Below are 144,179 nucleotides of genomic sequence, written 5' to 3' on the forward strand. Positions count from 1 at the left end.
CATCCACAGGAAAAGGATGGCTGTTTCAAAAAAAAAAATTTTTTTTTAAGTAACAATACCTTTAAACAAAAATTTCTAAAAAAATTTACATCCAAAGTAACCAATCTAAATCTAAAAACAAAATTGCCAAATTATAATTTTTTATAAATATATTATATAATATATATATATATATATATATATATATATATATATATATATATATATATATATATATATGTGTGTGTGTGCATATATATATATATATATATATATATATATATATATATATATATATATATATATATATATATATATATATATATAGTTCAGTGAAAAAGTGAAAAAAGTCACTTTACAGAGTGTTTAAAAGGGACCAAAAACAAAGTACACAGAAAGAGTACTTGGAGCTGCAAATGCAAGTCAAAAAGGAAGTTAGAAAGGCCAAGAGAGAGCTAGAAATGAACATTGCTAAGGGGGCTAAAACCAATACCAAAATGTTTTTCTTATATTACAACAGTAAGAGAACGTTCAAAGAGGAGGATAAACGTCTAAGAGATACAAATGGAAAATATATTAAATGATTAATTTTCACAAGTTTTTACAATGGAGGATACAGACAACATGCTCCACATGTGAACCTTTTCCTATCCAGTTTTAACTAACTTTAACATAACTGAGGCAGAAGTGTTAAAGGGACTAGAAGCTCTTAAAATAAACAAACCCCCTGGGCCGGATGAGATCCTCCCAGTAGTACTCAAAGAAATGAAAGTAGTTATTTACAAACCGCTAACCAAGATCTTGCAGCAGTCTTGACACGGGTTGTTACAGACAGACTGTAAACTTGCAAATGTAATACCGATCCACAAAGGGGAAACAAAACCAAACCAGGTAACTACAGACGTGACTTCTATTATATGTAAACTTTTGGAAACTATAATAAGATCCAAAATGGAAAATTACCCATATGGTAACAGTATCCTGGGAGACACTCAACATGGTTTTAGGAAAGGGAGATCTTGTCTAACTAACTTGCTTGATTTTTTTAATGCAGCATCAACAATGGATAATTGCAAGGCATATGACATGGTTTATTTAGATTTCCAGAAAGCTTTTTACAAAGTCCCACATAAAAGATGAATTTTTGAACTGAAGGCAGTAGGGATTCAAGGAAATGCATGTACATGGATTAGGGAGTGGTTAACATGTAGAAAACAGAAAGTACTAATTAGAGGAGAAACCTCAAAATGGAGCGAGGTAACCAGTGGTGTACCACAGGGATCAGTATTAGGTCCTCTGCTATTTCTAATCTACATTAATGAATTAGATTCTCGTATAGAAAGCAATCTTGTTAAATTTGCAGATGACACAAAAATAGGAGGAGTGGCAAACACTGTTGCAGCAGCAAAGGTCATTCAAAATGATCTAGACACGATTCAGAACTGGGCAGACACATGGCAAATGACATTTAATAGAGAAAAGTTTAAGGTACTGCACAGACGCAATACAAATGTGCATTATAAATATCATATGGGAAATACTGAAATTGAAGGAAGGAATTTATGAAAAAGACCTAGGAGTTTATGTTGAAATCTCAGAAATATCTTCATTTAGACAATGTGGGGAAGCTATAAAACAGACCAAAAAGCTACCTTGTGGTTGTTGCAATTCTCTGCTAAGGGAATGCTCACTGACGCCAGTAGTATATAGCTGCAGCCAGTCCGCACCCCATCTCATGCATCCAGTTTCAAGGGTCCAAGCTCTTGTACACTAACACCACCCCTACAAAGATGCAATCGCCAAAGTCCTCCCACACTGATCCCACCCACAGGAAATAGCACTGGTTATAATAATTAAAAGCTAAACTCTCAACTTTAAATTTTAATAACTTTGGATGTACACACGATAGAAACAAAATGTAAACGGAATTTGAAAGCATAATTCATAAGGTTCAAATACAATACAGTTTATAACATAGCACCATCTTTGGTGATACATTGATAATTCAATAAAATGCCTGCTGAAATTTAAATGAATATTAGCAAAACTTTGAATCATGAGTTCATACACCGTTTACAGTTTGCTTCTATCGTGTGTGCATCTACGGGGGTAAAGATTTAAAAAAAAAAAAAGATAGACAATTGATTGTTCAAAATCATGTAAATGTCCAATCTTATTTGGTTCTAGTTATGCAAATTAATGTAAAACACTGTAGAAAATGTGTTTTAATTAAAGCGTACTTCTAAAAGATTTCTCTGTAGACCGTCCTCCGCTACTTTGCCATTCAGTTATCTGTGTTTGTGCCTGTTGCGACAATAACAACTGATTCACACAACCTAGATCTGCCTAATCATATCAAATAAAAGGAAGAATTATGTGTCCCACTTCTCATTTCATTTACATGCTGTGTTAGCATCTAGGTATGCACAATAAAGATAGGAAGCTGAAGTTGGCTTCTTCTAATCTATTCTCTCAGTTTTCTTATTCGCATCCCAGCTTCTTGATCAGTCTTTGAAGTTAACATGTCAATTGACTTATCAAAGTTAAATAATTAACCTTGTGTTTAATCATGCTCTGCCACTTTTTTCTCTGTATCAGACGAGGGGCACCCCCTCAACAAGTGTCATGTTTATTTAACTTTATGAAATAAATATATACAATTTTTATTTACATACTGTAGATTTACAAGTACGCTGTGAATACAGATCCAGGGTGGCAATGCAGGTGTAATACCAGGATCTAGTTTCACAGATTCATATGCTGCATTCCAGTACTGTGAGCACTATCTGGGGTCACTTATTTCTCAGTACAAATCCTAAATGAATGGAAGGGCACAGGATAAAACATGAGTATTGGAATGAAGGTTTATGAATTATATTAATGTGTATATATATATAATTCATAAGGCAACACAATGAGATGACATTGAGCTTCACTAACTTCAAGAGACAACCTTTTCTAAGCAGAACAAGAAGGTGAAGGAGGAACCGACCAAGGATGCCTTTTGATCGCTCAAACCAATTAACCATTAACAGTTTCTGTCATGAGGTGATAGTCCTACAAAGTTCTGCACACATCTGAAGCAGGGAACAACTTATCTGAGGATTATCCTCCAAATAATAATAGACAGAATAGGGCAATAGGGCATTGTGTAGCATTGAGAAAGCTCAATTCTGTGTGGGTTGGTGTGACAGGATGACAGAGTGTTGAGGCTCAGAGACCGAATAAAGGCAAAAATAAAGTTATTTTATTAAGTAAAATAATCAAATAAACAGGCACAAGGGCCAACAAAAAGAGGTTCAAAAATAAATAATCAAAATGAACTTACAAAATTAAACAGTCAGTTCCGGGTCTTCCTTTAATTTTAAGCAAAAAAAGCTCTCCAACATAAAAACAAACTCTCAAACAAAACACACACCAAACAGAAAAACACACTACTCACATTCACTCTACTGCCAGCCAGGGCCTCTCCCCTGGCTTTTATCCCCTGTGGCTGGAGCCCAATTAATAATTATTCAATTAGGGCTCCAGCCACATTCTCACATGTTTTTCTGGCAGGGAGAAATTTAACCCCCTCCCTGCCAGTTCCAAGCATGTTCATATAGACGGGGAGTTCCCCGTCACATATCCCCCTTGTGCGTAGCACACATGGCTCCAACAGCCACCTCCCCCCTCAAGTCCCAAAGTCCTTTATCCGGTCCCGGGATGGGGAGAAGTCCGTGGTCCATGGGGGCGGCCAAGGTGGAATGTCCAATTTCCCCTCTGGCGTTCTCCCATGGGGACTGAACCCCCGTGACCGGGCGCCCTCTGATGGCGGAGGTAGGAACGGCAGCCTGGCTCCCTCTAGTGGCGGAGGCGGGAACGGCAGCCCGGCTCCCTCTGGATTCCTTGGCGACGCTAAACCCTCTGGCGAAGCTGGCGACATTGTACCCTCTGGCGTCGCTGGCGATGCTGGACCCTCTAGCGACGTTGGACCCCCTGGCGACGCTGGACCCTCCGGCTCTCGGAACAGTAGCTCCATCCCCCTGGGTGACCGCGGGCCAACAGCGACCCCAGGCGATGGTGGACCAGCATCCCTAGGAGGAAGCACACAGAGAGTCTCTCTAGGCGATGCTGGCATGTAGGCAACCCCAGGCGATGCGGAGCAGTTGGCCTCCCCAGGCGATGGCGAACAAGCATCCCCAGGCGATGGCGCTGTGCCTCTTAGCCACCAGGCAGCTTGTCTCCGCGCACCTCTCAGCAGCTGGTACAGAGGCTGGGTGGGTCCTCCAGCGTCTTCTGCTGGTGGTGGAGGGAGAGACAGCTCCGGCTGTTCTCCCTCTACCGGTGGGAGGGAGAGACAGCTCCGGCTGTTCTCCCTCTACCGGTGGTGGAGGGAGAGACAGCTCCGGCTGTCTCTCCCTCTACTGGTCCCTTCAGCCCTGGGCCTGTGGACTTCCCCTTCTTGGGCCGTGGACGCACCGACTCCTCCCGCTCGGGCAGTGGACGCACCGACTCCTCCCGCTCAGGCTCCTCCCTCTTGGGCTGTGGATGTTCGGGCTCCTCCTCTCCGGGCTCTGGGAGCGGCGGCTCCCCTTCGTCTCCGGGCTCTGGGAGCGGCGGCTCCCCCTCGTCTCCGGGCTCTGGGAGCGGTGGCTCCCCCTCGTCTCCGGGCTCTGGGAGTGGCGGCAGCGGCTCCCCCTCTCTGGGTGACGGCAGCGGCCCCACCCCCATTTCTGCAAGGTGTGGGATCTCCCCCATGTCTATCGCCAAGTACGCCAGGACCATAATGAAGATTTCATGGAGGGATCCTGGGTGATGCTCTCCCTCCCACTCCTCCCATCTCTCCCCATCTCTATGCCACAGCATGTTGATGGCGAAGGGAAGGTTGTGGGAGGTCTGCTTCGGGGTGCAGCAACCACTCCCAGATCTCCCGTGATGGTGGTGAAGGCGGTGCTGGTGGGGTGACTGCCGAGGATGGGGTTGTTAGTTGCTCCTGGTCTGGGTTGTGGGAGCATCCTGCCCAGTTGTGACCGTCCTCCTCACAACGCCCACACCAGTCAGCAATTGGCCCATCCGGACAGGACCTCCACCGGTGGTCATCCTTCCCGCACCACGTGCACCACGGAAACAAGCTCGCTGGGTCCTCCCACAGGGTTTGGGTTGGTGATGGCAGCTGCTGCTGCTGCCGCTTCTGCTGTTGCTTTTGCTGCTGTTTCTGCTGCTGCTGCCTCCGCCTTTTGCCCATTTGTCTCAAAAAAAAAAAAAAAAAAAAAATACAAAAGAATCGCCAGAAATTCAAAAAATTCAAAAAAAATTCAAAAATTCTCCAAAAAGAAAATTCCAGAAAACAAACACAAAATACTGCTCTGAGCCTCTAGGTGGCGCTATCCCATTTCTGACACCAAGTGTGACAGGATGACAGAGTGTTGAGGCTCAGAGACCGAATAAAGGCAAAAATAAAGTTATTTTGTTAAATAAAATAATCAAATAAACAGGCACAAGGGCCAACAAAAAGAGGTTCAAAAATAAATAATCAAAATGAACTTACAAAAATAAACAGTCAGTTCCGGGTCTAAAGCTTCCTTTAATTTTAAGCAAAAAAAACCTCTCCAACATAAAACCACACACCAAACAGAAAAACTCACTCCTCACTCCTCACTCCTCACTCTACTGCCAGCCAGGGCCTCTCCCCTGGCTTTTATCCCCTGTGGCTGGAGCCCAATTAATCAATAATTATTCAATTAGGGCTCCAGCCACATTCTCACATGTTTTTCTGGCAGGGAGAAATTTAACCCCCTCCCTGCCAGTTCCAAGCATGTTCATATAGACGGGGAGTTCCCCGTCACAGTTGGGTTCTGTTCAATTCAACTGTAGCTGTAGTGCAACCAGCACTTAGCATTTTCTTATAATACAAATGTGTAGGTATTTTGATCAAAACTGCTTTTTCAGTGTATTTTCCCTTCAGAATATATAAACTGAAAGTACAGTTGCAATGTAGTTGTGTTCTTACCTGCTAAGACATTGTGTATAGATAAGTTGTATTCCCCTTGAACGTCCCCCATCCATTTGCTTAATATGTACGTAAATAATGTTAATCATGAAGGAAAAAAATATTGAATATATTTACTGTTAAAAATGTTCTATATCAATTAAAGTCCACACGTGAAAACACCCAATAAAACAATGTGAATTGTCTATTTATTCATTTAAAATGTCTTCACTATATGTAGTTATAGGAGCAATTGGAAAGTTCAGGAATTTAGTTTGCCTATTGAAAGGTCACCTAAGAACAAAAGGGTCCCTACGAGTCATTAACATCTTGTCTCCTGCTGTCCGATAGGAGACCAAAAAGTTTGGACAGGTTTTGGTTGGTTAGGGCTAGTTGCACTACAGTGGAAGTTATTGAATACAGCTACAGTTGAATTGAAGAGAACCCAACCCTAATCTGGAACATCTGCCTCCAGCACAAAATTCATCTAAAAAACAAGTTGGAGATTTAGAAGAAATAAGCGTTACCTAGTTGAACAGGCTTTTTGTTGTTTTCTGATGCAAAAACTCATACAACAATGGGCTCTAGGATATAGAGGACAGAACTACTGTTTGTGACATACCTGAATCTAGTTATGGTTTATACTTAGAATAAATGATGACATTTAAAGACTTTCTTGTGTTTTCCAAATGATAAACTTCTGGATTTAACTTCTGGATTATCTTAATTCATAAGATATTAATCTTAATTGTATGTCTGGGGTATCCAGACAAAATCTAACAGTAGATAATCTACACAGACTAAATCCAACACTTTTATGGCTGCAGTCCTGCTTTTCTGTCTCAAGAACTATAAAACAGGGAAAATTGTTTACATAGAACGTTATTAAATATTGTTTTGTAGGCTCTTTCAGGCTCGATAAGGTTGGAATGAGAGGAACTGACAGATGAGGGAGGCAAAGGAACACGAGTAAAATTGAACAAAAACCTTTATTTACAAATAATGAAAACAAATCAAAGCACAAAATAAAAATACAAATTAAACTAGAATGGACATTTCTAAAAAAAAAATAAAAAAAAAAAAAAAAAAAACATTTGTCTAAGCTATAAACAATAGTCTGACCTTTCAGGAGAGGTCAAAGCCAGGGCTATTTTTGGATAGATTATATATATGGCTTCCTATGTCTTCAATTTTAACTAGAGTTGCAAGCAACTTTACAGCATCCTAGTCTCTCGTGAGGTTATACAACTCTGAAGTTTGAAGCGTTTTTCCATAGTAACCGTGACCCAATCTGCACTCTCTGGAGTAATGAGCCAGTTTCACATTTGAACTTTAGGAGAGGTCAGAGGTCACAGGCAAGACATTTTTTATCTGTATAAAAGCATTGTTGGAACAGACTGTGCTACTACACCCTCTTGAGCATTATTTGGACAGTATTGTACTGCAGGAAGTAGTATATTGCTATCATAATGGCGTGAAAAAAGGCAATTAACAAAGGAAGACAGACAGAACATTATAACCCTTAAAAGTGTAGGTCTTTCCTTTAGAGAAATTGCAAAGAAAGCCAAGGTGTCAGTGAGTACAGTTTCCTACACCATCAAAAGGCACTTGGAAACTGGAGGAAACTCTGACAGGAAGAGGTCTGGAAGTTTCTGAGAGTCAACAGCTTGCGTGATAGGCGGAACACAGGACAACAGCTTCAAGCACAGCTTAACACTGGTCGAAGTAAGCAAGTTTCAACTGTGAAGAGAAGACTTCGAGCTGCAGGTTTGACAGGTCGAGTGGCAGTAAGAAAGCCATTGCTAAGATGGCAAAATAAGAAAAAGAGGCTTGCCTGGGCCATGAAGCACTGCCAGTGGACTACTGAAGACTGGAAGAAGGTCTTATGGACCGATGAATCAAAATTTGAAATCTTCGGTTCATCACACAGGGTTTTTGTACGCCGTCGAGTAGGCGAAAGGATGGTTCCTCGGTGCGTGACACCAACTGTCAAACATGGAGGAAGAAGCGCGATGGTCTGGGGCTCTTTTGCTGGATCCAGAGTCAGCGACTTGCACAGAGTGAGAGGCACCCTGAACCAAAATGGCTACCACAGCATTTTGCTGCGCCGTGCAATACCCTCTGGTATATGCCTAGTTGGTCAGGGGTTCATCCTACAGCAAGATAATGACCCAAAACATACCTCCAGGCTATGTCAGAACTACCTTAGAAGAACAAGACGGTAGGCTTCAAATCATGGAATGGCCAGCACAGTCTCCAGACTTAAACCCCATCGAGCTGGTTTGGGATGAACTGGACAGAAGGGTGAAAGCAAAGCAACCTATAAGTGCAACAAATTTGTGGGAACTTCTGCAACAGTGTTGGGAAGAACTTTCCGAACAATATTTGATTTCCATTGTAGAAAGAATGCCACGAGTGTGTTCGGCTGTTATATCTGCAAAAGGTGGCTACTTTGATGAGTAAAAAATTTAGATTAAATTTTGTTAAACAAAACGATTCCATGATTTATTTTTTTATTTCCAATTGTTTATTTGTTCTATGCTTTAATTTCAGAGTACATTGAGACATTAAACTGTAAATTTCAATAAAAACTAGAAAAATTGAGGTGTTCTAAAACTTTTGACTAGTAGAGTGTGTGTGTGTGTGTGTGTGTGTGTGTGTGTGTGTATACATGTTAAAGTAGCGTTAAGGTTGTTCAAACAAAAACCTCAAACCTGATCTTCGATCTTCACGCAATCCCCTCACTAAATTTGTGCCTCGCAAAACAATAACGCTTGGCACAAAAAGAGAGATATTCCAATACAGCACAAAGCAGTTGTGCGACATTGGAATATAGCAGTTTTGTTTTGTGTAATTTGCAAATCTGTTTGTGTCTCGCAAAACCGTCTGCACATTCACTACCAATATAGCAACTGCACACAACAGTCAATTGAGAATGCAGAACGATGGACCATTACCATTACCCAGACAAGCTGCTATCATAGTGTACGGTACGTAATATCCCCTATTCTCCACTCAAATGTAACCTGCACACGGAATGCAGAATCAAACCTCAACACATATTGGTAGCATTGGCACCCCCGAACTGCAGCACTAGAATACAATATTTATTCAAATTATAACTTAATATATTGTAGCGACTTGCTAATAAAATTTCAAGAAGAAGGAGTCTGATTTTTTAATAGCTCAGAATTACACTGTATACAAACACACCCCATCTCTTTTCACTAACCTGTTGTTGCGGCCGTCAACACTATACAGTACACATAGTTATAGAAGTATAGCTTGTAAAACAAATCCACAATGCCGAAAACACCCATCCATTTGGAAGCCCTGATCTGCACGTGTATCCCTTAATTATTCTCCTGTTGAAAGTCTCCCCTTCCAACTGCCCTGCCTCACCATGCCCCCTGCCGATGTCATGGCACAGTACAGGCAATGGCATGGAATGCTGATCAAGCATGTATACCGGTAGGCCTACTTCTGATATTAATGAGAAATAAATAACACTATTAAAAAATAAAATCAACAGTCAGCTGTGTCCTTTTATCTTGTAGAATTCCTGGGTGATGGGCTTGAAAAGTGAAGGGAGCCTTTGTTGAGCCCCGTGAGCACTGCGATGTAAACTAGCCCCACACAGCTCTTTAACAAAACTAAAGTTGCGAGGATAGGCATTTAGCAATATGCGCATTTTATGGAATCATTCTGCGCACTGCAAAACCCTAACTATCCTCGCAAACTTTGCCATATTCGTTAAAATTTAGCCTTTAGAGCAATTAAAATAATTTAGTGCAAATGCATATAACATTTGTCCACATGCATAGATTTGTATAGATTTTTTTATTATTATCATAGGCATTAGAATAGAGAATGAGCCCAATATTTAAAGGGCCATCACAGATTTTTTACAGATTTACCTGAGGCTGTTTCCTAAGAGAGGTGAATTAATGATGCCTCTGATTTTGTCTTCTTAAATTTGACAAGTGTCTCAGAAATATGAGTAGGCTACAATACCTATTCAATTAATCAGTGCAGTGTTTTTTACTTTTTAGTTTTCTGTTACATTCTGCTATGATCTGTTTTTTTTTCTCCTGTAAAATGTACCAATGGCCACCTGCATGTTTTGTCCTTCCATAATTAAATACTCTGCTGCAGTTACTACTTGCTCGTATCCAACTTTGCTCTTAAATATAACTATATTTAATGTATTGCAACTGCTGTTATTTAAACTGCCCTTAAATTGATTGGCGCATTCCATTTTGCACTCGTTATTAGTCACGATTTGATCTGAATTCTGCTTCCAAGCTGATAGTTGGGAAGCCTATTGTTTTTGTTAGAATTAATATTATAGCCTAACTGAAATTGCTGTTAATGGATTTTTACGATCTGTGTGTGTGTGTGTGTGTGTGTGTGTAACTGTAAATCGCCCCGTCTGCTAAAAAACAAAACACATATACCTAACAACAACAATAATGGTAATCCTGGAATCACCTGTTTTTTTTAATACTATATGACGCAATTCATTTGAATCAAATACAACGGGTTGAATGAGCAGTGGAATGAATGTAGCCCCTCTCGAACAATAACTTTGCATTCAAAACACCAACAAATCCCCAATCAGTAATCAATATAGCCTGTTGTATGCCTGATATTAAAATCAATGTAAATATCAAGTTAGATTAATCAATGTGCCATAGAAATCCAGCTTGTGGAGTTGCCTGGCGGATTGGAGGACATGAATACCTACCAACGGCAGCTGTTTTCGATGTTTCTGGATGCGCGAGTACCCTGCTACTGGCAGGCTTTTGTAATGCAAATAGCAATACAATAAAGGGAGATGATACTTTTTATTGGGACTGAACTACATATTTCTGTTTAGACCAGAGATACTACTTTTTGATCGGAAAGTAAATAGTAGCTAACTGTTTCGGTCTGAAAGAACGGACGAGATAGCAGCTTCCTGCAGCTTTTATTTTTTAAACATGTATTTTAAAACAGTGAAGCAGGTATCACAATTGTTTGTTTGAATTCCCGTCCTATAATCATTACATAATAGGCCTATTGTAGATGTGGACATAATTTTGTGTGACCGCTTGGTGTTTTCCATAGTGGTACCTTGGAAAGAGCCTGCAATTCAGTGTTTGTGGGAGTGCTGGAGGGATGTGCGCGGAGTTAAGGCTTGCTTTTTAAAAGCGTTATTTTGTGCCTCGCAAAACTGGTTTTGTGCTTGGCACATACCTTCGAATATACCATGATCACGCATATTGGCGACCACTCCCCCCATATTGCGCGATGCATACATTTTAATTGTGCACAGCGCAGAATGTATTGTGACGTGCAAAAAGACGTTTTGAATATGACAACTTGCCAGAATTTCAGCCATTTGCGACGTGCATACCCCTCTGAGCGGTGCGCAAACCTTTCAAAGCTCGGGCCCCATGTCTGCGGCATCATAATAATAATATAAGAAATGTAACATTAGGCTATGCAGCCCTCTGGCTTGCTCAGTTCCTATGGCTAAAATCAAACCAGCATAACCTGTTCAGGTTAATAATATAATAATCTTTATTATAGAGCACCTTTCACACCACAAGGTTCAAAGGCACTGCACACAGAATGAAAATAGACACACAAACAATACTAAAAGATTCCATTCAGAATTATAAAAAATGCATAAATTGATGAATATTATAGATTAAACACTATATATATATATAAATATATATGTGTATAGACTATAGACTATATATATATATATACACACACACACACACACACACACACACACACACACACACACACACAGTAGTCAAAAAACATCACATAACAGATAAAAATACATCACTATCTTATAATAGATGTATCGCCCAACTCAACACATGACCATCATTGCAGTAAAAACAGACATAATGTATGGCAAGCTGTTTTAACATTGAATCCTCAATTGCTGATATCAGCCATTTTAATACTTAATGCTGATACCAGCAATTCTATTTTTGATATCAACAAGTCTCAATGTTACTTATATATAAATGTGATTGTAATACTGATATCAAAAAAGCCATTCTTGACATCAGCAATTGAGGATTAAATGTTAAAACGGCTTGCCATAATAATGAAGCGGTCTTACCTAGTTTTGTATTAGTTAGTGATCAGCTGATGCGTTAGCCGCAGAAGAGCAGCACAGCCTGTGGTTTTCACTAACTCTACTGTGCAGAATAAATCTTTTTTTTTTTTTTTTTCTGTGTAAATACCAGAACTTTCCTCCTCTGCATCGGTACGCGGGACATTTGCTAGGAAATGGGGACTGTCCCGACCATATAGTATAGGGACTGCTGGCGTGATAGACAGCATACTTGTCAAGGTACCATGACTCTTGACCGGGAGATTTTTTTTTTTTTTTTACTTTTAAAAGTGACATGGTTTTGTTTTAAGTTAACAGTAAACTGGAGTCTCCTAGTCAAAACGGGATACTTGAATTAGTTTCTCAAATTGTATTAATACTCATATGCATTATTCAACACATAGGACTGAGTTAAACTTACCCTACTTGTCTCACGATCCTTTTCACTACTTGGTTGAAATAAAACAGGACAGCCCAGCAATCATGTCCACATTTGGCCCAATACGTACATGTTTGCTGGGGGCTTGTAGAGTTTGTTTTTACAATTTACGCCTATCCCATTGCGTTAAGTTATTGTAGAGTGGAGTTAGTGTGCGCGCGCAATTGCACGTGCTAATTGGAACGCAATACCGCCCCGATCGGCTTGTAAGAAAACTAACAGTGACGTTTTCAGGAAGAAAAAAAAAAAAAAAACGTCTCGCGAGTTTCACTTTCCAACGAGACTAACAGCCGCCATTTTCGTGGAGTAAACAGTCAAGTCAAGGGAAGTGCAAAAAAGTATGTTCTTAGTAATTTCTGCTTTTGTCGATTTTGTTTATCTTATACGGCAAAAGCTACATTTAAGTGCTTGAAAGCAGCGGTTCTAGAAACAATCTATATATATATATATTTATCGTCACACTGTCCCACGTTTCTCTCCTTGCACAGGTGCTGCCGGGCCTTTTTGCACATTTCAGTACCCTCATTGCAACTTGCTTTTGAAACAAATTAGTTCTGTTTCATTTGAGTCAACGTTTCTGGGGCTCAGCCCTGAAAACATTTTAGAGGGCTGATCAATTTCTAAAATGATAATAGAAAACCTTGAGGCTCTGAAGACTTGGCTGTCAAAGACGCTTGAACCCATGTAAGTACTGTACTAATGGAACTTCATGCGTTTATGATGTGCAGAGATTATTCATCCACCGCTTTTGAGTGTGACGTGTAGCACAAATTGTGGTAAATACTGAGGTGTGTGTAAATGCACCTTGCACTGTGTTGATTTTAACTTACATTGCACAGTAGTTTAGTAGTACTACTGTTGTTTAGCACTGCTACGTTGTGCACTATGAAAGGTCTTTCCTCGTAACGAGAACAATAATTTACAGACTAATGTTCCGTTTTGTTGTGCTCAGCATGGCATGGGACATGGTAGCCAAAGATGGATCTGCCACCATCATGTCGTCCAAATTTTTTTTTTTTTTTTTCTCAAAGAAAAAAATGCAAATTGATTAAAAAATAAATAAATAAATAAAAGTTTGTAAAGCGAAAGAATGGCTGGCAAATTGACAATTTAATTACTTTCCTGTTATGTTTAATTCGTGCTTCGATCAGTTACCGCTGCAAACGTCAACTCTCTCCATTACATAATATTTTAAATATAATTCCCCTTAACAGTGTTATTAATCTTATTTTAAACAACCCACGGTGGCAGATACCTTTCCTTAAAACCGACATTAAACTAAATGTATCATGATGTATTCCCATAAAAAAATAAAAATGTTTATAGCTATATGATCAAACACTGATACTAAAGTCAGTCGCACAGTTCTCTTCTCGTCACAAGTTGAATGCCTTCACATGTACTGTAGATTTATTTTGTATGTACTATATTATACGTTCTCATAAGAATTATGATACTGTTTGTTAGCAGGTGTAGGTAGGTGTACAAACCTGTAGATGTTAACTCAAGGCAAACGCATTTTTTGATAAGCCAAATTTTAAGTTTGGCAGTTTCTGGAATTTTGGTGGAACAGGAATAAGCTAACTCTTGAACTTAGCCTGTGGTTTCATTTTGGTGAATGCTGTGCTGTCTAGTATTATTCATGAAAAAGTAATGATTGTTGTATTAATAATTCAGCTCTTTAAAACAGAGGATGTGTTAAGTGAACCAGAAGACACACAACAGTACGTTAATGAAAGGTTGCTAGAAACTTCCATACAAATGTTATGAATGTGTGAGAATTGTGGCAGACAGTCACAGTGAGAGGAACATGATGCAGCCTTCTCTCACATCCAGTGGCTAGCACATTTCCTGCATCTGACCTATTGAGCACCCCTGGGATGAGCGGGACCATTTTCTAAGACATCATTAATGTTGTCACATGCCAGGGTGTTATTCCTTCAGATACTTAGGCACCTTCATGAATATATACCTTGTTTGAGTCTTGGATTCACTCATGGGGTCCCAGTAGTAAAAACAATAAACTTAAGCTACAAGTACCACACAGTAAAACCTAGAAAATGTTGTCCACCCCCTCCCCAATACAGGTTAAAGGTATACTTTTATATCTAATAATAATCAATTTATTACTCATTTCATAACACGTTTTGCATTTTTTTGCATTGTTGCATTTTAGTTCTTGATGCATTGTATTACCTCAATAAATAATTGATAGATTTTTAAATGTGAAAATACTTAGACATTTATACTCATTTGCTCACTCTAAATCTTAATATTTATGTTTTCTAACTATACTACCGTATATACACATCCAAAACTAATCTGTATTTTATTCTTTGTGTTCCCAGATGTGATGCTGATCCATCTGCTCTTGCTAAATATGTTGTTGCCTTAGTTAAAAAGGATAAAACTGAGAAAGAGCTTAAAGCATTATGCATAGACCAGTTGGATGTATTTCTTCAGAAAGGTAAAGTTACTGTCTAACCTTGTTAGTCATTTAATAGGACTTTTAAGACGATTTATAATTCAAAGCAACTGTACTATGCAGATTAATCGTATAGGATGTTTGTTTGTTGAATCATATTGAAATTTCCCCCCCATATATAATTATTATATATTTAATTAATTTGTAAGTATCATGTGTTGATCAATGATAATAAACCCTCTTGTGGAAGATTATAAATTAGTGTTGTGGATTTGTTTCTAGATACCCAGATTTTTGTTGACAAGCTTTTTGATGCTGTGAATTCAAAGAGTTATCTACCTCAGTTTGAGCAGCCTTCATCGACGACTGTAAGAACAGAACCTTTTCAACACCCAGAGAAAGATGATGTAAAAAAAGATGAGGTAACTATGCTTGTTTGTCTGTAGTATAAATTAATGTTCACTGTAAACCAAACAAGAGACAGCTCAAAAACTGATATAGAAAGCAGTTATTTAATTAGCGTACACATTATAGACCATATAGAAATTGAACAGCTAGTGTCTTCGGTACAGACTGACACTATTTATTTATTTATTTATTTATTTTTAAGTGCCTCAGAACATTGCACTATATCCTCCATATAATAACATTATAGATAGATGATTCCGCTATTTCAAGTATATTCTGCGGATTCAACTCATTTTCAGTCAGTATCCTGTATTTAATTTAACCAGTGCTACACACTGGTCTTTGTGAGGTAAGCAAACCATACCGTGCAAGGGAAGTAGCAAGTCAGGAAAAACTCATGTGCCTGACAACAGATCCAATGTCACCTGGGCACAGGGTTTTAGTGGCAGTGATGTGTGTTTATGTTCATAGTTGTGTATTTATTATCCACCACTGTGAATTCGTATTTTTGCGACTGAGATACAGTGAAGACGCCAGTTAGTCTGTACTATATGTATGCTTGTCACAATTAAACATGTTTGCAGGTATCTAGAGAACCTGTCATTCAGTTGTGATGGAATATGGTTGACATCATGTTACAGTTCTCTTTAAAGAATAAGGTACTGTGGGAAATGTGGAACCTAATGATTTACCAAGACAGTTCTTTTAAGAACATTTGCAACACGTAGTCCAAAGGAGGCAGAATTATGACAATGTTGTAAGTCAATGGCGTTCCAAAACACTAATTTTAAAGTGTTGTATCTTTTCTTTTGAATAGCAGGTAAACAAGGAAGAAGAGAGGGACACAAAAAAATTCCCCAGAAGAGTAAATCACAGCCCCCAGCAGTCCAGTTCACGGTACAGAGACAGCAGGTAAGACCATACCAATGCCGAAACTGCACTGAGCAACTGCAAGGGCAATTCTGTCCTGTATGAGTGACAAGCAGGATATCAATACTGCTGAACTGTCGGTCAGGATTTTTATTCTCTGTTCTTGTATGTATGCAAAGAGGCATGTGTTCTCTTTTTTAAATTTTTTTTTATCCACACTTGACAGTTTTGCGTTGCCCCCCCCCCCCCCCCCCCAGAAATCGGGATGACCGAAAAAAGGATGACCGCTCTCGAAAAAGGGATTATGAGCGAAATCCTCCAAGGAGAGACTCCTACAGGGACAGGTACAACAGGAGGAGGGGTCGCAGCCGCAGTTACAGCAGGAGTCGCAGCCGGAGCAAAGACAGGCCTCGTGACCGGGACAGAAGCAGAACAAGAAGCCGAAGCAGAACAAGCAGAGGTACCTTCCTGGCTGCTTTTATAAAGAATGTTTTAGACTTTTTTTTTTTTCTATTTGTAGATTAGCATTCTGTTTGTCACACAGCAGACTCTTTCAGAATGGTATTTTTTATATTGAGCGCAGATATTTTCTTGTATTTATTAGGCATCGGCTTTTTTAATGTGTAAAAACTACTAACATCTGAGTTTAAACAAAAATAAGTGTTACGCTTTTATATAACCCTCTTACTTTTTGGATGCAATGTCTTTTATTCATTTATTTGATTTTTTTTTAGAAAGGGACACTGGTAAATCCAAGTATGACCTAGACAGAACAGAAAGAACCGAGCCTTCAGAGAACAATTATACTTCAGCATCATTGGTTTCATCTGATCACTATCCTGTCCCATCACTCAGCAGTACTATCACTGTTATAGCACCAACTCACCATGGCAACAACACTAGCGAAAGCTGGTCAGAATTCCATGAAGATCAAGTAGATCATGGCTCATATGGAAGAGGGCCCCCACCAAAGAAGCGCTGCAGGGATTATGACGGTAAATATCTTAATCTTTTTATTAAGTGTCAGATGATGAAACAATTGACTAAGTATTGACTTACTGCAGGACGTTTTGGAATTAAAAGTCCATCAGCTAAAACGTCACATAGTGTAACACGGAGTTAATTGTTTTTTCAGTAAGAATTAATTAATAAACAAAAAAAAACAAACAGTTTTATTAAAATAAACACTTTGATTAGCTTATTATTTCGGCCTCTGCCATATTCTCATGCAGATGGAGACTGAATAGGTTTTCTGACCTTACCTTTAATCTTCCAACTGCTGCATTTCCTAATTGAAAGTCAAATTATTTACTATAGCTCATTTAGAGTAAAAGATGGATAAAGACCTATACAGGACTGAACAAGACAGGAAACTAGGGTATTGCCTAGGGATACAGCGTTTAGGATTTTCCCAGCAAGTTGGCAGAATTTTCAAGAGCTCATCACTTTTCTCTATGTAAACGGTTCATATTAATGAATGTCCCTTAATACTTTAATGTAGTAACATAAATCAAAAGTTATGACAAGACCTATCTAATTGATTCTGATCGCCCTCAATACGGTTTGGTGATTAAAGGTGCTGGTGCTGCAGGCCTACTGAAACACTCTGCGTGTGAACCCAAATGGAAACCTTTGGTTACAAAATGCAACCAAAGAAGTGGGAAGTTGGATATTTAAAAAAATAAATGCAATTGAGCATGTCACATTTGTTAAATTACTCGGTGTAGACATAATAAATTAAATAAGCCAAATGCAAAAGTATTGAAAGAAAATGCATTTATTGAAGTTAGTTTGTCTGATTTACTTTGTTGCTGCATTTTATTGCCATATTGGTTGTATTTGAGAGTAAGGACCTGTGAGGCGAGAGTGTATTAAATGGAATGTCCAGACAGTAATTTATGTGTACAGAAATAAAATAATTTATTTTTATTTTCTATACACAACAAAAGGATTAAATAACAAACGAAAAACAAAATGGTGTGAGGGAAGGAGTGCAGGGGTGGAATCCAAAACAAACTGTGATGACTCGTCTTTAATTTGTCTTCGTGGTGACCATACATAAACAAAAAAAAGACAAAAGAAATGTTAGTGTTTCAAAAAATCCCGCTGCACAAAACCAGACTCTCCCTCCACCCGTTACTCCTCCTACTTTACTTTCGGACCAACCCCGAACACAGTAGTACGTTCCCTTTAGTATGTAATGTCCCGCCTCTGTAGTCAGTGGAACACCAATCCCCAACCGACACGTGTCCTTCTCCTTCACTTGACTCCAGTGGCTGGAAGTTACATACTCGTACTTCCGCCCCTCACCAAGGTGCCGCCCCTCAAAAGATGACTTTTGCCATGGTCACGAGATCTTGGTAAGGGAAGTCCCGAGTTGGTTTGATGCCATCTACTGTCGGGAGGTCAGCTGTTACTATAATCGCTGTCTAAAGCAAAAACGAAGCTATGACTAGCACTTGCCCAGATGTATAATTTGAAGCAAGTCATTTGCATATTAAAATTGATGGAAGAGAACAGATTTTTTTTTTATATATAATGTCTAAACTGCACATAATTGAACAATGCTGCAAAGAATTTGAGCATGAGAGGATGTATGCAGCTGACTGTGACAAAATAACGATGTGCTGATTTCTCAACTATCAGCTGGAATGGAAGTCGAAAGATACCGTCGTTAAGCATTATTAGCTGTTTATTGCTTTTGGGGAAAATAAATTGTTTGCTTGTACTGTATTTTGCATTTAGTATGCTAATTCTTTGTTTTATTTAAAGTGGAGCAAATGCTGTTTTGGTTTTGAATGGATTTGAATGAATGTGCTTTGCTTAGTGTTTAAATACTGAGGAAACCCCAAGCTTGTATATACTGGAGCCCTGCTTCAGCGCAATGGGATTGAAATACAAGGCCCGTCTCTTTTTCTCTCTCTTTTAGATTGCAGTTATGGCAGCCTGACAATAGTAGGGTGTGTGTGTGTCTCTCTTTCTCTCTCTCTCTCTCTTTCTATATATATATATATATATATATATATATATATATATATATATATATATTAGTGCCTTGCAAAAGTATTCAGACCCTTGACCAATTCTCTCATATTACTGAATTACAAATGGTACATTGAAATTTCATTCTGTTTGATATTTTATTTTAAAATACTTAAACTCAAAATCAATTATTGTAAGGTGACATTGGTTTTATGTTGGGAAATATTTTTAAGAAAAATAAAAAACTGAAATATCTTGCTTGCATAAGTATGCAAGCCCCACACGTTAATATTTGGTAGAGCCACCTTTCGCTGCAATAACAGCTTTAAGTCTTTTGGAGTAAGTATGTACCAGCTTTGCACATAGTGTCAGAGTGATTTTGGCCCATTCTTCTTGGCAGATTTGCTCCAGGTTGTTCAGGTTGGTTGGACAACGCTTGTGGACCGCAATTTTCAAATAGTGCCACAGATTCTCAATGGGATTGAGAGCAGGACTTTGACTGGGCCACTGTTGGACATTCACCTTTTTGTTCTTGTGCCACTCCAATGTTGCTTTGGCCTTGTGCTTGGGATCATTGTCCTGCTGAAAGGTGAATTTCCTCCCAAGCTTCAGTTTTTTAGCGGACTGAAGCAGATTCTCTTGCAGTATTTTCCTGTATTTTGCTCCATCCATTCTTCCTTCAGTTGTAACAAGATGCCCAGTCCCTGCTGGTAAGAAGCATCCCCACAGCATGATGCTGCCAGCACTGTACTTCACTGTAGGGATGGTGTGTTTTGAGGCATGGGCAGTGTTAGGTTTGCGCCACACATAGCGCTTTGAGTTTTGGCCAAAAAGCTCTCTCTTGGTCTCATCTGACCACAAAACCTTTTCCCACATCGCAGCTGGGTCACTCTCATGCTTTCTGGCAAACTCCAGACGTGCTTTCAGATGGTATTTTTTGAGTAACGGCTTCTTTCTTGCCAACCTCCCATACAGGCCAGTGTTATGCAGAGCTCTTGATATGGTTGACTGGTGCACCATTACTCCACTCCCAGCCACTGAACTCTGTAGCTCCTTCAAAGTGACTGTTGGCCTCTCTGTGGCTTCTCTCACAAGTCTCCTTCTTGTTTGAGTGCTGAGTTTTGAGGGACGGCCTTTTCTTGGCAGTGCCTGGGTGGTGTGATGCAGCTTCCACTTCCTGATTATTGATCCAACTGTGCTCACTGGGATATACAAACACTTGGATATTATTTTGTACCCTTCAACAGTGGGGTTTTTATCCAGAAAATGTGACAGCAACTTTAATGGTTCACAGTTGGAGGCCAATGGTAAGGTAATTGTGTCCTCGTTAGGGTAATTTCTTTCATCGGTGCAAACTGGGAGCTTCCATAGCAAAGGGTTTGAATACTTATGCAAGCAAGATATTTCAGTTTTTTATTTTTCTTAAAAATATTTCCCAACATAAAACCAATGCCACCTTACAATAATTGATTCTGAGTTTCAGTGTTTAAAAATAAAATATCAGACAGAACGAAATTTCAATGTACCATTTGTAATTGGTCAGGGGTCTGAATACTTTTGCAAGGCACTGTGTGTGTGTGTGTGTGTGTGTATATATATATATATATATATTTTTTTTTTGTTTTGTTGTATTTTGTTATTTCCCAATATTTTTGGCAGTTGATATTTAAAACAGTAAATAGTCAGTTGATTAAAGAGTGGGGGACTGTACGTTACAGTTACTGCCACTAATGAGAAATGTATGGTAACAATTATTTTTCTGTGTGAGGTCAGTTTGTCAAATAAAATGTTTAATAAAAAAATATGTATGTAGAATTAAATTGAATAGTTAAACATGTAATATTATTCTAGTATTGATGTGCATTTGAGTGTGTTTTATTAACGAGTATCTAATAAAACGACATTTGTGAAAAAGAATGATAAATAATTGCCACGGGGCTCTAGTCCTAGGGGGTAGAGGTGTGTGTGTAAAAAAAACAAAACCGCAAAAAAAAAATATATATATATATATATATATATATATATATATATATATACACACACACACGTGCACTCACAGTGCTCTCTCGTTTATAAGGCTGTCTGTTATAACACGCCTTGGATATAATGCTCCTACAACATGTCCCCCAATTCCGTGTTAGTGAGTCAAGCAATATTTCTACAGTAAATACAGTACCAGTGTTCCGACTGTAAACAACTTCTCAGTCTTCCGTTTGTCTCCCTATTTATACAGTATCTGAACTGAAGGAAAGCTGCTCTGGCACTTCATAACACAGACACCTTATTCAGCATTTGTTTTATAACTAAATAAATATTAAACCTATTACAGGGTTATCTTTCCTAATGTATTTACTTTTTTGCTGCGAGAGGAGTTGTGGCTTTCTCTGGGAGACGAGACGCTTCATCTTAACTTCAGCCCCTCTCCGGCAGCCGAACCTAGGGCGAGCCCATTCCCTCTTCCCCATTGTCCGACCCGCTCTCATTCTTGCACTTCGTTTGCTTTTCTGTCGCTTTGAACTGAACTGGTCTGAATTATAGTTTAAAACTTGCTAATTAAAATGATTCATGAGTGGGAATGTTACCTTTTTTTTTTTTTAAACTGTTAAAAAAAATATATAGCGTTGATTACATGGTGCTTTATGCATGGTTAATTCACAGAAAGTTACAATTTTTTTACTTCACTATATGTGTATTATAGAGAGGGAGTTATTTTGTTTTGTATTTTTCGAATGTGTTGTGTCCTTTGGCGCCCCCCCCACCCCCTTGCTTGTTTATAATGCTCTTCGTTTATAATGCTCATTTTGTCCCCCGAGACCCGCGTTATAGCGAGGGACCACTATACGTGCATACATACATACACAGACATACGTACATACACACATACATAGGTTTGCAGACGTATTCACCCCCTGCAAAGTTTTCACATTTTTTTGGCACCTGAGCGTACTCCACGACACTTTCAAATTAGAGTTTACATGTAGAATCTGCACAAACTACTCCACGTTGATAGTTAAAAAAATAAATAAAAAATGCATATAGAATATAAGTAAGATTTACAGAGAGAAACATTAATCTCAGTTGCATAAGTATTCACCCACTTTGCTACTGCAGCCCTAAATCAGCTCAGATGTAAATTATTTGTTTGAAAGGTCACAAAATTTGTGAAATGGTTTCAGCCTGTGTGTACTCAAAGTGGTTTAACTTGTAGATCATTTCCCTCAGGTATATAAAGGCTTTCAAACTGCAACTCGCATAGTAATCCAACAAAGCAACCATGAAGACCAAGGAGCTTTCGAAACAAGTCAGGGATAAAGTGGTAAAGAGGCACAGAGCAGGAGAAAGGTACAGGAACATTTCGAAGGTGCTGATTTATCCCTCTCAGCACAGTGAAGTCCATCATTAAGAAGTGGAAGATGCATCATACCATCCAGACACTATCCAGATCAGGTCGCCCTCCCAAACTGAGCAGCCGGGCAAGCAAGAAACTGGTTTGGGATGTCAGTCTGAAGCCAACAATGACCTTGAGAGATCTGCAAAGTTCTCTGTCTGAGATGGGAGTCAGTGTTCACACATCAACAATAAGCTGGTCCCTCCACAAAGCTGGCCTGTATGGACGGATGGCAAGAAAGAAGCCATTACTCAAAAACCCTCATCTTAAAGCATGTGTAGAGTTTGCGAAAATGTATTTAGATGATACTGCAGACATGTGGAAAAAGGTTTTGTGGTCAGACGAGACAAAAATGTAACTTCTCAGTCTAAATTTCAAGCGTTGCGTCTGGTGCAACCCTAACACTCACATCACCCAGTCAAACCATCCCAACTGCCAAGCTTGGTGCTAGCAGCATCATGTTATGGAGATGCTTCTCTTCAGCAGGCACTGGGAAGCTTGTCAGGATAGAGGGAAACCTGTTTGAGTCCATCAAAACTGGGAAGGACATTCACATGTCAGCAGGATAATGACCTGAAGCACAAAGCTGCACTGGAGTGATTTCACAAGAGAATTAATGTTTTTGAGTGGCCCAGTCAAAGTCCTGCCTTGAATCCAATCGAAAATCTATGGAGAGACTTGAATATTGTAGTCCATCGATGATCCCTAACAAAGTTATCAGAACTGGAGCAATTTTCCCTTGACGAATGGGCAAAAATGTCACCATCCTACTGTGCAAAGCTAGGAGAGACCTATCCAAAAAGACTCAGCAGTAATTGCTGCAAAAGGTGCTTCTACCAAGTACTGACTTAAGAGGCTGAATACTTATGCAATTCAGTTTAACTACTACAGCTTTGAATAATAAATTATTTGTATTTCAACAAAATGTGACTACTGGCAGGGGGTGAATACCTCTGCAAACCACTTTGTGTGTGTGTGTCATCAATTTAAAAGAAAAATCGTGGCGCCAAAATTGAAGTAACACAGTGTGTGTATATATAAATGTGTGTGTGTGTGTGTGTCTACATTAGTTTGTAATTTAAGTGCTAGATTGAGGCTCCCATCTCTTCGGGGGCGTTACATGTACAGATGTACGTTTATTTGTTACTGTGTGTTTTTTTTAGTAGGGGAGAAAAAAATACCTTAATGTTTCTTTATTGATAGCGGCATTTATTCTAAAGCTGATATATAACTGCAGCGTCAATATTAGGGTGTCTTTAATTCGAGGGTTGGCGCCAAATTGAAGTAGTACGGTATATATAATATAAATAAATTAAGTATGCACTCAATCCAGGATTCTGTTTCAGATTCGGCCCAAATACCTACTTTTTGAGCAGGGTTCGGATTCGGCCGAATACTTAGGGTTCGGTGAACCGAATCCTACCCTGACGCACATCCATTTGAATATATCCCTCCAATGTGTGCAGTTCTTCTTTTAAATAAGACACGAATCCGGTATTGAACGCAACTTTTGTATTTAATAACAAGAACATCTTTGAACTCTGTCGCGGCTCTCAAATTCCTACCTGTGGCGCACGCACTAAACACGTCATGCAGCTGCTGAATGCAAACATACCCCTGTATGCAACAGCACAGTCACGTCACACTTTTCATGGAGTAAAGTTATGCAGTAAACCTGTAATATATAGTAATGGCAAACTGTTGTAGACATTTGTGCTTTGTTGCTTTGTCTGAGACCTGTTCTAGAGATCATACCGAGAGAAAGGTTAAAAAAAAAAGTCGTTGCACAGAAATATATTTTTTTTGTACCTTTGCTACTGTCAGATGTGCCAGACGTTGTTGAACAATATGCTTTAGTAAATTACATTTTACGTTACTATAATGTGCCAATACAAGTTAAAACATTAACGTGTTTCCTTAAAATAATTTAAAAACTATTTAGTAGCCTGTTTGATATGTGTTTATATCAATGTGGGTTTTGTTTTGCAGTGAGATTCAGGTCACTCATAACGATAATTTTTTACTCATAACTGATTGGGTTGCCAACAGGCTGCAGAATCTCGAGACACTTTAAGGCACGTCAGGTTATTTAACTCCCCTCTCTAAACTGCAGTGCATTTGACATGTAAAGCGAGTGTGTCATTGTTTGAGCAGTTTAGTAAATGTATTTAATTGTTTAATTGGCGATTTTTATTCAGAGAGCCTCATAAGAACAATTAATTTTATTGCTTGAATTTTTTATACAGTAAACAATATCTATCAAAATAGTACAGCACCATTATTATAGATAACTTTGCACTCTCCTGCACTCTTTCATTTAACCTTGTGACAGCAGGTAAAGTTTCTATTTGTTTATTTCTTGCTTCAAACAGTCCCGTCCAGTCAGAGACTCAAAAAGCCAATCAGCGGCTGTATAGGTCTGATTGTTGGAAAAGATCCTAGCAGGCATGTGTGTGCTTTTGGTAACAACTAATTTAAAACAATTCAGTTAATTTAGCGTCAGTTCACACTCACCTTAGTGTCCCGAGATTCAAAGATGCAGCTCCCCTATCTTGTAAAAGTAAACAGTTCTGTATTTTGATGTTTCTGTTGTGGGGGAAGGGGGATAGTGGTAAATTGTGTAAGTGCCTTGCAAAAGTATTCAGAACCCTGACCAATTCTCTCATATTACTGAATTACAAATGGTACGTTAATTTCGTTCTGTTCGATATTTTATTTTAAAACACTGAAATTCAAAATCAGTTATTGTAAGGTGACATTGGTTTTATGTTGGGAAATATTTTTAAGAAATAAAAAAACTGAAATATCTTGCATAAGTATTCAACCCCCACACCTTAATATTTGGTAGAGCAATAACAGCTTTAAGTCTTTTGGGGTAAGTATTTACCAGCTTTGCACACAGTGTCGGAGTGATTTTGGCCCATTCTTCTTGGCAGATTTGCTCCAGGTTGTTCAGGTTGGTTGGATGACGCTTGTGGACAGCTATTTGCAAATAGTGCCACAGATTCTCAATGGGATTGAGATCAGGACTTTGACTGGGCCACTGTAGGACATTCACCTTTTTGTTCTTGAGCCACTGCAATGTTGCTTTGGCCTTGTGCTTGGGATCATTGTCCTGCTGAAAGGTGAATTTCCTCCCAAGCTTCAGTTTTTTAGTGGACTGAAGCAGATTCTCTTGCAGTATTTTCCTGTATTTTGCTCCATCCATTCAGTATGATGCTGCCACCACCATACTTCACTGTAGGGATGGTGTGTCTTGAGGCATGGGCAGTGTTAGGTTTGAGTTTTGGCCAAAAAGCTCTATCTTGGTCTCATCTGATCACAAAACCTTTTCCCACATCGCAACTGGGTCACTCTCATGCTTTCTGGCAAACTCCAGACATGCTTTCAGATGGTACTTTTTGCGTAACGGCTTCTTTCTTGCCACCATCCCATACAGGCCAGTGTTATGCAGAGCTCTTGATATGGCTGACTATTGCACCATTACTCCACTCCCAGCCACTGAACTCTGTAGCTCCTTCAAAGTGATTGTTGGCCTCTCTGTGGCTTCTCTCACAAGTCTCCTTCTTGTTTGAGCACTGAGTTTTGAGGGACGGCCTTTTCTTGGCAGTGCCTGGGTGGTGTGATGCAGCTTCCGCTTCCTGATTATTGATCCAACTGTGCTCACTGGGATATACAAACACTTGGATATTATTTTGTACCCTTTCCCTAATCTATGCATTTGTATTACTTTATCTCTAACTTCTTTAGAATGCTCTTTGGTCTTCATTTTCCTTCAGATTCACAGCCTTACCAATGATCCTTCAACAGTGGGGTTTTTATCCAGAAAATGTGACAGCAACTTTAATGTTTCACAGGTGGAGGCCAATGGTAAGGTAATTGTGTCGTTGTTAGGGCAATATCTTTCATTGGTGCAAACTGGGAGCTTCCACAGCACAGGGGTTGAATACTTATGCAAGCAAGATATTTCAGTTTTTTATTTTTCTTAAAAATATTTCCCAACATAAAACCAATGTCACCTTACAATAATTGATTCTGAGTTTGAGGGTTTAAAAATAAAATATCAAACAGAACGAAATTTCAGTGTACCATTTGTAATTCAGTAATATGAGAGAATTGGTCAGGGGTCTGAATACTTTTGCAAGCCACTGTATATGTGTGTGTGTTTCTATATATATATATATATATATATATATATATATATATATATATATATATATATATACCAGTACCAGTCAAAAGTTTGAGTACACCTGCTTGAAGCCAGGTTTTTCATGCTTATCTATGCTTTTAACTGTATAAACTTGTTTATAAACACTTTATTTCATTATATGATACGTGTACTTATATAAGCTGATAATCATAAGTGAGTTGCATTCAAAAATTAAATTTTTAAATGAAAATGTAAATCTTGTCAATTTCAATGAAATGGTCACCCAAAGCAAGGGGATTTCACCCCAAGTCAGTTAAGTCTAAAATGTGTATAACACCGTTTTAGGACACTGGCCAAAGTATAAAAGTGTCTTTGTTAGATGTTCTCTGAGTTAACTAGTATGTTACCTAATTAACCTTTTGTCACCAATTATTGTTAACAGGTGAGGGTCCATGATTACTATAAATATAGGTAGCATAGGCACAAGTTTGTCATTCCTGAATGTAAGGGAGCAGACAATGGCAAAATACGCTCAGTTAAGCAAAGAAAAAAGACTGTAATTACTTTAAGAAATGAAGGTCAATCTCTAAGACAAATCGCAAGAACTCTGCAAGTGTCTGTAACTGCTGTGGCCAAGACCATCGAACGATTTGAAGAAAGTGGCACTCGTGAGGAAAGAACAAGGTCAGGCAGACCAAGGGTGACCTCAGAATCGGAGAACAAGTTAATTCGTGTCACAAGTCTGCGAAACCGGCAATTAACTGCCCCTGAAGTACAAGCTCAGCTAGATGCTACTAGAAGTACAGATATTTCAACATCAACTGTTCAGAGGAGATTGTGTGAAGCTGGTCTAACTGGAAGAATTGACTGACGAGTCAAAATTTGCAATATTTGGGTCCAACTGCTGTTTTCCAAATACGCAGAGAGCTGAGCGCATGAGTTCTGCATGTGTGGTTCCCATTGTCAAGCATAAAGGCGGCAGTGTTGTGGTCTGGGGTTGCTTTGCTGATCACAGAGTTGGTGATCTGTACCATGGCAAACTTAACCAGCATGGCTATCATAGCATACTTCAGAGGCATGCCATTCCATCAGGATTATGGCTAGTTGGGCAGTCCTTCATTCTTCAGCAAGATGTTGTTGAAGCTGACACCCTGGGATCCTTCAAGAAGCTGCTTGATGAGATTTTGGGATCAATAAGCTACTAACAACCAAACGAGCAAGATGGGCCGAATGGCCTCCTCTTGTTTGTAAACTTTCTTATGTTCTTAAGATAATGACCCGAAACACTATCTGGCGAAGAAGGAAAGTGATGGACAACTCAATCTGGTAACCTGGCCTGCCCAGTCTCCAGACCTCAATCCCATAGAATTTGTATGGGACGAACTGGACAGAAGAGTCAAAGCAAAGCTACCAACAAGTGCCCTACATCTCTGGGAATTGCTGCAGAAGAGCTGGGAAGACATGTCTGGTGATTTCCTGCTGAAACTTGTTAATGGTGGCTATTTTGAGGAATCTAAGATTTAGAGACAATTTTCAATTTTCTTGAACATTGCTTTGATACTCCTTTTGTTTTGTATATTGTAACGTGTTTTCATTTTCAAGTATTTACAGAAATGTATACGATGTAAAACATTGTCAATTATAAAAAAAAAAAAAAAACTAGTTTCCAATGTACTCAAACTTTTGACTGGTACCTGTGTGTGTGTGTGTGTGTATTGTGTGTATATGTGTTTGTGTGTGTGTGTGTGTATATATATATATATATATATATATATATATATATATATATATATATATATATATATATATATATATACATATACATACACACACACACATATATATATAAATATGATATTTATATATATATACTATATATATATATGTATATCTAATATTGTATATATATATATATATATATCTACATGTATATATATATCATATATATATGTGTATATATATATATATATATATATATATATATATATATATATATATATATATATATATATATATATATATATATAACATATATATATATATACACACACATACATTTGTATGAATAATGTAGTAACACTGTATTAAGCTTATTTGTCACAGTTTTACAAAAAAAAAAAGACTTGCGTATATTAGCATGTCCCATTCTTTTGACTGTATAATGCATTTTGGTTTTACTGAAAACTGACTGGATGTCAAAAACAGCTGAACAAGTTGGTATAAAACCAAACCGTAATTGTAACCGACTTGCATCCCTAGTATTGACAAAGCTATCCCAGTTGTTTCAGAGCCATTCAAATTATATTTCTGGACTGCTGTAACATCACATACAAAACAATATTTTGTGGACATTATGGGAGAATAGGCAGTCAAAAAGTGGAATCTTCTGTGCACTTGTAGGGATTGAGGTGAACTCAGTTGCTGTTGTTTTGACATGTATAACAACCTCCTATGACCACTGGGGACTGTAGATCCACAGGATCCAAATTAGTGGCTCAATCCAATATAAATTAACTGAAATTTGACAAAACTGATGAAGCCAGTTTGGTTTAACACAACTGCAAGCGCATCTTAATTTTCCTGCATTACAGTTATTAGTCAGAGCTCTGAATCCATGTTTCCAAACTTTTGCCATGACACCAGGTATAATTGAATGTTAATACCTTACCGTGGGTATCTAATAAACCGCTGAACACTCATCTATAATGTAATAACCTTTTATTTTGTTTCTTTTTAGAAAAGGGCTTCTGCATGAGAGGGGATATGTGTCTGTTTGACCATGGAAGTGACCCAGTAGTTGTGGAAGATGTCAATCTCCCAGGCATGCTGCCTTTTCCAGCACAGCCCCCTCCTGGTGAAGGACCTCCCCCTCCTGGCCTTCCACCACCTCCCGCCATGATGACGCCACCTGCTATAAATTTAAGGCCGCCAGGGCCCCCTCCCAGTCCTTTACCTCCTAGCCTTCCACTGGTAACAGGTAAATGGGGGTTTAGTTCTAGATTTGTGTTTTACTGAATCCAGTTATTAACCATTTGCGGTCATATGTCGGATCAGGTCCGACATTACAGTTTTCCCTTTCCAGTCCGATGTCAGACCCTGTCCGACAACATCAAAAAAACATAAAGCACAGGTCTCCAGCCGTTTTTTTCCAGGTGAGACCGATAGGAGCTAGAAAAAAAAGGCCGTCCCTGAGCAATACAGTAGCACCATGGACCACAGAGATAACACAGACACAAAGGAAGATAGCTGCTTCCACATACAGCGCTCAAAGGATGTCACAGACATTTGCAGAGCTTTTTTAGATGTTATGGTAATAAAATAATGACTTGGATCACATTATTGAGGTGTTTGGTGATAAAACGAGTGATCAGGAGAGGATTTATCAGTATGCACGTCTATAAAGAGGTATGTGAAAAATACAGCGAAAAAGGGGTGGGGCTTGTATGGAGATGCAGTACTGATGTCGTTTTACCATGCACTGCCTTTTAAACCTGTTTTACTCTTGGGTGGGGGGGAGGAAATTAAACAGCAAGTGTGAAATAAATTGGACCTGACGCGCCTGACAAGCACGGAATACGTTGACTGCAAAGGGTTAATGTGACATTAGAGTTAGAATAGGGTTTAAGATTGCTTTCATCCACTAACTAGACCTGGTAGCCACGTACACCTGGTGTCTGGCTGAAATCAAAGACATTGATAAAGACCTTGTCTCTTATACTTGCACTTTCAATAATGAAGACTATATCTTTCATTATTCTATATCATTTGAATAGGAATTACTGCACGCTTTTATGAACTGTTACAATGAAGGCCTTTTTACTATTGATGATATCCACCCCTAAGTAATAATAGCAAATGGTGTCCTATAATTTTTTTGTTTTATTGGTTATAAGTTTAGTTCTTTTCAATGCAATTGCAGAGTAGGGTGTGTTTTTTTTTATTTTTTTTTTTTTATTATATATACAAAGTGTTCATCAGTTTTCTAACTGTTGCCAGGGCCTCCACCATCTCTTCCTCCTCTCCAACCTCTCCAGCCCTCTGGCATGGATGCACCCCCAAACTCTGTTACAGGCTCTGTACCCCCAGTTGTGACCTCGGTGATTCGTCATTCACCACCTCAAGCGCAACCCCCTCTCTTCACTTCAGGTATAACTTCTTGAGATGCAGGTTATTTGATAGTTGTTCTCCAAACAGTGTCAACTCCTCTAAAAACTGACTTTTTTTTTTTTCCTCCTTTTGCCTTTTATCGGGTCTTTAATGACTAATATTGCAGTTAAGAGGTTTATGGTTTTAAGACACACAGGCTATATACATTTAAAAAACATTTATCGTTGAAGACTGCTGAACTGTACATATTGTAATATCTTAAAAAAAACAAAAAAAAAACAACGAACTTAAATCGGACAAGCATCAGGTCTTCACGTAAACTCTTGTTTTAAATGTCACAGCGCTGGATATTGAATCAAAAATAAAGATCCATATAACACTTGCAATGCCTGGAGTACCTCATGACTATTCATGACATATACATAATTATATGTCACACAATACAATTATTTTTATAGAAATAAAGGACAATAGTTTTGGAATTTAAAATATGAAATCTCTCTTGACCATAATAATATCTTTATTTTTATATAGCGCCTTTCATAGTGGACCACCATCAGAAAGCACTTTACAGAGGTAGGCTGTGAACTTTGCATTATATGCAGAGTCACTTACAATAGGACATTGATTTAACATCGCAGGATGGAGCACAAGGAGGTTAAGTGACTTGCTCAGAGTCACACAGTGTGTCGATCAGATGCAGAGGTGGGATTTGAACAGGTGACCTTCCGGTTACAAGCCCTGGACTTTAACCACTGGACCACACTATATAGTGTGTGTGTGTGTGTGTGTGTGTGTGTGTGTGTGTGTACACTGTACAGTGGCATATCTAAAAAAGATTTAAGCTTCTAAAATGCACAACAGTGCAACATTTTAAAAACAATTTAGATTTTGAAGCAGGCTCACAATAACATTGTATGAGTGTCTAAGTATTGTGGTCAACCGTATTCACTAAGCCACACAGGTGTTTAACTAGTCTTAGTTACAGCTAATGTAACTCTATATAGTTTGTACACTTGTACTCACATTTTATTGACGCATGAAAATTCATATTATATGCCCTGTCTCAGTAAAGAATACTGAAGGAATATATACAACACAGCAGGCAGCAATGGGAAATGTGTTACAAATTCAGTAACACTATTAATATTATTTGCATTCCCAGCCCCACATGAACACTTTTCTTTTCCTTTTAGAAACTTATGAACCTGATGTATATAATCCTGAAGCACCAAGCATAACCAGCACTTCAAGACCTGTGTATAGACACAGAGTGCATGCGCAAAGACCAAATCTGATAGGGCTGACATTGGGGGAAGTGGACCTTCCACCAAGAGGTATGAACATGAATTGCTCCTTTACAGCATTTGTTTGTCCAGATCCATTGTGCCAGAGTATAATTGGGTATTGCAACTGTTAACATTTCATAAACCATTTCAGCTTGTATCTTTATATTTTCAGTGTTACGGAAACTCACATACATTACACAGCTGTAGTCTGTGATTCTCTGTCAATTGCGTGTATCGGACAAGAAGGAAAAAAACCTGCTTAAAATCATGATACTCAAGTGGCCAAAGGTTAAATTCATGATATGCATACTTTCTCCCTTGACTCTTTACAAGAAGATTATTGTTGCTAAAGTAATTGTACCCTCTTCCATTTGGAAATACTTTTCTGCTCCGTTCCCAGACGCCTACAGGATCAACCATCTAAACCTCCCACAGTTGCTTCATCCTGTATGTATATTTAACATGTTGTTTTTACAATATTGACCCCTGCCTTGGTACACAGAAAACCCTGCTAACAACAGCATGAGAATAGTGGTGGAATCAGAGTCCAGAAAAAGAGCAACAGGGGCAGTAGACAGTGGGATGCTTTCTAAGAAACCCTGGTTTGACAAGTAAGCTCTAAAAAAAATTTAAATATGATTTAACATCTGCTTCCTGGAAAGCATTATGACAGTGTTTCTCTCATGATTTCTGGATAAAACCATTTAAAATCTGTTTGTTGCTCAAATCTAAGAAATACTTTGCTTTTGCAGATTATTGGGTGAGATTTATTTTATAAAGGATTAATTATGTAATAGCTGTATCTTGCTGCTCATTTTGACATCATCCATAATTTCTAAATTATTAAGGTACTCGGTAATATTAAAGGTAATACATATAACACTGTAGAGAGTTTTGTCAGTGTTTTTTCCCCCTAAATTGATTGATTTTATTTTGATCACTTAACCAGGCAAAATTTCAGTAACACTAATAATCTAGGATTCCAGAAGAAGATGCAGTTTGGAGCTGAAAATGCAAAGCTAGAAGTAAGGAAGATTCCTTTGGAGCTCAATAACATCCGCAAGCTTAATGAACACTTCTGCAAATTTGGCACTATTGTTAATCTCCAGGTAAGAATTCAACGTGAGCCTTCTCTTACACTGTATTTAAACAGTGGGGTTGCCTAGGGGGCATTGTCTAGGTAAAATAATGTATACATGCGTGCGCAAATTACTGTAATATGCAACTTGGTGCTTTAGGTGTTACTCGAGACCCTAGGGCACTTCGTTTTCAACTGAGATTATTATTACTGTACGTAATTACATTCAGAATCTTATTTTTATGTAGCTGCCTACATCAGCAATGTAGCAAAATAAAATAAGCCTACTAGAAAATGTCTTGCATTTGATATTTTGTTTGAAAATACAATGAAGTAAAAAATGTGCCAAATAAAAAATGTTTTGCATTGGACAATGACACAGCATCCTGATTACCCAAAATGTACATTGTATAATTAACAGCAATAATGATGGTATGAAATCTGAAAACACATACACTGAAAGCAAACTGTTACCGGCCTACATTGTGAACCCAATGTTTTGTATATTGATGGTCCTTGTCAAACTGAAACTATACTGTTTTCTATTTTGAACAGATGTAAAGTGATTTAAAAGTGTGTGGTAGTAAAGTTTTGTTTAATGTATAAAATACAGCAAATGGCATTCACAGCACACCTACAATAGCCAGTTGTTCAAAAAGCTAGAGCTAACATAAACCAATTCATTCATCCTAATCAAAGGATACCAATATTGATTGATATGGTTCTGTTACATCCTTGTAAATAACATGTCAAACAACACTGAATGTATTGTGTTAACATAACCCTCTGCTACCTTTTGATGGCGCCAGTGTCCTTTACAGTGCATACACTGAAACTACCATATGACTTACTGTATAGAATGGGTCATTCCACATCAGATGAACCAGGGGTCTTCAGATTATTTTGATATTGAATACGGAGGTATCTGGAAGTTAAATATTAATCCCACATAGCAGACAGAACAGTTTTTTCACTTGCCGTTTCAGAAACTTTCATGCGAACAGGTTGTGATACGTGTTGCTGTTTCAACAATTTAATTTATGGCAGACACGGACAAGGATTTTTGCCTTTTGAGTACATATGTTTGTTTCCGCACTAAAGTAAATATTCCATACCATTTTCATGTCGGACTACAGAAGCCTTTTCTTGTCCACCTTGTTTGCGCCAGTATTTGTGACAATCTCAAAAAAGACTGCAACTGGGGAATCCTCTGATAGTTGATCATCCAATGAGCTCTGAAAGTGGAGCCGGTAGAGATTTTTGACGCATGCCAAAATTAAATCCTGATCAGAGTGATAGCTCGACCAGTCAGCATACAGTGATTATATTGTCGTTAATGCTGGGGGATAGCAGCTAACAGAAGCAGGATGAGGAATTACAATGCAATCCAAAATAACAACAACAATGAACTGCGCTAAATGAAAGCTGCATAGCGGCGCAGTTTTAAGGTAAAGGCTGATTAAGAGAGGAGTTGCTGGGGGGCAGCTGTGGTCGCACAAAATCACGCTGGTGGCCACATTTGAGTAACACTGCTGTAGAGACTTTACATAGGTTAGCTAATAATAATTTGCATAGAACCCAGCTTACTGTTTAGATGCATGTAAAACTTGCTAAACCTGATTACTCCAAACAAAACACCATTAGTGAGTGTACCAGGATTGTGCCATGTTGTTTCTAAAGTAACTTATTTTTCTTTCTCTGCCCCCACTCCCCAAGGTGGCTTATAAGAGTAATCCTGACGGTGCCCTTATTCAGTTTTCCAGTCATGAAGAGGCTAAGAGAGCTATGTCCAGCACCGAAGCTGTGCTTAACAATCGTTTCATCAAGGTATTCTGGCATCAAGAAGACACTGCACCCCAACTGCAGCCTATGGCACAACAGGTAATTTCAGTTAATCTTAAACAGTATATAGTCAATTGTAAAATGCTAATAAAAAAACACTAGTTCATGATGTTAGTCAACATTTCAAGCTGGCTGTTAACTTTTCATGAGCATTTGTTACAAGTTATTCTACATACTGTAAATTTAGGTCAATGTGACCTACTTTTTCATAGTACTGACAATTGATTATTACCTGAGCAATTTAAGGCAAAATATTAAAATTTGCAAGAACATTTGTTAAAACAGCAGCAGGTAGCCCTACATAGTGTAGTGACACTATGAAGCTGTATGATACAATTAGTATTTTTTTATATTTGTGTTTGTTTCTCAAGGTGCATCGGACTTCAGCACAGCAACCCAGTGTGTCAGCACTCAAACAGTCTGTAAAAGATCGATTGGGCCCTATACCGACAACCACTACAGAGCCAACTCAGCCACAACCTTCAAACACAGTTTCCACTCAGGTATTTACAACCATTTAAAAATGTTTAATACGAGCAGAGAATGCCAAACTTATGTATGTATGTTTGCCTGTAACTGGTTTAAATCAGTATTGCACATATTTGATAAAAGAGACATGGCTTATTGCATGCAGTTATTCCACATACTATAAATAAGGCAAGGTTTCCTACTTTCTCACAGTACTGACACATCAGTGTCTGATCTTGTTGAAGGTTCTGTTTTTTTTTTTTAACTGTAATTCTGCACACCAGACTTTTTTTTTTTTTTATAGTTGTAAGCTGAATGCAACTAACAGCTTATTTTATCTATTGCTTGCCATACATAATTAAAACGTTTTGTATCAAAACTGATTTCTTTAAAAATCGTTTTTGTTTTTTGTAGAATACCAGTAAACTTTCTGTGAAAGAAAGGTTGGGTTTTTGTTCTAAACCATCAGCAGTCACAAATCAAAAGGTAAGAGAAGGTTTACCCGTTCTGGTTCAGCCATTTATATTACTCCTAACGTTTTGCCTGATTTGATTTTATTGCAGTGTGGGAGTGGGAGGTTTCCATTCAGAGAAATATGCAACAAATTCTACAATAGAAACAGGTCTTTTGATATAATGTGTACTGGTAAGAAGGTAAACCATGGACTGTTGGCGATAAAGCAGAAATATCAGTGGAAATGAGAAGCACATGTATTTAATGCCTCTTCCGCAGTACAACCGAGCTGCGCTGGGGCTGTACCGAGTTAAGGGGAGACTGGGTTGTTTTTCCACTGAAGAGCTGAGCCATGCTACTGACGTCACAGAAAATGAAAGGCAGTTGTTATTAATTATTGTTATTAATTCAATTTGACAAAATATGCGCAAAGGGTGTTCAAAAATTAATATGCCAACGATACAGCTGTATCTTTTATATTTGGTCAAGGATGAGAAACTTGGTAGAATTGTGTTTTTGAGTGTGTGAGTTAAGTGTACCATACCCACAGTTTATGTCTGTTTGCTTCAAATCATCAGAAATTCAGGCATAAACGTTCTCATTTCTGATGCACGATTCCAGATATTCCTTCTATCGATTCCAGATATTCCTTCTATCTGCCCTGCACTTCCTAAGTGTCCCAAAGCTGTACTTTTCTCTCATAACACTCGCTGCCCGACAGCAGTACTGACTGATGCAACATAATGACAAAAATCCTTAACCCCACACCTGGCTCTGCTTGGCTCGCAGCCAAATTCAGATGTCTTTTGAGGGAGTTTCATGGTTTTCTTCTTGCTCAGCTTGACAGATGGCCAGTGGACCACCTGTACCCATAGCGTACTGAGCCCTCGCAGTTTGGATGTGCCCGTGGAGAAGGGGTATAAGGTGGTCTGTAGACTTAACTAAAAAAATATTGTGGCTAGGGGTCCCTGAGTGGCTCATCTAGTTATAGCGCTGCCAATGTGATTGCAGGATGAGGCATACAGCTTGGACAGCGGCAGTTTGTGTCCGGGTTGTGCAAAGAGACCGAACTTTGCTGTGGACTCTGAAGGTGGCATCACTTTGGCTATAATACTCCTGGGGTGGGTGATGGGAAACCGTCAGGGACTACATCTCTGCATTGCACAACAGTGAACCCTACTGGCCCGACACCAGAGTGGATAAAAATCAGAGCTGATCTCTGTTCTCTGGGATCGGTAGCCCGGCCTCCTCTGCTCTGGATTGTTCGATGTAAAAGCGATTCTGGCTTTAGGCTTGTGAGATAGGAGGATGCTCACGCCCTCAGAATGTTTATGCTGTGTGGGGACCCACTGCAGTGAAGAGAAATAAACATAATTGGACATTCCAAATTTGGTTGGGGCGGGGGGGGGGGGGGGGGGGGCGGGGAATAACCAGGCAGTATTTTGGGAACACTTGTTCAATTTGGTTTAATCTGTATGGGCATTGATATTGGATTATTTTCCAAAAGGTGCTGATGTAGATAATTAAAAAATATGTTTTCCAGCAATGGAACCTTAAATCTGTCATTGACATGTTGTTCAAGGTGATGCCAATGGGGGTGTATAGTTGTTAAGCTGAATAGATTATTTGCCGTGACTTTCTTTTTAGACTGTGTTTTTTGAAAGTTTGCAATGTATAAAGTAGCAATAGTAAAACAATGTCTATAAATAACTTTGCTCTTCTGCAGGTGCTGTCTACTTCTATGGGCCTTACAAAAACTGTTTACAACCCTGCTGCCCTGAAGGCAATACAGAAAACTATGCCTTTTGTGAACAGTGGTGTTGCAGACCACAGTGAAACCCTTAAAAAGAAACAGGTGGGTGAGATTTGAAGTAACTGTGTGTTTAGTTTCATTTTCCTTAACTGCATATGTGATCTGCAAGGGGTTGAGGATTATGTTTGAATTGTTAAACAGGATGAAATGTCCTAGTGAAATGATGCTAATGTGATTTACTGTTGCAGGAAGCATTAAGGCTTCAGCAAGATGTAAGAAAAAAGAAGCAGGAAATAGTGGGAAAACACATTGAAACCCAAAAGGTAATTATGTGTATGCATTGAAAATAGTTTATTTATTTTATTGCCAACAATATATATGGTTTCCTTAATGTTAAGCTTGTATGGATTTATGGATATTTCAGTGACTTGACTTGATAGCAAAGGGTTCACCAAAAACATACACCTAACTTTCACTGGCTTAGAAAATCAATATGTATAGTCATTTGCAAGCTCACGTTGGTGTGATTTGCAGTCTTTGCCAAACACCCTTCTAGTTTTTTATAGTACAACTTAATCTGGCATCACCAGTGTGCTTGTTAGACTGCAAAATGTAATCTAGTAATAACAATTAAATATTAGCATATTAAAATGCTTCATAAAAAATACAGAAAATCATCTACTATGCATGCTATTTAATACAGTACTGAATATTTTGTGGCCATATTTGTTTGAACCGTCTGAAAACCTTTTACTTATTTGTATCCATTTTTACTTTTTGTTTCTATCCACTGTTTACAAATAATATTTTTTTTAAAGCATTAAAATAGATGTGTGTGTTATGTGGTCTGTTCATATAGGAGTCTAACAGCAATGTGTTTGCATTGTGTATAGATATTAATCTCAAAGCTGGAGAAAAACAAAACCATGAAACCAGAGGACAAGGCCGAAATCATGAAAACTCTGAAAATTCTGACAAACAGCATAACCAAACTGAAAGATGAACTGAAAGCAATCTCAAGTGGCATTCCTCACAAAACAATGAAAACCAAGGCTCAGGTACATAATTAGAAAGACTTACTGTTTTGTTGTAAATTAAATTAAATCAAATTTGTTAATAACTTTATCCCTCTCAGATGCAAAAAGAGCTGCTGGATTCAGAGTTAGATTTATATAAGAAGATGCAAGCTGGGGAAGATGTTGCACAACTGAGGAAGAAATACACAGAACTTCAGCTAGAGGTGTGTGGGGCTGGGGGTTGGGAAAGAGGTTGGGATGGTATAAAATTTGCATGGTATGGTAACCGTTTAAAAAAAAAAAAATATATAATACAATGATAACCTTAATATCTTGGTATACAGACAGTATATCATGCAAGTTATAAAATAAAGGCTTAAATGAAGAATGACTAATGTAAATTACTGTAATTCACAAAAATAAAACCAACATATCACACTTCCTTTCATGGAATGATTTAAGCATTTGGTATTTAGTATTTTACTATGCCAAATAACTTGGTAAGTTTCTTTTATAAAGACAGAACTAAACAAAAACAAAAAACCTAAAATTGTACACTCTGTGTTATACTACAACAGTATTAAGATATATTATTTGCTCAAAATAATGTGGTGCTGTAGTTTGTTAAAACATTAACATATAAAATTAAATAAGTAAATACTTTGTTTAGCTAATGGTAAATAGAATTGGGAAATAATCTGTCTTATTGCTTAAAACACAAACATGTACCATAGGTTATTTAAGAGCAGAGATTAGTTGTTTATTTTATAACCGGATAAATAAAATATGTACAGTACTGTGTAAAAGTTAGGCAGGTGTGAAAAAATGCTATAAAGTAAGAATGCTTTCAAAAAGACATATTAATAGTTTATATTTATCAATCGACAAAATGCAAAGTGAGTGAACAGAAGAAAAATCTACATCAAATCAGTATTTGGTGTGACCACCCTTTGCCTTCAAAACAGCATCAATTCTTCTAGGTACACTTGCACAAAGTCAGGGATTTAAAAAAAATGATTAAAAAATTATACAAAACAGGTGCTAATGATCATCAATTCAATATGTAGGTTGAAACGCAATCATTAACTGAAACAGAAACAGCTGTGTAGGAGGAATAAAACTGGGTGAGGAACAGCCAAACTCAGCTAACAAGGTGCCGTTGCTGAAGACAGTTTACTGTCAAAAGTCATACACCATGGCAAGACTGAGCACAGCAACAAGACACAAGGTAGTTATATTGCATCAGCAAGGTCTCTCCCAGGCAGAAATTTCAAGGCAGACTGGGGTTTCCAGATGTGCTGTCCAAGCTCTTTTGAAGAAGCACAAAGAAACTGGCTACGCTGAGGACCGTAGATGCAGTGGTCGGCCAAGGAAACTTACTTCAGCAGATGAAAGACACATCATGCTTACTTCCGTTCGCAATCGGAAGATGCCCGGCAGTGCCATCAGCTCAGAATTGGCAGAAAACAGTGGGACCCTGGTACACCCATCTACTATCTGGAGAAGTCTGGTCAGAAGTGGCCTTCATGGAAGACTTGCGACCAAAAAGCCATACCTACGATGTGGAAACAAGGCCAAGCGATTCAGCTATGCATGAAAACACAGGAACTGGGGTTCAGAAAAATGGCAGCAGGTGCTCTGGACTGATGAGTCAAAATTTGCAATATTTGGCTGTAGCAGAAGGCAGTTTGTTTGCCGAAAGGCTGGAGAGCGATACACAAATGAGTGTCTGCAGGCAACAGTGAAGCATGATGGAGGTTCCTTGCAAGTTTGGGGCTGCATTTCTGCAAATGGAGTTGGGGATTTGGTCAGAATTAATGGTCTCCTCAATGCTGAGAAGTACAGGCAGATACTTATCCATCATGCAATACCATCAGGGAGGCATCTGATTGGCCCCAAATTTATTCTGCAGCATGACAACAACCCCAAACATACAGTGAAAGTCTTTAAGAACTATCTTCAACGTAAAGAAGAACAAGGTGTCCTGGAAGTGATGGTATGGCCTCCACAGAGCCCTGATCTCAACATCATAGAGTCTGTCTGGGATTACATGAAGAGAGAAAAGCAACTGAGGCTGTCTAAATCCACAGAAGAACTGTGGTTAGTTCTCCAAGATGTTTGGGCCAACCTACCTGCCGAGTTCCTTCAAAAACTTTACCTAGAAGAATTGATGCTGTTTTGAAGGCAAAGGGTGGCAATATTGATTTGATGTAGATTTTTCTTCTGTTCACTCACTTTGCATTTTGTTAATTGATAAATATAACTATTAACATGTCTATTTTTGAAAGCATTCTTACTTTACAGCATTTTTTCACACCTGCCTAAAACTTTTGCACAGTACTGTATATCCCAAAAAAAAAAAAACATTTTTTTTTTAATCTTAACATGTTTTTGGATTTATAGCCACACTTAACGACATTGCACGAGTAAGCTTCCAATGATTATTACATTAATGATTATTATATTAATGATTATTTGTTAAAAAAAAAAAAAAAAAAAAAAAAAAAAGATTTCTTCACTTACCTAAGAACATTGGAATACTGTTAACTTGTTTAAACAAAATTATGTTGATAATAAGTAGGCTATCCTGCTGCAGTTGCGAGTCTGTGCTTATTTTAATTGAGACATTGGTCGTGTTCTTATGCGCACATTTCCACAGTTCTGCACAGTGCTGCACAGAGTTGCAGAGATGTGCTGTAGACGTCACCCAGTGTTACTGCGGGAGGCTGGCTGCGGCTGTGAAGCACAAGGACGATGCAAAGATCGCGAGTGATCTGCTAATCTTAATGCAAATAACCACTAAAATTACTGCTGCCACACTGTTAGGTGAATGACATTTTATCATTATACAATGAAGTCGTGAACAGCCTTGTCAACGCTATGTTAAATAAATAACTTAAACACACAAACCTTACGTACTAAATCCATAAAATATATAATTTTACAATAGTTAATGTTAATGAATTACATTAAACTGACTGTTGATAATTCAGACAAATGTAAATATAGCACGTTGAAAATGTGTTCTGTGCTGCAAGGTTTGGAGAAGGCGTTTCTCTAGATGCTGCGTGTGATGTCAGAATGACAGCAGCCAAGAGCAGCCGACGCAGCAAGCTCTGGGAAATGGAACGCAGCAATTGAAGCGTGTATTCTGTGTAGGCAATTTTCTTCAAAACCATTAAATACAGTATCAATTCACAAAATATCTTCCTCAGACCACTAAGGGTGCAAGTACCATCACTTGATTTAGAAAAAGCAGGTTTGCATTTGAAAAACGTGTTAACCGTTGCATAAAGTAATTAGGATAATTGCGGTGTAGAATAAAAGGAACAACGTCAATACCATAATGTAACTAAACCACGGTAAACCGAAAAACCGGTATACCGAGCCATCCCTAGTTGGGAAAGACGATGAATATTTTTATAGGAAAGTTAAGCACAACTGTACATAACATCCAGTTGTAGTTTTTAACAGTAACAGAAGATGGCACTGTTAACTTTTGGTCTTTTATTTTTTTAATTTTGTTTTAATCCGCTCAAGCACCATTGTACATTTGCATATCGGAATAATAAGCAAGTAATATTGTAGCATGACACTGCTATTTGTGAGTTGACTGTAAATGTGCACATTTAAACCATTTTTATGAGAATTCAAATCCAAATCATAATTATAACATGGCAATCTTGGTTTATGATTACTTCATATTTATATTCCAGGCTGCCAAAAGAGGAATCTTGTCATCTGGACGTGGTAGGGGGGGCCATGGCCGGGGGCGTGGGGCACTTAGAAGCCGTGGCAGAGGAATGCGTGGAAGGGGTAGAGGGACCCCACTGTATGCTGTGGTGGACCACCGTCCAAGAGCTTTAGAGATCTCTGGTTTTACTGAATCTGATAGAGAAGACTTGCTTCCTTATTTTGCAGTAAGTATTTAGATGCCTTTAGGGTGTAGTCTCTCGTAGTTTGTATTAATCATACCTAAATCTATGCACTTATTTCTATCTTGGTATGCCCATAGCGTTTGTGTAAAAGTATCTCAAATAAAGCTCCTGTGAGTGTACTTTGCAGTTTAAATTACAGGTGTCATCCAGTACGTCATTAATTGTTTCAATGACAAATTGTTTTAAGTAGTGGTGGGCAACAATATGAACATTTTATATCAATATTGTGCATGTATTACAGTATCGGTAATATGAAAAGTATAATATCCATGGAGAAAAACAAGGTCTTGTTATATTTTACGATTTCACCATCATCCACCTAAAACCCGAAATATTTCCATACTTCAGTGCTCACAGACTTTGGGTTGTTAATTTTCTTGCCATTCTGGAAGTAATTGAATCTTAAGCCACTCTGCATATAAATGCTGACTCACGATACCTCAAAGTATTAAGTATCGTGTCATGCAAAGGTTGCATTATTTTGAGGTGTTTTGATTTTACATCCCGTTTTATAATACCAAAAGTTCACATTTAAATCATAGCATAAGTAATCACACAGAAAATATTAAATGAAAAACTGATGTATTTGCATATCTCAAAATAGTGCAAAATTCGGCACGACATTTATTTACATTTACGTATTTGGTATGTTTAGGGTTTATTGTATCTTAATATAAATCTTGATAACACTGCATTTTGTTTTTTAGTAGTATTGGTAATAAAAAGTATGTCTCTGCAAGCGTACAAGAATTTTTTTTCAAATCACACAATGTCACGATATGGAAATTATTATCGATACCGAACAATATTGATATCTTATCAAAATATTGATGCTGGTTGGTGCCCATCACTTGTTTTAACCTACGACTAAACACACTTAGAAGCGCCAGAATTTCAAACTACCTAGAAGCACCAAACTGGTCATTTTAACCGGTAGCTTTTTAAACAGCTGTGATATGATCATGAAAGACAAACGATCGTATAAAACTCGTTTTATTTATGAACAACAAATCAAACATTTGCATAGCAGAAACACCAGATTTAAATGGAAAACAAATGGAAAACGTAACATAAATAAAATAAACATTTCACTAGTAACTCTTTTGTAACGGGTCTCTGTACATACAAAATTGTGTAAACATTTTATTTGTTTGTAAAAATAACATCAAATTGTTCTTTTTTTTCCCCCCAAAAATAGAATATAATGCACTACTTCAAAACATAAATAACTATAATACAATAAACTATTTACATAACATATTTATTTAGCCTGCATACCTGGCAGCCTTCTAACCTGTACATTCCACATGCAATACATGCTACTCCACTTTCCCTTAACATTTACCGCACACTGCCCTTCCACAACCAGCACAGACATCCAAAGGTTTGCTGTCATTGCATTTTGCAACCTGGCATGATTCCCCCTGTGTGTGGGTGCAGCAGCTGCAGCACTGCCAGAAGGGGCATCTGTCTCTGCCCTTTTCTGATCCAAATGGGTTGACGAAGCTCCATGTCTAACTGCAAGATGAAGTCCCTCCTTTTGCAGTTTTCCCCGGTACATTCCTTGTACAAAACATACACATTGATGGCTGTCTGTTCCAAAATGTAATGAAATACAGCCACCGGCCACCAACGAGATCCGTCTTAGACTGAGTACTGTCATGTCGTTTGGTCCAGCACATCCACACCGAACTGTGTGGCATTGTAGTATAACACTGTCTCGGGCTTTTGTTTGCCATTGGTTCCAATCGCCACTGTTTTGTACATAGAACTGAAAATGAGCCTGCTATGCTATACGCAGGAGGGTATGTATGACTCAGAGAGGTGTTACTCAAAGAATGTAGCAGGTAGACGCCACTTTCACGGGACTGATTTGTATTGAAAAGGACAGGCAGGATTATAGGCAATATTTTATAAATAAATATGTATTGAAATAACTGGTTAGAATGACCGGTTTTGACGCTTGTAGGTAAACACGCTTATAATTATCAATTTCTTGCAAATATGCGGCTCAAGTGCCACCAGTATATGTAATATGTATGTTTAGGAAATGTCACGAACGGGCATACGCATTGCATTCCAGAACACAGTAATTTAAATTTTAAAAGCCTAAACGGTCAGATTGACTGGGTTGGTGCTTCTAGTGTTAATGATAGACTTTCATGCAGTAGTTTTACAAACTGTATTCTATGATTATTTTAATAAAGTACCTATACAGGTGTGAACATATTGATGATACAGATTTTTCACATTTCTATTTTACTTAATCTTTTTCCAACTCTTCAATCTCTTATGACATTCCACATAGATTATGCTACTTTTTTTTGTTTGTTCACAAACTCCCATTTCTAGTTTTGTGTATTATATTAAAACAATTAGAGATCAAATGTGCATATTTATAAATGACAAGATAGTAGACTGTGTAATAGCAATGAGCGCAGGTTAGTGAGAGATTCTAGTGCTGAATTAATATTTATGTGCAGTATATCACAAATGAATTAATAAAATTGACAGCAATACTATATATTAAATGTATTAATTTCCATAAAATGCATGTTTGTGTCATACTGTTTAATAAATCATGGTGCATCCACAGTTTTATATGGAAGCTTGCATAGTTTGGGGTAAGGGAACGTGGTCCATAACATTTTCAATTACCTTGTGGCCTTCTACATAGTACGAGAATATATTCTACACAAAACAGATGCACCTACTCTTGGGGTCATGTTCAGTGTGGTTTTTGGTATGAGGAAACTCTCTAGAATTTTGGAACAAACTAGTCCGAAGGTAATGGGACTGGTAAAATGCAAAAACCTATTTATACCTGTTTGTAATAAAAGCATGAAGGATCCTGCTTAGGGGTCAGAACAAAGATGCAATTTGGAAGTTAAATGTTAGATTTACCAAATGTGAATTTTGAGTGATGGATTGATCCAAGAACACCCCAAAGGAGCAGCGCAGGTGTGCAAGCCAGTTTTACTGTGGAATTCAGATGCATACAAATAGTGTCAGGAAGGCATTTCTTTCTCACTGCGCTGAAGTTGAAGATCATTCATTTTATTCTCTTTAAAGCAATTTGGTGAAATTGAAGACTGGCAGATTGACGACTCGTCTCTTAATGTTGTCATTACCTACAGGACAAGGGCAGAAGCTGAGGCTGTAAGTACATATTCTGTTGGAAAAGGGTGTCAGAAGCTTCAAAATACAGTAAAGTCAGCACTGGATTGTCCTTTCTGTAATTGTACACAAGCACAAAGTTGTGATCAAGTTAAAACATGTACACACTTTTTCACTGTGAGTTTCAAATGATGCTGCTTTGGTAGATTTAGCACAATTTTTAAATGGTATCTATACAGTATACTGCGATTTAATGTTCACATTCCCAACACTGGTTGCCAGGTCCCTATTTATTTATGTATTTATATATTAATTAATTTATTTATATTTAATATTTAATATATTTAACCTCACTAGTGCTGTCAGTGATTTAAGATTGCATGGTCCTTTACAATGGGGCAACATTTTTTTTTTTATTCTTCACTTTAACTCTAACATTAATTATAACTATAACTGGAACGTTAATTCTAACATGTCGTAGCACCTGTGAAAGAGTTGGATTTCTTTCCTTATTAGGTCATGACTCTTGTCACACACCTCCTGATCAAATGTTTTCATTTACATTTTTCCAAATAAAATATTGCTAAATTAGTTTTTATTTTTTTTGTTTTTTTTTGGGGGGGGGGGGGGGGGGGGGGGGGGGGGGGGGGGGGGGGGTAGTTTGGAGATGAGGAGTACTAAGTTGTTGTTTTTTTTTGTTTTTTGTTTTTTTTAGTAATTAATCAGTTTGACCTGTTTTAGGCTGCCGTTCATGGGGCTCGGTTTAATGGTCAGGACCTTAAACTGGCATGGCACAAGCCTGTCACCACCCTTGCTAACACCGATCCTGAGGAAGCAGAACCCGATGAAGAGGAGGTTAGTATTTTGTGTCAGAAGAAAAATCATGTATATTACTGTTTTTAGTCTCCATCTTTTTGTTTTTTGAATATGCCTTTTAGACATTTTATTATGTGCTGCTCCTATTTATGTATTTATTTATTTATTTAATTAAAGCCAGGTTTTTGGGAATCAGCATCTTTGGTATTGTATGCTAATGCTTTATGCTGTGTGGTCACTTTTCCAAATCATATAAAACAATCTTGATAATGTTTTGCAGTGCCATTGTATATTGCCATTAGATTATGATGAGTTTACATCAGTGATGGACTTCATTGTTTTAGGTGTTTTTCTTGTTGCAAGACGATTAGGCATTTCAGTTCATTAAGTTTCTATAATCCTATTATAAGTGGTATTTTGCACTCCTGAGAACTCCAGGAGACTGACTGCACCCCTAAACGGATTAACAAAGAGTACATACATAACTATTACCTTTTATTTTAATTTAAAAAAAAAAAAAGATAAACAATTGTTTTGTTGATAAATATTCATGTTTCTGGATGATAAAGACCTAATGCTTTGAGATTGGCTTCATACTTGGTACACAGCTGTATTCTATGATTGTCAGGTTTGATTGTATTGTGCAAAAAAAATGTAGCTCTGTATTTATTAGTTTGTTTTATTAGTTTCAGTCAGAGTCCTTGCTAGATGATGCTTTACTTCAAGATGATGATGAAGAGGAGGACGACAATGAATCTCGAGCATGGAGAAGATAATTTACCAGACCCTGAAGCATGGCTGTCAGCACCTACACCAGACTGCTTACCGGACTTGTTTCAAAATACTTTTTAACAGCTAGCAGTGTGTTTGACTAGAAATTAAGTTTATGTAAATGCAAGCAGAAGAACATCTGAATAGTTTAAGAGACGGTTGTAAATACTGTAGGAGGCACACATGTAAAGCTTTTTTTTTAAATGTATTCTTCTGTAATGTACAATGTTACGTGACCTTTAAAGATTACTTTTTTTTTTCTTTTTACCGATTTGGTCTATTACTAGTGACCAAATTTGTTTTATTGAGAGTTTGGTTCCATGTTATTATGGAATGAGGTTACGTTGGATAACTTTTATGAATGTTCAGTAATTCTGAGATGACCACAAACGTAACAATACAATCCATAAACCATATTTGAAACGTATGTTGGTATTTGGATGGGGGGGGTGGGGGGGGGGATGGGGAGTTACTTTGCATAGTTTTGGTTGTTGAGTTTTGTGTACGTATTTTACGTATTGGATTTTAATGACGCATTTTATGACTAATCTGCTTCCAAGTCACTTGACATTATTATTATATTATATATATTATTATTATTAGTGTTTGTTTTTAGAGATTATTTTATTAAACCCCCAAAAGACAAAACAAAAGCAATAAAAAAAAAGGCAGATTTAATGATTTTTTAGATGAAGATGTAAAAAACTAAAGAAATTGAATGGTCTGTAACTTAAAGCAAAAGACAAAACAAAGTTACACAAAAACTATCACATTAAAAAGAGGCATACGGGAATACGTCAAATGGAATGGTCTGTAACATAAAAGCAAAAGACAAAACAAAGCAATAACAAAAAAAGGCAATTGAAAAGAGCAAAAATAATTAAATAAAATGTAAAGACCATTCCAAACCCCCCACCCCCATGGTCACAAAAAGAGCTGAAATCCATTTTACCCAGCCACTGTAACTGAACTATGGTGGCACACACATCTGTGCAAGCTGGATGTCATTCAGACCAGTAAGTATGTGCCTAGAGGAGGTTCAAACTAGAACTGGAGACCAGAGGGAAGAACCTGCTACAGCTGACCTGTTGCCACAAGAAAAAATGTCAAGCCCATTTTTCATAAATATAGCAGATTTATATATTTACTTTACTCTTCGCAGAACTATTTGACACATGTACAAAGACCAATGCCCAAAGTATTGTACACTATAGCAGCTCCCTGGCTTCACCCATATTTTATTGTTTATCATAAACAGAATGTAATTCACGCCTTTGTAATTTAGAACAGTAAGCCAGAGACTTAATTCTGTCAGTGGATTCCATGTGCAAGTTTTGCCTTATAGTAGTGTTGTGTACAAGAGGATCAACTAAAAAACAGTAAGTGATTTTTTTTTTTTTTTTTTTCCCCCCCACCTCACATTATGCAAATAGACACATTGTGCCTTGGACCCAGCTCCCAATGTCCCATCTTTTATTAAGACTAAATCTTTAAAAATAAATAAATAAATAAAAATCTGAAAGTTTTCTTCAGTGTATATTTTTATCTTTCTAATACTTGGTGTTTTCATTTTCAGTTCAGCCATGGAGCTCTTGGGCAAATGAAAAGTGGAACCTCAAATTCACCTTGTAACATTTTTATAAAGGTAGGAACTTGTAGATGTTATTTTGTAAAATGCAAAGGTGTGTAAGATTTTAAATAAGGTGAAAAAAAATAAATGCAGTAACAAGTCTGAAGGAGCATGGTAGCAATCTTGAAATATTTATGTAACTGCTCATCATCCAAAGTGTAATCCAGTTCAGATTTCCATAGACTTAAATATCTGCCCATTTGCAAACCCCATACTTGTATTCTGTGGTGTGATTCTACAGTTTTTCATCTGCAAGCTTTTGTCCTGCAGACAGTACCTGTGCTTCCAAGAATGTGGAACTGGCCTTAATGAAGTGATCAGAACATTTATAGTACATGAATTGGGTTTTACTTCTGCAGGCCACTATCTCTGGACCCCCAAGATCAGCAGCATGGCCAACAACAATCAAACCTCACTTGCTTGACTTGTCCTGATGGGATCCCCCAGAAAATGATCTCATATTGTCTGTTTTAAGCCACAGGTTTTAAAAACGTTGTTCAAGAAAAATGGTGACAAAACGTACATTTTGCATAGCTTTAGCATGAATTTGATGCAGAACTTTTATATTCCAGTCAATCTCAAAGACACCTCTTAGTTGTTGTAGTTTGCATAGCTGTATTAATCATTTACATATATAGTATGTTAATGTTTTATACATGGGTCTTTTTTTTAACATGTAAATAAGACCAATTACATTACTTGAGCTGAGCAGTTCATTGTTTACTCCAATATGTTGAAATTATTTGCAGTGGAGTGGGTTGGGTGTTTATCCTTTTAACCAGTACGACTCTATTAATACAACTATCTTTACTTGCTATCAATGTTATAACTTTTCTCAAATGTCATGGATTTTGTTAGTCTTGTATTTTTTAGGATGCATAAAATGGAAAAAATAATTTGTTTTTACACTTTGTCCTTTCAGCATTTGTTATTGATGATAATATTTGTACTTTTGACAGCTGCGGGTTTAGGCAAACTTTCTGAAATCTGGTTATGAGCCTTTCAGCAGCTTTGTCATTTATCCATCAGCATTCACTATTAAATAGTGCCAGACTAATCTGGCCCCTCAGCTGTGCAGACTGCCTGTTGTGACTGATCAGCCTGCATGAGTGCTCACAGCATCTCCAGTCGCATCACATTTGCATAAAATAGGACGGATAACCAATCAGAGCCCAGAAATGAAAATGCTCAGCACCATGCCTGTCACAGTTGTTGTTCAACTAATTGTGAAAAATTTGATTAGCTGGATTTTCACTGTTTATCATTAAGACTCCTCCAAATTTGCCTTGGCTTGTATTTCCCGACATGTAGCTTTTAAACACAAAGTACCCTCAACCCTCCCTTGGGGTTACTTTCCCTGCCCACCAGCTTTTAATGCTTGGCTAAATTAGGTCCACGTTGCAGGAAAACACAATTAATAAATGGGAAGACACACAGCCATTGCACTTACAATTTATTTATTTTTTTAAACCAACTCGTTACAAAGAACAGCAAAAGCTTTCTTAGATGGCTTTCTGCATGAGGTATTAATGATGTTATTGCAAGTTTTACATTGTATGTGTGTCTTTTTATAGTTAAGTTCTTTTTAATCATTGTTTAAATTGTGTGACTGTGTTTTTATAGATGTTTTAATGTGCTTACTAATTCAGTTGCTTTAGTATGCTTTTATATTAAGGTTCTATACAGTATTGTGTAAGTTTTGAGTTCTTTCATTTACCATTTAGCAAAACCAGCTACGTTCAGTTTTGCATATCCTAACACGACAAAGTCACAGATGAGTGTCTGAGCTAAACCCCGAAAGGCAGGAGATTAGCAGAGATAGTGTGAGATGGGGGAGGGGAACTGAAAGACAAGATGGATGCGGCCTGTTGGGTACAACGTGGTATGCAGCCCCCCCTTTTCCCCCCCGCAGAGGGGATGTGCAATGATAGAGGTGAAACCCCTATCACTGGACAGAAGTAAAACAAATGGGAGTGGAGTCAACAGTTGTTTACAAAGGTATAAATACCCAAAATGGTAAAGTCTTGTCAGTCTTTTCATCTCTTTCGACTTGACTCCATGGATATCCATGCTTTCTGATACAAACGTATGCACTGAGCTGTACTGAGGCCTTGTCCGAAGTCAGTTTAAATCTCGTGCTTATATGATTGTATTGGAGGTATACCTTTCTTGTATATAAAGTGCTTTTGAATCAAAAACCATTTGTCAGCTTAATCTTTTTCACTACATTACTTGCTGTAATTTTTATTTATTTTTAATTACTGTATAGTGAAAATAGCATGGGAGGTAAAATAAAAGCAGTAACAAGTACAAATGCTTTTGCTTAAAACTTTGGTTTAGTTAGATGAAATTTGTTTACTGTAAGAAGGTAGTTAAGTTAGTTGGTATTTTTATATTTCTTTTAGTAGAATGATAAAATATTGGAAATGAAGGGAAGATGTGAATTTTAACTACCATAGTGTTTATTTGCAGAAATTGAGACTCCATGTTATTTTTCTCATGTAGTTTATATGTACCTCCACTTGTGCAGTTTTGCTAATTTTTTTTGTTCTACTTTGCATCCAAATCAAGGCACTGGATTTACTTGCTGGTACCAACCTCAATGTGTCCTGAACTCAATCCCATCATAATTATGCACTGCATTGATATACACAATGTTATTCTACCAGAAACCCATACGAAAATTCTCTTTTTTAGCTGTTTAAAAATGCCTGGAATTTGGGATTAAATATTTAATCCTCAATTTATGTGCTGTGCATTATTGTTGCTGGTGTATCCAGTGATATATACACAAAGTATGTGGGGGAAAAAAAAAAAGAAAGAATAATCAAGAACACTGTGTTGAGCACTTTCCTTGGCACATATGTGTCTCAGCATCTTTATTCTGGTTACTACCCAGCTAGCTGATAAGTGAACGAGCATTTCAGTGTAAAGTGGAGCGATCAAAAAAAGAAACATTCACAGTTATGGATGACTCCATTGTTAAATTTGATGGTTATGGTTTTGACCATACTTGTGTTTTCCAGATAGTAGGAAACAGCTTGAAGCTTCCCTATTGCCCCATTGATGAGACCAGTGGCAATGTCAATGTTCTTGTGAAGCACCAGTTTGCAGCCTATTTTGACTCTTATGGTAGTTTCTAGTCCAGCTGTAGAACTGCAGTCAGCCGTGTAGGTGTTCATTCTTTTCAGCACATTTCTCTGGAAGTTACTAGGGCAGTCCACAGTCCATAAGATGAATGTAATGTCCTCTCCAGGCATACGATCAAGCATGGCAGCCTGGATCTGATTACAGGCATCTACAGTAGACATGACGCAGGTTGAGCTTGCATCTTTGTCATCTGAGTCTCATGTGTTTGATAATTTGTTGTTTGTAGCTGGAAATATCTCCTCTTTCCATAGGTATCAAGCATAAAGTCAACAATCTGCAATCAGCTTAGTTGGTGGTTCTGAGTCGGGCACCGTTAAGGAGGTTACCAAAAGTTCTGTCCTGTTTCTGGCGCATATTAAGTGTGAGTTCATCATACGCAAACAAATTCCACAGATCCAATGATCCCATGGAGCCAGTCAGTTTGTGCAATTCCTCATGAGTAACTGGCACATACAGTGGCTTTGTTTCACCCATGCTGTGACAGTTTGAATAATAAGTCTTCCCTGTGACTCCAGTGCCACTCACAAATATGCAGAGGATGGGAGTGTTTGTTTCAGTTTGTTGTTGCAAAGTTTTGGCAATATGGTAAAAAAAAAACTCTGCTGATCTTTATTAAAGCGCTAGAGCACATCTACATTTTATAGAACAGGTTGTGCTGCCACATCTCTGAATTCAACCATTGCCTCTGCAGCCCACAGAGGAGCAAAGTGAACTTTAATTTACGGTCCATCTGTTTCAAGCTCATTGTCCTCTTCAGCCTCTCCCTGTTGTTTCTGCTATACTAGTTGGGTTAACTGCTCATCAGCTGCAGTTATGTCTTCTAGTTGGTCATGATAGGCCATAGCTTTTTTGAAGGCTTTCCCTACAAGCATGGAAGGCTTCCACATAGGAATGGCACCCTTCAGATAGAAGGTCTGTTCTGTCTTTCCATGGCTTGAAAAGTAGGATGGCATAGAAGTGAATATCCATATTGCCTTCCCAAGCTAACAAAATGGCTGGATTGTAGTCATTGGTTCTGACTTCTGCACTACTCCGTAGTAGATCATAGAGTCTGCCATGAGTGTACAAGTCTGAGAAACGCAGTAGGTCTAGTTTTTCCCCCAGTCTTCCAGAGTGTCATCCTGTATGTGAAGCATTTGGTAAAGATCAGTAGCTGTGCCTTTCTTTCTTTCACTGTGTATGGGATGTATTGTGTAATTGTTGTAAATTACAGCCTCTTCATCCGGTTGAGCCTTACGTAGCAAAGGTTCTTTGGGGTGAGGTTGTTCTTTGGTTGTTGCAAGTTCAGAGAATGGTACATTTTTTTAAATAATTTTTTTGTGGTGCGATATGTGCTGTTTTTAAAACATCAATACATTGTTTAATATAAATGGTGTGGATATCAAACTGCTTGCGTTCCCTTGTTTATTTTGACGTTGTAGAATCACCTGATTGGTACATGTCCAGTTATTTAGTTTTTCTGTTTAAATAATCACTACAGATTCTTAAAAAAACTAAAAAAATAAGAAATGGAAGAACAACAACATTTTACCTTAGTTTGACAATTAATATCTCATCTGTGTACAAGAGGTATTTACGTTTTTTTTTTTTTTTTTTTTTTTTTCCTTCAAATTTGATGTAAGAAAGTTTCAGACTTTTGGTACTGGTACAGATGGGAATTCGAAGTGATATAGTTTTGCCGCTGCAACATGGTGAAAACAGCAAAACTCTTGGAGCTCTATAGAGACTCTTGGTAATTTCAAACAAGTTTTTCGAACTACCATTCCTCTCAATTAGACAAAGTCCTAAGGATATAATCATGGTATGACTAATTACTTGTTGATATTGTAACAGGTCATTAACAATTGTTCACATGGTTTATTTTAGAAGTACACTAGTCAAGAAAATGCTTTAAATTTAATGTATTCTTTAAGCATTTGCAATATTTTAGACTCAATGGCGTTATGTAATTATCAGGTATATTTTAAGCTTTGTTTTATTAATTTGTTTGCTTATTTTAGGTATAGAAAAATGCATTTAAACTTTTGAAGAAAGGAAGTAGTTTGGGTAATGCAATGAAAATAAAAAGTTCACAGGGGGTGACCACATTTTATAGTCTGAGTTTTCTTCTTGACATACTCTGTACAGTTTGCCAATTTTGACATATTATTTTAATTCCAAGTGTCTACAACAGAAGCTTCACAAATGTAACCTTGTCAGAGTCTTACTTTATCGTAAGAGAGACATAATTTTAAGCATTTAATAGGGTGGATTTATGTGGTGTAGTTTATTTCTTATGCACACTCAAACAGCTATCCCCAAAGACAACATTAAAAATGTGATTAGTTAGCTTCCATCAATAACACAAAATAAGAAAACACTGAAGGGACAGGTTTGCAGAGGCCACAGCACAGCATGTAGTAAACAATATATGGCCTAATAAGTTTACATTTGCAGGCTCATTTGTTAAAACTCTTGAATTTCTAATTTGTGTCGACAAGATAAATGGATGGAGCCTTTGTAATGTGTGAAATTAATACTGATGGATGGGGAAGTGTGTTTTTTATTTTTTTGCAGGCATTTTGGTAAAAATGTGTTAAATTGTAGTGGTAGGCACTGTGTGTGTTGTATAGTATATGTAAGCAATAAGGCACGACAGGGTGTGGGATTTACTCTAATATCCACATGCCCCGGGTGCGTTGTAAGTCACGAGGGGAAGCCAAGTGGCTTTAATCGCCCGGGCCGTGTGGATATTAGAGTATATCCCACACCCTGAAGTGCCTTATTGCGCTTAGAAAATGCATCAACCAACATTACAAAAAAAACCAACAGCAACATAACATGTTTTAATTAACCAAAAAGTAATTTTTATTAAATAGCCTTCCACCTCTGCTTGACCTTAGAAAAAATAGTCCCTTAAAACATAAAACAGTAAAACCAAAAATGCATTAATTAAAAAATAATTTCAGATGTTGAATTGAACATTGCCATTGAAAGTGCAGTTTTGATTAATTACACTTCTTGTAATTCTTGGTTTATTCATTACATTTTAAAGTAAAATATTGCTGCCCATGTTCATCATGACACAGCACAAATGAGTCTGCCTTTAAATCACACAGACCCTTCCTCACAAGACCTGCAGTAGTATCAGGTGAGTGTTGTTTTTTTTTTTTTTTTTTTTTTTAAATCATCCTTTGTTATCTGGGGTAGTAACAGGAGGTATCAATACCAGATTTGTGCTACAGCTTCACAGTGGCGAGAAAGACGTTAGTTGCATGGAATACCTGGTTATTTATCAAACTGACTTTGCAATTTACAGCTTAGTAACCTGGAGAACTACTGGACCAGTGATAAGAAACAATTTTAAACAATGCAGGGCACAGCAGAAGACATGATACCATCATACCTGGACACATTTAAAAGGTATTGCAGGAACTATCGAGATTAATTTATAAATGTTCAGCATCAGATCACATAGCTGTGCAGGGGGTGGGTCCAGTGGCAGCAGGCAGGCAGACCGAAGAACAGATACCTGGAGCAACGGCAACAAAACGTCTTTTAACACCAATGTCTCTTAAGAGGGACCCAAATCTTTTGTGAAAAGCTGAAAGTTTAAGAGATATTTTTAAGAAACTATTTTCAAAATTAGACAGGGAGACGCCGTAGTTCAGGGAGAAGGAACAAGTTTTTTTTATTTATTTGAATACTTTTGCTTTTTTTCACTACTTTAATCATTGGTGTCCAATATAGACTCATTTAATATCTCATGTACACTTCGGTTTCCCAAAAGTTCAACGTTTACATAAATCTCGTCGGTCATGTTTTTTGCGATAAATTCCAATATGTCTGCCGTTTTTATTTTTAAATTCTAGAGCTATGGATATCTGCCAGTGATTTGCCTGTTTTTGGAAAAAAGTGCCGACCCATGGTGGTGTGTTATATCAACCCCCACATGTGACCTATTTTGACCAATCCAGATAGATTATTTAAAATACCCATTTTTTTAAATATATATACACATACACACACGCACTAAAGGTATTGTGGTGACATTGTTAGCGGCAACTGCTGATGGACGGACAATTTAGTGATGACTATATGGACTCATGTATGATCGGCCTTAAAAATGAGCATTATGCTGTTGGATAACAGGTAGTGGTAAATGTAACTGGTTTACTATGGAATATAATTCATGTATAGATTACCAATGGATTTTTTTTTTTTGGGGGGGGGGGGGGGGGGGGGGGGGGGGGGGGGGGGTATAATTTCAGTGGGCATCCTAAGGGAAAGTGTTTTGGCTAGTTTAGTACTGCGTTACAGCTTTAAAAAAAAAAAAAACCACCACCACCACCACTGATTTTTATTTTACTGTCCTTAGCTACTGATATTTATCTGGAACTCCATAATACTGTGCTTCTCTGCTGCCTCTGTTGCTTTCTGTTTTTTTTTTTTTTTCCTTTCTTTAAAGCTCATTACTTGATTATGTAGTTCACATTTTGAGACTGCAGTTGTGGGGGAACACTTTAAAGTGTAATGTACTACATGTTTATTTTTTTGTAATTTTTTTTTTTTTATTAAGTTGTAATCTTTACAAGCCATATAAAATGACTTATAGTGTGAGGTTTGGCTGTAGCTCAATACTTTCACCTTTTCAGAGAACACTTCTTCTATTTACCTGATCAGTGTTGCAGATTCATGAAAAGTGGAAATTGGGCTTCTTACCTGCTCACAAGTACAAACATGAAGGGGAAAAAAAAATCTGCAATACTTACAAAGTACTTTTCAACAGAATGGAAAGTGCATCGAGGTATTTCTAGGTAAGGACAAACTAGAGACCCCCACTGTTAAAATGCTCTGTGTTGTTTTTGCATGTAATGGAAAGCTTTTTGTTTATGCAATTTCTGTGCATCTCAAAGATAAAGTACTCTCCTTGCTTTCTATCTCATAACCCGCCAGCTCCAAAGAACCCCTTTTAAATAATTGATCTGATCGTGGCCTTCCATAAGCAAACTAGTCCACAGCAACTTCAGCAAAAATATGATTAATTTAACATCTTTTCCATGACATCTTCTGTTAACACATCCCCTTTTTCACTTGGCTCCACACTGGCTAAAATTGGAATACAAAGTGAAGGCATGCAGGTGTGTATTTAAAATTGCTTTCTATATAAGCTGGTCCAAGAAGTGGAAATATTGGAAATGACAAGGAACAGTATATAAAGCCTCATTTCAATAGAATTTAGTAATCCCAATATGTTTATACATACAGTATATTCAGCTGTAAGAAGCATGTTTATTGTCTTTCAAATTAAGGGAAAAACATTTATTCAACCCACTCTGCAAAATAATGAGTTGTAGCTTTGTTTTACATTTTCAATTATTTCCTTTTTAGTGTCAGACTATCTTTTAAGATGTTTGCATAACATAATTCATAGCTTTTTTAATGCAATTCCTATTCTGTATATATATATATATGTATATGTATGTATATATATATATATATATATATATATAGTTTCATTTTATATTTTCTGTGTTAAGGTGCTTCCACTTTAGTTTTCAGGGTTGTTCTTCTGTTCCAGTTGCTTGCCATACATACTGTATGTAAGTCAGGCTTGATCATTCACAGTGTCTATATAAGAGTAAGCATTTGCCTTGTAATGAACCTGTATTAAGTTTATTTTTGTATGGCTGCCAGTGCAATAGAATTGTGCTCTTAATTTGTGTTTAAAAAAAAAACAAAAAAAAAAAACTATAAGTGCAATGTGATCCATTCATAGTTCCACAAACCCTTTCAAACAGCTACTCGGCATCATTGTCCAGGGGTCACAAATGGAGTTTAGACAAAGGGGCATTCAGAACAGAAAATAGGAGGCACTTTTTTACACAGAGAATTGTGAGCGTCTGGAATCAACTCCCCAGTAATGTTGTTGAAGCTCACTCCCTGGGATCCTTCAAGAAGCTGCTTGATGAGATTTTGGGATCAATAAGCTACTAACAACCAAACGAGCAAGATGGGCCGAATGGCCTCCTCTCGTTTGTAAACTTTCTTATGTTCTTATGTCTGCATGTATTGTAAACGTCTCCTTTGCCAATTACTTTGGAACAGGCACGTTTTACCACCCAGTGATGTCACAGTTATCAAGAGACACTTTTGTTTGGCAGCCCACACAACCTATTACTTATAGACAGCCAAAGTAGAACAGAGGCTGGCATATTATTTCCAATCACTCGTGTCTCCTTATATTCCCTCTCACCCTCTCTGCTCATCCTCTACTGGCCCACTTATGCCTTCTCTTCACTCTCCCTCCTCCCATGCTTGCTCCTCTTCCCTCACCCCCCTGGAACCAGCTACTAGTTTTCCTCAGGACTGTTTGAGTCTTTTCAAAACTCACTTATTCAATCTTTATTTGTAAATTCCTATATATACTGTGTGTGTGTGTGTGTGTGTGTGTGTATATATATATATATATATATATATATATATATATATATATATATATATACACACACACACACACACACACACACACAATATGTATATAAATTGGTATTGTTTACTTTATGTTGTATATATGTTTGATTTGCATTTTTATTGCCTGTAATTTTTATATACTTTTGTATAATTTTCTGTAAGTTGCTTTGGATAAAGGCATCTGCTAAATAAATATACTTTTTTTTTTAAATGTTATAATTATGTTGAACCTTAAATGATCATTATTTATGTAACTTATTAACGCATAGATGTCTTTTATATCAAAGCCTGCAAAAAACATAGAGCTGCATAAATGTAGAACTGTAGCGTAAGCACATTTTCTAACTGGTTAGAGAATACAGTTGAAACTGAAGCATAACAGAAAAATCATGTGTTCCTGGTACATTTTTACATGAAAATGCTATCTGTGGCTTAACAGTAATTTTGTTCATGATGTAGTTTCTGGTTATACAAATAAAGAAATGTCTCATCATATAATAAAGTATTTGTTTTTTAAACATGTTGTTATTGACAGAGGTGTTTTAAAGGTATTGTGGACCGTAATTCATACAACTGCTATCCACTGTACCACAAATTCCATGTAACTCAAATTAAAACCATAAATCAGATTAGGCCCCAGATCATTTCTTCAGCATTTGATTTTGCTCCATAAATCATAGATGATAGGCATTACATTTACTTGTGACCATTTTAGCACACATTTTCTGGTTTAAATATTACACGACAAAACATTTCTGTGCATTTAAACCAGTATTTAGGTTTAATTTTAAATAGATACATTTGTCTTTATTTATTTATTTTTTAAATTATTTTTTCTAATCAACATCAGTTAAATATGTGATAAACAAGTTGATTTTGGGATTGATGCTATGGATTACTTATGCTATGACAGGTTGTCGATTTGTCCAGTGAAAAGGGCTGTGGGGACACACAAACTGAACATCACTAAAGGGCCTGGCTCATACCTTTATGCTTTAGGTTGCTGTTTTGTTGTTGCTGTAAGCTTTTGAATGGCCCAGGGGGTAGCGTCCTGGTTTTCCACAGTATAGAATAGGGTTTGTGTCTGGATGTGTGTTGTATGTTTTTTATTTGTTTGTTTGGTTTAAAGCAGTAAGGAAGCAGTAACAAAAATTCTAATCCTAAACACATTTTTCTGATTACTACCAGGGGCTAGAGACATTGAAAAATATATAATTGGTCTCATACTGTAAGTCTAGATTCGGGACATATTCAAACAGAAGTACTGTGTTAAGGATGTTTTACAAAACCTTTTTTGTGGTTTTAAAGTGTATTTTCATTGTTCCAAAGCCCTGTTGAACCTTAACCTTTTTAATATGGCCCAGTGATGCTATACACATAGAAACAAGTAATGATGTGTAAAAAAAACAAAAAAAAAAACCACACATTTAATAATAAATACATACATTGGTTTACAAAAACAGATATAGATTTCACTGAAGAATTTTACATTTTTAAAACAAATTAGTATTAGTAAACATTAAAGCATATCAGTATCTTTTTTTTTTTTTTTTTTGCTGCATTTCTTAGTTTCTCTAGTTATGAACCAAGTGCAAACCATTTTACACACCAATTATTACTATGCTCTCTACTTGTCCAATGCATTTTTGCCACGTCTCACACTCATATTTTAAATAGTTCTTTACATTTTTATAAATGGAGTTATAAAATACTTCAGCACCTCAAGCCTAAAAAGTCCCCATTACTAACACACGCGCACACACACATAATCTTGGAAATCCTGAAGTTGTCTGCATGTATCTATATACAGTGCAATGTTTCAGGCTTTACCACGTCAGTGGTCTTTAGAGCCTGAAGGAACAGTCCCTACAGCAAGGTGAGACCATTTGATTATTCTTTATTATTTTGTTTATCGAAACAGGTCACTTCAAGGGATAATGTTGTGGCTTTGTGCTGTGAACTAGAAGTCCAATGCAGACTTCCATTTTTGGTCATCAGGATAAATGATCTACATTGTAGTACCACACACATTCAAGAATATTTGGCAATGTAAAACATCAATTGAAATAGTTCACTGTATTCTTTTTTTTTTTGTGTGTGTGTGCTTATTTAAAGCAACAAACAAATAGGGGTGCTATACACAGTATTTCTTATAGGTGAATAAAATACAACCCAAAGGAATTCTACATCAAGTAACTAGAAAGCACTAACAAACACAAATATTCTGCTTTTGTGAAGTGCCTATTTACCTTTTTTTTTTTTTTTTTACTGGAAGTCTTTTTATGTCAGACCTTGAATTTAAAAATGTCAATTTATATTGACCCTTTTTAAATTGAACTTAACAAAATGTTATTAAAATCCCAGATGTTGTCAACCATGATCAGTGAACAATTAAATCAATCATCAAAATTGGCATGACTCTATTATGCTCCCCATAACATTAAAATACATTGGTTTAAAATAATGACATTTGTTTTTGACACTTGTCAGCAGATATTTACAAATACAGACTATAAGCTTTGTCAATGACACATTTTTTTAACATTTTTAGCAATGCTTTAAAAAAATAATGAAAAAAGCTTTGTTAGTTTAATAGCTAGAAAAAGTTTCAGTTTTTCCTGTTTTGAATGTCAAATAAATAAAGAAGGAACACTAATCGTCTCTTAAGTGGTACAAAATAATAATAATAATAATAATAATAATAATAATAATACATTATGCATTGATTTATTTTTTATTTTGTGGTGTCTGGATAGTTCTTTTAAATCAATACCACCCAATATCCTGAAGAATGGATAGTCTCTTTTTGGTATGAAGTACATGGGACGTTATCAAAGCTTCCTTCTAAAATGCTTTTAGCATGTGTCTTAGTCCACAGTGCAACAAAAAGCTGGAAGAAAGGTTTCAAGCAAACATACTTTCAATCAATAGACATCTTGTCTTTTAAAAATGTAACTTTTCTTCCAGTAAATATAAGCCGATTTTCTCGCACTCAATCGCAGTTTGAAATGTAAATCAAAATCAATGAGATGTAGAAATTGTGTTGTTGGGGAGAAAGACAATGAAATTGTAAAATTTGATAAGGCTATTGATTTCATTTTTTTAAAGAAAGACAAAAAATCATAACTAAACTGGTTTGGCATATTAATGTTTGGGTTGCAAGGAGCATGTTTGATCTATTTGTAAGAACTGCTGTCAGGAGTATTAGTATTCTATCCTTTGGAGCATTGCCAAAATAAAAAGGATCTCTTCAAGCCTTTAGTCGTTACATATCTGTAAGAAGCACTATCAGGCAATGTATGCATTCAGTTTGTTTATACCTAAAATATGTTACCAGTATATATAATAATTAGGACCTGTAGTTTTGCACGCCTTGTCTGTTAACTGCAATTTAGTCATGCAGCCGTACTAAATTTCAGTTTAGACTCAATATAAGTACAGTAATAAATAATAATTTACAATCATCCCATTACTTAGTATCCACCATGTAGTGAATCGGTCATTACTTTAATACAAACTACCAATTAGCAGTTTATTAAACAGAATGTTTTAGATGGCTACTGGCATTTAACTGGCATCATTTTCTTTTTTTTTTTGTAGAGGTATCTATTTGATAATACTTTTTTTCACAGGAGAGGAGCAAGGGCTGTGTGAAGGAAGAACCTCTGGAGCTGGAATTGGAAAAAGGTGCTTGTGACTAGAAAAGAGGACAGGGTATCCCCTTGGCTCACCGAGAGCCACCCTCTTGGAGGTGAGGCCGGACCGACTAGCCTCCAAGGCTGGGAAGAGAGCTTCACTTCCCTCAAGGGGAAACGAATAAATAGGATAGCAGGAGAATCGAAGAGAAGTCCAGAGGTCTACCTACTTGCAAGGGTCATCTTTGCTAAGGGAGGTCGGCAAGGCAAGTAGTGAGCTTCACTTCCATCGAGGGGGTGACTGGAACACTGTAAAAAGAAAAAATAAACAAACATGTAAGGGGGCCAGGGGTCTCTTCCCAACTTATGAGCTGCTACCTTAGCTGGAGGGTTGATGGGTGAGAGGGGGGCGCAGGTATACTTATTTTTCATAGTATTTAGTTTGGTAAGTTAAATATTGTGGTTTTAGATAGCAAGATGTTTTAGTCTGTAAACCGAAAGTAGCAAATACTCATAACCCAATGGATTTGTTTGATTTATGACCTAAGCTGTATTCATTTTAAATCTTGGGTCTGTACAGGAGCATAACGAAAAGGCAAGACAGAGAATAAGGCGTGACTTGGGGTTAAAATTGTGCGATTGAGATTTTGGCAGGGCAGAAAAGGCAGGAGCCTCAGCTCTTGCTCGTTGAACCTCACATAAAGGTTACAATAAACTATATATATATTATATATATAGGTTACAATAAACTATATATATATTATATATTTTCCTTACATTTTAAAAGTAAATAATTTGTAGAATTGTTACATAATGTTTCTAAAAAAAATCTCCCGGCCCTATACGATACTGTTAATTTGTTTACCATTTTTGATGCCCCAATTGTATTTTATAATAATTTGAATTGAAACATTCTATGTCTGCTGCATATTAAGATAGAAACAAACAAACAATTTGAGGACATACCTACCATGGATGGGTTTCTCCGAAAAGCCGATAATATTTAAAATTTTCGGGAGATATTTTATCAGTTCATAATCTATAATTTTACAGGCTATTTCTAATAGTCATTGACTTTTTTTTTTTACTTCCAGGTCATATTAATACGTTTGTTCTTTCTGAAAAGACTTGAGGGTAATGACATATTTACATATATTGTGTGTGTGTGTGTATATATATATATATATATATAATATATATATATATATATATATTAAATTTTAAAAATACGGTTTGTTTATAATATATTTAAAAGTAGGCTAAAATAATTAGCTAATATCATGTAATATCAACTAGTGCATCCAAAATTCTTCCTTTTTTCAGAAACTTTTCAGGGTTGCAGAAATTAGTTTATTTTTCAGAAACTTTGTGGAAAGTTTAAATTCAGTGTTTGTTTATTCTGGCAACTGCTGTACATTTCCTGTGACAATGCTTGGTGTGTATTTATTAATTCATCAACTGTGTTATACATTTGATAAATGCAAATATTAGATTTAATTGTGGCTCAGTAAGGACAGTGGAGGAAAAAAATATATATAAATGTGAGATCACAAAGTAAATGACCTCAGGATGTTGATGACAGGCTTTCAGTCACTGTATCAGATCAATGAATTGTGTTTTACATGGTTCAGTGAGAAACTGTTTTGATAGAGTAAGAGACTTTTTTCTGTTTGATTTCCAAGTCAGGTTGCAGCCTTTATGTATATGATATATACTGTAAAAAATATATATATTTTTTTTGGCAACTTATTTTCGCTAATGGCCTTTGCTGCAATAAATGTTTACACTTCTTTTTCTATGTATGAATAATATATTTCATGACACATTCATTTTATGGATTTTTAATAAACGCAAATTAGACAACATTTCTTGATCGCGAAATATTCTTTTTTTACTGTAGTGTTCTTGTCAAAAAAAATTTGATTTCAAAAGTAGCCTTTCATTTAGACTGCAAGATGTTCTTTAAAACACAAGTTTAAAAACCTTTTTGTTGTGATCTGTTTGTCAGTCTCAGGAAAATGATTCGCCCAAGAAGCTAGAAGCCAGCAGTTCAGTGCCAATCCTTGGCACCTTTTTTTGAGACTGCAAAGATATATTCTGACAGTTGTACAGAATCATGTACAGGTTTATGATACTGCTGTCCTCGAACTCTCCACTTTAAACAAACATTGTAACCTTTCAGGAACTATGCAAATATTAGCCAAATCAGAGGACACTCTCTACTTCTCTCTTAAGACACTTTCTATACATTTGACGCCCAAAACGAATCCCCAAAAATTCTAGACATGTTTGTCCTGCCCGTTATCTCTGCTTAATTCAATAACATTACATTTCAGTTTTACATGAGACAATACTCGGTTATAAATAGACTTTCATAGAACATGAAACAATGGGGACTTCCATGTTGATTGCTGATTTCTATTCCATTCCATTATTCTGATATTCTTAGGTTCCACTGCATACCCAGAATTGTGAATCCTTGCATATTTTATGTACCATTGTTAAAGGAATGTACTAATTAAAAGGGTGAGACAGGTTGTAACAAAGGTTAATGGCTGCTCTTTAATTATGTGATTTGGGGCACATTAAGACTTGACCTGTGTCAAAACAGTGTCTTCCCTATATTAGTATGCTGCCTTCTCATTTTTAGAGCTGTCAAGGGATATATATATATTTTAAACATTAAGATAAAGTATACTACCGGTAATATGCAGTTCACATTATTGATTATATTGATACTTAATGCATATAACTGTGTATTCCTGCTATCAGTTGTATACATTATTTCAACAAAATGCATTTTTTGCATTAAAATACAACACTTTCAATACATACTTTACATCAGTACAAAAGTAAATCTTCCTTACATTCCTGAAACAAAACCATGTTAAACGGCTACCAAAATAACAAATATATATAATAATAATCATACCTAGAGCTGTAGAACTTAGCTATAGTTAGAAACTATAGTCAAGGCTTTTGAGATTCATAACTGGCAAAATTGGAAAATTGTAGCTTTACACATAAACATTTATATTTTTGAGCCACAGACAGCTGAGACCACATATGTCGCCACTAACTGCATTTTCCACCTTATTACCCACAATTCCTGTGGTTTGTTGGAACAGTGGTCAGTTTGTTTGGGCTGGTTCTACCTCTTGCTTGCTAAGCACTTCTGGACAGAAAGGAATGACAGAGCTCCACAATTAGATCAAAAGATCAATCGTAATGTACCATTTTGTACTGACCCTCCTGCTGTAATAAAGTGACTGTGATCCTCCAGAGGCCTGCTCAAGAGCTCTGTACTGATACTTCTAAATTAGCGGACTCGATGATCTTGCTGGTAATTGCATTAGTTTATCAGTGTTAAACACAATTTATTACTCTCCAGTATGTACCAGCATGTTTATTTCCCACCACTAACAGCACTGAACATAAAAAGAAAGCAAGTATTATTTAAGTATATATGAAAGTTGAAGTAAACAATATGATAGTGATATGATATGGTAAAAAAAGATAACTGAGCAATACTATCAATAACAAAAAAATTACTTTAAATTTCATGTTATCACTTATATACAATTATCTGGAATTCCTTACTTTAAGAGCAATAAACAGAGGATGAAGAAAACTGTCTGGGAAAACACAGACCCTACAAGTTACTGTGTATATCTGCAAAGTTATAATTGCATTCCCTTTATAAAAGACATAACACATATAGATCATGACAAACATTTCAGCTTGTGTGTTTATCAGTGTAATGTCTCATTGTTTTATTTAACTATTTAACTGCAAGGATCATCTTTAAATACACAAATGGTGATTTTAGACAAAAGCGTCATGTTTCCTATTACAGCAATGTTGATGATACTGAATGGACATCTTAAAGACGATTAATATTCAAAGCAACACACAGTGTAGTTAAATACAGTGCATTCTCTTATTTTACAGTTTGATCATTCACAAAATTGTTAAACTTGTGGTTAGGCCATATTGGCAATATATGGCTGTGTTGTATACTTCATGGTTCATGTTCTATGATTCATGTTCTAGATTTCATGATTTATAGCAACAGCTGCCTAATATGTCTCTGTTGTTCTGCAGCAGGATACATGGATGGCAGGTGTCCAGAAAGTTTGATCACAAGGGAAGAGGGCATTATGGCTCTGGCCAAAGGTCACTTGAAATCTGAAGATGCAATTACCTCCGTCCTCTGGAGGATTCTCTTCAGGGATCCTTGACAGAAACTATCTGCATGTGACTCTTCATTTAAGTATTAAAAAGCAATTACTGATGAGTTGCTTTAACAAGCTGACCACATTCCACCAATATTAACTATGGTTATGCAAATAAAACAGTGATTTATCTGGGTGTTGTTTAATTTGATTGCATGGTTTGGCAAGAACTCAAATACAGTTACAGGGCAGTAACACATGTATATCCAATAGCATTTAAATAAGGTGTCAACAGTAGACATAGATAAATTATTGCTTTTGTAAACATTGTAGTCAAAATCTTTAAATGCTTTTGCATAATACAGTTGGCTTGATTCTGTTTTAAAGCAAAATTCAGCAAATAAAGTTGCCAATCCAAGTATTTAATTTAAGGGAATTTAATAAATAATAACTGTGTTGCTATCTTTATAGACAGTTTTCTTAAAAAAAAAATAGTAGCAAAGGCTGCTTTGATGCAGTCTTTTCATTAAAAAATTACATTCCTGAAATGCAGTTTCATAGCGAACAAATATTGCATGGTGAGGCAATTTGATGATTGTGAAGTCTTTTACCACTTTCAAACAAGGAAGATACTGTAACACTGGTACATAAGTCAACTATGTAGAAGTCAGATTGAGTAAGATGAGTAGAAAGGTAAACATATTGTTTAATGTTGGTTCTTTACATTTTCTCTCACAGACTTGTACACATATCCAGGATTTTTACATTATAACTAAAACTCTGTTTGAATAAACAATATATAGTTTAACATAAAAGATGGCAAAAACTAAATCATTTCTTAGTCATGAGTGGTCCAACAATGGTGCCCATTTTAAAAATCTAAACAGTAGCGAATTGAAGTACTGGCACTCTTTATATTAATTAAGCTTTAGTTTTCTCCCTGGGGTGATTTATTTACACACTTATTAACATTGCTACTTTATCATTAAGAACAGTACAAATAAAGGGCAATGAAGTGTGTGAAAAAAAGTTGATGTAGTTTAGTACCTCAGTAATAGGACCTGCCTTTGTTTGGATCATTCAAATAGACCCCACAGTCTTTAATTCTACAATTTAACCTAGGTGTTCAATCAAGTAATTAAGGAGTTTGTTCCAATCAGGCTCTTAATTTGAATGGAATTGACTGAAAGAGCCACATAATAAATGTGTGCGTGACTTCTCCTTGCTACACACATAGCATTGTAAGCACTTCATGCTGTCCGCCATCTTTGCCAGAATCCTGGCCGCGTTGTTACACTTGCTTATCTGGGTGAAGTAAAGATGTTGAGCAAATAACAAAAAGTGGATTATTTGAGGTTATAAAGATCAATGAAAAGAGCATGTATTATTTGCACCCTTGATTGCAGCTCTGGCTCTCGCCTTCCTGATACAAACACCTACCAGACAGTACTGCCTTATAATTAGGGATCTATTGCTTTTATTGGATCATGTTCCAGCAAGCCAGTCAATACTCCTGTCTGCTTATAAAATTTTTATATATATATATATATATATATATATATATATATATATATATATATATATATATATATATATATATATATATATATATATACGCACATACATACACACAGTGCCTTGCAAAAGTATTCAGAACCCTGACCAATTCTCTCAAATCACGGAATTACATTGAAATTTCGTTGTTTTGATATTTCAGTTTTAAACACTGAAACTCAGAATCAATTATTGAAAGGTGACATTGGTTTTATGTTGGGAAATATTTTTAAGAAAAATAAAAAACTGAAATATCTTGCTTGCATAAGTATTCAACCCCTGTGCTGTGGAAGCTCCCTGTTTGCACTGATGAAAGAAATTGCCCTAACAAGGATACAATTACCTTACCATTGGCCTCCAACTGTGAACCATTAAAGTTGCTGTCACATTTTCTGGATAAAAACCCCACTGTTGAAGGATCATTGGTAAGGCTATGAATCTGAAGGAAAATGAAGACCAAAGAGCATTCTACAGAAGTTAAAGATAAAGTAATACAAATGCATAGATTAGGGAAAGGGTACAAAATAATATCCAAGTGTTTGGCTATCCCAGTGAGCACAGTTGGATCAATAATCAGGAAGTGGAAGCTGCCAAGAAAAGGCCGTCCCTCAAAATTCAATGCTCAACCAAGAAGGAGACTTGTGAGAGAAGCCACAGAGAGGCCAACAGTCACTTTGAAGGAGCTACAGAGTTCAGTGGCTGGGAGTGGAGTAATGGTGCACCAGTCAACCATATCAAGAGCTCTGCATAACACTGGCCTGTATGGGAGGGTGGCAAGAAAGAAGCCGTTACTCAAAAAGTACCATCTGAAAGCACATCTGGAGTTTGCCAGAAAGCATGAGAGTGACCCAGCTGCGATGTGGGAAACGGTTTTGTGGTCAGATGAGACCAAGTTAGAGCTTTTTGGCCAAAACTCAAAGCACTATGTGTGGCGCAAACCTAACACTGCCCATGCCTCAAAACACATCATCCCTACAGTGAAGTATGGTGGTGGCAGCATCATGCTGTGGGGATGCTTCTTACCAGCAGGGACTGGGCATCTTGTTACAATTGAAGGAAGAATGGATGGAGCAAAATACAGGAAAATACTGCAAGAGAATCTGCTTCAGTCCGCTAAAAAACTGAAGCTTGGGAGGAAATTCACCTTTCAGCAGGACAATGATCCCAAGGCCAAAGCAACATTGGAGTGGCTCAAGAACAAAAAGGTGAATGTCCTACAGTGGCCCAGTCAAAGTCCTGATCTCAATCCCATTGAGAATCTGTGGCACTATTTGCAAATTGCGGTCCACAAGCATCGTCCAACCAACCTGAACAACCTGGAGCAAATCTGCCAAGAAGAATGGGCCAAAATCACTCCGACACTGGGTGCAAAGCTGGTACATACTTACACCAAAAGACTTAAAGCTGTTATTGCAGCGAAAGGTGGCTCTACCAAATATTAATGTGTGGGGGTGAATACTTATGCAAACAAGATATTTCAGTTTTTTATTTTTCTTAAAAATATTTCCCAACATAATTTCAATGTACCATTTGTAATTCAGTAATATGAGAGAATTGATCAGGGGTCTGAATACTTTTGCAAGGCATATATATATATATATATATATATATATATATATATATATATATATATATATATATATATATATATATATTGTGATGTACTCTGACCTTTTCAGCCGGAGTCCGCGTTGTTCTTTCAAACAGGTGTCTGTTTCTTTAATTATTACACGACGCAATGGAAGTGCTCTGTAAACGCCGTGGCGTACGTTTATTAGCAAACAGAAGTTATAAACAAACAAAAACATAAAACAAAACCTAGCCCTTCTTTAGGCGCTAATTAAACTGGTTAATAGTAGTTCTATCTAATGCAGGGCAGGGTAAGCCTGTTCCCCTGTTTAAATCAATTCCATAAATCACCTAAACCAAATCACATTCAAGCACTTTTGTCAGAACTCGTACCTTTGTTTCGACACACCTTTCCACCGATCAGTTTCTTTCCTCGCTCTCCGTTTCAACCCTCTCCCCTGAACACACCAACTGAAAACCTTTTTAACCCCAACTTGATCACTCACATCTGATCAGCATTTGCCCATTAAATACACAATTAAGCAATTGTTACCTTAACTATACAATTAAGCAATTGTTACCTTAACTATACAATTAAGCAATTGTTACATTCGTCATCATACAATGTGTGTGGCTAGCCCCAGGGTCCAAAAGCCTCCAAATTGACGTTTGGTACATACACATCATCAATATATATATATATATATATATATATATATATATATATATAGAATCCTTGATATCTTTTCTAATTATTAAATTGTGGACAGTCAGCCAAACACTGAATAAACTAATTTGTAAGAAGGACTTCACAAAAAATAGTACATTGTCTTCTTGTCCTTCCAGTTCTGTATCATTATTATTGGTCCTTGAAGGTATTTCATTCCACCAGATAACAACATGCATATCAGCTTTGTTCTCTGATTGCCTTTTGGGTATAAAGCTTTGCATATTTACTGCCCATGAATCATAGCACTATGTGAAATCTTGTGGAGATTCAATCTTTCCTGCTAGATGCACCTCCAGCCGTTTAATTAAAATATGTATTATTAATACAACTATATTTAAGCCATATTTTTTACAGATATGACTGCTACATTAAGTGTAAATTGTTTTGTAGTTTCCCCATAATTTCCTTTTAATGTTTTTTTTTTTTTTTTTTTTTTTTTTTTTTTATAACCATAAACAATGTACTGGAAGATAGACTAAAACTACACTGGTATGGTAACTATATTTGAGTTGTTGATTTCATATAATGCTGCCTTAATTACAATGCTGGTTTATAAGTCAAATGCACTTTTGCTGACAGATCCAAAATATGAGCTGAATAAAATATGTATGTGTTCATATAGCATGCCATGTACTATTATATTCATCAGAAAGAAAAAAGAACCCTTTATTGTAGTTAAATCTTATCTGGAAATACAATAAACTAAATTTATTTCACTAATCAGGTGAGACTCCCAATATATGAACTTTTATCTGTTAATAAATCTATTGTTGGACTGTAAATACGACTATGACTACTACGAATACTACTGGCAGGTCGCACTTTGGTGGAGCTCCTGCTTATCCTTTTGAAAAAGTTTAAAAAACAGTTGTTTCAAGTTTTATTTTGGAAAACTTTTGGATCTTTTCATTTATTTAAAGTAGTGGTGCACCTTTTAGTTAAAAAATTTTAATTTTTGAACGGTTCTTTTCTTTAAAATAAGTGTTTGTTTGTTTTGGTTTGTTTGTCTCCCTGCACTTGCATTGTAAGTGCAGGGGGGCGGCCATTTTGGATTTTTCCTTTTGGTTGACTTTTTATTTTTTCCTTCTTTGAATTTTAACTTTGGTTTCTCACTTTTATTTTAGTGCTTTTTGATTTTATAATTAAGAGCACATTATCTAGTTTATTTTAAAATTATTTTTGCCTTGAAAAACTGTTTTTGACTTTGTTTTAAAAATCGTTTTGTTTTAAAAATCCCCTGCTCTTGCCTTGGGCAGAGTAGGGGAAGGGCAGGCACTTTTGTCTGCTCTGTTTCTTATTTTTATTATATTTTTTAGTTGAAGGTTTTTATTTTAAAAAGAAAACCTTTAACTGGATTTATTTATTTGATTATTATTATTGTTTCATTTTATCTCGTTTTATTCCCTTTGGGGGGGAATAAAATGGGATAAATAGACAATTAATTAAAAAAAAAAAAAAAAAAATCTTTTCTTCTTTGGTTTTTTTATTTTTAATTTTTGTTTGTGCCCCTGTGCTATGGAGTGCAGGGGTGCATGTGTGTGTTTGTTTGTTTATTTTAAAAAAATAATAAAAAATTAGTTTGTTTGATTTTTGAAAAAATAAATAAATACATTTTTTGATTTTTTGTTTCCCCTTGCACTATTGGAGTGCAGAGGTGTGTGTGTATTTTTGTTTTGTTATAAAAAACAAAATGCAATCTTTTGAATATATATAATTTATATATATATATTTATATAAATAAAAAAAAACTTTAGATCTTTTTTTCCTATTTTGTTTTGACAGTCTGTGTGTCTGTTTCGTTTTTTTTTTTGTTTAAATAAATAAATAAAAATAAAAAAATTTAAAATGAGCGGGCAAGCTCAGGAAGCCCCGAAAAAGTGGGCAAAGGTGGCTGCAGCAGAAGCTGCAAAGACCAGCACCTCCTCCACATATTATCATTCCGTCGTCAGGTGACCATCCACCTGGCGGGTCAGGACGTGGCGGAGGGCAGCTTCGTGGTCCCCTTCGAGGGGACCAATTATGTCATCTTTTACTCATCGGAGGAGGTGCGGTGCTACCATTGCAAGGAGCTGGGACACCAGAAGAAAAGGTGCCCCAAGCTCCAGCAGGGCGCAAAACCGCCTGTGCCTGCACCGCGCCCCTCCGAGTCCACCTCGCCCCCGGGGCCCTCAAAGAGGCCCGTGGAGGGGGGCAAGACAACACCCGCTCCCCTCCCGGTAACATCAAAGGGGGGGAAGGGGGAGGAGGCCCCCGAGGCGGCCGGACCCTCCGCGCCTACCGTAAGTGCGCCGGGGGAGAAAGCCGCCGGGTGGACCGTGGTCGCCGGCTGCAGCAAAAAGAAGGCGGCGGCAGCGGCCGGGTCCGCCGGGGAGGCCAAGCGGGGGGAGACGAAACCCGCCGCCTCGTCGTCTGGCGGCGGGTCAGGGGGTGCTCCCGAAAAGGAGACTCCCTCGCCGGAACCCCCTGCGAGGCAGGGCGGCAAAGTAAAACAAAAGACCTCCTCCCCGAGCGGCTGGAGAAAAACGCCGCCGAAGGCGAGCTCCCCGCTGCCGCGACGGGGCAGGGGACCGTCTCTGGCAGCATAAGGGGGAAGAGGAAAGCACAAGCCCTCTTCCCCACGTGCGCACATAAGTGCACCAAAACCGGTCTCTTGGCGAGGGTCCCCGGGGGGGGGGGGGGGGGGGGGGGGGGGAGAAGGCCCCCCGAAACCCAAACGCCTGCCTCGGCGTCCCCCCTCCATTGGCAGCGGGGGCCTCGGCCCTCGTCATGTCAAAGAGGGGGTAAAACACCCACCTGCCGAGGAGGCCCCAGCCGAGAGGCCGAAGGGGACGGGGGAACCGGAAAGAGCGGAAGAAGCCCTCGATGCGGTTCCCCTCTCCGCACCGCAAGAGACCGTGGACGTCGGCCCCGACTCCATCGTCGAGGGGCCGGCCGCGGCGGAGAGCGCCGAGAGGGCGAAGGAGGGTCCCCCCACGGAGCGGCTGCCTCGTTCGCCATCCTCCTCCGACCGGGACACGGGCCCAGAACCCGGTGTTGCCGAGGAGGGGGCGGTCTAACCAACCCCCGAGGCAGAAGCGGGCTCCGCGGAAATGCGGGAGACCCCCCACCGAGGAGCCGGAGGGGGGTGAAGATCCACCCCTCCCGGAGAAAGATCCGTCCCGGTTTCCCCTCTCTGGCAGGGAGGCGGTCTCGTCCCCCATGGCCGAGCTGGCTCCCGAGGAGCCTATGCGGGAGACCCCAGCAGAGCAGCCGGAGGGGGTGAAGAACCACCCCTCCCGGTGAAAGATCCGCCCCGGTTCCTCGCTCTGGCAGGGAGGCGGTCTCGGCCCCTATGGCTGAACCGGCTCCCGAGGAGCCCATGCAGGCGACCCCCGCCTCGTGCTGCCGTCTCTGGCGAGGAGACGGACTCGGGCCCCGAGGCGGAAACGGCCTCCGGGGAGTCCGCGAAAGAGACCACCGCCGAGGGGCCGGAGGGAGGTGAAGAGCCTCCCACCAAAGAACCAAAACTGCCTCGGGCGTCCTTCTCTTGCGGAGACGAGAGTTCCAGCTCTCACGCTGCCGCTGAGGGGGGCGTTGAAACACCTGCTGAGGCAGAGGTGTGCTCTGAGGAGCCCACGCTCGTGTCGGCTGCTGGAGAGCGGAAAGGAGGGGAAGAACCGGAGAGGGCAGAAGATGCCGCCCTCGAGGTAGATCCCCTTCCGGAAGAGCAAAGGAGCCGCGAGACCGGTCCCCGACCCACCGCCGAGGGGCCGGTGTCCGTCGCGGTCACCGAGGAGGCACAGGAGGAGTCCCCGAAAGAGCCGGTGACCACGGCTGAGGGTGGGGAAGAACCCTCAAAAGAGGGACCCAAGCCGTCGGGTTCGGCGGCGCGCGTTGAGCGCCCGTCTGCACCCCCTAAATCCAGGGTGCAGACGACGCCCGCAAGGGTTCCTCCGCCGATGTCTCCCGCGCCATCCCCCAGGGGTGGGCGCCAGGAGACTCGGTGAAAATCAAAATAAGACGCAACGCGCTCACTCACCAACGTGAGTGCGCTGTGCTTCTTCACCGTGAGGGGGGCGGTGGAGAACCGGAGGAAAGGGAGGAGGAGTCAGATTCCACTTGCAGCGCGGGCTCGGAGGCTCTGTCCGCCCCTTCTCCGGATATCCCTGCGGCGGAGCTCCTGGACTTCATGGAGGCCACCATCCACCGCAGGGATAAGGTTCAGCTGGCCCTGGACAAATGGGGGGGTTTCCAGAGAATCCTAAACTCTGTGAGATCCTTCCTCAGGGCCAGCCACGCCAGCAAGACTTCGGGCACGAGCGTGCACATTCGTGCCCGAAAGCTTCACAACCAGCTGGTGAACTTCGGGAGATCTCAGGGTCTCCTGTGAGTGTCGCCAGCCGCTCCTGACAGAGGACCATGTATGCCATCAGTACCGTCAACGTTAACGGGTGCAAGGACCATTTCCACAGGGCCCTGGTAATCTACCTGAAAAAGGGAGGTTACTCTATGTGTTTCCTGCAGGAAACCCACTCGACACCGCAGGCCGAGGCCAACTGGCTGCTAGAGTGTGTGGGGGGGGGGAGTGTCGTTCAGCCACCTCACCGAGTCATTTTGTGGGGTGGCGACACTCTTCTCCGGGTCCTTCGTTCCGACGGTACTCGATGTGGTCAACATCGTGCCAGGCCTCCCCACCGGATCTGGGATGGGGATGCTACCGTTCACCTCTTGAACACGTACGCTTCGTCCACAGGTCCGGCGAGGGTTCACTTCTTCCGCTGGATGTCCGCCCACCTGAACACCATTGGTGCCGATGAGCTCGTGGTCCTCGGGGGGGACTTCAACTGCACCCTCGAGGACGGGAACCCTACCTGCTCTCGTCGGCGGCCCTGAGAGAGCTGATCGCTCGGCTCTCTCTGGTGGACATCTGGCGGTGGCAACACCCGGACGCCTCGGCCTTCACCTACACCCGGGTGAGGGAGGGGCGGGTGTCTCAGTCCCGGATCGACAGGTTCTACTTCTCGCGGAACCACGCTCACTGCGTTCGCTCCTCCGACATCAGGCCGGCGCCGTTCACGGACCACAACCTGGTGGCCGTGACGGTGGACGTGGTGCCAGCTAGGCACGCCGCTGCCTACTGGCACTTTAACAACAGCCTGTTGGAGGACAAGCGCTTTGAACGGTCTTTCCGGGACTTTTGGACGGTCTGGCACGGCAGGCGATCTCGCTTCCCCACGTGGCGTCAGTGGTTGGATGGGAAGGCGCGAATCAAGTTCCTCTGTCAGAAGTACACGAGGGGCGCGAGCAGGCGGAGGGACTTGTGGATCGAGCGGCTGGAAAGGGAGCTGCTCGATCTGGAGAGCCGCCTGGCTCGCGGGGACCAACTCGAGCAGAGTGTGTACGAGGAGAAGAAGATGACCCTGCGGGACCTGCAGCTCCAGCGCTCCCGGGGGGTGTTTGTGCGCTTGTGGGTCCAGTTCCTTCGGGAGATGGACCGCGGCACATACTTCTTCTACGCGTTGGAGAAAAGGAAGGGGGACCGTCAAAACATCACCTGCCTCGTGGCGGGGGACGGCTCCCTCCTGACGGATCCGGAGAGCGTGAGTGAGAGGGCCAGGGCCTTCTACTCTGCCCTCCTCTCTCCAGATCCCGTCGACTCCGACGCGTGCAGGGTTCTGTGGGACGGGCTTCCCACGGTCAGCGAGGGCGTGCGGGACGAGTTCGAGGGCCACCTGACCCTGGCCGAGCTCACCGATGCCCTCGGTCGGATGCCCTATAACAAATCGCCGGGCATCGACGGGCTGACCATGGAGTTCTACAAGAAGTTTTGGGACTTGCTGGGACCCGCCTTTGCGCGGGTCCTGGCGGAAGCCTACGAGACCAGGGAGATGCCCCTTTCGATGAGGCGGGCCATTATTACGCTCCTGCCCAAGAAAGGGGATCTGCGCAGCCTCAAGAACTGGCTCCCGGTCTCGCTGCTATGTACGGACTACAAAATCGTGGCCAAGGCCGCCTCCCTGAGGCTCAAGTCCATGCTGGCAGACGTGTTCCACCCCGACCAGTCCTACACGGTCCCAAACCGGACGATTTTCGACAACATCTTCCTGGTTCGGGACCTCCTGCACTACTGCAGGAGGACCGGTCGGTCGGTCGCCTTCCTCTCCCTGGATCAGGAGAAGGCGTTCGACCGGGTGGATCACGAATATCTCTTCGGAACCCTGCGAGCGTTCGGATTCGGGCCGCGCTTCGTCGGCCTCTTCCGGATGCTGTACGCCTCTGCCGAGTGTTTGGTTAAAGTCAACTGGTCCCTGACCGCGCTCCTCGCTTTCAGGAGAGGAGTACGTCAGGGCTGCCCTCTGTCCGGACATCTGTACGCGCTGTGCATCGAACCCTTCCTCTGCCTCCTTCGCGGGAGACTCATGGGGTTGGTACTTGGCGCGCCGGACACGAGGGTGGTTCTGTCGGCTTACGCCGACGACGTGCTCCTGGTGGCCTCAGATCCAGCTGATCTGGAGAGGATGCGGAGCTGCCAGAGCGTCTACTCTGCCGCGTCCTCTGCCAGGATCAACTGGACCAAATGCTCTGGGTTACTGGTAGGTCCCTGGCGGGCGGACTCCCTCCCTGCCGCGCTCAAGAAGACAGCTTCAAATACCTGGGAGTTCACCTGAGCCCCGCGGAGGCCTCGGTCGCCGCCAACTGGACGGAGTTGGAGGACAAGGTGGCTGCGCGACTGAGGTCATGGTCGGGTCTGCTTAAACTGCTTTCCTTCAGTGGAAGGGCTCTGGTCATTAACCAACTGGTGGCGTCGATGCTTTGGCATCGACTCACTGTCCTGAGCCCACCCCCGGAGTTTGTGGCCAGGGTCCAGAGAAAGCTGACGGACTTCTTCTGGGCCGGAAAGCACTGGGTCTCTGCGGCGGTTCTGATCCTCCCTCTTGCCGAGGGAGGGCAGGGGTTGGTGTGCATCAGGAGCCAGGTGCACACCTTCCGCCTCCAGACCCTGCAGAGATAACTGTACACAGACCCGTCTCTCCTCTTACCCCAGCTGCACGACCTTGGCTACGACCGGCAGTTCTTCTGGATCGACCTGCGGGGAATCCGTCTCCCCGAGCTACCAGTCTTCTACCAGGACCTGCTCAGGACCCGGAGCTTGTTTTCCGTCGGCTGAGACGCCGTGCCAACCGAGGGCCAAGGACTCCTGCTGGAGCCCCTGCTGCACAACCCCCACCTAGGTGAGCAGGCGTTGGAGTCCCCCCCTTGGTGCGGCGCGCGCTGATCTCAGCCAAGGTGACCAGAGTCTGGAATCTCCTGGATCGCGAATGCTCGGCGTGGCTGACGCCCGAGGCACTCGTCGCCAGGGCGGCTCGGGTGTCCGTCCGGACGGCCGGCCGGCCGGCCGAGCGATCCGGGAGTGCAAAGCAGCGTTGCACCCAGACTCTGTCAGGTATCTCGAGGGAGTTCTCAGGACCGGCGAGCCGTCTACCCCCACACCCCCTACCCCCGGCTCTCCGGTCCTGCTGATCGAACCCAAGGCCCGAGCCCCCCCTCGGCCCGCCCTCGAGAACAACCTGAGCAGGATCTCGCAGTTCTCCTCAACCCCCTTGCCATCGGTGTCAAGGAGGACCCTGTACGCGATGACGCTCCACACCCTCCATTTCCCCGCCCTCGTCTCCCGCCGAGACACCGCTTGGCGAGAGACCCTCCGACCACCGGAGGGCGTCGGTCCCAAGTGGGAGGCCCTGTATTCCCCGCTGGTCTCCAGGGGAGCTGGGGACCTGGGATGGAGGGTCCTGCACGGAGCGCTCGTGTCGGGAGAGATCCTGCGTCACTTTACCGACTCGGACGCCGCATGCCCTTTCTGCGGACAGTCCGAGTCGGTGGCTCACATTTATTTTCTTTGCGCCAGGCTGCAGCCGTTCTTCTTGCTTTTGAAGAACCTTCTGCTGCAGTTCTGGCTGCATTTCTCCCCCACCCTCCTCATCTTTGGGCACCCTGTTCGTGGCTCCAACAAAAAGAGAGACCTCCTCGTGAATCTGCTCCTGGCTCTTGCTAAACTGGTCATTTACAAGACCAGGAAGCGTAAGATGAGCGGGGAAGGTCTCTTTGACTGCTGGGCCATGTTCAGGGCCCTCGTCCGATCAAGGGTTAATTTAGAGCACGCCCACGCGGAGTCTGCTGGCGACATGGCATCGTTTGTCGACCAGTGGACTCTAGGGGGCGTGCTCTGTACCACCTCCCCTTTTGTTCTAAATATTTCATTTACAGTCCTTTTTTGACACCGGTTTTCGTTGAATTAGTTAAAAGCCCATTCCTTTTAGCATCCTCAAACTGAGGATGCTAATGAGAATTTTTTTCTCCAGCTGTCATTTGACGGCTGGAGATGTCCTATATATTGGACGGTCCCATTTAATGGGCTTTTAAATGGGACTAAGAAGAAGAAGAAGAAGAAGAAGAAGAAGAAGAAGAAGAAGAAGAAGAAGAAGAAGAAGAAGAATCAAAATTGGTATCCATTAAAAGGCAGTGAAATATTTTTCATTGGTACTAGAAACCCCATAACTACGAGACAAGACAATGTAAATATAATCTAATCTAATACATTGTATTTATGCATTTAGTAATCTGCCTATATATTCACCTTGTATAATGTGCCAAAGCTCATGTAGGTATACTTTTCACTCACTGCCCACTAGTAATATTTCTTGAACATGCATATTCAGATGACTCTAACTCTAGCCGACCAACAGTACAGCTCACCCAGTCAATCAATAGAATGTAATTTATCTATTTCTGCTAGTAGGATTAACCTTGTTGATTTTATTGGAGCATTTTGCTGGGAAATGATTTTTATACATCAGATTGCAGATGTATTACAGAAGCACTTCATTGCTAGATAATTTATGTAAAGTATGATTTTACAAGGTAAATGAAATCCTTATAAGACAGAGAGAAGAGTATTGACTTCAGAGAAAAATAATACAAATAATATATTATATATATATATATATATATATATATATATATATATATATATATATATATATATACATTATTACCACTGATCAACACAAAAAAGTCCATATTGTCAAAGTGAAAAATAAAATCTACGAATTGTTCTAAATTAATTACAAATATAAAACAGAAAATAATCAATTGCATAAGTATTCACCCCCTTTGCTATGACACACCTAAATAAGCTCTGTCACATAATTAGTTGAATGGAGTCAATCTGTGTGCAATTAAGGTGTTTCACATGATTTCAGGTTAAATACGCCTGTCTCTGGGAGGTCCTACAGTTGATTAGTACATTTCCTAACAAAAACTACATCATGAACAATCAGGGTTAGGATATAAAAACATTTCCAAGGCATTTCAAAGTCCATTACTAAGAAATAATATGGCACAACTGTGAATCTGTCTAGAACAGGCCATCCTCAAAAACTGAGTATCCAGGCAAGAAGGGCACAAGTCAGGGAGGCCACCAAGAGGCCTATGGCAACTCTAAAGGAGTTACAGTCTTCCACGGCTGAGCTGGGAGACACTATGCATACGGCAACAATCCAGGTGCTTCGCAAAACTGGCTTTATGGGAGAGTGTCAAAAAGAAAGCCATTGTTAAAAAAAACTCACATCAAATAGCTAGAGTTTGCCAGAAGACATGTGCAAGACTCTGAGACCAAGTGGAAGAAGATTCTATGGTCTGATGAGACCAAAATAGAGGTTTTTGGCCTCAACGCTAGGCGCTATGTTTGGCGCAACCCTAACTGCACATCATCCTGAGAACACCAGCATCATCCTATGGGGATGCTTCTCAGCATCAGGGCCTGGAAAGCTCGTGAAGATAGAGTACTAAATGGATGCAGAAAAGTACAGAGAAATCCTGGAGGAAAACCTGCTGAAGTCTGCGAGAGACCTGGGACTTGGAAGAAGATTCATCTTCCAGCAGGACAATGACCCCAAACATACAACCAAAGCCACACAGGAGTGGCTTAAAATAAAAAAAAGTCAATGTCCTGGAGTGGCCCAGTCAAAGCCCAGACCTCAATCCAATTGAGAATATGTGGAAAGAGTTGAAAATTGCTGTTCACGAAAGGTCCCCATCCAACTTGACGGAGCTTGAGCAATTTTGCAAAGAAGAATGGGCAAAAATTGCAGTGTCCAGATGTGCAAAGCTGGTAGAGACTTATCCAAATAGAATCATGGCTGTAATTGCTGCCAAAGGTGCCTCTACCAAATATTGACTCAAGGGGGTGAATACTTATGCAATCAATTATTTTCTGTTTTGTATTTGTAATTAATTTAGAACAATTTGTGGACTTTATTTTTCACTTTGGCTTTTTTTGTGTGTTGATCAGTGGAAAAAACTCCTAATTAAATCCATTTTGATTTCATGTTGTAACACAATAAAATGTGGAAAAGTCCAAGGGGGGGTGAATACTTTTGAGAGCCACTGTAGTGGATAACTGTTTTTATCCATTGCCACACTCACATCAACTATAGCAACAGTGTTTATCCAGTGATGCTAAGTGACTACACAAATGAACCTTGATAAGCAAGACCTGGCGGTAAGCCGCAAAAGGTATTCTGTGTTTCCCGAATCATTGTATTTCTGTATTTTAACAGCATCTTGCTCGTTCAATGCAAGGTGGAAGAGGTTTCCTTCCTTCCTCATTATACTACTGTTCTTCATGTGATGGATTTCCGCTATGACTAATTGCTGTCACATTAACCTGCTTTTTGTCATCCTCCAGAGCTGTCATGATAATGGTGATGATCGGAGTGGCTCATTGTAGGTAAAGGAAATTATATGAGCATGGTAATATCATAAAACAGTGTTTCAATATTTTAATTTCATTTGTCAGGGCAGCCCTAACACTTCATTACACGAATAACCATCTCTCATCAGTAGAATTAGTGCATTATTCATTACTGTTAATTATTTTCACATAATGACTGCCCTGATATATTTAACCTCCACATTATATCTTAGATAATAGGCTTGTAAAATTGAATTGTGGGATGAGTGGAGTTCGAAAGCTCATTTAAAGAACATCAAAGAACAAAGACAGAAAAACGAATTCTAAATAGGATTGGTGTCCCAGCTGGGACAGGACATTTGTTTCTGTCTGATTTGTATACAGAGAGAACACTGTGGAGCAGTCAAGAGGTGGAAACTAGTTTACGTGTGCTTCACTGAAATTCAGTGAAATTTAATTTCAATATTAACATGAATGCATTAAAAATAAAGTAAGCCCTACTGATTGCTTAGAACTGTAACAGGCAATCAAAACTTTACTTTCCAATGATAACTTAAGTATTATTGTTTGTCCACTGCTATTCCGTTTCTTCAAATAGTTCAAAAGAATAGTACTTTAATATGACTCTAACATGGCAGAATGGAAAGCATAGTTGAAAGGGAAGGCTAATCAAACTTATCCAGACTTTCTTTCATTGTTGTTTTTGTTTACTTTTATGTATTTTATTTAGGTTAAGCAGTAAATAATATGACAAAAAATGCAGAGTAATATGGCATTAATGGTATTCAAAAATGCAGACACAACAAATAACACATAAAACGTGTAGAATTGTTACAGCAACAACATGCCTTCTTGGTTTGGAGGATGACTTAGTGGCAACTTGGCATGCAAGTTTAAGATATTCCAAGAAGAGGAAGTGTGTCCTACAGCTCAAGTTTGATAGACAAACTAGTGTTTGAGGCTAAGTTGTGGTAAACCGGCATGAACAGTTGACATTTTAGAGTAGTATCTAGCATGACTGACACTTACTGAAAGTGGCAAATATTACTCTGTTTTATTTGTCTTCGGTATAGTTTTTGTCCGATAACTATGTACACAAGTCACACTGATTAATTGGCTTAAGAACACTCTCTTCTCTGAGTTACAAAAGTTCCAGTTGCAAGGTTGAGCACTGATGCTCCCTGAGAGTATCATGTTTCCATGCTTTCTGCTGGCATTTACTGGGCCAAGCAGGACTTTTTCTATCGGATGGAACAATGCTGAGAAAGGTACAGTACTAAGCAAAATCCACTCGCAGAAAATTAAAAGAGCCTCTTGATATTTATGCAATGTGGAGACTTAAAGGGTAGTCTAGTTGCTATATTATAAAACTTACTTACAGAGGTCATAGTACACAACAGCAGTAATGACAACAAAGGAAATCCATTGCAGTTTATAGGGTAACTCTTATAGTAATTGGGTAACTACAGTACTGTGCTTAACTGCAGACTTTTTACTTTATTATTTACAATCCTTTAACTCATGCGTTTCGTATTCTTGAGACTTTGCAACTTGGCCATGTTTCTAACTGCTCCCTCAAAGTTTCTTTGCTAGGGGTGAATTAAAATGTGGTTGTATTGTTGTACATGTATAATTCATCTTTGTTTTTTTTTTTTAATAACTTAAAAAAAAAAACTATATATTAGGCTATATGTATATTATCATTTTAATTTAACTAGCAATTTGACAATTTGTAGTTTTCTTACATGGTTACATCAGTTATGTGCACTGTAATTCGAAGTTAACTATGTTAACCTTTATAATACTTAATAGGTAATATAATTTATACGTAGTTATTGTCAGGTAATGTTTAAATCATTACCACATATTTACATGACCTTGTAATTTATTGCTATATTTACCTCCATTTCCATCCTTGGCAACTTGCAACTTTATTTTACTACGGTGTTACAAAATGTTTATTATGTAGTTTAATATGAAAAAAGAACAACAACTACAATAAAAATAAATACTAACTCCTGTACTCAGGCTTGAAGGCAGCACCTTCCCAGGGAAGCTAATTAGCTTCAGAATTGAGTAACACCAGCATGAGTGAAATCCACTTCCTCCTAATGGAACCGCAGACACAGACCACACAAAAGTGGCGAGCAGCTTTTAATACAGTATATTTCATATGTTTCTGAACACCCTTTTAACTTTTCTTCACCTCCACTTGACAAGCCTTGGAACAGCAGGTAAACATTATTTTGTACTTGGAGTCATAGTTCCCTCATGGCCCCAAGTCTACCTTTCCAATTCACTCACCCCACAGAGACACTTACCTTTACAATGTATCTGCCTTGCTTTAGTATCCTGAAAGCCTTGCTTTAGTGTTCTGAAAGCACTCAGGTCTTCTTCTGTTCCACATCACATGCTGCTTTTGTTATACCGGTACAAATACTCTGGAAAAGGATCCATGGGAGGCTGTAGTCAGTTGTTATGTATTTATAAACTTGACATTCTACATCATGTAAAACTGAAATCTTTACCTTGTTCCTGGGCTTTATTCCGCTGACTCCTTAGAGCTTTGGCAAGTAGTAACACCCCAAACAGAAAACCAAACACAAAAAATGACAACAAAAAAAGAATCAACATTTAAATACGTTTAGGGCTATGAACCATTCTTTTTTAAATACTGTATCAATACTAGTACAGCTTATACAGTATAGCTTGGTCTTGAAATGGCCTCCAGGTGTACGGAAAAATATTTATTTCAAAATATAATTTAGCAGTCAGTCCGGTATTAAATAAAGTAATTTATATCATAATATATATATATATATATATATATATATATATATATATAATATATATATATATATATATATGCGTAATTGACAAACTCAGGACTGCTGTCTAAAAAGGATGAGCAATACTTGAAGATAAAATTAGGAATCGAAAGAAGACAACAGGACTGGAAGCAGGCACAAGTGGTGTTGTCCATCCAACAGTCAAAAAGCACCATAGACCATTGTTCCATAGTTCAATTTCTTGTGCATATTTTAGCCTTTAAGTCTTGTTCCCCTTTCTTAACAGAGGTATTCTTACTGCAACACATCCTTTAAGTCCTGATTTCAATAGTGACCTTCGTACTGTTGATTTGATGGACAAGGACACATGTGCCTTATGCAGGCTGTTGTTATTTAGTGGTTAACAGTTAAAACACAAAACTAAAGTGAGGCTATACTGAACAAAGTGAATAAGATGAAAAAGTTGATGGTCGTGACATAGATCAACATTGAGTACAAAACATATAGAGTAAGAATTGACCATAAAACATTTAGGCACAATTTAAAATACAGATAATTCTTCAGAATCTGACACTCAATAATGTATACTAAATAATCTTAAAACAAGGTTCCATGACAATTGGATAAACGATTATCCAGGTATATGCAGAAATGCAAGCAGTAAACAGACAGAGAGACACCCTTCTGTATATCCACAGACTCTGAATACACAGACAGAGAGAGACACTCCCTATTATATACACTGAATATACAGACAGAGAGACACTCCCTACTATATCCACAGACTCTGAATACACTGACAGAGAGACACCCTCTACTGTATATCCACAGACTCTGAATACACAGACAGAGAGAGACACTCCCTATTATATACACTGAATATACAGACAGAGAGACACCCCCTACTATATCCACAGACTCTGAATACACAGACAGAGCGACACCCCCTACTGTATATCCACAGACTCTGAATACACAGACAGAGAGAGACACTCCCTATTATATACACTGAATATACAGACAGAGAGACACCCCCTACTATATCCACAGACTCTGAATACACTGACAGAGAGACACCCTCTACTGTATATCCACAGACTCTGAATACACAGACAGAGAGAGACACTCCCTATTATATACACTGAATATACAGACAGAGAGACACCCCCTACTATATCCACAGACTCTGAATACACAGACAGAGCGACACACCCTACTGTATATCCACAGAATCTGAATGATGTTGCTAAATAATGTTAATACCAAGTTTCATGACATCCAGATTTATGGATCAATATGTGAAGTATGGCATGTAATGTCCACCTCGCAGGGGATTTCCTCATGTACATGTGCTATATTTTATTGTATTGCATTCAGGCCTTAACAAGTTTTATAATTATTTCAAAACACCTTTATGTGTGTGTAGGGTGTTCTTTTTCCCTGTCATAGGCCCACATAGTTTTTATGTGTAGTGAAAGAATTAAGAATTTTAGTTTAGGTAAAGTTTAGGTTGACTGCCTAAAACACAGAAAAGTAGCTTATTCTCAAAAAAAAAAAAAATGGCTTCTGTTAGAATGGCAAAATAGAGTCTGAAAATTGTCAAAGTTTTATTATGCTAACAAGGGATAAGGTTATAATTCTTGATTAATAACAACATTTATTCCAGAAGATAAATGATTATTGCATAGTAAAAGCCTAGCAAAGTGCATGGTAAAGCCGAAGGAAGTATGGTATCCTGTTTTACCACATTGCATTCACATATCTGCCATTTAAATTATACAGTATGTTCAGAAAGCATAAGGTTGATTTTGAAATAACTTTCACCAGTTACATTTGCCAATTATATTTTTTAACTACCATTTTGTAATGCAATTAAAATGTTAATAATTAGTATTTAACATTCCTCCTTGCAATATTTTGTTACTTTTGTTCTGCCTTATACTTGCTACAATATATATATATTTTAAAGATGTCCCCAGTATGGGATATATATCTATGAAATATTAAATATTCGGTTTTCTTCTATCAGGGTTTGAAAGATTCATAATTACATGATGAGCCACATCATAATTCATTCTGAAGAGTCAGATATGGCACTCCCCCTGTGACTAAGTTAATAATTTACTGCTGAGCAGGATTTTCACTCTTGCACTGTTCGTCTTGGAAACATTTATGAAGCAAATGTTCCCTGTGAATGGAACAGGGCAGAATTTAATGAGGAGTAACAGACAGGTGAACTAATTGATTCAATTGGAAACTGGTTTGAAATGGCAAGAAAGAAACATTGCATATGGAACCCATAAACTAATAAGCATGACAGTTAAAGTGGGAATATACACACATAGATTTGTGCTTGAAACTGCAATTTCATTCTTCTTCTTTTTTGACTATAATTATACTAGTCATTTGGAAGTTGTTACCAGTTGTCATAGAGTTGTATATGCTTATTTTATTATCGATCACCATTGACTGTTTTATAGTTATTGATGTTGTCAGGAATCATCTAAAAAATGCCATTGCAAAGACATGTGCTGTAGTGGATCACCTGGGAGTAGTAAAGTTGGTGACCCAAATAAGGAATGTGCTTTAATTCTAAAATATTTATTAAACCTAATTAATTCACTGGAAACCTACAAAGCACTCTTTGCAAGAATACCACAGATGAACAAATGGAATCTGTGAAGTTGGCTGGTTGTGATGTTGACTGTCCATTGAGAAGTCATTTGAGATTTCAAAAATAATTCTATTTATGACCTTCAGAAATTTTCCCCTGGTCTCCTGAGTTAAAATTAAAAAAATATCTTCTTGATACAATAACACAAATATCTTGATTTCTCTACCACTAGAGCAATGTCTCTTGATCTACTTGTGTCAAGAAATAAACTGTACATTGACTGCAACTGTGCTTCCATTTTATATCTGCTTACTGCTAATTGTGACACTTTTTTTTTATTTTGTATATCTACTTACTGCTAATTGTGACACTGTTTTTTTTCATATGTTTATTTTGAAGATGTGCAAATTTGAGTCAGATGTTGGAAGAAGCTAATGATAAGAAGTTGCCTTGTGTATTAGCAGCTTTCAACCCTTCATTCATGGAAAAGCAATGGTTCAATACCTCTCCATTTTGACAGCTGGGGTCAAGATGGATTTCTAAGATGGATACACGTGCATTTCTAAGAGGTTCTTTTAAAACCTTTTTTTGTTCAATCACTGTTTGTATTAATCACAAAGACATCATAATAATCTCCTGTCTTACCTGTAGTACTTTTCAGTGCCAAACAATTATTTTATCAAAATGTCTATCACACATTTAGCATAAGTTAGTTCTATAATTTAGAATTCACCCATTCCATGAAAAAACCTACAACCCCCAGAATAACATATATTAGGTACTGCTTGTTTAAAACAGGGTATAAACATATTTTTTCCAAGTTCTTCAAATGTAGGTGTTAGGAAATGTATAAGTCTATTTAGAATATAGTTGACCAACATGCTTCTCAATGTATTTTTCCTAGTCAACTAAAAAACTGTGGTATGCTATTTGAAGATAATTCTTTCTTTACTCCAAATGTCAATGTCCCAGAATAACATATACAAATATCAAAAGGAAAAAAAAAAGACTAATAGCTTTTTTCTTATATATGTAAAGCCACTGAGTCAATGTAATGATTTCTGCACTTTGAACAAAAAGGGTGCTTTTTGACAAGAAAATGAGTGAAATTTATTAGTTTATTACCAATAGAACTACCTTACTCTTGTTTTATACAGTTAGACAGCATGTCCTCCTCTAAAGAGCAGCATGCCACTGCTGCCCCCTTCATCTCTCAATTTACTTCCCCCTGCATCCAGCCCTGGCAATGCTTGTCAATTGGAACAGACGTCGCCTGTGACACCCAAATACCCTATTTGGTTTGGAATAAATCACCACAGGATATCAGCATTTGGATTTATCAGAGGTCCTATAAAAAAGATGGAAAACAGCCAATGTAAATGCAAACAATAAAGGAGCACTGAAAAGTTGAGAGGCACATAAAAACAACCATAATTATGGGTAAACCTGCTACTTCCACCTAGTTAGTGGAGAAGAATGATGGAAACACTTGCTATTACAATCGTCTGAAATGATGGTACACTTTCTTTGCAATGCAATTGTGTTTTCTAACATTATATTTTCCTACTGTGCAGGATGAATGCTATCCATGATATTCCTGGTTACAACAATTCTGATCAATGTTATGTTATTGTGGCAGGCTGGCGAGTGGATAGAGGCCCAGAGACAGACTGCAGTTCAAAAAAATAACAATTTTATTATAAATAAACAAAAATAAAGTGCACAAGGGCAAAATAACAGATACTCAAACACAAATAAAGCAAAAACAAAACTCACAAAAATAAAGTTTCCAGGCTGGGCAATGCCTTCACTGGATTTAGAAAATTCAAAAACCACAAAACAAACACCAACCTGCTTCCTCAGCTCCCTTCTCCCCAAATGAGAAGCAGAGGCCTCCTTTTATATCAGGTGGCTGGGCGCTGATTGATCGTTAATCAACCTAATCAACTAATCAACCCCAGCCACCTGAACATAATAAACCCAGGCAGGCAGGGGAAGTTAACCCCATCCCTGCCAATTTAAAAGGGCAGAGCTTTGCTCTGCCACAGTTATATTTATCTTTCTGTGATCAAAAATGGAGAAATATACTGACAAATGATGCTCATATGTTTCATACAACATCCAAACACATAACAGTGCCCAATGAGAAGAATATGTGAAAAATGAAATAAGAAAGAACATTGTGTGTATCATGTCCATGTTTAAACATCTACACTAGAGTACAGAGATTCCAAAAAGCATTTAAGATGATTACTTTAGATAAAGGTAGATTAGTGCTAATCAGGGTCTAGGAAATCAGTTGTATGTATTTAAATACCTGTATCAGCTAACAAGATGCAGTTTATGCACGTTTCTTGTAGGTGATGGAAAACCTTTTCTTTCTGGGAATTCCAGGTGCTTCTTTATAAAATGTGCTGATGCATGAACCAAGTTTATTTGCAAATAACTGTTTTTGGAATTCTTAAGTTTCTTATTATTAACCGTAATGCCGAGAGAGGTTGTTTCTTCAAACCAACATCAGTTTATCTGTAGGTTGAATTGCAATTGAGGCCAAAAGATGAATCCTCTAATAATTAAATCACAAGATTGTTTTATTTATTCTTTTAGGGATTAGGAATTCACATGTTTGGAACCACTGCCTAATTGTTATTCCAGCTACTATATATACTATATACTTTGTAACTGCAGCTATAATACAACTAAACAGCAATGAATTACAATTCCGGTTGGTCCAATAGACTTCCAATTGACTTCATGTTACCTTCAGTTTAACTACAACCATATTGTTTCTAAAATATTTTAAGCTTTTATAATGAATGTTTTCAATGATTTTGTGGCAATTTTTTTCGCTGTAGTTCATTTTAGAATCTCAAACAAACTTTATTCGAAAAAAAATCTAAAGGAATTACAAAAGAGCTATGAAAATTAAACAAGAGGGACCCAGCAATTATTTTTATTACATTTTTCATATTAATAGTTTTATATACAATTACAAATTAGAAATTATATATATATATATATATATATTTATTATCCCTTATAAAATAAATTTATATAGGGATTTCGCACACAGTATTAAATGTTATTAATATTACTCAAATAAAAGGAAGCAGTTTTTTGTCGAACAAATCATGTCAAGTCAAGTTATATGTTGCACACTGAAATGCATTTTTAACATTGATGACGACCTATAAACACTCCATGCATATTTTATTGTATCATCATGGTCCATTTAGCAGTTTACTAGTGAATTCTCACATAACAATAGTTAAGCAACATACAGCCCAATGATGTAAAAGAAAGTAATTGACCTTCGCCTTATTAATGGAGAAATATTCTTTAAGTACAAGTCTTGTGATGATGCCATTTGTCTCTGAAATTAGACTGCTTTATGTAAGCCTTTTGTTAAGGACAATTAGGGGGTTGTGTATCCATTACAATTGTTACCTCATTACAGGGAACCAAATGAGCTGAGGCTCAAAACCATACAGTAATAATGGTGTAACATGTTGTTCTGTCTGCCTATTAAAATTACAATAAAGCTGTATATGTGATCAAAAACTACGAAAAATCATAAAGAGTTTCAACAATTTCTAGACAATTCAAATCAACAGTGAAACAGCTTCAGTGAAGAATTTTAATAATGTCTACTATCTTTTGTATATAACATAACTCATTTTTGTAGAAAATAGACTTTTTTTCTCCCCCTAATAAAATTCAGCTATCTTTCATGCTCTCAATATAATTTTGTTATAAATCATATTGTTGGAGATATTTCTGAATATCTGGCCTAAGGAGAAGTAATTTCAATAATCCCTCTTAGCAAGCTGATACCCGAATAAAAATTATGTTGAAGGCGATATTTCATCTGATGTGCTGTAGCAAAAAGATTGTCTTCCTGAAAAACAAGAGCCACACTTATTATTGAAATGATGATTATGAGCTTTTAGAATCCAGAAACTCATTAGCAAGGAGCAGTATAGGAGTACAAGGCATTCAGATACATTCCAGTTTAAAAGTTCAATCATATTCTAAACAAATTGTTACACACAACTGTTTTTCTTGTAAATGTATATAAATGATAATGATGAGTGATAACATTAGTACTGTACATATTTGGAAAATCAAATCCATAATGTTTGTTGGCTAAGTGAAAACAAACATACAAGAAACAGATGTTACAGGTGACACTTGAACCAAAGTCCTGCCTTATTTGCATTACTAAGCTGTATTGTGTGATCTTTTAAAGCATGTAATGATGGCCCCATTCACAAAACCTAAAGCATGTTGCAATTTAGTTTGTTTTAGAGAAGGGTTAGACATTTATTATCATTTGTCAAATAACTCTTTAACCTTAGAAAATGTTTGCACTCTTCTCAAAAAACATTTGTTGAAAACAGTAATGTTTTGAATAGAGTCCATTGTATTGGCATCTAATATGTGCAGTATTTGTGTAAAAAATGACAATCCAATGAAACTAGTAAAAAAAAAAAAAAAAAAAAAAAAAAGGAAAATGTGTTTATAACAGAAAATAAACTACAGGATTTGTTTTCATAAATTTACTGTATAACCCCCACCCCCCAAGGATTACATGATTTTTATTCTAGCAAATATATCTTTAACCATTCTTTTCGATAACGATCGTCTGCTGTTCATTAGCATGGTGATTCCCATTAACAGAGCTATAATGCAGCAGTCTGCTTGATGTAGTTTGAGTGGTAGTGCTCATCTGAAAGCAGCCATGGGACAAAATTAACAGCATAAATCTACTGCAGAGACTGGATGCCATCCAGTTTTTCAAGAGCTTGGCTGTCTGTTGGGCTGGTGTGATGACATTACTATTACAGCTTCACACTGATGGCTTAAGTTTCTACCCTTCTCGCATTGTATGTTACTGTACACTGTTTTACATACATTGCTAAGGGAATACAATTGTAACTGGTGTTTTAAACTTATTCTGTATATATTTATATGTTACCCTTTTTTTGGAATTCAGGGACCCTTAATTGCTGCCTATCGTTACCAATCTCCTATTTAAACCCTGATCGCACACACTTTCCCTGTCTAGTGTTCTTCGTTTTGTAGCAAACACTCAGACTCTATCATTCATGCTTTAGCTTAATGTCTTATGCACTGGCACCTGAAAGGTGTCTGTCTGCATTATTTTCCTGCCGTGGTAGAGCGAAAGGCAATTTGTCTAAGCCTGCTTAATTTTATGCATTTTATTTCTATTTTCAATTAATTTCCTTACGTTCTGGACAACTCTTTGTTTAAAAGGAAGTTGTTCTTATTGATTTTTTCAAATTAAGGATGAAGTTGTGATTTAAAAAAATCACAAAATGCATATTTCAGGGGTCTATCATTTGTCAAAAACTGTACATCTAATCATTTACATTTTTAGTATAACTAACTCTATTCCTAATTCTGTACAATAACTACTGATCTGCTAATTCCTGCTCATCATTGCTGTATCACAGCTAGCTGTTCGAAAATAACAAGTTTGTCACCAAGCGTGTATAATGTTAATGGCCTAATATCTCAAATATTGACCATGATTGGCTTTTGGTTTAAATTATGTTATATTAGACACCTTCAACAACCAATACTGTAAATCTTAGCTCGCGGCCCTGATTGGTTTAGGTTAGAAATCTTCAAGTAAAGGAAATAAAACGGAAAAAAAACACTCTTCTGTATGCTATACATTTAAGGGCCTCGTGGCAAAGTGCCTGCACCTGTGTATATTTTGTGTTGTGTTTTAATGTTGGTGCATAGTCATCGGTACATGGGATATAAATGGGCCGGTGTAACACAAGTGTTTAATGTATATTTGTATTTAGGCACGAGGATTGCACAGCACTTCACGTGCAATTAAAAAGTAATAATATGTGAGCACAGGGAATTGCACTTTATTAGTTCACATGCAGACTCCAATTGAATGATTGATTAGCAGTCGAGTCTCGGTACAGCTGCATAAATGCAGCATGCTTTCACATACTCGGGGTTGTGTGTTCGGTGAGTGGAGAACGGGATTGGAGACGGAGGTAATAATTGTGATAAGAATAATCGTGTATAAAATATCTGCTCACCGTGTTTTGTGTAATGTTAGTCCGTTTTGTTTATCTGTTTTGTTTTGGTGAATGTGCCATGTCCTGTGTTTTTGTATTTGTGTTTATTTTCTGTCTGTTCTGTTCACTCATTAAGTGCTGAGCGAAGCCATTTGCTCAGCTCCACCAAACTCCACCTAACTCCACCTCTCTTGTTGTTTATTTCCTGGCTCTGGTCAGGCGTCACCAACTCCGTCCGTCTTTGTAACACGTGGTGTCAGAACCGGGATTACCAGTGCCCTAGACACAGACCAGATCAGCTATCGCAATTTCTTGTTTTAAAAAAAACAAAAAAACAAAAACAAAAACAAAAACAACAAAAACAAAAAAAAATGTCAGAAGACGTTGTCAGGCTGAGGGACTGGATCTGGAACAATGCTGTGCTGGAGGCACAGTCCATGCCCATAGTCATTCGGGTCCTGTGGCTGATGGACAGAGAGCAATGGGAGGCGTACGAGAGGGAACACACCCCAAACTCCCTGGAGGAAGGTGTGGAGTTGGTCCTCTGCTACCTAGATGCAGGTATAAATAGAACAGCAGCCCAGGTAGCAGGGTCTCCAGCGCCCAGGCAGGGGGAGCATGAGAGTCCAGCGTCCAGACGGGGGGACCGCAGAGATCCAAAGCCCAAGAGGGAGCTGTTCCCCTCTCCACCAGCAGAGGGTGAGTGCCTGCTGGTATCACTTCCCCTACCGTCACCACCTGGAGGAGAGGAGCAGGTGTTTCCTCTACCTCCATCACCTTCCCCTGCAAGTGAGGGAGAGCCGCACCAGTCCCCTGTAATAAGGGTAGACTACATGCCACTCACACCTCCACCGCGAGGAGACTACACCCAGCTCCCACCTCTGCCTCTAGGAGAATACACGCCTCCGCCACCTCCATCGGCAGGAGCAGAGCAGCAAAAGCTGCCTCGGACTCTGCCACATTCACCGGCAGGAGACTACACACTTCCACCACCTCCACTGGCAGGAGCAGAGCAGCAAGATCTGCCTCTGCCTACGCCACCTCCACCAGCAGAGGGTGAATGCCTGCTGGGTCCCTGTCCACCAGCAGAGAGTGAATGCCTGCTGGGTCCCTGCCCACAGGCAGAGGGTGAATGCCTGCTGGGTCCCTGTCCACCAGCAGAGGGTGAATGCCTGCTGGGTCCCTTTCCACCAGCAGAGGATGAATGCCTGCTGGTATCACTTCCCCCACCAGCAGAGGATGAATGCCTGCTGGTATCACTTTCCCCACCATTACGAGGAGAGGAGCTGGAGCTGCCTCTGCCTCCATCACCATCAGGGGGAGAGAAGCAGGAGCTCACTCTCCCTTCACCAGAAGGACCAGGACTAGATGCTGGCGGTCCTCAGCAACCCTTGCATAGGCTGCTGAGGGAAGCATGGGGAAGAACCGCTCGGCCGCAGTGGCCGAGAAGAGGGCCAACACCCGAACACCAGCTTGTCCTGACTCCCTGCCTCGCTTCACCCCAGGATGCCTGCATCGCTTTGCCCAAGGATGCCTGCCACGCTTCGCCCAAGGATACCTGCCTGGCATCGCCTTGGGTTGCCTGTCGCTCCGCATCGCCTAGGGTTGCCTGTCGCTCCGCATCGCCTGAGGTTGCCTGCCGCTCCGCATCACCTGGGGTTGCCAGCAGCTCTGCATTGCATGGGGTCGCAGTTGGCTCTGCTTGGCCGCAGGGGTCAGTGTGGCCAGAGCCCCACCAGAGGGAGCTGCCGGCTATGAAAAAGGGGGAAAGGCCAGGAGACCACCTTTCCCTGCAGCAATTTCACTGCAGGAATTGTGGGGGCTGGAGTCCCCCCAGAGGAAGCTGCCGGCTATAAAGGGGGTAGAAATCAGGAGACCACATTCCGTCTGCTGACAGCATGGCCAGTAGCAGCCTGGCTACTGGCAACATTGCCACCCATCAACCCCTTAAAGTCCCTATTCTTGGACCAGGACTTTGAGCGAGACTTTTGGGATTTTAAGGGGGGAGGTGGCCATTGAGGCCATGTGTGCTTTACACAAGGGGGGTTATATGTGGCAAAGTGCCCACCCCTGTGTATATTTTGTGTTATGTTTTAATGTTGGTGTATAGTCATCGGCACATGGGATATAAACGGATCTGTGTAACACGAGTATCTAAAATGTATACTCGTATTTGTTTAAAATGTATATTTTGTTTAGGCAAAAGGATTGCACAACACTTCACGTGCAAGTAAAAAGTAATAATATGTGAGCATGGGGAATTGCACTTTATTAATTCATCGTTAACTCATCGTGTTTTGTGTAGTGTAAGTCCATTTTGTTTATCTCTTTTGTTTTGGCGAATGTGCCGAGTCCTGTGTTTTTGTGTTTGTTACAACTGTTTATTTTCCGTCTGTTCTGTTCACTCATTAAATGCTGAGCAAAGCCATTCAACACAATTTACCGTTCCATCAGAAGTCCTCCTTCAAGTATGTCCAACGTTTTAAAGACCTATCCAGCCCATTACAAACTATTTCAGCAAGCAGCGGCCCGTGATTGTGATGGGTCAAATAACATGCTCAAAATACTGCTATAGTAGGTGCATTAAGTAAGTGAGCGGCTCAGAGCGGCTCAGTAAAAGAATCAACTTAACGACTTGCTCAGTTCCACTCCTGCTGAGCCGTTGTTAATTGCTCCTCAGTACAGCAGATCTTGGCTCCCTCTTCAGATCGGCTCACTATTGCAGCATGCAAAAGTTGTTTTAGTTCAATGTTTAAATCTGCAACTGCCCTCCTCCAGTGCTTCCAATGCTCCAGCATTCCTCCGATACTCAGATTGTGGCAACCATCTCTGCAGGCATATGTCCGCTCATCCTTTCAAATGCTACAAACTTTAATACATGGTGAGATATATGGTACAAGACTGGAAATATGTCTGATTATGAGTTAAGGAGTTCCACTATTAGGAGAATGACTGGAGTTATGAAACCCAAATCTCTGAATGTGAGTTCACCTTTTCCATCCCAAGCAGACATGATGGTAGCAAACCTATGATCGATCTTGTATTAACTAACAGATAGGATGGTCAGCATCTCATCTCTCTGCTCTTGTTTCCAGAATCAGGCGTAAAGAACAGTCGATTTCATATATTCGTTCAGCTCCAGCTGCCACCTCAGCCCTCACCAAGCTCTGCAATACAGACAGCTACTGTTCAACTAAATACCACACTCTCCAACCTTCTACAATCTGCTCGTCACTTCAAGGCTACAGCCTTAGCCCCAGCGACCAAATCATCATGGAAATCATCATGATGGAAAACATTCACAATTTTCCGTATTCAAAACCAAATACATCCCATCCTGCTTCAATAAGCAATGGATTCTAGCCTCCATCACCCATGCAAGGGATTTTCTTCACTTAGCTCCCACTACTATTAAAGCCTACATCTTCGGAATTCAGTATTTCTATCGCAAACAACTCCGTCCCTTCCCCAACACTCCTATCCATCCCATCAGTCTGCTTGACACTCAGAGGGATCCTCAAGTGCCATCCCCCCTCTCCCTGCTGCTCCCTCCAGGATTCTTTACATCAATACATATCCTTCATTGTTTAAACTTTATCCACAGAAAAGGCTGCTCCTGTCCATTCAATGACCTGACCATGGAAGTACTATGTGTAACTGCTTTTTTGGATTCCTCAGCTTCCACCTTTCCAGCAGCAAGACAGGTCATCACATTCATCTACTCTCGTTTCCAGAGCAGGTCTTTCACCACGAGTTTATACCTCTCATTCGTTTAGGATGCAGCTGGTGCTAACATCAATCTCCACCTAATCAAGAGTATCTACTACTTAACAAGCAGTAGATACATAGTTTCGCCCATTTCCCACCGACATTGCCATAGCCCATTAGAAAATTATTAGCATGCCCGGAGTAGTGGCTACCTGACCACTTGGGCTACCAGGTAAACATATAAACCATTACACACTACCCTTCTAATGCCTCTATGTTTGTCTCGTATGTCATTTCATCTTTGAATTTTTTGTTGTCTGTCTCACGGTGTGGTTCTGCAGGGAGCCGGGGGTCCATTCTTTGGGGGTAAGTGAGCCTCACTTCCCTGACCTTAGGCAAGCTGAGCTTCTTCAACCTCATTTAAGGGAGGTTCTCACCACGTGAGTCAGAGGGGACCCCCGGCCACATTATCCTTTCGCAGGTCATGTGCTTATCTTACCTCATCGCAGTGAGGCTCTATCCTATATTTAACATTTCGGGATGTGGCCCGCTTTAATCTCCCAGTGCTCGAATCCCAACTAACCCATCTATTCTTGTTCTTTTCAGGTTCCCTGGGGGATGATCCTCTACTCCTGGCTTCACATCATTCGAGGGCAGCACCACATCAGTCAGGGAACCTTATACTATTACTTCCTTTCAGGTCTCAGTGAGACGGCTCTGCCCCATCATAGTCATGTTTTTCAGATCTCTGGGGCCACAGCCTTCAAGATCAAGCCCTCTCCTCTGCAGAGGACGGCTCTCTGGTGGGGGATCTCTTTTCTATCCAGACCGCAGTTTGTTCAGAAGTTCCGGCCACAGTCCACTTCTCTAAGTCGGGTCCCTTCGCCCGTTACTGTCGTATTAAAACCTCCTTTCTGCCTTCTTTGTACTACACTATAGTCCCGGCAGCCGCCTCATGAATTGTCAAACTTTTGTATTCCCAAAAAAAATTTATATTCTCAATTTTTTTTAAATACTGTATCTGCTGAAGTCTTGTAGAACTCTGGAGATGAAAGAGTAAAATCTAGATTCTCCACAGTAAAAATTGGAGCCCACCCTAATCTGAGATGAATTTACATTTTTGAGGTGATAGTTTAATTAGGACGTCAATGTTATTTAATTAAGACTCTCTTGTGAGACTAATAAGAATTCAAGACACACAGGATCCTACCTCATGTGTACAGCCCTGAGCTTTGAGGGCACTTTGGTCCGAGTTGTCTTTGGACCTGGTCCTCATAAGTGAAAGGTCAGCTCTTTAATCCTCTGCACCCCTCGGGCCTTACCAGGACTATGAATCTCTAACATCAGCTCATGACTTTCAGGTTTTTGCCCTAAGGTTTTCATGGATTCTCTTTATATCCCCAAGGATTTCTATGGTACATTGTCTGAGTTGGAGAGGAATGTTTAAACAACTATAGTTATTGCTGTCATACTAGCATTGCCAATATACTGTAATATATATATATATATATATATATATATATATATATATATATATATATATATATATATATATATATATATATATATACACTTCCACAATATCTTCCACACTTTTGAATTAATGTATTGCCACTCAAATGATTAATTTGTTAAATAATTATTTTCTGTATTATAAATAATAATAATAATAATAATAATAATAATAATAATAATAATAATAATAATAATAATAATAATAATAATTCCAATAATAAATACAGTTCCAGTCAGGATGTGGAAGACAGTAGATTTAGTTTAGTACAGCTGGTTCACAGATTAACTGTTGAATCTGTGCACATTAGAATCTGCCTTCAAATATGCCTTTGCACCAGGGTGCTTATCCCAGCAAACTGTTTGTTTGTTTTTTTGTTGTTGTTGTTTTTGTTTTTTTTTCAGCGGCAGTGTTATTATAAGTTGTCTATGTTTATATGTCCAACTCCTTGATTTTGGATACAAGACTAATCTAATTAAAGCAAGAATAGGAGTATACCATAGATTACAAACATACAACAGTATAGTTTAAATTCAAACCACTCTGTACAGACCAAAAAGGGTAGATGTTCTACATTGCAGTGTTTTCGTTAACATGAATGGAAAAAGATATGGAGTGTTTAAAACCATTCAGATTTCTTAGAAACACAAAACTTCTTATGTACAACACATGTTTTGTATTACACACTGATTAATAGTAAGGACTATATAAAGCTTGTTTGACTGCTATTTAAAGCTTGTTAGGAGATTGTTCACAACTTGTACATGCTGCACCATTAATGCTCCAATATAACAACACAATAATGACAAATGATCAACGCAGGCCTTAGATGTGACCTTGTACTGGGGCAGCAGCACTATAATGAAGACAAAAGCTAGGTGGGAACTGTTAATATGAGACAGCCTCTGAGCTGAATCCCGAGAGGGCCCATAAACCTGCATAATTCCATTTAAAATATTGTGCAATCCACTAAATTAGTCTCGGAACATCCTAACCATCCAATTACATGGGCCCCAACACAGGGGGATGTAATGAAATATTTCAAATTTCAGAAAACATCAATTCTTAACAAACTTATGACAAACACTGAAATTAGCTTTATTGTAGGCCCTGGCTGCCTGCTTCTGATGATTCCATTTGTAGTTGCTAGCAGTTAAGCAACTGTTAGGGGGATTAATCTTAAGATATATGTCGGTGAATTCTCTGTGCAGTTTACCTTTAGAAAATACAATCTTAATAAGCTGAATGTTTTCATTTGCAAGCTTCCACATTTAAAACAGTTGAGGACAGCATATCTTACACAGAAAGGGTACAGAAGACCTGGATGGTTTTATCTTCCAGGCATGGAAAAAAAGAGGATTTCAGAAGGAAAATTTGTCTTTGTTAAAGGGTTACAAGTGGCATTATTAAAGTCATTTGTCATGGTTTGAATATTTCTGCCTGAGACCTATTAAATTGGCCCCCTTTCGAATTACCTAACTTTATCATGAAATGCAGTCCACTTGACTTGATCCTTTTCACCAGCCAACTTTAATTCTACTATAATAGCATCATTTTCTGCCCTGGTGTTCAAATAAAACACAAAAATATGTTTTGCATTCACGTTTTTTTTTTTTTTTTTCCAAACACTTACGTCACATAGACAATAACTAGAAGCTCATGGTGGAGGCTTGTTTTAATACACAATATAATCATTTTTCCATTGCCAAATTCTTGAAAAAAATACATGTTTTTTTTTTTTTTTTACATATATTTAGTTTCAATATTCTATATATACTATATATATATATATATATATATATATATATATATATATATATAATATATATCTAATATATATAATATAGAATATATATATATAATCCTTTTCTGCAATATAAGTCTTTTATGAATTGATAAACTGATCTGTAAAATATCCCTGTAATATAACCTGTAGTTTTGGATGATAGAAAGCCACTATTAGTACTACAATGTTAGCATAGTTGATGAAATATGCCTCTGTTTTATACCAGCCTAATTGCAAAGACAGAAACTGCAAATTGAACACTGAGTTGATTTGATGGCTTTGTTACGGGACACTTAAAACCAGCCCATCTTTGCCGTTCTGTTGAAAGTGCAATATTTCTTTAATTATCTGCTGGTTATGAACACCTTATTACCAGTCATTCTTAATTTGTGTCCTCTGACGCTTGTATAAGCCTCATGGGGCAGCCACTACCAGCATGGTCACTCCTCCCTTGTGCTGAATCTTTTGTGAACCTTTCTAATTAGCCACTTAACAAGTTAAGTCAAATGGTGCATTTCCTGTAAAGCATTTACACAAGGCTGCAAGGGCCACATGGTTTACTTTATTTTGCAATTAGTTAGTTGAATAGGCAGTACTTGAAACGTCAGACCACCAGAAAGCCTGCAGGTGACAAAAATAAATAACTGTATAGAACATAAAAGCTCCACTAGTGTTGCACAACTGAAATCCTAGATTTAAGTTAAATATCGAAAGCACAGTACATATTCTCTAGAAAGAAAAAAAAAATGATCCAGCATTTCATTGTTTTCTCAGTGTTGTAATGTTGTCCTTACTCTAAAACACACTCTTTTACAGGAACACTTTCTTTTTTTTTTTTTTTTTTTAGTATAACTATATAGATTATTAACTGACCACCGTTGGTTAGTGTCCCTGCACAATTACTGAAATCTCATTTTGGACACAACAAATATATAATAAAAGTTTATTTGCATTTTGAAAACTGATGCAACAGAAAGTATGTCTTGTTTTAAATAAAGTTATATCCAAGTTTAGCTAACAGTAAAGTCTGCTACCCTAAATAATTCCCAGAAAACTGTGCCAAAAACGAATAGGGAAATTTACCATGTGTAGAAAGATTTTATGAAGAGTATTTTTCATAAATTTGTTAAATATAAGAACAAAACCATTATTTATTGACTAGAAAACATTACTGGACAATTTGAAGACTCAAAATCAAAGAAATTGATTGGCAATACTGGGAAAGTCAATTTACATTGTGTTTTGAATTAACTGTTCCATTATACATTTGTCAAAAACGGGGGGGGGGGGGGGGGGGGGGGGGGGGGGGGGGGGGGTTGTAATATGATATTTTTTCACACAGAATTTGTACTATTTAAGTGAAAAAACAGACCTTAGCTCTATGGAAAAAAAATAAGGCTAAATACAACAAGTAAGCTCTTTGGCATTGAACAACCTCAACCCTCTTACCACACCATCCAATTGTTCTATTCCTCATCTTGCATAACTAATAAGCACAGCACAGGAAAAGAGACCACTCAAATCTATTCACATTAACTCACTGTATAAGACTGGAGACAAAATTACATCCAAAAGAGTCAAAGGGCTTTTGCCCAACCATCACAACGTGGCCCATAGTTTCAAACTGCCTGACAGCTGCCCTAGAAGAAGGTGTTATTCTGAAAACAGTAAATATAGGGGTAGCTATAATTGAGAATAATATGCTGATCATTGCCATGGCATCATTTTAATAATTTAAATCGTATTTGTTCTATATTTAGATTTTAATCCTCTCCATAGTAATATATATTTCAAATAAGCATTTGTAAGATATAAAAATGTATTGTCATTATATTTTATAGTTTAGACAGATTTGTATAGTTTTAGCAAATTAAACTTCACCAATTCTAATTAAATTAAATATGTAAGTTGACTACAGCTTTACCACAGAAATGTTATCTTATGTATTTAATTATTAAAAATACCAACTACTGCAGGCATGGGTTTACAGTGTAACCGTAATCCACCCCAGATACGGTGCTATACATGTTCTCAAAGTACCGTAAAGCAATAAAGGTTGCGCTTTAGTTTTAAATTGGCCACAACTGTATGAAGTAATATAAGATTTATCAGTATTTGAGCTAATTCTATCACAACTATCAGCAGGTTGCCTGCAAGAGTAAATGTCTATATGGTAGTTCTCTGTAATGCATCCCCACTGAAAGACATTCAAATAGCCTTTCTCAGCTTCTTATATAACAAGCATAATAAATGAATATTTAAACTAGCTGCAAATATATTAGGTGGAAACAAATAGTTTTCATTTATAGCCTGTGACCACTGATTAATGAACAAGAGGGAACATTTGTGTTGAAACAAGGCTCCCTAATGCTACATATGCAGGTGCTGTTAAGGGCCAATTGAGCTCCACTGGATAATTATCAAACACCTTTGCGCTCTTCAGTTTGTTAACAAAGGGCTCCCTGCAATTCGCCTAAACCTATAAACCATCACCAGAGATTTGCAGAGGCAATTAAATGGCAGACATACCCTCAGCTGAGAGTTGGTAAAACGGTGCAAGAGGCAAAATAATATTTAAGGAGCCAGACGCATCCCCTGAATGCCATTGGTGACAGCTGCAGTCTCACTAAACAAGACATAAAGCAATGTACCTATAAACATGACATAATATATATATATATATATATATATATATATATATATATATATATATATATATATATATATATATATATATATTATATATATATATATTATCTATATATGTCAAGACTAGTCAGTCTCTGACTTCAGTTACTGGAACTGAAGTAATGCTAATACTGCTGCTAGACAAATAATTTTTACACATAAAATAATTATTTATAATAGTCCATCTGGATAGATTTATACACAGCCCTTTATCATAGATTTAAATGCTATTCCATCTTTTAAGGAAACAAATAAGCCTGTCTGTCCACAAAGATAAATCCAGAAAAAAGGCAATTAATCAATTGTTTGATTTTGGTGGCACAGGACCTCAACTCTGTACAGCAATTGAAAGTCTTTCTCAAGAAGATTTTTTTAATCTGAATTATAGTGTCTTTGTCCTGCAAGTTTTGTCACCACCTTTTCCATCCTGAAAAGTTCTGGTCCTTTTAAAAGCCTGTATTTAATGCTGTCTGTACATATTTAAATTTAAATTGAAAATGTAATTCTGTTGGGAAATAATGTATGGACTTAATAAAATTGTTCAGAATATATTATGTTTTTACAGTAAGGTTTATGAAAATCACATACATTTGAAAAATGTATGTATAATTATACCAAACAGTATAAAACACTTATCCATTTGCCATTTAACACACTGTCTAGAAGGGTACTCTTGAGTACATCTACAGTACATGCCACATACCATGTAACATTGTTTGTTAGACTATTAATGTGATAGCTGTGCTTTCTCTACTCCTTTTCTTAAACCCATGTTATCCTAAATTTGGACAGAAGGTGGCAGGACTTCTACATTAATTGAGATCCGTGAGGCATCAATACCAGATATAATAATATTCTTTAAACTGCGTTGTTACCACTTCCCAATTTTTGTTTCCTGACACTAAAATCTGTAATGATGAACAAAATAAGTGTTTAATAAGATTATATTTTGAATTTATTGGATTTAAACTTTATTTCTAAAGTAATTTAAAAGACTGTAGGATTATATAATTTTGATACATACTGACCAAATAAAAATGCCATTTAGTCAAGATTACTTTCATTTTCATATAGAATTCAAAAGTACATGCCTAAGAGATTATTTTGACAGTCAAAATGAATGCTGGGGAAGCAGTACATCAACACTAGTTTAAATGAATGCTAAATAACTACATTTACAGTACTAAGGAATTCATCAACTTAAAAAAGATTAAAACAATACAAAAATAATACACTTGAATGCTCCTGTTTTTAATCTAAAATGAATTTGGATGTGACATGAAATTCACAAACCTCAAACACATTATGATAGCCCAAAGAAGATTCATATTTAGTATGAAGGTAATTGAAGGCTTTCTGAAAGCTACTGGCAAACACATATACAAATGTTCCACATATATGTGATTAGCAGATGACATGTCTCTCTGGACTGTTACTGGTATGTGTAGAGTGAGCTCATACTGTATGTGATGCTTTTTACAGATGGATGATTAAAGAATTTACCGCCTTACTGGATGTTAATAAAACTTGTTACATTTCATAGTAACACAATTTATTTGTAAGGCATTTTTGGTCAGACACTTCATCAAGTTTTATCATCAAGTGGTGTAATTTTCTGTAATTTAAATGATTGCTAAATCAGACTCAACTGGACAAAGTGTTAGTAAAGACGCTCAGGGGAAAGACCTACAGCAGTCAACCCTGACTAGAGCAGTCACCCTGACTACAGTAGTCACCCTGACTAGAGCAGTCACCCTAACTACAGTAGTCACCCTCACAAGAGCAGTCACCCTAACTACAGCAGTCAACCTCACTACAGTAGTGACCCACGCTAGAGCAGTCACCCACGCTACAGCAGTCACCCTCACCAGAGCAGTCACCCTCACTAGAGCAGTCACCCTCACTACAGCAGTCACCCACACTAGAGCAGTCACCCATAGCATAACGAGTTACTAGAGAGTGGCAAGGCCAGTATAAATAATATAGTAATTGAAGACCTGGTAATAAAGACCAATAACACAGTTTAATCACCTTGGTTAACTGTGGAGAATCTCTCATAAGTTGTTGATAGGTATCCCCTGTATTTACGAAGCCTTCATCTGGGAATCAGATCCCTGCAGTTGCTGTACATTTGTTTGAAGCAATGAACCAGCTGTACCTTACAGATTTACACCAACGCTTTGCACACAGTTGTCTCAATAATGCTGTGCACCATTTGCCTAACAATACCAGAATGAACCATAATTATGGAATAAACATACTTACTCACTAATTTAATAAACCTCACCCATCTGCATGTTAACACATCTGTGCAATGCATCCTAAAAGTGTAATATTATTTGATAGGAGGTTAGTAACCAAGTGGATAGGATTCATTAAATCATTAAATTTAGTTATTGAGCTGTACAATACAGCAAAGAGCAAATCATCTCTTTCGCAGAGAGCACAGCATCATCCAAGGGTTTTGATTAAAAGCCACTCAATTAAGCATACCAATTTAATAAACTCTCGAAGTAGCCTTAATTCTAGTAAGAGTGTTTTTAAATGTAGGTGTTTTATTAATTTTAATGGCAATGCACATGGCAGATATTATAGTTTCATGTACTAAAAAAATGTAATTAGTTAGATAAAGATGTAGACTCAAAGTATATATAGTATTCAGTGAGGTACTCTGAGGTACTATTTTTTATACATGGATGTAAGTATTTTTGAGATATTCAGTTATTATTCTGTATTTATTTAAATCATACTTCTGCATTTGAAATGGCAGAGGATATTCACCCAATGTATCATTGATTATGACCACAACCATGCACATGTTTGTTTTCTAGAGTTTCAATATATATATATGATAATATTATATATATATATATATATATATATATATATATATATATATATTATATATATATATATATATATATAATAATAATTAAAATAGCTCTCCCAGAGAAAAGGTCTCATGCAGCTCCTCATTATCATGTGTGTCCAAGGTGACAAAAACAATTAGGAACATACATAATTGCATAAAGGTTTATTTAGAGAAAAGTGCACTAAATAGACACTTGGGGCCCGATATTTGAAAGGTTTGCGCACCGTGCAGAGGGGTATGCGCGTTGCGCAATATGGGGGGAGTGGCCGACAATATGCTTGATCCTGCTATATTCGAAGGTATACGCCAAGCACAAAACAAGGTTTGTGATGTGCAGAATAAAGATTATAAAACGACTGTGTTAACTCTGAGCAGACTACCAATCCAGCACTGACTACAAACAGGCAACAATGGAAAACGAGGGTAGCATGCAGCATGTCCGTTGACATGTGGATGTGAATGATGCAAGGCACAGCCAGCAACAGTAACCCCGACATAGGCGAAGATATGCTGAAAGGGTGCACAGGCCTTGGCACACATATGAGGAGCTCAGCAATGAGCAAATCGTGTCCAGGTATCGTCTCGACTCATCTGTGCTGCATGATGACCTGGTCGGAAACAAACCTGCGCAGTCATGCCTTGTCTGAGCAATTGATAGTGTCTGTCTATATGTGTATCCTGGCTACTGGGACCTTCCAGAAGGTAGCAGGTGATATAGTTGGGATCAACCAGTCAGCCATGTCCCGCCATCTCGACCGGTTCATAACCACGTTGCTGTGACGTGCTGAGGAACATATTAAATTCCCCAGCACCAGAGTAAACAGTGAGGAGATAATGCAGGGTTTTTATGAGGTCGCACACCTGCCGCGCGTGGTAGGTGCAATTGACTTCACTTATATTGTTATCCGGGCACCTGTTCCAGTTGTCCTGTTCTATCAGGATTCCATTTGTATTTGGAATAGTGGGAAATTTGAATAGCTATTCCATGCCATGTAAACAGGGTATTCCGAAAGAAATGGACACCACGTGTCACAAAGACGGCTGTAGTGGGGACATCAGACCAGAAGAAACACACAGTACAGAGAGGAAATGATAAATGGATGCGCTGCTGCACGATTTATTATTACAAAATAAAACAGGACATGGCACTGGCAGCCAAAACAGAGAGACAAACAAAACAGACTAACACTAAACAAAACACAGTGAGCAGATATTTTATTTCTATTATTATGATCACAATTATTACCTCCGTCTCCTATCCCGTTCTCCACTCACCGAACACCCAACCCCGAGTGAGTGAAAACATGCAGCTTTTATGCAGCTGTACCGAGACTCGATTGCTAATCAATCATTCAATTGGAGACGAGGTACAACTGCACGTGAATTAATAAAGTTCAATTCCCCGTGCTCACATATTATTAGGTTTTACTTGCACGTGAAGTGCTGTGCAATCCTTGTGCCTAAATACAAATATACATTTTAAACACTCGTGTTACACAGACCCTTTTATATCCCATGTACCAATAACTATACACCAACATTTAACACACCACACGCAACATATAACAGAAAATACACACTGTGTCGGCAGGAAATGGCATTGCGGTGACGTCAGACCAGAAGGAGGAACAACAGACAGGTACGGTGCAATGACGCTTGCGCCGTTTTATTTTTAAATTCAAAAATAAATAAAAAGCTTAAACAAAAATAAACACTGCTCACAGAGCATAAAAATAAATAATCAAACAAAAATAATCACGAACTCTAGTCAGGCTGAGCAATCGCCTTCACTGATCCTTAGTTCTTTTTAGTTCCCTCCGCCCTCATTCCGCCTCTCGAACACCCCACCGGGAGTGCAGAGAGCTGCAGGTATTTATGCAGATGGCCACCTTCTGCACAAGTTTTATAATGTGGATGGGGCTTCCCATCCACGCTGCAAAACAATAACAAAACTAAACAGCTACGCCATCATACAATAAATAATAAATAAACAAAACAAACGGCGGTTCACTGTCATCCTTATATAAACAAATATAATACACAATACAAAAAACAAATAAACAAATATAAAATAACACAGGGACGGAGGGGGAGACCCCATTCTAAAAATAAATACTGTACAGTGCTGCTCGCCCTATTACACATGTGCATATCCTAGTGACGTTTATAGCTTATTCACATGCCCAATAGACGAGTGTGGAAACACGCACTGACATCTGTCCAGCACACTGCCTTCCTTCTGTTCCTTTAATACGGTCCTATTAGCGTATGGTAATACATCGGTAAATAGAAACATGAGATGCAAATGTATTCTAGGTGGACATTCAGTTATGCACATATCAAATTTGAATTTGGTGAAAGCCCTATTTCGTCTGAATATACCAATATCTGCGTGATAATTGCGATGTGCTAGTACCAATAATTGTGCACCGCTAGTTTCAATAACTGCGCACCACTAGCTCAAATAGTGTCAGAGTAACAGTCCACTCTGGAGTTGGGTAGAATAGTACAAACGTACAATAGTACAGAACCCCAACCACCCCCCCATCCGCACACACCGGATGGGCGGATCAGTTATGTGTTTTATCACTGTATTGATATGATGGACAGCAGTAGTGTGTTTACATATACAGTTATATGTGTTCTTCACTGCTTCACAGGCATATCGACATCCAACATGTACCATCAAAGTATAGAAATTAAGATTGAGAGAAGGATGAAGAGGGGAGGGGGGTCCTGCCTGTTGTCTTTGCTGTGTGTTGCCACACATCTGTAAATTAATTGTATAAATACATCATACACCCATCTTGTGGCCCATTGTTTTATTTGGCTATTCCATAGGTTGCTGTGCGTTACAGGTGAGGGGTGGGCAGCTGCAGTTTATGTTTTCCCAAAATCAGACCGGTGATACGATCAACCAATCAAAGACCTGTATTTTCTCTGCAGCAGTCTAATCATAAGTTAGCTGAGGCGGGTCAAACAGTTCTGTTAACTGTAATTTCTGGCCGTTTTTATGCAGCTGTCTGCTGAATGTCGGTGTTGATAATTGTACAGAGACTGTTCATTTATTGAGAAATCATAGTAGGCTAAATTAACATTTTAGGAGCGTATTTAGAATTTGATTCTTACAAAAAAATGGCATAATGAAAAAAATCCATTCCGGTGACACTCAAAACCTTACAAACTGGGCTTAATCATGATGTTCAAATGGATGAGTAGAATGAATAACACAACACATTTCTGTGTATTGTGTATATAAAAATGCTTGATTGATGTTTACTTTGCAGGTGAATGACCTCATTACATTTACAAATCAGAGAGTGTGCTACCACAGTTAGACTTTGTCACGGCACGACTTATACTTATGTTTAGATAAAATTAATTGACCACATTCAAAGTTTACTTACAAAGTTAGAAGCAAAGACAATAAATGGTAACACTTTGGTTTAAGGATTATTATCAGTCAAAGGTGCATCGATACATGCGTTATAAAGGAAGTTCTAAGCAATATAAGAAGAATAATTTCAATTGCCTGAAGTTTAAGTCAAGACACATGCCATTATTCTTTCAAGATTGAAAAGCTTTTATTTCTCTTTATTAAACATGTGTTACTATGACACACACAGCTTTAGTGTACTCTTGGGAAACATAATATGCATTATTGAAGTAGTAGGATGACACTCCCAGAAATAGATCAACTTCAAATATATGTATTTTTAAATGCTTGAAAATGTGTACTGCCCTTTCATTTTTTAAATAGTTGCTCCTCTTCTGAATTACAACAAATACACATGCTATGCACACAACAGTCTTCAAATGTCTTAAATAATTTATCACTGAAATACTGTAGGTTAACAGTGGCACCAAAGCATTTTTTCCATCATCACTATAGCGCATTTTACAGTTGTGCAAAAACAGACCCTAATTTGTTTCCTAAAAAAAATGTCAATGAATCATATTTTTTAATCTAGTTCTATAGATAGAATACCACTCATAACTATTCACGTACCTGCATTTAAAAATAAAGATACAATAATGGCTTGATTTAGATGATAGAAACCCTTTTTGTACAGTATTGCAGGATAGGTATTTGGTGTTATATAAATTGTTGCTTGATGCATTGATGTTTTGCAATGAGATATTTTTTGTACTGTACGGTATATACTTTCTCTCTAAAGGAAACTACTATCCACTGTATCAGGTTTTTTGGGTGTGCAAAAGTATTCAGACCCCTGACCAATTCTCTCATATTACTGAATTACAAATGGTTATTTCTGTTTGATATTTTATTTTTAAACACTGAAACTCAGAATCAATTATTGTAAGGTGACATTGGTTTTATGTTGGGAAATATTTTTAAGAGAAATAAAAAAACTGAAATATCTTGCTTGCATAAGTATTCAACCCCTGTGCTGTGGAAGCTCCCAGTTTGCACTGATGAAAGAAATTGCCCTAACAAGGACACAATTACCTTACCATTGGCCTCATTAAAGTTGCTGTCACATTTTCTGGATAAAAACCCCACTGTTGAAGGATCATTGGTAAGGCTGTGAATCTGAAGGAAAATGAAGACCAAAGAGCATTCTACAGAACTTAGAGATAAAGTAATACAAATGTATAGATTAGGGAAAGGGTACAAAATAATATCCAAGTGTTTGGATATCCCTGTGAGCACAGTTGGATCAATAATCAGGAAGTGGAAGCTGCATCAAACCACCCAGGCACTGCCAAGAAAAGGCTGTCCCTCAAAACTCAGCGCTCAAACAAGAAGGAGACTTGTGAGAGAAGCCACAGAGAGGCCAACAATTACTTTGAAGGAGCTACAGAGTTCAGTGGCTGGGAGTGGAGTAATGGTGCACCAGTCAACCATATCAAGAGCTCTGCATAACACTGGCCTGTATGGGAGGGTGGCAAGAAAGAAGCTGTTACTCAAAAAGTACCATCTGAAAGTGTGTCTGGAGTTTGCCAGAAAGCATGAGAGTGACCCAGCTGCGATGTGGGAAAAGGTTTTGTGGTCAGATGAGACCAAGATAGAGCTTTTTGGCTAAAACTCAAAGCGCTATGTGTGGCGCAAACCTACCACTGCCCATGCCTCAAGACACACCATCCCTACAGTGAAGTATGGTGGTTGCAGCATCATGCTATGGGGATGCTTCTCATCGGCAGGGACTGGGCATCTTGTTACAATTGAAGGAAGAATGGATGGAGCAAAATACGGGAAAATACTGCAGGAGAATCTGCTTCAGTCTGCTAAAAAACTGAAGCTTGGGAGGAAATTCACCTTTCAGCAGGACAATGATCCCAAGCACAAGGCCAAAGCAACATTGGAGTGGCTCAAGAACAAAAAGGTGAATGTCCTACAATGGCCCAGTCAAAGTCCTGATCTCAATCCCATTGAGAATCTGTGGCACTATTTGAAAATTGCAGTCCACAAGCATCGTCCAACCAACCTGAACAACCTGGAGCAAATCTGCCAAGAAGAATGGGCCAAAATCACTCCGACACTGTGTGCAAAGCTGGTACATACTTACCCCAAAAGACTTAAAGCTATTATTGCAGCGAAAGGTGGCTCCACCAAATATTAATGTGTGGGAGTTGAATACTTATGCAAGCAAGATATTTCAGTTTTTTATTTTTCTTAAAAAATATTTTCCAACATAAAACCAACGTCACCTTACAATAATTGATTTTGAGTGTTTTAAAATAAAATATCGAACAGAACGAAATTTCAATGTACCATTTGTAATTCAGTAATATGAGAGAATGGGTCAAGGGTCTGAATACTTTTGCACACCCAAAAAACCTGATACGGTGGATAGTAGTTTCCTTTAGAGAGAAAGTATATATCGTATAGTACAAAAAATATCTCATTGCAAAACATCAATGCATCAAGCAACAATTTATATAACGCCAAATACCTATCCTGCAATACTGTACAAAAAGGGTTTTTATCATCTAAATCAAGCCATTATTGTATATTTATTTTTAAATGCAGGTACGTGAATAGTTATGAGTGGTATTCTATCTATAGAACTAGATTAAAAAATATGATTCATTGACATTTTTTTTAGGAAATAAATTAGGGTCTGTTTTTGCACAACTGTAAAATGCGCTATAGTGATGATGGAAAAAATGCTTTGGTGCCACTGTTAACCTACAGTATTTCAGTGATAAATTATTTAAGACATTTGAAGACTGTTGTGTGCATAGCATGTGTATTTGTTGTAATTCAGAAGAGGAGCAACTATTTAAAAAATGAAAGGGCATTGCCCGTCATGGTGTGTCAAAATATATATATATATATATATAATATATATAGATATATTATATATATATATATATACGATGCCACTCTTAAAAATGAAAGTGAGATCTTTAGATACACTGTAGCACTTTTTTTTCCCCAAAAAATTTACAGAGCTGATTTTTACCGAGGAATGTGTGCTTCGCCACTGGTAAGTATATAATCCCCAATAAAATGTGAGTGCTAAGGAAGCGTCCTTGTGCCAATTAAAAAAATAAATAAATAAAGCCCTATGTAGGAGATATAAAGCCCTACCTAGGAGATATCTTTTTTTTTATTGGCACTAGGACACTTCCGTAGAGTGCATACTGCTAATTTGGTAGGTAGCCTAAAAAGAGCAAAGCTAGAAAAACATAATGAAAGAAAATTATTGTACTTAGCAGGTTAAGTTTATGCTGAAATTAGCTAACATGTATTTATTTATTAATGTTTTATCTTTGTGAAATGTTATAAGAATGATATAACACCAATGGACCCATTATGTATCCTTGAGACTGACTCAGTCAGAATCTGAAATCTATTACTTATTTCTTTCTGACTATGGTTCCATCAGTAAGCTGGCCCCAGTACCCTACCAACATATGCAGACCCGATGATCAGTACAAGACGAATATATTGTACCGGTGCTCGATCCCATTCTTCAGGTCGAAAGTATGAATTATAAATGGCCTTGGAGAGTTTCCAGTTTCCATTTCACAAACAAAAAATGACGGGAGTAAAAAAAGATCTGGAAACTGATCAGAAGTATACCTAGGCTGCATGACACAACAATTAACATTGCTTTGTGAAGAATACTCATGCAAACTGAAATGTTTTCGATTGAAAGCAAAAATAATCCATTATATTAGGAAACCTTTTGAGTACATACTGGTGTGTACTACACACTGTATACAAATAGTGTAGTATAGCTTTGGGAATAATTATTGCTGTTAATTGGATCAAATCTTTTATACACGTCTATAGTATGCATATTTAATGAGATACACTTGTATCATGGTTATTTAATGAGAGTCAAAATGTGTACTGCAAATATTTAATAAAGGAATGCCCACTTGCATCATTTAACAAATTCCTTTCCTGGTTGTGCCTAATCTAGGTGTAGCCTGTAAATACACACATCATTAATCAAGCTGTTCATATTTATTTTTCACAGACAGAAATCAGTGAAATCTTCCACAACTAACACACAAAATGAAAAGCAGCCTGCCACAAATGTGCATATAAAAGACAGAAATGCGTTTCAATGTTTTTGATTGTGGAAACATACTTTTTTGTTTGTTTTGTTTTTTTAGCCTGAAAATTAAAAAAATCTACAGTATATTAAATTAATAACCAAATAATGGAATGCATTTGTTATTGTTAACATGTTAGTAAGATAGTTATTTACAGTAAAAACTAAAGTAATATTACAATAAAGCATATCCTACCTGAGTTGTTTGTTACTAGTTTTGATACATTCATATTTATTTTTTTTCAGGGAAAAAGAAATCGGTTTTAAGACACTAATGGGTTAGTCGTACTGTGCATATTTTTTTGAATGCTAATTAAATGAAATTATATTTTCTACAAAAAAAAAAAAAATTCCTGAATGCTGCTTTATTAGATTAATCTTTTAAACTAAATAAACAACTAATAAAATGTGTACAAATGCAAAATAAAAAAGCAATGTTAGCATAAAATAGAAAAAAAAAATGTTTAACACACTGATCTGAACAAAATGATATACAGCACGCCAAAGTTTAACTTGAATTGTGTTTGTGGCATTTTAGAAATGCTGTCAATATGGATCTCAATTTCTCCCAGGTCACTGACAGTGAGATCATCAAACTACTGCTAGCTCTGTAAACCATATCACGCTATTATATGTTATTGACATGACAACAATACGCTTCTGAACATATAGAATTGTTTCCAAGTTGCCCTCAATCTAAAAACCTAACCTTAAAAAATACAGAAGTACATAACCTACAGGAGATGTCAGGTGAGAGGAAACAAAATTTGGTTCTGACAGAACCAAATCTTTCCCATTTTGCCTCAGCTTTGTAAACACTTCCGCTTGTTTTGAGGGTTTTAAAATGCACACCCATGGCAGGGTGGCCTACCCTGTGGTCTGCCCACTAGGTGAAGTGTTTCTATTGACTTACAAGCTAGAGGCATGTGTCCAAATGCAATCCGCTATTTTTGTAATAATAGCTAGCAGTCATTGCTTTAAATTATTTATGGGGACTATTCAATACAAACAGGTTAGTGCACACATTCTCTTTAACTTGACTGGCCTGGTTTTATAACACTCAGACATTCATCTCCTCGGAGAGCTGCTCTTATCACTGCAAACCCTAAAATAAGAGCGGCTCCCGAAAACCAAAAGAAGTGCTTGGGCCTGAAAGCAAAAGAACCATTTTCGAAACTCCATCTCAAGGTTAAGTGAATTAACCCCATTTCTGCCCACTCAAAACGTGATAACCCACACCTTGGCCATAGCGATGTAAGTTAATATCAGACATGAAGGCAGATCAATCTCCAGAGCTCTGGCCTTGTTGTCGTCCACTACTTTCAAAAACATAGAAAAAAGTACACAGAAAAAGCTATATCTGATCTTAACACAAGCTGACATTTCACTAATGTTGCTTTTTAAAGCTGGAGGAAAAATAAAATAAAAACCGATAGCTGGAGGAAAAACGGATTTCTTTTATCCACAATTTTCTTACTTCTACTTTTTAAAAGTAGATTGCAGCAACTTCCAAGACATACAGGCCGTCTCTATCTATACAGTACATTGCTGCATCTAGAGGCCTTGCATGGGATAGGACCCCTACATCTTAATATCTTAATATAAGGAATAAGGAACACATACAACATAGCGGTAGCTATAGATTACTTTCATTGCAGTACGATGGCCACTTGTATACAAAGATTATATACTGTATATCATTTAGCTATTACATTACTTGCTAAAAAAACACAGTACACCATTTGTTACATTTACTGAAAGGTAAAAACATTTACTAACAAAAAATGTGTTTACTAGCAAGAAGCATAAATCATGCCTTATGAAAGCCTGGGAGCATTGTCTAATTGAAAATAATATTTTAGAAATTGAGCATTGTATATAATGTACTACTGTATATAATGTAACAACAGTTCAGTGTAAAAGTAAAATAAATAAATAAATAAATAAATAAATAAAAAATAACAGCACAAATACAGTGGCTCTCAAAAGTATTTACCCCCCTTGGACTTTTTCACATTTTATTTTGTTACGACAAGGAATCAAAATGGATTTAATTAGGAGTTTTTGCCACTGATCAACACAAAAGAAGTCCATAATGTCAAAGTGAAAAATACATCAAATCTACAAATTGCTCTAAATTAATTACAAATACAAAACAGAAAATAATTGATTGCATAAGTATTCACCCCCTTGAGTCAATATTTGGTAGAGACATCTTTGGCAGCAATTACAGCCATGAGTCTATTTGGATAAGTCTCTGTCAGCTTTGCACATCTGGACACTGCAATTTTTGCCCAGTCTTCTTCGCAAAATTGCTCAAGCTCCGTCAAGTTGGATGGGGACCTTTGGTGAACAGCAATTTTCAACTCTTTCCACGTATTCTCAATTGGATTGAGGTCTGGGCTTTGACTGGGCCACTCCAGGACATTGACCTTTTTGTTTTTAAGCCACTCCTGTGTGTCTTTGGCTGTATGTTTGGGGTCATTGTCCTGCTGGAAGATGATTCTTCTCCCAAGTCCCAGGTCTCTTGCAGACTTCAGCAGGTTTTCCTCCAGGATTTCTCTGTACTTTGCTGAATCCATTTTACCCTCTGTCTTCACAAGCTATCCAGTCCCTGACGGAGAGAAGCATCCTGATAGTATGATACTGCCACCACCATGCTTCATGGTAGGGATGGTGTTCTCAGGATGATGTGCAGTGTTAGGCTTGCGCCAAATATAGCGCTTTGTGCACAAATTTGTTTACATCCCTGTTTGTGAGCATTTCTCCTTTGCCAAGATAATCCATTCACCTGACAGGTGTGGCATATCAAGAAGCTGATTAAACAGCACGATCATTACACAGGTGCATCTTGTGCTGGGGACAATAAAAGGTCACTCTAAAATGTGCAGTTTTGTCACACAACACAATGCTACAGATGTCTCAAGTTTTGAGGGAGCGTGCAATTGGCATGCTGACTGCAAGAATGTCCACCAGAGCTGTTGCCAGAGAATTGAATGTTCATTTCTCTACCATAAGCCGCCTCCATCGTCGTTTTAAAGAATTTGGCAGTACGTCCAACCGGCCTCACAACCGCAGACCACATGTAACCATGCCAGCCGAGGACCTCCACATCCGGCTTCTTCACCTGCGGGATCGTCTGAGACCAGCCACTCGGACAGCTCATGAAACGGTTTGCACAACCAAAGAATTTCTGCACAAACTGTCAGAAACTGTCTCAGGGAAGGTCATCTGCGTGCTCGGCGTCCTCACCAGGACCTGACTACAGTTCGATGTTGTAACCGACTTCAGTGGGCAAATGCTCACTTTTGATGGCAACTGGCACGCTTGAGAAGTGTGCTCTTCACGGATGAATCCCGGTTTCAACTGTACCGGACAGATGGCAGACAGCGTGTATGGCGTCGTGTGGGCGAGCGGTTTGCTGATGTCAAAGTTGTGAACAAAGTTCTCCATGGTGTCGGTGGGGTTATGGTATGGGCAGGCATAAGCTACGGACAATGAGCACAATTGCATTTTATCGATGGCAATTTGAATGCACAGAGATACCATGACGAAATCCTGAGGCCCATTGTCGTGCCATTCATCCGCCACCATCACCGCATGTTTCAGCATGATAATGCACGGCCCCATGTTGCAAGGATCTGTACACAATTCCTGGAAGCTGAAAATGTCCCAGTTCTTCCATGGTCTGCATACTCACTAGACATGTCACCCAATGAGCATGTTTGGAATGCTCTGGATCGATGTGTACGACAGCGTGTTCCAGTTCCCGCCAATATCCAGCAACTTCGCACAGCCATTGAAGAGGAGTGGGACAACATTCCACAGGCCACAATCAACAGCCTGATCCACTCTATGCAAAAGAGATGTGTTGCGTTGCATTGCGAGGCAAATGGTGGTCACACCACATACTGACTGGTTTTCTGATCCATGCCCCTACCTTTTTTTAAGGTGTCTGTGACCAACAGATGCATATCTGTATTCCCAGTCACGTGAAATCCATAGATTAGGGCCTCATGAATTTATCTCAATTGACTGATTTCCTTATACGAACTGTAACTCAGTAAAATCTTTAAAATTGTTAGATGTTGCGTTTATATTTTTGTTCAGTGTATATCCTACCCCTGATTGATGCTTTTGAAGAACCTTATTCCTGATTAGCTTTGAATATTCCTTCATCTTCATGATGTATGTGTTTTTGTTAGGAAATGTACTAAACAACTGTGGGACCTCCCAGACACAGGTATATTTAACCTGAAATAATGTGAAACACCTTAATTGCACACAGGTGGACTCCATTCAACTAATTATGTGACTTCTAAAGACAATTGGTTGCACCAGAGCTTATTTAGGTGTGTCATAGCATAGGGGGTGAATACTTATGAAATCAATTATTTTCTGTTTTATATTTGTAATTAATTTAGAACAATTTGTAGATTTTATTTTTCACTTTGACTATTATGGACTTTTTTTGTGTTGATCAGTGGCAAAAACTCCTAATTAAATCCATTTGATTCCATGTTGTAACACAGTAAAATCTGGAAAAGTCCAAGGGGGTGAATACTTTTGAGAGCCACTGTAAAAACACCAGATTTGAAACTGAGTCTCCATAGATGTAATTAAGGTTGAGGGAAGAGGTAAGGGAAGAAGTGTTTTTTATTCTTCAATTCTTTCCTAGTTCTGGTTTCCAGTTGCCTCTGTCATCTTCTATTCTTAGAACTAAACAGCAGAATCACCTGATGAAGGTAATCTGTTGCATGTACAGTGCCAAGCTTGGACTGGTACATCAGTGGTGGGACTAATATAATCTGCCAATGTTCAGAACATTGTTTTGAAACATGAAATTGGATTGGTTAGCCCCATAAACATTGTAAATTAATTAAGCGGATTACTAACCAACTCCTGCTTTTATGCTAATGTTTGCCTCTGTGCAGCACAATACATCAACATTGGTACATTGGCAACATATTGTTAACTTTCTGTATACTTAATTAATATCAAATATTTGCATGCAGCAGAGTGACTGTAAACTAAGGGCACATATATGCAGCATGCAAAACAGAGAATACATACATTGGATATTATTTTTATTATACAAATACTGGATATTGGTTTTCAGTGTTCAGAGATAACGAATACATGATAAACTTTAAGACAAACTAGGCTGCTGACATTGTAATACATTTACTTTTCAACATTTTTTGGCATAGCAGACAGCTGAATCTTCACTAATAACCTCTAGCACTGTTTGCTATAATGCCGTTTAAAACATGCAATAAATGCAACAACACCGGGATATGGGGAATCACATATAAATGATCAAACATATCTGTGAGCCGTGTATTTTTTTCCTTCAAATTAATCTAAATTGGCATGTACAATGGTCCAGATGCTACTGTTTTCTTTAATTGCTTTGCCGTTTTTAAATGTTTTGGAAAATCGCTGAATTTAAGTAGTGATTCATTGTTGTATACTCTGAATGCACTCTAATTATATGCTAACTGTATAGAAATACGGCAACACTGCAATAATACAAGACTGTTAAAAAAGGTTAAGGGCTTCAGCAGAGGCTATCATTTTATCAATAAAAAGGCTGCACACTGACCCGGCATCAGGTGAACTCAGCATAATCAATTAACTCCTTGAAGTAAATAGATCTGTCCCTTCAGCTGCTGGGTAATGTGAGAGGGCTTGCTATTCCTGTTGGCACAGTGCACAGAGAAATCAAATACCCTTGCATTATAGCAGGTCTGACTGAGGTAAAGTGCTAAATGAAGAGTACTTGCATCAAAATTTGCTGGAAATTCCAGAAATTGCTGCTGCTTTTGAAGACCGGCAATAGTATTGAGAATTGGAAAATGCAATCACTAGTTTGAGGCCGCTAACTTAGATGGTTAAAAAAATAAATAAAATACAGACATGTTTATGATACGTTTAAGCCTATGCCACTAGGACTGATCGCAAACCAGCAAAACTCATGTCTTGAATAAAAAACAAATACTACAGTAATATTTTGAATATTGCAACCTGTATGCAACATGCGGATATTCTCCTTAAATCTGTAAAAGTGTGCATGATATAGAGAAATATGGTATGTTTTGGTAAAATACAAATATATCACTTCAATCACATGTATTGTACTGTAAAAATATTTACTGATCAAAATATGCTATTGGGACCAACTTATTAAATGTCCAGTATGCACTTTTTTCTGAAATTACAAGTAAACCTGTAAAGAAAAGGTATTACAATAGTATTAACATTATTGAGTTCACAAACATATACTGAAATGTAAACACACTTCTAAATAGCCTATACATCCCATGTTTGTTTTCAAACACACATACTCCCTTGAGAAAGATACTTTAATTTTACAACAATGCCAGGAAGCTGCCTTGTTCTTCAGATCACTGGAATGAAACTGAGGAGATTACCTTCAGGACTCATGCCAATTGTGCCATTAAGTTAATGTGAAACGATATAGGCAACCAACAAGAAGCCTAATGAAAGTTAATGTGCTAAGTGCTGTCAACCTATGAAAAAGCATATTTATCAATGCAGTGCATCAATGGAAAATATATTCAGTAATAATGAATATTTAAGAAACTTCATTCAGTTTGAATCCTTATATTAATTAACTGCATTCATTTAAATTACTTTTCCCTTTTAGAAAAGGCACAAGTCTGCCCCCAAAATAAAATAACCAAGTATAACGAAAACAACAAAAATAGATTCCCTTTTTGCCTTTTTGTGTTTTTTTTGTTTTGCTTCCCAGCAATGCAGCATAGATTGCAGATGAAAACAATACCAAACTGCAAATGGTAGCGTGCAATTGCCTGTTTCATTCACAGAGGGACAGGAAGTATGATACTGCTTCAAGGAGGAAGAAAGCGTGTGTGCCTGCTGCTGAAACTGTCATGATGGAATGTAGAGAAACAGAGAGGGCTACAGGTATCTGACAGAGTAGAGTGCACAATGGAAGCATTATTATTATTATTATTATTACAAAAAATTATTTACATGTACAAAATGTGGTCCCTCATTTTTATAGAAGTGGGAACTACTAGCAACATGAATAAATAAAAAAAATAAAAAAGTGGGGGCCAAAATTGCCCAAATTGCTTCTTGCTTGACTTATCCACTTTTAAATCATTGCATCTTTACAGGGCTGACACTTTTAAATCTTTACATCTTTACAGGGCTGGTGCTTAAATCATTGCATCTTTACAGGGATGGTGCTTAAATCATTGAATCTTTACAGGGCTGGCACTTTTAAATCATTGCATCTTTACAGGGCTGACACTTTTAAATCTTTACATCTTTACAAGGCTGGTGCTTAAATCATTGCATCTTTACAGGGCTGACACTTTTAAATCTTTACATCTTTACAAGGCTGGTGCTTAAATCATTGCATCTTTATAGGGCTGGCACTTTTAAATCATTGCATCTTTACAGGGTTGATGTTTTTAAATCATTGCCTCTTTACAGGGCTGACGCTTTTAAATCATTGCATCTTTACAGGGCTGGTGCTTAAATCATTGCATCTTTACAGGGCTGGCACTTTTAAATCATTGCATCTTTACAGGGCTGATGCTTTTAAATCGTTGCATCTTTACAGGGCTGATGCTTTTATGTATATAACATGGCCCCCTTTGTAGATACTGCTTCTTGATATGGATCCTTTATGCTAATGTGGCTGTTTTTGTACATGTGAAATGTTTTTGGACACTTATTTTTTTCTTTTTCTTTTTAAACAATTATGTATATAATGAATTAAAAAGAGTAATAAATTAGAACACTAGGCTGTCTTCTTAGATTTCAGTTTTATTTTATATCTCCAAAACTGGCTTGAGTCACGAATTCTGGCACTCTGCACGTAGAAAGTAGGGCTGGGTAAGAAAGCCCCCTTTGGAAAATAAAGTTACTGCAAACTGATTAGCTAAAGTAAAAGAACAAGATAATAAAAAAGCTAATAAGTATTAACCGGACAACTGCAAATAAACTTTACATGTACAGTCCTGTGAAGGCAAATTATTTATTAAGATTACACTTAGTAAATCAAATATTTCAAATTAATTGGCATTAGGGGAATGGTTATTAAATTCAAAACTATTTTTAAGACAATGTGTGTTTCTATGCACCATTGTACTAAAAACAAGTTGTCTCCCAAATATATATATATATATATATATATATATATATATATATATATATATATATATATATATATATTTTTTTTTACTCTAAAGTATTAACTGGCTTAAAGGTAGATTATCTACAAATTATAGCCTATTTATTTTACAGAAATGCAAAAATCCCCCTTGTAAGGTATACCTCCTGTATCAAGTTGTGCTTAGACATACATTTTGTCCAATGTCTTCATTTCTGTATTCAGTCGCATCACTTGTACACACTGTATTTTCAGTTCTGTGTACTTGGCACCGACCTTAACCAGCTGAGCCAACATGCCACTTACATCACACTGAGATTATGATTTCAAATAATTAACATGCACCAGAAGGTACTATTCCATGTAAATTAAAACTATAACACAAAAAGGAAGCTACTTACTGAAAATCTATATATCCCCCAGCCCCAGGCTACTGCTCATTATATGAAGTAATCTGATTTCAAACAACAGAACTGATGGCCTTTCAAATCGGTTTTGTTTTCAAATTTGTCTGTTTAATTTCTAAGATTAAAGGTCTGAATTAAATCTGGGCATGAATATAAAATATGATCCAGTTATTGCTGAACATGATGGATGCCATGGCAGGTGGGAAACAAAGGCTATCTTTTATTCCTTCACAGGCAGGTGAAGTACAGGAGAAAGTAAAAGTCACAAACCACGGAGGTTAAAGGTTAAATCAATATGGGGTGAAAGGCTGGTTAGCTCCTGCTGTTGCTCTAAGAGGAGGTGTATACTAGGCCTGCATGGGATTTGAATAGATGTGAGAGACACGCAAACAGCTATTCTTTTTTGTGACAGAGGTGATAAAGCCAGAAATTAAAATAGTCTGCAGGGGTCGTTTATAGCTGGAGCGTGGAAATCTCAGGGGACCACAAACAATGGCAGTCCTTCACCTGATGAATTCACCTCTTGTATTGAAATACTGTTTTAAGTGTTTCTAACTATTATAATGCAGCGTTACATTGCTGCAAAATGACACACATTTTTGACTTGTATTAGCTGTCTAAACAAAACATATTGTATACTCATCCATCTTTATTTTTTTCAAGCTGATTTGGCCTGTTGAATACTGAAGCTGAGCTTAAAATCTGTTTAAAGATTAAATTGGCAACATCAGCCAACATAGGCAGTGTTTGGAAGTAGGCTTTCTCTTTTATCAGCATGTTAGGTTGGCAGCACAGCACTACATATAAATCAATCCCTTGTCAGGCTCATTTCAGTTACAAAGCAGCCGACAAGGGAGGGAAATGTGAGCTATGGGGAGGGGGCAATAAGAAGGTTTTACAATATAGAATACCATTTCAGAATGCGTAGTGTACAAAGCTAAATACATTTTTTGTTTTTTATCTTATAAAAAGGGTGCAGAATTTGTACTGGAGCATAGGCTATGTAAGTTGTTCCCTCAATTTATTTATATTATTCAACCTGTTTGATTTTTTTGAGGAAGCAACATCGACAAGAGACAATTGAAAGCATATGACATGGTTTATTTAGATTTCTAGAAAGCTTTTGACAAAGTTTTGGATAAAAGATTAATTTTCAAACTGAACGCAGTAGGGATTAGGGAGTGGTTAAAATGTAGAAAACAGAAAGTACTGATTAGAGGAGAAACCTCAAAATGGAGCGAGGTAACCAGTGAAGTATTAGGTCCTCAGCTATTCATAATCTACATCAAAGACTTAGATTCTGGTATAGTAAACAAAATTGTTAAATTTGCAGACGACACAAAAAGAGGAGAAGTGGCAAACACTGTTTCAGCAGCAAAGGTCATTCAAAATGATCTAGACAGCATTCAGAACTGGGAATAGAGAAAAGTGTAAGGTACTGCACGCAGGCAATAAAAATGTGCATTATAAATATCATATGGGAGATACTGAAGTTGATGAAGGAATCTAGGAAAAAGACCTAGGAGACCTAGGAGTTTATGTTGACTCAGAAATGTCTTCATCTAGACAATGTAGGGAAACTATAAAAAAGGCCAATACGATGCTCGGATATATAGTTAAAAGTACTGAAGTCAAGAGAAGTAATGTTAAACCTTTACAATGCATTTGTAAGACCTGAACAGTGTTGCTGCTCTAGAAATAGTACAAAGAAGAGCGACCAGCATCATATTAGGAGACTGTATGGTCCAGTGGTTAAAGAAACAGGCTTGTACCCAGGAGTTCCCCAGGTTCAAATCCCAGCTCAGCCACTAACTCACTGAACAAATCACCTAATCTGCTTGTGCTCTGCCTTTCGGGTGAGACGTTGTTTTAAGTGACTCTGCAACTGAAGCATAGTTCACACATCCTAGTCTCAAATGCTTTGTGATGGTTGTTGACTATGACCACCATTATTATTATTACAGGTTTAAAGGCACGGCATATGCAGACAGGCTCAAATAATTGAATCTATTCAGTCTCGAACAAAGATTCAAGCATTCAAAATTCTGAAAGGTATTGACAAAAGAAAAAAAAAAACAAGGATCAGGGTTCACAAATGGAGATTAGATAAAGGGGCATAAAGAACAGAAAATAGGAGGCTCTTTTTACACAGAAAATTGTGAGAGTCTAGAACTAACTCCCCAGTAATGTTGTTGAAGCTGACACCCTGGGATCCTTCAAGAAGCTGCTTGATGAGATTCTGGGATCAACAACCAAACTAGCAAGATGGGCCAAATGTCCTCCTCTCGCTTGTAAACTTTCTTATGTTCTTATGTAACTCAACAACAGTGTTCCGTCATTAGGTGGTTACTTCTGTCATTTGAGTACAGGGAACTGATATTAGCTTTACATTTAGGATTACATAACCAAGAAAACCCTAATAAAATACCTTGCTATGAAAGGGTGTCTATATCTCTCACAGTGATTTTTAGTTGGTGCTGTTGAGATTACCATAGTTCTTATATCTGGCCCTGACATATACTTGTGCATATTATAATCAGACATTGTCCACTCCAGAGTGGACTGTTAATCTGACACTATTTGAGCCAGTGATGCGCAGTTATTGTATGTTTTTGCCGCAAATTGACTATGGTGATGCAGTATATAGGTTTGCATCACCATCAACTTTAGGTAAACTGGACTCGCTATATCAGCATTGAGGTACATTACAAATACAAGATTTAATACTCATCATTGTATATTATACAATTTGGTAGGCTGGACTTCTTTTGCTTTATGCAGGTTGAAGCACTGGTATATTCTGGTATATAAGGCTATTCAATGTAAATTATATGAATATACTTATTTAAATGAATGCCTTATAGCTTCCAATAGTAGCCATAGCCTCAGATCTCAATCTTTTTTTGCATTTTAAAATCCCACATGTGCATACTGAGTCTGGTAAAGGATCCTTTGCTTATTATGCCCCATGGTCCTGGAATGAGTTCCAGTCCAAACTAAAGCTGCAGACCCAGATATCTTTATTGCAATTTAAGAGTAAACTGCATGATTTCATGACAGAGAGTTGTAATTGTTTTAAATAGTTGACTGCTTTTGTGTATTTTGATTATTGTTTTAAATGGGATTTGCCTGTGTATTATTCTTGTTGTCCGATTGACTTACTGCTACCTGCTTGGCTAGGTCTCACTCGTAAAAGAGGTTTTAATCTAAATGTGATTACAAGGATAATAAATAAATATTATTAAAAAAATAGGAAGGTATTGCATAGTCGGCAACCAGTCTGGGGCCATACAAGTACTAATATATTTGTGCACCATTTTTGCAAAGGCTTTGTTGGGCACACAAGCCATTGTTTTATATATTATAAATTATAAAACGATGACTCGTGTGTCTAGAAAAAAAACTGGTTTTCTGAATAAGGTGTCTAGAAGGGCTAGTATTCCAATAGTATCCTAATACTAAGTGGGTATTCGGTATCACGTTTTCGTAATACTGGTATCCAGAATACGGACGGATTAATTCGGAATACCCTGTTTACATGGCATGAAATAGCGATTCAATTTCCCACTACTCCAAATACAACTGGAATCCTGATAGAACAGGACAACTGGAACAGGTACCCCAATAGAAATATGGGTGCATTCAATTGCACCTACCACGCGCGGTAAGTGCGTGACCCCATAAAAACCCTGCATTATCTCCTCACTGTTTGCTCTGGTCCTGGGGAATTTAATATGTTCCTCAGCATGTCACAGCAACGCAGTTATGAACTGGTCGAGGTGGCGGACATGGTTGACTGGGTGATCCCCACTATATCACCTGCTGCCTTCTGGAAGGTCCCGGTAGCCAGGATACACATACAGACAGACACTACCAATTGCTCAAACAAGGCATGACTGCGCAGGTTTGTTCTAGCCAGGTCATCATGCAGCATGTGGCATAGATGAGTCGAGATGAGACCTGGACATGATTTGCTCATTACTGAGCTCCTCATATGTGTGCCGAGGCCAGTGCACCTTTTAGCATGTCTTTGCCTATGTCAGGGTTGCTGTTGCTGGGTGTGCCTTGCATCATTTACATCCACATGTCGACAGACACGCTGCATGCTACCTACGTTTTCCATTGTCTGTAGTCAGTGCTGGAATGGTAGTGTGTGCAGAGTAACGCAGCCCTTTACAATCCTTATTCTGCGCATCACAAACCTGGTTTTGTGCTTGCCGCATACCTTCGAATATACCAGGATCACACATATTGTCAGCCACTCCCCCGATATTTCGTGATGCATAAATTTTATTTCTGCACAGCACAGAATGGATTGTGACACGCAAAAGGACGTTTTGAATATGGCAACTTGGCACAATTTTGGTACAACTGCCATTTGTGATGCGTATACCCCAGTGCGCGGTGCGCAAACCTTTTGAATATCAGGCCCGGTGTTCCTAAACAAGACCCACGGCAGCATTTAGATTATTGTCAACATTTTACTAATATCATATACTACTGAGAAAGACTGGCCTTGCATCTTCCTTTTTTCTCAGACTGCATGGTCTTATCTTACAGTATTGCACATATCTACAATCCTTTTCATGCATATATTTTTCATACAATGGTAGCTGTTACTCATTCCAGGATAATAGCCAGACATGTATAATAACTAAAGTTTAGATCTACTTAGTTTGTTTAGTTCTATCTTGTGACAGAGAATGAATGATTCTTGGTGTTAGATCTCCCTCCAGACCTGCGAGGCAGCTGCATAAAGGGAACAGAATACCCCATAAAGGGGACATAGTGATGTGATCTTTTTCTTTGTGAATTGTTAAATTAAAACCAGAAGGAGAACCTGTGCTGTTAAACGTGCGTCTTTTGTTTGTTTTTGTTTGTCATTAATAATACTATTTGTAATTATTTGGAGGGATAACATGATCTGGAGCTGTCACCAAAGGTCAGCATTAAACTCAGATCAACAACAATGCACTTTTGTTGTCACTAAAGAACTGTATTCACCACTAGCACTACAGCACGCACTGTAGACTGATGTTTGTGTATGTGTTACGTGTGGGTGAACTGAAACAAGACTTTTATTATTTTGGGGCAAACCCACGGATTATAAATAAGCAATACAAACCTCTGTATTGCTTCATTAACATTGTTATTGTTTACTGCTGTTAGTCCTCAGGCATTGGATTATACAATTAAACCTTCATTGCACCTGGATTATCATTGTTTGTCTGATTAGCGATCACCCGCCACAGTTAACCACTTTGCCACACATGGTGTCAGAACATGGGATGAATCACACATCACCTGCAGCACTGCTGGAGGCACTGCACAGCAAACAGGAGGTTGCAGAGACATGGAGTGAGGAGCACTACACGGCACTGATCGAGAGGATCGGACAGGCGCTACCGTCCACGACACCAGCAGGACCTGTGATGATGGCCCCAAAGGCGAGGGTGTAAAAGATGATGGCAGATGATGACCCAGAGGCCTACCTGGTTGCTTTTGAGCGGTTGGCTACCACCGAGTTCTGGGCAAGCCAGCTGGGACCCTGCCTGATCAGGGAGGCTCAGGCAGCCTACCAGGTCATGACAGACAATGAAGCAATTCACTACAACCTGCTAAAGCAAGCCATTCTGCGCCGTTTGAACATCACGGGGAAAACACACTGTGTATGGTTCCGGGAGTACATGAGGTCCCTGCATACATGCCCCAGGGTTGTTTCACAAAAACTGGGTGATCACATGGTGCACTGGCTCAACCCCACCCATAAAAAATATCCTACATCTGGGAGAGGCTATTGTGGTTGTGCAGTTTTGCCATGTGGTCGGCGAAGATACACAAGCGTGGATGCAGCACAACAACCCAGGCACCCTGGAAAAGGCAGTGTAACTATCCGAGGACTTCAAAGACTCCCTGGTTTCTGGCCAGACTGGCCTACTCACAGCTCCAGCACAACGGAGCAGCAGAGTACCACCTCCTCTCTCTGCTCCACCATCACCGGGACCAGGTCCGAGACCTTCTAGACTGCCAACCTGAATGGGCAACCTTGCCACCCCTCCATGGAGACCAAGGTTGACCCCCAGCTGGGGAAGAGTTGCTGCCCCTGCCCTGTTTCCATAACAGCAATGGAACAGATATTCAACCTTTGCTCCCTCCTTCCCCCCAGCCTGTTTTAGATGCCAACAGCCAGGACACCAGGCTAAGTCATGCCTATCTGCGATGGAGTGTGACGTGGGGACATGCAATTTTGCATCAGAAGGGCCTTGTATTGTTAATGTGGCTTTGGCAAATGGAAAACCCATGCATTAGTGGACATAGGGTGTGAGTAGACCTTAATTCGGACATCTCTCTTTGGCAGTGTGTCATGGCAGCCACAAGGTCAGGTAGCTATTGCCTGTACCCATGGAGACATGGCGACATACCCCACAGTCAAAGCATACTTATCAGCAGGACTGATAAAATGTTACCTACTAGTTCTGGTGGCGGAAAGGTTACCACACCCAGCAATTTTTTAAAGAATTGGTGAAATTAATGGCTCGACCACACACATTAACATGGCAGAAAAGATAGGGAAATAATTGGTAATGTTTTTCCCTTTCAAAATGAAATCCCCCCCCCCCTTTTTGTCCAATAACAACAAATAAAGAGAGACGGATATGAAAATGGAAGGGAACATTAATGAGACAAGGCTGGGGTTTGGTGAGGGGCGAGGTTACTGGGCCATCCAGGGCAGATGCTACTCCGGTCCCTGTCGATATACCGAACATGTGGTACTCAAGCATGGACATAGTGTGGAGCCAACATAATGACTCATCAATAGTGCACACTTGGGGGCAGGTCCGGTCTATTGTAAACACGCCAGCAGAGTCAGCACAGATCTCTCCCTGTTACAGGGCCGTAGAATTTCTATAGGCACTGTATATTAGTGGTGGTAGATTATGCAACGCGATACCTGGAGGCAGTTCCATTGAGGTCCACTCATGCCACTGCGATTGCCAAATAATTATTGGAGATTATGGCTAGAGTAGGGATTCCCAAGGAAATTCTAAGTGATCATGGAACTAACTTTCTGTCTAACACATCACATCATGTGCTTCTACTGAGGAGCGCCTGGATTTGGTCGGTTGTTTGGACCAGGACAATCTTAAATCGGCTCAGCACTAGCAACAGCAGCATTACAACAAAAATGCACAAATTTGAACCTTTTGACAAGCAGACAAAGTAATGCAGCTACTTCCCTCCTCCCAATCGAAACTATGTGCTAAATGGCAGGGGCCATGTGAAGTGATTGAGGCTAAAGGAAAGGTGAATTATGAAATTAGACAGCCCGATCACTGTAATAAAAGAGAAATTTATATGTAATATTTATCATGCAAATTTGAAAGCCCTGGCAGACAAGGGGGGCCTTATTTATAGCCCCAGGTGAAGTAAAGGGTGATTTAGGGCCCGGTCTAGAGATCTCTAGCACAGAAGACATTTTGATGGGGGAACAGTTACTTCCTGATCAGCTATGCGAGCTGCGAGTGCAATGATGTTTTTTCTGACTTTGAATAAGCCATTATTTCTCCCCTAGGTGACACAATGTGAGAGAAACCTTACCAGATCCCACAAAGTCAACGAAGTGGTGTTAGCAAAGAGGTATGGGTGATGCTCGAACTTGGGGAGATTGAGCCTTCCAGGACTGAGTGGTGCAGTCCAATTGTGATAGTGGCCAAAAAGGACAGCACCAAATGCTACTGCGTTGACTTCCGTAAGGTAAAAGCTATTGCCAAGTTCATTGCGTATCCCATGCCTCACATCGATGGGAAACGGCGAGGTTCACCTTGTCTTTGGACCTGACAAAGGGATATTGGTAGCTCCCCTTAACCTGCAGTTCTAGAGAGAAAACCACATTTTCAACACCAGAGGGGCTGTTCCATTTCAAAACCATGCCGTTTGAGCTTCATGGTGCACCCGCTGTCTTTCAGAGACTGATGGACCGGGTTTTACATCCACATCATCAATATATGCTGACACATATTCCTTTACAGCTCCACCTGGCGAGAACATTTGGCTAGGATCATGGCCATCCTTCAGCCTCTAAGGGTAGCCTGGCTGACAGCAAACTTGAGAAAATGTGTGTTGCCAAAACAGAGACACAATATTTGGGATTTATAATGGGGAATGGAAGGGTGAAATTCATTGTCACCAAGGTCCAGGCTCCCCAAAACCAAGGCTCAAATGAGGTCTCCTGGGGTTAGCCGGTTATTACCGAAGATTCATCCGAGTGTGCCACAGTGTTCAATCCCTTAGTTGACCTGTGACAGATAGAGGAATAATTCTAATTGTAAATCTTCCTCATGACCAGAAAAGCCTCCATGTAAGTTTGGTGGTATGCTTCCTCCTAGATGGACTGCCTTGACGGTAGGTGGAAACCAGAAGGTGACCATATTAGGGGGAAGGCGTAGTTACGTGTACCTGGAAGGACTCCATTGCAATCAACTGCTGGGCAGCCCTCTTTTGGAGAAACTATGGTGACGGGTTGATTGCAGGGAGGAGTTTTTGGGTACAAAGGCAGCTACGTCAGTACAGGGCCTTACGCCGATGACAAAATCCAGTCACAGCCTGTGTTTTGATATTGTTTTGTGTTTGTGTTTTTGACAGAGTGAGAGTCGAGAGCTGCAGCCACTGAGCCAGCACTATACCCTGAGCATGGCTCTCACCACACAACACAGCATAGCATAGCACTCACCACGATCCTAGAGAAAAGGAGCACAATTTTTTGCACAGAGGATTGTGGTTTTAGGTGTGTGATTTCTGTTCAGGACTGTAAAACCTGCCATGTTCCCAACGATACCATTGTTGGTAGAGGGGTGGTTTACTATTATTATTGTGTTTTATAAAATAAAACACAGACTTTTTGGGAGATAATTGTCTGTCCCCACTGGTTTTAGTCAATCAGGATATTTGTATCTCTCTCAACAGAATTATGACTCCTTATCTTTTCAACTGAACACAAGACAATTATTATATGATATTATACTGTACTAAATAGTAGTCAAAGGTTAAACATATTCATTCCAGTGAAAGCGGTATCAATTTGAAAATGCTGATAATGTCAGAGATAGATTTTAATGTTTTCATTTTTACATCTGCATATTTTAAAAGCTATTTTGCTTCTGTACAAATAGTGTTTATAAAAGAATAGAAACCCTGTATATTTTCTGTCCTCGAAATGCACTAAATTTAGTAATCGACAATTTAGATTATTTTCTCCCAATTTGGCATGTCCAATAATTTTTAGGCTAAGCTCGCCACACACTCATTGTGCAGCCACCTCAGAGCACAGAGTTGGAGGACAATGCAGCTCTGGGCAGCTTACAGGCAAGCCCGCAGGTGCCCTGCAAGACTACAGGGGTCACTGGCGCGCGGTGAGGTGAGGACACCCTGGCCGACTTAAGCCAACAACAATAATGCTATGACATGAAACCGAGTATGAACTATACTGGCCACCATGTTCTTTAGATTGCGGAGTAGGGAGGAGGATTGTATCCCATGCTAAAAGTACCAGTGTGACTTGCATCATTATTTATTACTATGGTGGAAGTGTGCATTTCCTTCCATTATCTATACAGTCTGCACATGTGTAAGTTTCTATTAATCTTCTGCCCTGCTGGCTATCTTTGTTGTAAAGTGTCAGCATACTTTTGCACTTCACTTCACTAGGAAGGGCCGCCTATAAGTAATATCAGCATTTTAATTGCACATATAATTTAAGTCATACAGCTAATAGAGGAATTGAGACAACAGTTTATCTCTGTCTCTATAGGAACTCAGTTGTCTTCAGTGGCTCATTTAAGAATACAAGTTGCAGCAAAAAAAAAAGAACGTCTAACTGGTAGAGAAAAAATAAATGTTTCTTATTTCTCTAGCAGCAACATTATAATGACAAGATTTACTTAATGTAAGTTATTAAAAAGAAAGCAGTTTACTTAAGAGATACTTGTGACAGTATTGGCTGCAGTGGTGACGTCAGACCAGAAACTGATTCAAAACAGTGAATGGCAGGGCAAACTGAAACGCTACGGCGCTCACTGTTTTATTAAATAATAAACAAACAAAAGTTTTAAACAAAACACCACAAACAAAAAGGCGCGTTGGACAAACAAACAAATAACAAACAAGTATCGTGCTGGTGTATAAACCAGCACGCTTAGCAATTGTTATATTCTTTGGTTCCACAGACTTACGTCTCTCCTCTGACACTCTCCACCTGACACAGACAGCTGTAGGCTTTTATACAGGTGACCATCTCCTGACTAGCAACAATTAATCAATGAATTAACTCGGGAGATGACCACCTTCTGCACAAGGTTTTTATGAATGGGGATTTTAACCCCATTCATGTTGACTATATTATGAGACTGGCTTTTCACCGGTCTTACACAACAAATAATAATATCAGATGGCTTTAGACTGTCCGCACACAACACAATACATATTACTACGACTACTACCACTAATAATAATAATAATAACACAAATCAATTATAAAAATAGTGCACAATATACATAGGGGGTGGGCTCCGTGTTACATACTTCATTGCGAAATTAAATGCTGCGTTGGAATATTACCTGCATTTCCAATGCATTACAATACTTTGAGCCAAAGCTATTTACTCAGAATCTGCATTAGCGCATCTATTTTCATAAAGGAAAAAAAAACACCAATTACAAATACAAAAGGATTTGTCTTTCTGGAAAAAACTTAATTGCTGATGACATTTTAGAGTAAAGAACTTTTAGAATTCAGCTCTTTGTGTTCAGTTTAATTCAGAGAAAAGACTACATGTATCATTACTTTTATTGTTTGCCTAGAACTACTGTACAACCTTTTCTTGAAAAGCAGTTTAATGAATTTGTATTGTTAATGTATGCTATATGCAGGGGTGAACGAAAAAGTGCAGGTACTCATATGCATAGCTGGGTGTAAACATAAAAAAAATGGAACCAATTTGAATGCCCACGAATAAATATTTCTAAAGTGTATATATTACACTAAACAATAACTGCTGTAGAGAGGGAGTTCTTTTTCAAAATATCCTAAAAAAGATATTATACTATACAGAGAAAATTGTACATATGCATCTTGTTCAGACTGTGCTACACTTGCAAGCTCTTCCTTACAGGTATACATAAAACATTGTTTTCAGCCTTTGATCTTGTGATCTTGTGATCACATGGTGTTGTTTACATACAATTTAAAGAAATAAACCTGCTGTTATGCCAGCATTTGTCTTCCCCTGTGGCCTCACTGCGACTTGTCCTAATCCTATTGTGACTTGATTATTTTGTAGCAAAGTGTTCCACAGAGGGCTATAATTGGTATACTGGACCAAATTAGATTGCAGTGTGTTTAGGAAAGCAAGGGTCATTTCACATGAGCACCTCTCATTAAAAAGCAGACTACACAGACCTTTGTATGAGAAAATGTGCATTGTAATTCAGGACCTGTCACCATTATACAGCCCTGGAATATGATCATATTTGTAAAATATAGCAGTATTATATGTGTTACTCTTTGTTTTATATGCAGAATGTGTAACTGTGTTACAAAAGAACACAATGCCAAGTAATGCAATTGTGAAGCAAAGAATGTGGTATGCTTCTATTCCCATAGTCATTCATTTAGAATAAAAATGTACTGATATTTTAATGAAAATGCATTAACAGATGTAACTTTGACACGAATAAATAGGACAGACAAACAAACATACAAGGTCTGCATGTGAAAAACAAAACAATCAAAAGATCTTGCTGCAGTAAACAAACAGCAGGCAATAGCACTTCATTATTAGCACATACTAGTGCAATTCAGTGGCATTTGTGTCTAGAAAAGGGAAACAGAATTTTAGAGAATTCTACTATGTCCAATTACAGTTATTACTTCCAAAACACAGAAATATAATAACACAATTGTAATATCAAACATATATAGACGCAGTGGTGCAGTCAAGGGTAAGCGGCATTTACGCACTTTTAATCTGTGCAATATAGAATTTACCCACTTCTCATATGAGGGATACAGAGTTTACATGCTTCTACTATCTACTCTTCCCACCCTCTACTCTCCACAACTATTTGGGGGGGGGGGGGGGGGGGGGGGGGGGGGGGGGGGGGGGGGGGGGGGGGGGGGGGGGGCATTGGTTTATTTCTTTTTTGGGGGAGAGGGCTGCAACTATTTTTTTTTAAAACAAGTTTTTCCAAAGTGCTGCCATGTATAATGTGTACATTTTGTTTAGCCTGTGCTATTTACAAAACCAAAATCATTCTTAAAACTGTGTTGTCACTGTCCCTGTAGAACTGAGTGCCACAAATGCATTTAAAGGCTTTCATTTTTGTCCCTGATGTCCTCCACACAGTAAAAAAAATTAAATAAATAATAACGGTAATGCTGGTCAACCTAAGTTCCTACCCTGCCGCTGCCTGGCCTCGAGCACCAAACGGGAGTATACCCACTTTTTTTTATTTACCACTACACCACTGTATAGATGTTAACTCCTATTTACATATGAAAAGCAATAACTTACTTTAACGCAACTGTGCTTTGCTTCACAATAGCCATGAAGAAAAACAAGGTCTTGTTAGTTGTTTTACTATTCTCTCATCAGCCACCTCAAAACCAAAATACTTCATTGCGGAGACTTTACCAGCCAATCCGGTAGTAACTGAATCGCCAGCTGCTCTGCATGTACTTGCTGACACATGACACCTCTAAAAGTATTAAGTACGGTGTCATGCTGAATTTTGCATTATTTTTGAGATACGTTTTGATGTTTTATTGCTGCGTGAGGTCGGCCGTATACGTACATTACGACTAGTTCTGTGGAGATTTTCTAATTCCTGCCAACCAGTACAGACTTTTAATTAAAACGTAATAAATGCCTCACAATTAAAAATACAATAATAATACTGTAAGTAATGAATTGCTGAAGCATGCACATATCTCAAAATAATGCAAAATAGTACCTCTGAGATTATGCAGGGGAGTTATTACATTAAATCGATTTATTTATTGAAATTGTACCTATCTTGGTACTAAACATGTAATTACGGTGACCTGCAGACAGAAATGGACGTCTGAGTCTGTTGTTCCCTTCAGCCCGACACTTATTTTTTTCCTTTAAACTTTATCCAAGCATTTTTCAGCCACTTAATTTGATAAAAGGTATTATAAAATATAGGAGATGGCAATGAAACGTGATAAAGACATGAGTTCCTCACCATTAAAGAAAAAGTTAAAGGATATGAGTACCGACCTCCCCGAGTCACAGCTGCATGCTACCGTTGAGGATTTGCTGAAACAACAGCTTGGGGATTTGCAGCCCCTAATGAGACAAGTGATTCAGGAAGAACTTCGCGGTTTAACGGAGAGGCTCAGATCCTTGGAAAAGGATTTGATAACATTTACTTCTAAGTCTGACACTATGCAGGTAACTGTTCGGACGGTCAAACAGGGGTCAGCTGAAACCAGACTCAATGTTGATAGATTGCAGGAGAAACTGGTCCAGTACGAGGACAAACAGCGCCAAAATAATCTAAGGCTTCTTGGGTTAGACGAGAGCGAAGAGCAGGATGACCCTATCAATTTCCTCTAACGTAATCTTCCTAAATGGATTCTGACTTTGGAGGGCAGATCTATTGAGATCGAAGGAGCCCACCACATCTTCAGGGGAAAGGAAGGCCGTAGAAATAGGCCGCGCACCTTGATTTTCAAGCTGCTGCGTTACAACGACCGCCAGGCCATTTTCGCTGGAGGTCGGACCAGCTCCACCCTGCAGCACAGTGGCTGTTCACTTCGCTTTTTCCCGGTTTACAGCAATGTTACAGCTCAGAAGAGACGGGACATGTCACAAGCCAGGAAATGTCTGATTCAGAAGGGGATCAAGTCTTTCCTGATTTATCCAGCTCTGGTTAAGGTGTTTCATGGGGGGAAACACTGGCTATTTAAAACACCTATGGAAGTTGAAGATTAACCTGCTCTGGGTCTGAGATGGGCTGTGGATGCTCTGACTCTCCCTTTCCGGGCTGTGGTTGCACTGACTCCTCCCTCTTGGGCTGTGGACATTGAGCCTCCTTCCACGCAGACTGTGGAGGTGGAAACAGCAGTCCCTCATTCTTTGGAAACAGCAGGAATTCTTTCTGTGCTGGTGGAGGTGGAAACAGCAGTCCTTCAGGCTTTGGATTCCTGCAGTCCCCCCGTCTGGGCGCTGGACGCTCACGGTCCCCCCGTCTGGGTGCTGGACGCACTGGCTCCTCCCACTCAGGCATTACTTCTGCTTCAACATATTGCGTGTGGCAGATGGCCAAAGTGTGCCCATACTCCCCACAGTCGGGACACAACTCCTCCGCGAGGTTCTTTAAAAAATCCTCCCAACTGTCATTCCCGACCTCCTCCTGCTGTTGCTGTGGTTGCCGCTGCAGCTTTTTCCTGCCACTCCTCCTCACCTTCCTCTCCTGGGCCGGTTCCTCCTCCTCCTCCTCTTGGACAGGACAGACAGTCACCACGTGCCCGTACACCCCGCAGGCAAGGCAGCAGCCTTGGTCCTCCAGACCACTGAGGAGCTCCTCCAGCTCACTGCAGCCATCTCTCCAGCCTTCCATTTTATTTATTTATTTATTTATTCTAAAAAAAAAAAACACTGCAGTTCCCTCTCTGTTCTGCGTCTAGGATGCGCTGGTAATCCCATGATGACACCATGTGTCACAAAAACCAGAACCAGGAACCAACAAATAAACAACAGAGAGGTGGATTTTGGTGAAGTTGAGTGATTGTTTTTGCTCAGCATTTAGTAGTTAAACAAAGCATAAAATAAAAGGTTGTAAAGACAAACAAAACACAGGACACAGCACTTTCGCCAAAATAAAGAGACAAACAAAAATGGACTATCCAGACAAACATGGTGAGCTGAAATTTGAACTATTCTTATTATTGTTACCTCCGTTTTCAATTCCATTGTCCACTCACCGAACACATAACCCGAGTGAGTGAAAATATGCTGCTTTTATGCAGCTGTACCAGGACTCGATTGCTAATCAGTCATTCAATTGGAATCTCAGTACAACTGCATGTGCAATTCCCTGTGCTTGCATATTATTTCATTTTACCTGCACGTGAAGTGCTGTGCAATCCTTGTGCCTAAATACAAATATACATTTTAAACACTTGTGCACATAGCCCATATTACATACTGTGTACCAATGACTAGACACCAACATTAACACACAACACGTAACATATAACACTGAAATACACACAGGGGCAGAGCAACATTGCCACATTATGAGATTAACTTTCTTCCTGGTACAGCGAATGCTTGTCTAGATTTCTCCAAGCACCAGTTAATAATAGGAGGGGATTTCAATACAGTAAGTAATTCGGTTTTAGATCGCTCTAATCCCAATTCAGCTGATAATTGTTTGAATTCGTCAGTGGTTTTTAACAATTTTATTAGAGATACTAATTTGCGGGATTTTTGGCGTTTGAAGAATGATAATGCAAGGGACTACATCTTTTCTGCTCAAAACAAAACCTATTCTCAGATTGACTATATTCTTACCTCATCTACACTTATTGAATATGTGACAAAAATTGACATACTGCCAATATTAATTTCGGATCATTCCCCTGTACTGTGTAATATATTACCTACAATACACCCTCCACGTGCAAAGAGATGACGTTTTAGTACTTCTCTTTTACAAAGTTCAGAGTTTATTACACAACTTAATAATATTACTACAAGAATTTATTAAATTTATTCTCAGTTCTGCTAAGAATCCTCAGGTTCTTTGAGAAGTTACTAAGTGTTTTCTGACAGGTAAATGCACTGCATTTTCTTCCCATATACACACCTCTACAAACAAATTATTAACCTTGAAACCCAAATAAAAATTTTAGAGAAAGGACAGAAGCAGGGTTTTTCTGATGATGACGTTGTGACGTTGTCTTGAACAGAATTCCTCATTCATCACACCAAGCAAAATTATTATTACCACAGGGGAAATACCTAGTAGATTACTGGCTCTGAGACTAAAGCTTAATGAATGTTTGGCAGCAATTAGCACAATTACAGCTGTAAATAATGTATTGGTTACAAAACCTAAAGAAATTAATAAACCATTTCAAGAATACTATTCCAAATTATATACATCAGAGACCACTACAGATCACGCCTCTTGTAAAAAAATTTCTAAGCAAACTAAATGTACCTAAACTGGATCCTGATCAAAGTGAACTTCTTGATGAACCTATTACCTTAGAAGAATTAAAACAGGGAATTAAATCTATGCAAAAGCATAAGCCTTCAGGCTTAGATGCCCCGCTTAGATGTATTTCTATTGAATGATGACTCCTCCTTGGGCCTTTCTCTACACCAGAGCAGGATACTTCTGGCCGGGTTAACTGCAGCCAAGAAATCAATTTTACGGCTTTGGATAGACCCAACTCCTCCTATGATTGCTACCTGGCTCTCGGACTTTAGAAGCATTGTTTTTTTGGAATGCTCCACAGCCAGGATTAATAAGGCACGTCTGACAACTATACAGGCATGGAGTGCAACTGCTGCCGATTTGGCTACCCTGATGTTTAAATGGCTTCCTTTCCATTACCTTCATACTAGCTTCTATTTTTGGTATGTAATTTTATTTTTAGTTATTATTTTTTCTTAGTTATTTTCTTATTATTTTAATGTGCAAGCATCGGCAATGTTGTAAATAGTTTATTTTATTTATTTTTTGCTTTGTTTCTGTTATGAAAAAAACAAAAAACAATTGATCACAAAATTACTTACAGCATTGCTTTATTAAACGTTTCGTTTCAGTTAGCATATACTGTTCATGTGTCATTATAATTACATTAGCACATAGTCATTTAATAAAATTATTCTCTGTAATAAAAAAAAAAAAAGTGTGTTTTAGAAAGTTCTAGAAATGCATTCGAGTTCATCTTTGCCCTTGTCCTATAATAACCCCATATCTTATATAACTTGTTTTTTGTCACGTTTATATAACTTGTTTTGGTTAGAATGTTCTAGGGAAAGGAATAGTTTATTCAGAGGGCCGAGCCTCGAGGGAGTGATCTGGCCAATTACTCTCTCGCATGCAAAAGCCTAACTTGGTAAGTTATAAAGGACGGGGGTTCTCCTCTGCTCTGATGAGAGTCAGCCGTGAGGATTAGCGCGCAGTCCTGCTCGGTAATTTCTTGGAGACAGCTGCTTTCTCTTACCAGGGTCGAAGGGCTCTCCCGATCCGCTTGGAAGGGTAAGAATTAGTTCAGTTGCGTCTCATGGATTGTATTGATCTGTGATTAATATAATCTTTGTATGTAACCTTGTTGGGTTGTGTCCCGTTAGGGATATCGTTATTCGCAGTATAGCATCTGTGTATGTAACTGCGTGTGTGTGTGTGTGTGTGTGTGTGTGTGTGTGTGTGTGTGTGTGAAATAATAAAGGACCTTTTAAAATTACTCTGTGAAGTAATTGTCTTATTTACTTCCACATCAACTTCCTTTTAAATTTAAAGTAATTAAATTTCACACAACATTCTCCAAACTAAGGCAATAATTTTTTCTGCTACATATCTGTAGTGTCAAATCAAGGCAAGGTGACAGCAGAGTAAGGTGTAAAGTTCAAAGTTCCAGTTCCCTTTCAATTCGAAGACGACCACCAACGACATTATGCATGGGATATATCTGCCTATTGGGATATACCTGCCCATTGGGAAGGTATCGCTGAGCTGTCTGTACCAGAACTTCTGATAGGCCCCTTCCTGGGATGACGCACTCAGTCCCGCCCACGAGGGATTAAAACCGTTACCCTGAGGGAGCAATTTCTCTTTTTCCTTCTCAAGATGGTAAGGAAAGACCTATGTCCAGCTGAGCGTGTTGATAGAAAAGATCTTTGAGTTGTATTCCCCTTGTTGTATTCACTCTCTCTTTTGAGTCTCTTCTTTCTGTCTTTCAGCAGCTTCATCACTTGCGTTGTAGGCTGCTCTGCTTTTTACTGTCTGTCATGTGTGAGTGACTGCCTGTGCAGTCACCCCGTGATAGAGTGTCTATTTCTTTATAGGGAGAATACAGTTCCTCCACGGTGCTAGGCCTTGCTGCATCCCCACTGTCGAGTGATCTCCCAGCCGGCGTCTGATCAGGGCCGTGCTTTGCATAGCTGTAGAGTGGTTGTTACTCAGCCATCCAGCATTGTATTCCTCCACCAGGCTCTGTTCCTTCATCCCACTGTAGAGTAGACCTCGCTGGCTGTGTAGGCCGCCCACCTTGTGAGACGGGCCTTTGAAACAAAGAGCAGAGTGTTCTCCCCTTTATGTTCTACCATGTTTTTGCTGTCTGCCTTCAACTTGCCCTCCGTGGCTTCGGCCCTTGTGTCCCCCTGGTGCATGCTACGAGCTGACCAGGTGAGTGACCATGCGGATAGGGTAGGCACCGTTGCACAGCTGCCCTGCAGTGCTTCAGTACCTCAGTGCATGCATAGGCCTTGGTACTTCGGTATCTCAGTGTGCACGGTGCTCATTGCACCTGGCACATAGTGTCCAGCGCTACAGCCTTAGTGCACGGACACAGCGCCGCACAGTACACAGTAGACGTGGTGATTGGTGCCCACTGCTACTGAGCTCGTGCACGAACGCACGGTGCTGCACAGTACACGGTGCATGGAGAGTCTAGTGCGATTCCTCCACCAGGACCCAGCTCTGCTGCACCCCGCTGTTGAGTTGCATTCCCCGGCTTGATTCAGCCTGCCTACTTAAGAACATAAGAACATAAGAAAGTTTACAAACGGAGGCCATTCGGCCCATCTTGCTCGTTTGGTTGTTATTAGCTTATTGATCCCAGAGTCTCATCAAGCAGCTTCTTGAAGGATCCCAGGGTGTCAGCTTCAACAACATTACTGGGGAGGTGATTCCAGACTCTCACGATTCTCTGTGTAAAAAAGTGCCTCCTATTTTCTGTTCTGAATGCCCCTTTGTCTAATCTCCATTTGTGACCCCTGGTCCTTGTTTCTTTTTTCAGGTTGAAAAAGTCCCTTGGATTGACATTGTAAATACCTTTTAGAATTTTGAATGCTTGAATTAGGTCGCCGCGTAGTTTTCTTTGTTCAAAACTGAATAGATTCATTTCTTTTTCTTCAGCTACGATTTTGCCATTTGTATCTCTTAGACATTTATCCTCCTCTTTGAATGTTCTCTTGCTGTTGTAATATTGGAAAAACATTTTGGAATTGGTTTTAGCCCCCTTAGCAATGTTCATTTCTATTTCTCTCTTGGCCTTTCTAACTTCCTTTTTGACTTGCGTTTGCAGTTCCGTGTACTCTTTCTGTGTACATTGTTTCTGGTCCTTTAACGTTCTGTAAAGTGCCTTTTTTCACTGAATATTTTTTTAATTGATCTATTAAACCATTTTGGCAATTTAGTTTTACATTTAGATTTGTCTACTTTAGGGATGTAATTGTTTTGCACCTCTAGTACTACATTTTTGAAGAACAGCCATCCTTTTTCTGTGGGTGTTTTCTCTATTTTACTCCAGTCTACTTCTGTTAGTCTCTGTTTCATACCTTCATAGTTTGCTTTTCTAAAATTGTAAACCTTAGCTTTAGTCATTACTTTTGGGGTTTTAAAAAGCACTTCAAATAAGATCATGCTGTGGTCTGAGTTTGCTAATGGTTCTCTGACCTCTGTTTTAGTTATTCTGTCTTCGTTATTTGAAAAAGTCATGCCTCCCCTCTAGTTGGTGCCTTTATAAATTGTGTTAGGAAGCAGTCATTTGTCATTTCCACCATTTCATTTTCGTCCATCGTGCTACCCACTGGGTTTTCCCATTTTATATATGGGAAGTTGAAATCCTCCATTAGTATGGCTTCTCCTTTGCTACACACATCTAATGTCATTGTATAACAGATTATTTTGCTCCCCGTCTGAATCTGGCTGTCTATAGCATGCACCTATTATTATGCCCTTTGAATTTTTGTCCGTTATTCTGACCCATATTGATTCGGTTTTATTTTCTTTGTCCAGGTTTAACACCTGGGCTTCAAGACTGTTTCTTATGTTTAGCGCTACCCCTCCACCTCTTCTGTCCTGTGTGTCTTTCCTATACAGTGTATACCCACAGATATTATATTCGTAAGCATCACTCTCAGACAACCAAGTTTCTGTAACACCAATCACATCATAATTACTTGTTAGTGCAGTAGCTTCAAATTCTAAAATTTTGTTTCTGATACTTCTAGCATTAGAAAAATACAGATAAATACATTTAATGGTTGTCTTACCTGAGTTGTTGTTCTTGTTTTGATGATTCTTGTCCCTTCTGTTTTTTTGTTGATGGTATGGTAAAAACAAAACAAAATCAGTTACCTGCGTTAACGTGGTGACTTATTTTTTGCCCTCACAGCTTACTGTGGTGTGTTTATGTATTCGTTTCTCTACTACCTTATAAATAAATAAATAAATAATACAAGCGTGATTCTTCCGTCAGTACCTACCTCTGCTGCGCCCCGCTGATGAGTGGCATCGGTCGGCTTGTTTCTGCCCGCCTACTCTGTGCGCTGTTAAAAAAAAAAAAAAAAAAAAAAAAAAAAAAAAAAAAAGTTACACACGTTGCCGTAGTGACTGCTATTTTACCCTCACAACTTTGTTGTTGTGTGTGTATGTGTTTATTCTTTACTGCTGTTCAGTTTAAAAATAAAGAGTAGCAGTGTGTTATCCACCGGGACCCAGTTCTGCTGCGTTCCGCTGTTTCAGTCCGCCTACTCGGTGGGCTGGGAAAACAAAACAAAATCAGTTACCAGCTTTGCTGTGTTGACGGTTATTTTATACCCTCACAGTTTTTTGAACTGCAGTCTGTCTCTGGGCCTCTATCCACTTGCCAGCCTGTCACAGTATGTAATATGTCTATAACAAAAACAATGTTAAAAAAACAAGTTAGAATAACACAACAGCTGTTTAAAGTGGTGATATCAAACACAAAAGCCCAAGTTAGGAGAAGCAATTGGGGAAACCTTGTCAAGCATCAAGCAAATAGGCACAATTGGAAAGGTGCTGGGGCCCAACATTCACACAATTGTTGCTTCTAACTTTTTTTCATCGCTCCACTTTACAATGAAATGCTCTTTGGACAACTTCAAGAAGATTGTGACCATTCCCTTATCAGCTCAAAAGTCAAATCTGCGTTGTTTTCATTTACAGATGCAGCCACGTCGTGATTTACCTGCATTTTATTTCCGTTGTTTTGGAATAACGTGGACATTGTATTTATACAATTTTTTAATATATGCAGACGTTAGTTTGGAATTACGCGGTTTGTGCGCCACGCAGCCTGTACCCCAGTAACCCCCACCTCTCCAATACCACCATCAACATAAGTACGGAAGCAAAACTTTTCAATTAAAAATTATATTCTTTTTTAGATAAACTTTTTAATGTCTTTATTATTGTCAGTAACAAATAAGCACAGTTTAAAATAAAACAGGGTGAAGGAAATAGACATATAAATGTGTTTTGAGGCAGCGTTTACCCTAACCCATATAATTCCTTTATAGTTTATGGGGAAGTTAAGTTTGATTTAAGCGTTTTTGAATTACGTGCCCATTTTCAAGAACGCATCTACCACGTAAATCGAGAAATGGCTGTATTGTGTTTGTGGAGAGAAGTACTGCTAGATTACACCATGCCAGTTCATGGTCAGATGTCTTTTCTTATCTCAAATTTGCTTAATTAGGCCCCTCTTTTCTTCCTCTGTTTTTATATGTATGCATACATATAATATGATTATTATTATTATTTTGGAATTCTAGTTAGTTTTGTATTCCTGTCACTGTATTACTTTGTATGTTTTAGAGCTCCCCCTGTTTGTTTGTTCATGTTCAGAAGCATTTAAACTAGAAAGGAAGGGGGGAGAAATCAACAAAAAAACAGAAGGGAGACCACATCAAAACAAGAACAACAACTAAAGTAAGACAACCATTAAATGTATTTATCTAAATGCTAGAAGTATCAGAAACAAAATTTTAGAACTTGAAGCTACTGCACTAACAAGTAATTATGATGTGATTGGTGTTACAGAAACTTGGTTGTCTGAGAGTGATGCTTATGAATATAATATTTGTGGGTATACACTGTATAGGAAAGACAGGCAGGACAGAAGAGGAGGAGGGGTAGCGCTATACATAAGAAACAGTCTTGAAGCCCAGGTGTTAAACCTGGACAAAGAAAATAAAACCGAATATGGGTCAGAATAACGGACAAAAATTCAAAGGGCATAATAATAGGAGCATGCTATAGACCACCAGATTCAGACGGTGAGCAAAATAATCTGTTATACAATGACATTAGAAATGCGTGTAGCAAAGGAGAAGCCATACTAAATGGAGGATTTCAACTTCCCCCAAATAAAATGGGAAAACCCGATGGGTAGCGCGAAGGATGAAATTGAAATGGTGGAAATGACAAATGACTGCTTCCTAACACAATTTGTCAAGGCACCGACTAGAGGGGAGGCATGCCTTGATTTAGTCTTTTCAAATAACGAAGATAGAATAACTAAAATAGAGGTCAGACAACCACTGGCAAACTCAGACCACAACATGGTCTCATTTGAAGTGTTTTTTAAAACCCCAAAAGTAATGACTAAAGCTAAGGTTTACAATTTTAGAAAAGCAAACTATGAAGGTATGAAACAGAGACTAACAGAAGTAGACTGGAGTAAAATAGAGAAAACACCCACAGAAGAAGGATGGTTGTTCAAAAATGTAGTACTAGAGGCGCAAAACAATGAAAGTACACAGAAAGAGAACACGGAACTGCAAACGCAAGTCAAAAAGGAAGTTAGAAAGGCCAAGAGAGAAATAGAAATGAACATTGCTAAGGGAGCTAAAACCAATTCCAAAATGTTTTTCCAATATTACAACAGCAAGAGAACATTCAAAGAGGAGATTAAATGTTTAAGAGATACAAATGGCAAAATCGTAGA

General features: G+C 38.6%; 1 protein-coding gene and 1 long non-coding RNA gene across 3 annotated transcripts; both read left to right on the plus strand.

The window, feature by feature from the left end:
* The first annotated feature begins 12,798 nt into the window (after positions 1-12,798).
* Positions 12,799-47,775, plus strand: LOC121327909 (RNA-binding protein 26-like). Of its 2 annotated transcripts, XM_041272241.1 has the most exons (24): positions 12,799-12,851; positions 13,002-13,197; positions 14,862-14,980; positions 15,221-15,360; positions 16,164-16,258; positions 16,474-16,676; positions 16,951-17,211; positions 29,477-29,716; positions 30,736-30,885; positions 31,381-31,422; positions 32,043-32,183; positions 32,638-32,746; positions 33,085-33,244; positions 34,930-35,094; positions 35,427-35,558; positions 35,938-36,009; positions 37,703-37,831; positions 37,978-38,052; positions 38,623-38,787; positions 38,865-38,969; positions 42,462-42,665; positions 45,756-45,842; positions 46,542-46,655; positions 47,303-47,775. In XM_041272241.1, exons 2-24 carry the CDS (start codon positions 13,139-13,141, stop codon positions 47,390-47,392), a joined length of 3,057 nt encoding a protein of 1,018 aa, XP_041128175.1. In that variant the 5' UTR covers positions 12,799-12,851; positions 13,002-13,138; the 3' UTR covers positions 47,393-47,775. The 2 variants fall into 2 exon arrangements, with proteins under 2 accessions (XP_041128175.1, XP_041128176.1); XM_041272242.1 differs by lacking the exon at positions 31,381-31,422 and having other exon boundaries at positions 12,807-13,197.
* A 417-nt stretch (positions 47,776-48,192) lies between these two features.
* On the plus strand, positions 48,193-50,086 carry LOC121328007. Its single transcript, XR_005951628.1, has 2 exons — positions 48,193-49,032; positions 49,377-50,086. It is a non-coding gene; the product is annotated as an uncharacterized LOC121328007 (long non-coding RNA).
* The last annotated feature ends 94,093 nt before the right edge of the window (positions 50,087-144,179 follow it).

This window comes from Polyodon spathula, chromosome 15, assembly GCF_017654505.1.
Source record: "Polyodon spathula isolate WHYD16114869_AA chromosome 15, ASM1765450v1, whole genome shotgun sequence".
Lineage (NCBI taxonomy): Eukaryota > Metazoa > Chordata > Actinopteri > Acipenseriformes > Polyodontidae > Polyodon > Polyodon spathula.

Coding starts and splice junctions, on each gene's coding strand:
- LOC121327909 (XM_041272241.1), top strand. CDS start 13,139: ATGATAATAGAAAACCTTGAGGCTCTGAAGACTTGGCTGTCAAAGACG. Junction 31,423..32,042: donor TCAGAAAGCACTTTACAGAG/GTAGGCTGTGAA, acceptor TTTTCCTTTTAG/AAACTTATGAACCTGATGTA. Junction 38,788..38,864: donor CAATGAAAACCAAGGCTCAG/GTACATAATTAG, acceptor TATCCCTCTCAG/ATGCAAAAAGAGCTGCTGGA.